Genomic DNA, 139,423 nt, shown 5'->3' with positions numbered 1-139,423 from the left:
TTTTGAGGTCTAAAATGACTTTCTGTGTCTAAGACTAGAAACACACTGAAAAAGCTTTTTCTGCTTTGTTACTGCATGAAAAAGCTTTCTCTCGCTGAGAAACAACCTTTAAAGCAGTTCTAGGCTTGTTTTGAGTTCATTTGCTCAGATGCACTAAAACAGCTTTTCTGCTCATAAGAAGTCCAAAACTGAGCAAAAAGTGCATTTTGAGGTCAAAATGACTTTCTGTGTCTTAAGACTAGAAACACACTGAAAAAGCTTTTTCTGCTTTGTTACTGCATGAAAAAGCTTTCTCTCGCTGAGAAACAACCTTTAAAGCAGTTCTAGGCTTGTTTTGAGTTCATTTGCTCAGATGCACTAAAACAGCTTTTCTGCTCATAAGAAGTCAAAAACTGAGCAAAAAGTGCATTTTGAGGTCTAAAATGACTTTCTGTGTCTAAGACTAGAAACACACTGAAAAAGCTTTTTCTGCTTTGTTACTGCATGAAAAAGCTTTCTCTCGCTGAGAAACAACCTTTAAAGCACTTCTAGGCTTGTTTTGAGTTCATTTGCTCAGATGCACTAAAACAGCTTTTCTGCTCATAAGAAGTCAAAACTGAGCAAAAGTGCATTTTGAGGTCTAAAATGACTTTCTGTGTCTAAGACTAGAAACACACTGAAAATGCTTTTTCTGCTTTGTTACTGCATGAAAAAGCTTTCTCTCGCTGAGAAACAACCTTTAAAAAGCAGTTCTAGGCTTGTTTTGAGTTCATTTGCTCAGATGCACTAAAACAGCTTTTCTGCTCATAAGAAGTCAAAAACTAAGCAAAAAGTGCATTTTGAGGTCTAAAATGACTTTCTGTGTCTAAGAGTAGAAACACACTGAAAAAGCTTTTTCTGCTTTGTTACTGCATGAAAAAGCTTTCTCTCGCTGAGAAACAACCTTTAAAGCAGTTCTAGACTTGTTTTGACTTCATTTGCTCAGATGCACTAAAACAGCTTTTCTGCTCATAAGAAGTCCAAAACTGAGCAAAAAGTGCATTTTGAGGTCTAAAATGACTTTCTGTGTCTAAGACTAGAAACACACTGAAAATGCTTTTTCTGCTTTGTTACTGCATGAAAAAGCTTTCTCTCGCTGAGAAACAACCTTTAAAGCACTTCTAGGCTTGTTTTGAGTTATTTTGCTCAGAAGCACTAAAACAGCTTGTCTGCTCATAAGAAGTCAAAAACTAAGCAAAAAGTGCATTTTGAGGTCTAAAATGACTTTCTGTGTCTAAGAGTAGAAACACACTGAAAAAGCTTTTTCTGCTTTGGTTCTGCATGAAAAAGCTTTCTATCGCTGAGAAACAACCTTTAAAAGCAGTTTTAGACTTGTTTTGACTTCATTTGCTCAGATGCACTAAAACAGCTTTTCTGCTCATAAGAAGTCCAAAACTGAGCAAAAAGTGCATTTTGAGGTCTAAAATGACTTTCTGTGTCTAAGACTAGAAACACACTGAAAAAGCTTTTTCTGCTTTGTTACTGCATGAAAAAGCTTTCTCTCGCTGAGAAACAACCTTTAAAGCACTTCTAGGCTTGTTTTGAGTTCATTTGCTCAGATGCACTAAAACAGCTTTTCTGCTCATAAGAAGTCAAAAACTGAGCAAAAAGTGCATTTTGAGGTCTAAAATGACTTTCTGTGTCTAAGACTAGAAACACACTGAAAAAGCTTTTTCTGCTTTGTTACTGCATGAAAAAGCTTTCTCTCGCTGAGAAACAACCTTTAAAGCAGTTCTAGGCTTGTTTTGAGTTATTTTGCTCAGAAGCACTAAAACAGCTTTTCTGCTCATAAGAAGTCAAAACTGAGCAAAAAGTGCATTTTGAGGTCTAAAATGACTTTCTGTGTCTAAGACTAGAAACACACTGAAAATGCTTTTTCTGCTTTGTTACTGCATGAAAAAGCTTTCTCTCGCTGAGAAACAACCTTTAAAGCAGTTCTAGGCTTGTTTTGAGTTCATTTGCTCAGATGCACTAAAACAGCTTTTCTGCTCATAAGAAGTCAAAACTGAGCAAAAAGTGCATTTTGAGGTCTAAAATGACTTTCTGTGTCTAAGACTAGAAACACACTGAAAAAGCTTTTTCTGCTTTGTTACTGCATGAAAAAGCTTTCTCTCGCTGAGAAACAACCTTTAAAGCAGTTCTAGGCTTGTTTTGAGTTCATTTGCTCAGATGCACTAAAACAGCTTTTCTGCTCATAAGAAGTCAAAACTGAGCAAAAGTGCATTTTGAGGTCTAAAATGACTTTCTGTGTCTAAGACTAGAAACACACTGAAAAAGCTTTTTCTGCTTTGTTACTGCATGAAAAAGCTTTCTCTCGCTGAGAAACAACCTTTAAAGCAGTTCTAGACTTGTTTTGACTTCATTTGCTCAGATGCACTAAAACAGCTTTTCTGCTCATAAGAAGTCAAAACTGAGCAAAAGTGCATTTTGAGGTCTAAAATGACTTTCTGTGTCTAAGACTAGAAACACACTGAAAATGCTTTTTCTGCTTTGTTACTGCATGAAAAAGCTTTCTCTCGCTGAGAAACAACCTTTAAAGCAGTTCTAGGCTTGTTTTGAGTTATTTTGCTCAAGCACTAAAACAGCTTTTCTGCTCATAAGAAGTCAAAAACTAAGCAAAAAGTGCATTTTGAGGTCTAAAATGACTTTCTGTGTCTAAGAGTAGAAACACACTGAAAAAGCTTTTTCTGCTTTGTTACTGCATGAAAAAGCTTTCTCTCGCTGAGAAACAACCTTTAAAGCAGTTCTAGACTTGTTTTGACTTCATTTGCTCAGATGCACTAAAACAGCTTTTCTGCTCATAAGAAGTCCAAAACTGAGCAAAAAGTGCATTTTGAGGTCTAAAATGACTTTCTGTGTCTAAGACTAGAAACACACTGAAAATGCTTTTTCTGCTTTGTTACTGCATGAAAAAGCTTTCTCTCGCTGAGAAACAACCTTTAAAGCAGTTCTAGGCTTGTTTTGAGTTATTTTGCTCCGAAGCACTAAAACAGCTTTTCTGCTCATAAGAAGTCAAAAACTAAGCAAAAAGTGCATTTTGAGGTCTAAAATGACTTTCTGTGTCTAAGAGTAGAAACACACTGAAAAAGCTTTTTCTGCTTTGTTACTGCATGAAAAAGCTTTCTCTCGCTGAGAAACAACCTTTAAAGCAGTTCTAGACTTGTTTTGACTTCATTTGCTCAGATGCACTAAAACAGCTTTTCTGCTCATAAGAAGTCAAAACTGAGCAAAAGTGCATTTTGAGGTCTAAAATGACTTTCTGTGTCTAAGACTAGAAACACACTGAAAAAGCTTTTTCTGCTTTGTTACTGCATGAAAAAGCTTTCTCTCGCTGAGAAACAACCTTTAAAGCAGTTCTAGGCTTGTTTTGAGTTCATTTGCTCAGATGCACTAAAACAGCTTTTCTGCTCATGAGAAGTCAAAAACTAAGCAAAAAGTGCATTTTGAGGTCTAAAATGACTTTCTGTGTCTAAGACTAGAAACACACTGAAAAAGCTTTTTCTGCTTTGTTACTGCATGAAAAAGCTTTCTCTCGCTGAGAAACAACCTTTAAAGCAGTTCTAGGCTTGTTTTGAGTTATTTTGCTCAGAAGCACTAAAACAGCTTTTCTGCTCATAAGAAGTCCAAAACTGAGCAAAAAGTGCATTTTGAGGTCTAAAATGACTTTCTGTGTCTAAGACTAGAAACACACTGAAAAAGCTTTTTCTGCTTTGTTACTGCATGAAAAAGCTTTCTCTCGCTGAGAAACAACCTTTAAAGCAGTTCTAGGCTTGTTTTGAGTTCATTTGCTCAGATGCACTAAAACAGCTTTTCTGCTCATAAGAAGTCAAAACTGAGCAAAAAGTGCATTTTGAGGTCTAAAATGACTTTCTGTGTCTAAGACTAGAAACACACTGAAAATGCTTTTTCTGCTTTGTTACTGCATGAAAAAGCTTTCTCTCGCTGAGAAACAACCTTTAAAAGCACTTCTAGGCTTGTTTTGAGTTCATTTGCTCAGATGCACTAAAACAGCTTTTCTGCTCATAAGAAGTCAAAAACTAAGCAAAAAGTGCATTTTGAGGTCTAAAATGACTTTCTGTGTCTAAGAGTAGAAACACACTGAAAAAGCTTTTTCTGCTTTGTTACTGCATGAAAAAGCTTTCTCTCGCTGAGAAACAACCTTTAAAGCAGTTCTAGACTTGTTTTGACTTCATTTGCTCAGATGCACTAAAACAGCTTTTCTGCTCATAAGAAGTCAAAAACTGAGCAAAAAGTGCATTTTGAGGTCTAAAATGACTTTCTGTGTCTAAGACTAGAAACACACTGAAAATGCTTTTTCTGCTTTGTTACTGCATGAAAAAGCTTTCTCTCGCTGAGAAACAACCTTTAAAAGCACTTCTAGGCTTGTTTTGAGTTATTTTGCTCAGAAGCACTAAAACAGCTTTTCTGCTCATAAGAAGTCAAAAACTAAGCAAAAAGTGCATTTTGAGGTCTAAAATGACTTTCTGTGTCTAAGAGTAGAAACACACTGAAAAAGCTTTTTCTGCTTTGTTACTGCATGAAAAAGCTTTCTCTCGCTGAGAAACAACCTTTAAAGCAGTTCTAGACTTGTTTTGACTTCATTTGCTCAGATGCACTAAAACAGCTTTTCTGCTCATAAGAAGTCCAAAACTGAGCAAAAAGTGCATTTTGAGGTCTAAAATGACTTTCTGTGTCTAAGACTAGAAACACACTGAAAATGCTTTTTCTGCTTTGTTACTGCATGAAAAAGCTTTCTCTCGCTGAGAAACAACCTTTAAAGCACTTCTAGGCTTGTTTTGAGTTATTTTGCTCAGATGCACTAAAACAGCTTTTCTGCTCATAAGAAGTCAAAAACTAAGCAAAAAGTGCATTTTGAGGTCTAAAATGACTTTCTGTGTCTAAGAGTAGAAACACACTGAAAAAGCTTTTTCTGCTTTGTTACTGCATGAAAAAGCTTTCTCTCGCTGAGAAACAACCTTTAAAAAGCAGTTCTAGACTTGTTTTGACTTCATTTGCTCAGATGCACTAAAACAGCTTTTCTGCTCATAAGAAGTCAAAACTGAGCAAAAAGTGCATTTTGAGGTCTAAAATGACTTTCTGTGTCTAAGACTAGAAACACACTGAAAAAGCTTTTTCTGCTTTGTTACTGCATGAAAAAGCTTTCTCTCGCTGAGAAACAACCTTTAAAGCAGTTCTAGGCTTGTTTTGAGTTATTTTGCTCCGAAGCACTAAAACAGCTTTTCTGCTCATAAGAAGTCCAAAACTGAGCAAAAAGTGCATTTTGAGGTCTAAAATGACTTTCTGTGTCTAAGACTAGAAACACACTGAAAAAGCTTTTTCTGCTTTGTTACTGCATGAAAAAGCTTTCTCTCGCTGAGAAACAACCTTTAAAGCAGTTCTAGGCTTGTTTTGAGTTCATTTGCTCAGATGCACTAAAACAGCTTTTCTGCTCATAAGAAGTCCAAAACTGAGCAAAAAGTGCATTTTGAGGTCTAAAATGACTTTCTGTGTCTAAGACTAGAAACACACTGAAAATGCTTTTTCTGCTTTGTTACTGCATGAAAAAGCTTTCTCTCGCTGAGAAACAACCTTTAAAGCACTTCTAGGCTTGTTTTGAGTTCATTTGCTCAGATGCACTAAAACAGCTTTTCTGCTCATGAGAAGTCCAAAAACTGAGCAAAAAGTGCATTTTGAGGTCTAAAATGACTTTCTGTGTCTAAGACTAGAAACACACTGAAAATGCTTTTTCTGCTTTGTTACTGCATGAAAAAGCTTTCTCTCGCTGAGAAACAACCTTTAAAGCAGTTCTAGGCTTGTTTTGAGTTATTTTGCTCCGAAGCACTAAAACAGCTTTTCTGCTCATAAGAAGTCAAAAACTGAGCAAAAAGTGCATTTTGAGGTCTAAAATGACTTTCTGTGTCTAAGAGTAGAAACACACTGAAAAAGCTTTTTCTGCTTTGTTACTGCATGAAAAAGCTTTCTCTCGCTGAGAAACAACCTTTAAAGCAGTTCTAGACTTGTTTTGACTTCATTTGCTCAGATGCACTAAAACAGCTTTTCTGCTCATAAGAAGTCAAAAACTGAGCAAAAAGTGCATTTTGAGGTCTAAAATGACTTTCTGTGTCTAAGACTAGAAACACACTGAAAAAGCTTTTTCTGCTTTGTTACTGCATGAAAAAGCTTTCTCTCGCTGAGAAACAACCTTTAAAGCAGTTCTAGGCTTGTTTTGAGTTATTTTGCTCCGAAGCACTAAAACAGCTTTTCTGCTCATAAGAAGTCAAAACTGAGCAAAAGTGCATTTTGAGGTCTAAAATGACTTTCTGTGTCTAAGAGTAGAAACACACTGAAAAAGCTTTTTCTGCTTTGTTACTGCATGAAAAAGCTTTCTCTCGCTGAGAAACAACCTTTAAAGCACTTCTAGGCTTGTTTTGAGTTCATTTGCTCAGATGCACTAAAACAGCTTTTCTGCTCATAAGAAGTCAAAAACTAAGCAAAAGTGTGCATTTTGAGGTCTAAAATGACTTTCTGTGTCTAAGACTAGAAACACACTGAAAAAGCTTTTTCTGCTTTGTTACTGCATGAAAAAGCTTTCTCTCGCTGAGAAACAACCTTTAAAGCAGTTCTAGACTTGTTTTGACTTCATTTGCTCAGATGCACTAAAACAGCTTTTCTGCTCATAAGAAGTCAAAAACTGAGCAAAAAGTGCATTTTGAGGTCTAAAATGACTTTCTGTGTCTAAGACTAGAAACACACTGAAAATGCTTTTTCTGCTTTGTTACTGCATGAAAAAGCTTTCTCTCGCTGAGAAACAACCTTTAAAGCAGTTCTAGGCTTGTTTTGAGTTATTTTGCTCCGAAGCACTAAAACAGCTTTTCTGCTCATAAGAAGTCCAAAACTGAGCAAAAAGTGCATTTTGAGGTCTAAAATGACTTTCTGTGTCTAAGACTAGAAACACACTGAAAATGCTTTTTCTGCTTTGTTACTGCATGAAAAAGCTTTCTCTCGCTGAGAAACAACCTTTAAAGCAGTTCTAGACTTGTTTTGACTTCATTTGCTCAGATGCACTAAAACAGCTTTTCTGCTCATAAGAAGTCTAAAACTGAGCAAAAAGTGCATTTTGAGGTCTAAAATGACTTTCTGTGTCTAAGACTAGAAACACACTGAAAATGCTTTTTCTGCTTTGTTACTGCATGAAAAAGCTTTCTCTCGCTGAGAAACAACCTTTAAAGCACTTCTAGGCTTGTTTTGAGTTCATTTGCTCAGATGCACTAAAACAGCTTTTCTGCTCATAAGAAGTCAAAAACTAAGCAAAAAGTGCATTTTGAGGTCTAAAATGACTTTCTGTGTCTAAGAATAGAAACACACTGAAAAAGCTTTTTCTGCTTTGTTACTGCATGAAAAAGCTTTCTCTCGCTGAGAAACAACCTTTAAAGCAGTTCTAGGCTTGTTTTGAGTTATTTGCTCAGATGCACTAAAACAGCTTTTCTGCTCATAAGAAGTCAAAAACTAAGCAAAAAGTGCATTTTGAGGTCTAAAATGACTTTCTGTGTCTAAGACTAGAAACATACAAAAAAAATGCTTTTTCTGCTTTGTTACTGCATGAAAAAGCTTTCTCTCGCTGAGAAACAACCTTTAAAGCACTTCTAGACTTGTTTTGAGTTCATTTGCTCAGATGCACAAAAACAGCTTTTCTGCTCATAAGAAGTCCAAAACTGAGCAAAAAGTGCATTTTGAGGTCTAAAATGACTTTCTGTGTCTAAGAGTAGAAACACACTGAAAAAGCTTTTTCTGCTTTGTTACTGCATGAAAAAGCTTTCTCTCGCTGAGAAACAACCTTTAAAAAGCACTTCTAGGCTTGTTTTGAGTTATTTGCTCAGATGCACTAAAACAGCTTTTCTGCTCATAAGAAGTCAAAAACTAAGCAAAAAGTGCATTTTGAGGTCTAAAATGACTTTCTGTGTCTAAGAGTAGAAACACACTGAAAAAGCTTTTTCTGCTTTGTTACTGCATGAAAAAGCTTTCTCTCGCTGAGAAACAACCTTTAAAGCAGTTCTAGACTTGTTTTGACTTCATTTGCTCAGATGCACTAAAACAGCTTTTCTGCTCATAAGAAGTCCAAAACTGAGCAAAAGTGCATTTTGAGGTCTAAAATGACTTTCTGTGTCTAAGACTAGAAACACACTGAAAATGCTTTTTCTGCTTTGTTACTGCATGAAAAAGCTTTCTCTCGCTGAGAAACAACCTTTAAAGCACTTCTAGGCTTGTTTTGAGTTCATTTGCTCAGATGCACTAAAACAGCTTTTCTGCTCATGAGAAGTCAAAAACTAAGCAAAAAGTGCATTTTGAGGTCTAAAATGACTTTCTGTGTCTAAGACTAGAAACACACTGAAAAAGCTTTTTCTGCTTTGTTACTGCATGAAAAAGCTTTCTCTCGCTGAGAAACAACCTTTAAAGCAGTTCTAGACTTGTTTTGACTTCATTTGCTCAGATGCACTAAAACAGCTTTTCTGCTCATAAGAAGTCCAAAACTGAGCAAAAAGTGCATTTTGAGGTCTAAAATGACTTTCTGTGTCTAAGACTAGAAACACACTGAAAATGCTTTTTCTGCTTTGTTACTGCATGAAAAAGCTTTCTCTCGCTGAGAAACAACCTTTAAAGCACTTCTAGGCTTGTTTTGAGTTATTTTGCTCAGATGCACTAAAACAGCTTTTCTGCTCATAAGAAGTCAAAAACTGAGCAAAAAAGTGCATTTTGAGGTCTAAAATGACTTTCTGTGTCTAAGACTAGAAACACACTGAAAAAGCTTTTTCTGCTTTGTTACTGCATGAAAAAGCTTTCTCTCGCTGAGAAACAACCTTTAAAGCAGTTCTAGACTTGTTTTGACTTCATTTGCTCAGATGCACTAAAACAGCTTTTCTGCTCATAAGAAGTCCAAAACTGAGCAAAAAGTGCATTTTGAGGTCTAAAATGACTTTCTGTGTCTAAGACTAGAAACACACTGAAAATGCTTTTTCTGCTTTGTTACTGCATGAAAAAGCTTTCTCTCGCTGAGAAACAACCTTTAAAGCAGTTCTAGGCTTGTTTTGAGTTATTTTGCTCAGAAGCACTAAAACAGCTTTTCTGCTCATAAGAAGTCAAAAACTAAGCAAAAAGTGCATTTTGAGGTCTAAAATGACTTTCTGTGTCTAAGACTAGAAACACACTGAAAAAGCTTTTTCTGCTTTGTTACTGCATGAAAAAGCTTTCTCTCGCTGAGAAACAACCTTTAAAGCAGTTCTAGACTTGTTTTGACTTCATTTGCTCAGATGCACTAAAACAGCTTTTCTGCTCATAAGAAGTCAAAAACTGAGCAAAAAGTGCATTTTGAGGTCTAAAATGACTTTCTGTGTCTAAGACTAGAAACACACTGAAAATGCTTTTTCTGCTTTGTTACTGCATGAAAAAGCTTTCTCTCGCTGAGAAACAACCTTTAAAGCAGTTCTAGGCTTGTTTTGAGTTATTTTGCTCCGAAGCACTAAAACAGCTTTTCTGCTCATAAGAAGTCAAAAACTAAGCAAAAAGTGCATTTTGAGGTCTAAAATGACTTTCTGTGTCTAAGAGTAGAAACACACTGAAAAAGCTTTTTCTGCTTTGTTACTGCATGAAAAAGCTTTCTCTCGCTGAGAAACAACCTTTAAAGCACTTCTAGGCTTGTTTTGACTTCATTTGCTCAGATGCACTAAAACAGCTTTTCTGCTCATAAGAAGTCCAAAACTGAGCAAAAAGTGCATTTTGAGGTCTAAAATGACTTTCTGTGTCTAAGACTAGAAACACACTGAAAATGCTTTTTCTGCTTTGTTACTGCATGAAAAAGCTTTCTCTCGCTGAGAAACAACCTTTAAAGCACTTCTAGGCTTGTTTTGAGTTATTTTGCTCCGAAGCACTAAAACAGCTTTTCTGCTCATAAGAAGTCAAAAACTAAGCAAAAAGTGCATTTTGAGGTCTAAAATGACTTTCTGTGTCTAAGACTAGAAACACACTGAAAAAGCTTTTTCTGCTTTGTTACTGCATGAAAAAGCTTTCTCTCGCTGAGAAACAACCTTTAAAGCAGTTCTAGGCTTGTTTTGAGTTATTTTGCTCAGAAGCACTAAAACAGCTTTTCTGCTCATAAGAAGTCCAAAACTGAGCAAAAAGTGCATTTTGAGGTCTAAAATGACTTTCTGTGTCTAAGACTAGAAACACACTGAAAATGCTTTTTCTGCTTTGTTACTGCATGAAAAAGCTTTCTCTCGCTGAGAAACAACCTTTAAAGCACTTCTAGGCTTGTTTTGAGTTCATTTGCTCAGATGCACTAAAACAGCTTTTCTGCTCATAAGAAGTCCAAAACTGAGCAAAAAGTGCATTTTGAGGTCTAAAATGACTTTCTGTGTCTAAGACTAGAAACACACTGAAAATGCTTTTTCTGCTTTGTTACTGCATGAAAAAGCTTTCTCTCGCTGAGAAACAACCTTTAAAGCACTTCTAGGCTTGTTTTGAGTTATTTTGCTCAGAAGCACTAAAACAGCTTTTCTGCTCATAAGAAGTCAAAAACTAAGCAAAAAGTGCATTTTGAGGTCTAAAATGACTTTCTGTGTCTAAGACTAGAAACACACTGAAAAAGCTTTTTCTGCTTTGTTACTGCATGAAAAAGCTTTCTCTCGCTGAGAAACAACCTTTAAAGCAGTTCTAGACTTGTTTTGACTTCATTTGCTCAGATGCACTAAAACAGCTTTTCTGCTCATAAGAAGTCAAAAACTGAGCAAAAGTGCATTTTGAGGTCTAAAATGACTTTCTGTGTCTAAGACTAGAAACACACTGAAAATGCTTTTTCTGCTTTGTTACTGCATGAAAAAGCTTTCTCTCGCTGAGAAACAACCTTTAAAGCACTTCTAGGCTTGTTTTGAGTTATTTTGCTCAGAAGCACTAAAACAGCTTTTCTGCTCATAAGAAGTCAAAAACTAAGCAAAAAGTGCATTTTGAGGTCTAAAATGACTTTCTGTGTCTAAGAGTAGAAACACACTGAAAAAGCTTTTTCTGCTTTGTTACTGCATGAAAAAGCTTTCTCTCGCTGAGAAACAACCTTTAAAGCAGTTCTAGACTTGTTTTGACTTCATTTGCTCAGATGCACTAAAACAGCTTTTCTGCTCATAAGAAGTCCAAAACTGAGCAAAAAGTGCATTTTGAGGTCTAAAATGACTTTCTGTGTCTAAGAGTAGAAACACACTGAAAAAGCTTTTTCTGCTTTGTTACTGCATGAAAAAGCTTTCTCTCGCTGAGAAACAACCTTTAAAGCACTTCTAGGCTTGTTTTGAGTTATTTTGCTCAGAAGCACTAAAACAGCTTTTCTGCTCATAAGAAGTCCAAAACTGAGCAAAAAGTGCATTTTGAGGTCTAAAATGACTTTCTGTGTCTAAGACTAGAAACACACTGAAAAAGCTTTTTCTGCTTTGGTTCTGCATGAAAAAGCTTTCTATCGCTGAGAAACAACCTTTAAAAGCAGTTCTAGGCTTGTTTTGAGTTCATTTGCTCAGATGCACTAAAACAGCTTTTCTGCTCATAAGAAGTCCAAAACTGAGCAAAAAGTGCATTTTGAGGTCTAAAATGACTTTCTGTGTCTAAGACTAGAAACACACTGAAAATGCTTTTTCTGCTTTGTTACTGCATGAAAAAGCTTTCTCTCGCTGAGAAACAACCTTTAAAGCACTTCTAGGCTTGTTTTGAGTTCATTTGCTCAGATGCACTAAAACAGCTTTTCTGCTCATAAGAAGTCAAAAACTGAGCAAAAAGTGCATTTTGAGGTCTAAAATGACTTTCTGTGTCTAAGACTAGAAACACACTGAAAAAGCTTTTTCTGCTTTGTTACTGCATGAAAAAGCTTTCTCTCGCTGAGAAACAACCTTTAAAGCAGTTCTAGGCTTGTTTTGAGTTATTTTGCTCAGAAGCACTAAAACAGCTTTTCTGCTCATAAGAAGTCCAAAACTGAGCAAAAAGTGCATTTTGAGGTCTAAAATGACTTTCTGTGTCTAAGACTAGAAACACACTGAAAAAGCTTTTTCTGCTTTGTTACTGCATGAAAAAGCTTTCTCTCGCTGAGAAACAACCTTTAAAGCACTTCTAGACTTGTTTTGACTTCATTTGCTCAGATGCACTAAAACAGCTTTTCTGCTCATAAGAAGTCCAAAACTGAGCAAAAAGTGCATTTTGAGGTCTAAAATGACTTTCTGTGTCTAAGACTAGAAACACACTGAAAATGCTTTTTCTGCTTTGTTACTGCATGAAAAAGCTTTCTCTCGCTGAGAAACAACCTTTAAAGCACTTCTAGGCTTGTTTTGAGTTATTTTGCTCAGATGCACTAAAACAGCTTTTCTGCTCATAAGAAGTCAAAAACTAAGCAAAAAGTGCATTTTGAGGTCTAAAATGACTTTCTGTGTCTAAGACTAGAAACACACTGAAAAAGCTTTTTCTGCTTTGTTACTGCATGAAAAGCTTTCTCTCGCTGAGAAACAACCTTTAAAGCAGTTCTAGACTTGTTTTGACTTCATTTGCTCAGATGCACTAAAACAGCTTTTCTGCTCATAAGAAGTCCAAAACTGAGCAAAAAGTGCATTTTGAGGTCTAAAATGACTTTCTGTGTCTAAGACTAGAAACACACTGAAAATGCTTTTTCTGCTTTGTTACTGCATGAAAAAGCTTTCTCTCGCTGAGAAACAACCTTTAAAGCACTTCTAGGCTTGTTTTGAGTTCATTTGCTCAGATGCACTAAAACAGCTTTTCTGCTCATAAGAAGTCAAAAACTAAGCAAAAAGTGCATTTTGAGGTCTAAAATGACTTTCTGTGTCTAAGAGTAGAAACACACTGAAAAAGCTTTTTCTGCTTTGTTACTGCATGAAAAAGCTTTCTATCGCTGAGAAACAACCTTTAAAAGCAGTTTTAGACTTGTTTTGACTTCATTTGCTCAGATGCACTAAAACAGCTTTTCTGCTCATAAGAAGTCCAAAACTGAGCAAAAAAGTGCATTTTGAGGTCTAAAATGACTTTCTGTGTCTAAGACTAGAAACACACTGAAAAAGCTTTTTCTGCTTTGTTACTGCATGAAAAAGCTTTCTCTCGCTGAGAAACAACCTTTAAAGCACTTCTAGGCTTGTTTTGAGTTATTTTGCTCAGAAGCACTAAAACAGCTTTTCTGCTCATAAGAAGTCAAAAACTGAGCAAAAAGTGCATTTTGAGGTCTAAAATGACTTTCTGTGTCTAAGAGTAGAAACACACTGAAAAAGCTTTTTCTGCTTTGTTACTGCATGAAAAAGCTTTCTCTCGCTGAGAAACAACCTTTAAAGCACTTCTAGGCTTGTTTTGAGTTCATTTGCTCAGATGCACTAAAACAGCTTTTCTGCTCATAAGAAGTCAAAAACTAAGCAAAAAGTGCATTTTGAGGTCTAAAATGACTTTCTGTGTCTAAGAGTAGAAACACACTGAAAAAGCTTTTTCTGCTTTGTTACTGCATGAAAAAGCTTTCTCTCGCTGAGAAACAATCTTTAAAGCAGTTCTAGGCTTGTTTTGAGTTATTTTGCTCAGAAGCACTAAAACAGCTTTTCTGCTCATAAGAAGTCCAAAACTGAGCAAAAAGTGCATTTTGAGGTCTAAAATGACTTTCTGTGTCTAAGAGTAGAAACACACTGAAAAAGCTTTTTCTGCTTTGTTACTGCATGAAAAAGCTTTCTCTCTGAGAAACAACCTTTAAAGCAGTTCTAGACTTGTTTTGACTTCATTTGCTCAGATGCACTAAAACAGCTTTTCTGCTCATAAGAAGTCCAAAACTGAGCAAAAAGTGCATTTTGAGGTCTAAAATGACTTTCTGTGTCTAAGACTAGAAACACACTGAAAATGCTTTTTCTGCTTTGTTACTGCATGAAAAAGCTTTCTCTCGCTGAGAAACAACCTTTAAAGCAGTTCTAGGCTTGTTTTGAGTTATTTTGCTCCGAAGCACTAAAACAGCTTTTCTGCTCATAAGAAGTCAAAAACTGAGCAAAAAGTGCATTTTGAGGTCTAAAATGACTTTCTGTGTCTAAGACTAGAAACACACTGAAAATGCTTTTTCTGCTTTGTTACTGCATGAAAAAGCTTTCTCTCGCTGAGAAACAACCTTTAAAGCACTTCTAGGCTTGTTTTGAGTTCATTTGCTCAGATGCACTAAAACAGCTTTTCTGCTCATGAGAAGTCAAAAACTAAGCAAAAAGTGCATTTTGAGGTCTAAAATGACTTTCTGTGTCTAAGAGTAGAAACACACTGAAAAAGCTTTTTCTGCTTTGTTACTGCATGAAAAAGCTTTCTCTCGCTGAGAAACAACCTTTAAAGCAGTTCTAGACTTGTTTTGACTTCATTTGCTCAGATGCACTAAAACAGCTTTTCTGCTCATAAGAAGTCCAAAACTGAGCAAAAAGTGCATTTTGAGGTCTAAAATGACTTTCTGTGTCTAAGAGTAGAAACACACTGAAAAAGCTTTTTCTGCTTTGTTACTGCATGAAAAAGCTTTCTCTCGCTGAGAAACAACCTTTAAAGCAGTTCTAGACTTGTTTTGACTTCATTTGCTCAGATGCACTAAAACAGCTTTTCTGCTCATAAGAAGTCCAAAACTGAGCAAAAGTGCATTTTGAGGTCTAAAATGACTTTCTGTGTCTAAGACTAGAAACACACTGAAAATGCTTTTTCTGCTTTGTTACTGCATGAAAAAGCTTTCTCTCGCTGAGAAACAACCTTTAAAGCAGTTCTAGGCTTGTTTTGACTTCATTTGCTCAGATGCACTAAAACAGCTTTTCTGCTCATAAGAAGTCAAAAACTAAGCAAAAAGTGCATTTTGAGGTCTAAAATGACTTTCTGTGTCTAAGACTAGAAACACACTGAAAATGCTTTTTCTGCTTTGTTACTGCATGAAAAAGCTTTCTCTCGCTGAGAAACAACCTTTAAAGCAGTTCTAGACTTGTTTTGACTTAATTTGCTCAGATGCACTAAAACAGCTTTTCTGCTCATAAGAAGTCAAAACTAAGCAAAAGTGCATTTTGAGGTCTAAAATGACTTTCTGTGTCTAAGACTAGAAACACACTGAAAATGCTTTTTCTGCTTTGTTACTGCATGAAAAAGCTTTCTCTCGCTGAGAAACAACCTTTAAAGCAGTTTTAGACTTGTTTTGACTTAATTTGCTCAGATGCACTAAAACAGCTTTTCTGCTCATAAGAAGTCCAAAACTGAGCAAAAGTGCATTTTGAGGTCTAAAATGACTTTCTGTGTCTAAGAGTAGAAACACACTGAAAATGCTTTTTCTGCTTTGTTACTGCATGAAAAAGCTTTCTCTCGCTGAGAAACAACCTTTAAAGCACTTCTAGGCTTGTTTTGAGTTCATTTGCTCAGATGCACTAAAACAGCTTTTCTGCTCATAAGAAGTCCAAAACTGAGCAAAAAGTGCATTTTGAGGTCTAAAATGACTTTCTGTGTCTAAGACTAGAAACACACTGAAAATGCTTTTTCTGCTTTGTTACTGCATGAAAAAGCTTTCTCTCGCTGAGAAACAACCTTTAAAGCAGTTCTAGACTTGTTTTGACTTCATTTGCTCAGATGCACTAAAACAGCTTTTCTGCTCATAAGAAGTCCAAAACTGAGCAAAAAGTGCATTTTGAGGTCTAAAATGACTTTCTGTGTCTAAGACTAGAAACACACTGAAAATGCTTTTTCTGCTTTGTTACTGCATGAAAAAGCTTTCTCTCGCTGAGAAACAACCTTTAAAGCACTTCTAGGCTTGTTTTGAGTTCATTTGCTCAGATGCACTAAAACAGCTTTTCTGCTCATAAGAAGTCCAAAACTGAGCAAAAAGTGCATTTTGAGGTCTAAAATGACTTTCTGTGTCTAAGACTAGAAACACACTGAAAATGCTTTTTCTGCTTTGTTACTGCATGAAAAAGCTTTCTCTCGCTGAGAAACAACCTTTAAAGCAGTTCTAGACTTGTTTTGACTTCATTTGCTCAGATGCACTAAAACAGCTTTTCTGCTCATAAGAAGTCCAAAACTGAGCAAAAAGTGCATTTTGAAGTCTAAAATGACTTTCTGTGTCTAAGACTAGAAACACACTGAAAATGCTTTTTCTGCTTTGTTACTGCATGAAAACGCTTTCTCTCGCTGAGAAACAACCTTGAAAGCAGTTCTAGGCTTGTTTTGAGTTATTTTGCTAAGAAGCACTAAAACAGTTTTTCTGCTCATAAGAAGTCAAAAACTAAGCAAAAAGTGCATTTTGAGGTCTAAAATGATTTTCTGTGTCTAAGAGTAGAAACACACTGAAAAAGCTTTTTCTGCTTTGTTACTGCATGAAAAAGCTTTCTCTCACTGAGAAACAACCTTTAAAGCACTTCTAGGCTTGTTTTGACTTCATTTGCTCAGAAGCACTAAAACAACTTTTCTGCTCATAAGAAGTCAAAAACTAAGTAAATTGTGCATTTTGAGGTCTAAAATGACTTTCTGTGTCTAAGTCTAGAAACACACTGAAAAAGCTTTTTCTGCTTTGTTACTGCATGAAAAAGCTTTCTCTCGCTGAGAAACAGCCTTTAAAGCATTTCTGGGCTTGTTTTGACTTCATTTGCTCAGATGCACTAAAATAACATTTCTGCTTGTAAGAAGTCAAAAACTAAGCAAAAAGGGCATTTTGAGCTCTAATAAGACTTTCAGTGTCTAAGACTAGAAACACACTGAAAAAGCTTTTTCTGCTTTGTTACTGCATGAAAAAGCTTTCTCTAGCTGAGAAACAACCTTTAAAGCACTTCTAGGCTTGTCTTGAGTTTTTTTACTCAGAAGCACTGAAAAGGCTCTTTCTGTTTTGAAACTGCATAAAACGTTTCATCTCATTGAAAAACAACTTTTAATGTATATCTAGGCTTGTTTTGAGTTCATTTGCTCAGGATCACTAAAACAGCATTTTTGGTCATAGAACTAAGCAAATTGTGCTTTTTGAGCTTTTATTTGAGCTTCTGTGTCCAAGTGTAGAAATACACTGAAAAGGCATTCCTGTACTTCTTTTGAGTTTATTTGCTCAGAAGCAGTAAAACAGCTTTTGTGCTCATTGAAGTGAGGAACCAAGCAAATTGTGCATTTTCAGCTTGTTGTGACAAATTAAAAAAAAAGCTCTCAAAGGTAAGACACAATCTGTATAAATGGTCCTTAAGGATTTTATTCTTGCAAGGTCAGACAGTTTTACAGAAACACATAGTTTGCTGCAGAGTGTGACAAAGATGACGGGGCGGTCCTGTGCTTTTTGACAGCAGCCCTGTCATCTTTGTCTACACATGAATAGGAGACAGAGAAAAGTATCAGGAATCCTCATGACCTCTTAGGCCAAGTGCAGACACCTGTGGGTTACATCAGTAAAAATTAATTTTCCACCACAATCTCTTCCTTTTTATTATTCATTGATACCCAATTAAAAAGAAAATTATTTTCTGCGTTTAAAACTACTATTGTATTATACATAATACATCATGCAGTATATCAACATAAAATGCATATAAAATCATTTCATAACATCACAGGTGCATATGTCATCTTTGGAAGTTGGGCTAAATGAGTAAACACTGTGTGACACATGTCCGGAGTGCAGTAACAGTGGGGTGGTATTTTGGAAAGTGACTGTTTCTCTTTTAAACTAGTCTTTCTTAAAAAGCTTTGCCCTTTCCACTTAATCTTTCTATGTGTCTCTCTGACTGGAAAAGTATACTCCATTAACATACTTTTTGTCTTTCTACTTCACACTTACTTTCTCACCATTAATTTTCAAAAACACATTTTCAGGGTAATCAACCATTTGATGTGACATTAAAGAATTCACCAGTCTCTGTATTGAGCTGTATACGAACTGGAAAATGCATGGTAAACATAACAATAGCAGCAGTTTTGCCCCCACTATTTTTAACTCCTTCAGGCACTTTTACGGCCATTCTCATGTGTGAAATAATGTTTGCAATCATAAAGAAATTTCAGTACTTTGGTTTTATTTTTTCCCCTCGTGGAGCTTTCATTTTCCCCTGTTTTTTTTCCTTTTGTTAAATGCCTCGATCTGAGAAGAACTTTTGTTAGTTTCCTCTGGCCAACCTTTTGTTTAATAATTCTTTCGTTTGGGTCCTACTCAATCTCTCCTGTGGCTCAGCGGTAGTGCTCCATACTGCCGCACTAGAGACCCTAGTTCGCGCCCGCGTTGTGACAACCATGAAATCTCTGGGTTTAATTCTGTGTAGCGTAGTATGGTTTTCACCTGCACAAAGACAGTCGACAACAGAAGAAACATTTCCTTGCAAAAGCTCACCATGTTACTTTCACACTATTCTGTTGATGGCAAACGTTGTTTACCCCCTTCAATTTCCAGGTTCAGTGGTTTACCAAAGAGAATTTTAAATGACTTAGGACACACATGGGTATTCCCAATTTTTCTCATGTACATGAGAATGTGAAAAAGATCACGAGTGAATTTGTTTCCTCACAACATTTAGCCAATTTGTTCTTATTGTCTCATTGACAAAATGTGTCTCATTATCTGAACTTATTTTCTCTGGTGTTTCTCATCTCTGGACTATTTCAGTTAGTAGAGCCCTGCTACTTTTGACCATGTCAACAAACTGCAGACATTCCATTGAGGATTGAGTTGTGATACTTGAGGCATTTTTGTGTCCTTTGCCACATTATGCATGTTGCCAATGTAAAAAAAGGTGAACCCCTTTGTAAACCTTTCATTTGTGATAATTTATAATATCATATATAATTCTCCCTTTTTGATTTCTCCGTGGTCTGTTCTGCTCAGGTCTTTAAATGCTCTTGTGGCAGTCTTTTGGCAGGCGAGCGTATTGGTTATAATAAGATATAGTTTTATTATATATAGGTTAAATACATTGCAAATAAAACACTAATACAAAATTGAAATAAAAACAAAGTTGTATAATTTGCGAGCTCGGTCGTTAAGAGGCGTCATGGCGAGGCTGTCTGCCATCGGAGAAGAGTGTCACCGAGGTGCAGCTTTATCTTCTGGCTCACTTCTAAGTGCAACCCTCCTATATAGACTACAGGTGCATGCCAACACTTTTTGGGAACGTCCCGTACAGCTGGAGACCTCCCTTTCAAGAAGCTCAGTATAAAAACACAGCCATCTTATCAGTCTGTTCTTCTGCGAAGATCTTTCTAAGATGTCGTGAGACCTGTCTTGTGAGTATGATTAAATGCTTATGAGAGATAGGACATTTTCATGCACATTTTCAGCTGCTTGAGCAGAATAATTTGAAGGAAATGCGCAGGATGCCACAGTTTCAAATTCAGTAGTCACTGCGTAGCCAACTTTATTTAAACCTGTTTATGGATCTTGTGAAGCCGAACCATGCACAGGTGTTTTCACAGTTTTTACTCAAGGTTGTGCAATACTTAACCATAACCTTTGGCATATCAAGCAGGATAGTTTGATATCGTAACCAACTAGCCGTAGATAAGTGTAATGTTTTTTTTTCTTGCAGAATCATGGTGACTGCATGTGGTACATTAAGGTCAGGTTTAGAATAAGCCAAAAACTCTTGAGGCCATGACAGCCTTTTCAGCAGTCACTGTTCTCAAGCATTGAGGCAGACCTGGAGTTTATTAGGGTTTGTCTGGGTGGTCCCGGTGAAAGTGTGTGGAAAGTCTGGCCTGTATCCTTCCCAGTCTACAAGGTATTATAGTGGTCTAGAAGTCAGGATGTTAAGTTGTGAGCAGAATGCCTGCCCCACTCGTGACATGAATTGCAGTCCTTGATCAGACACAATGTCCTCGGGTAATTTGTAGAAGCAGAAGACCTGATTCATTAAGACTTCTGCAGTCCCCTATGCAGTGGTCAGTTTATGGAGCAGTACGAACCTGGCGGCCTTGGAGAATCTGTCTATGACTGTGAGAATGGTTGTGAAGTTATTCGAAAGTGGTACGTCCGTAACAAAATCCACTGCTATGTGAGACCAGGGTCATTGCGGAATGAGTAGTGGTTGTAGTAGACCTGCCAGTCATTGATGGGAAGACTTGATAACATTACAAGTGGGGCATTGCTGTACGAATCTCAGGTGCGATGACGACGGTTTGGGAGAGGTCATGAGTGGGAGAGCTAGCTGCCTGGTCAAATTCAAAGCATCAGCCTTCCTGTTCTTGGATGTACGTGACCTTAAAGTTGAACCTGGTAAAGAAAAGTGACAATCTGGCCTGCCTGGGATTCAGTCTTTTGTAAGGAATTAGCTCAAAAGAGGGAATATTTATAATTATTTATAGCTACGTATAATTAATAATAAATATTTTGATTATATTTTAGAATTAACTGTAGCAGAATTAACGTTACAATTATTTCATCTGGTCATCCACCAAGCAGACAATAGAATAATTTATCAATTCTAGGAAAGGTTAGTTTCCTGGCCAAGGAAGAATAGCTTTCCTACTCTGCAGTACTTGCAGTAATTTAGCATGTAGCAAGGGTCAACATTCAGTGACTTCAAATTATGAGCAGCACCCAGAGACAATTAATTGTGAATATAAGGGATTTAATAAACAAGGCTATAGATGACATACAACACATTAACAAAGCACATATACATAAGATACAGGAAAGGAAGAAAGAGAGAGAAAGAATGGCAGTATTTCACATCAATTAACTACAACCTAGTGAGAATCATCAAAGAATCAAATTCACCCTAAATGGGGCTCAAACTTAAACACGCATCCAACTAGTTATAAAAGTTACTTGCATTAGTTTTTGTCGCTGCAAAAGAATCCTGATGTGGTAGACAAGATGTTCTTGATGATTTTTCTAGGTGTGAGCTGGGGGTTTTCCTCTGGTTCCTCTTGAAGGTATCTGGACTCAAGAGTTGAGTATGTAGAGTATCCGTCTCAAAGAAAGGAAGATTTTGAGCATTAAATAGTTGGTGTTAGGGACTTTTGATAGTTTTGATAGTAGGCCCATTGGCATCTTTATTGCTGATCTGGAGAATTGGAGCAACTTTATTCCAAAACACAGTAAAAATGGTATAATGCACTTCATAATTCTATACGGTAAATCATCATTCAGTGATTCATTTTGATACCAAGAAAGAACCATCTAGATATAAAATTAGAGATACACTCGTAGACATGAATATAGGCATTTAGAGTCTAACTAAAGCAAATAAGGAGTTGTAATTAGGATAATAAGGTAAAACACACAAACATATATGAGGTATATTCATAACTGTTTAATCATTGCTTAAAAAAAAGGAAATGTCCTTATGTGTGTGCGTGATGCAGATTGCAATTGTGTGGCCAGACCACATTTCTGGTGAATCCATAGGTGAATGGCACGGGGGTTTGTTACTCCTTGTTGGAATGTTTTTGGAGCTTTGATGTAGGGACTAGAGAGCAAATCTGTTTAGCATCTCTGTGATAATGGGGGAATCATGAGCAACACCCACAAAGATGTAGATATGAGGTCCAGGTCAGCAAATGTTAAAAGGCGAAAAGGGTCCTTTAAGACAATGACCAAATGAGCATCTTGATCTTAGCCAGACGCTAAACTTTTGGCAGCTCGGATATAGTCCAGGTTGCAGTGGTCCGTGAGTACAGTGAACGGTAGTCTTGCCCCCTCTAACCAATGCAGCCATTCCTCAAACACTTCCTTCATGGCTAGTAACTCCCGATCACCCACGTGATAATTCTGTTCAGCGGAGTTAGGCTTGCGTGAGTAGAAGGCACAGTAAAATAGTTTTTTTTTTTTTTTTATATTACTGAAATATATGTATACATACACACATGTGGTTGTTCAAAAAAAAAAAAAAATTTACAACCACAACCTCAACAACAACAACAACAAAAAAGGTATACACTTATACAAATAATCCTTTCCCAGCCCAACTTATTATAAAGAAAATAGAGGAAAAAGAAGAAAAAGGAAAAGAAAAAAAAAAATTCAAATCTTTCAACCAAGAGAGGTTGGGAGGGGGGCAGGAGGATTTCCAGTGTAACAGTATACGTCTTTTGGCTATCAATGAGGCAAAGGCAATAATATCGGCATGGTGCTTCTTATATAAGCCATATTTCAAAAATTGTTGTTATTGGACAAGGCATCACAAAAACACAAAGAGCTTTTGACATTGTATTAAAAAAAGAGGACCAGTAAGAATTCAGACTAGGACAAGTGTAAAATGTATGAATATGGTCTGCTGGGGACAACAAGCATCTATTGCACCTATCATCTTCTGATAAACAGAGTTTTTTAATTTTGCTTTAGTGAAATGGATTCTGTGAACAACTTTAAGCTGAATGAGATTTTAACGTGAGCACAGATACATACAGAGTTAATTTTGGCTAAAACAGTGTCCCACAGCTCCTCGTCAATTTCCTGTTCTAGCTCAATCTCCCAGGTTTGTTTGAGTGTAGAAAGAGGAAGAAGATGTGAGGACCGAAGCAGGTCATAAATGGAGAAAAGGCGGTTCAGAAATTTTGGTAGCAAGAATATTTCTTCAATTAAAGTATTCTTTGGCTGCTGGGGGAAAGTATCCAAATGTTTTTTGGCAAAATTACGCAATTGAAAATAACAGAATAAGTTTGATTTAGAGATATTATAATTACTCAGCAAATCGTTAAATGACCCAAATGTGTGATCAAAGAACAGATCCCGGAACCACATTACACCCTTTTCACTTAGCTGTGTGAAAGTAAAACCCAAACTAGAAGGGACAAAACGATGATTACCACAGATAGGTGCCAAAGTGGACAATGCTTTTAATTTGAAGTGATTTCGGAACTGTTTCCAGATTTTTATTTTACAATTGGATTTGTGTTGAGTTTAGTGGGGCATTGTAGATTGGGGTCAAAAACCAATGCGGGTAATTAGGATGATATTCAGGAATTGGCTTCCATCCTACACCAAGTGATATCTGGGGAATTACACCAAAGATATATTTTTTGAATATTAGCTGCCCAGTAATAAAAAAAGAAAATTTGGAAGGGCAAGACTCCCATCCTGTTTGGTTCTTTGAAGTGTTAACTTCAAAACTCGTGGGGGTTTACCAGCCCAAATATATGAGGATATGATGGTATGAAGTGACTTAAAAAAGGATTTGGGGAGAAAAATAGGAAGCGTCTGAAACAGAAAAAGCATGCGTGGAAGGATATTAATTTTAATTGACTCAATCCTGCCTACTAACGATAACGGAAAATTATTCCACTGTTGATCTGCTTTATTAAGATCTGCTTTAATTCAGTCTATTAATTTAGTAAAATTTTCTTTTTGCAAAGATTTCAAAGATTTTGAGATTTGAGTCCTTAAATAACGAAAACCAGTAAAAGACATGTGAAACGGAAGTAACGTCAGGGAGATTTGTTTTGCCAACGCGTTAATTGGAAAACATTCGCTCTTAGCAAAGTTCGGCCTATACCCAGAAATAGAGCCAAACTCATTTAACAAATGCATTATGTTATTCATACAGTTAAGAGGATCTGAGATGTATAGCAAAAGGTCATCAGCATATAATGATCCCCAATGTTCCTGTTCTCCTCTACTAATACCTGAAAACACTGAAGATGATTTCAAGGCTATAGAGAGAGGCTCAATAGCCAAAGCAAAGAAGAGAGGTGAGAGTGGGCACCCTTGTCGGGTACCCAGATATAGAAAAAAATAAGTAGACATTTCAGAGTTTGTTTTCACACATGCTGAGGGATTAGAGTACAATAAACGGATCCATGATATGAATTTAGATCCAAATCCGAAATTTTGTATCACTGTGAATAAGTAATCCCACTCCACCCGATCAAAAGCGAAATGACCATTTCTGGCTTTGATGACCTGGATGGAGTAAGGACTACATTCAGCAGCCGGCGTATATTGGACGATAAGTGGTGGCCCATTATAAAACCAGTTTGGTCATCTGATATAATGGATGAAAGATGATACTCTAAACGTTTGGCCAAAACCTTAGCTAATAGTTTAACGTCATTATTAATTAGGCTAATTGGTCTGTAACTGCCACAAAGTTTAGGGTCTTTGTCCTTCTTTAATATTAATGAAATCAAAGCTTGGCTTAAGGATGGTGACAAGAATCCTTGGTCCAAAGAGTGATTGTACAATTCTAATAGAATGGGGGATAGCTGATTAGAAAACTTTTTGAAAAATTCAGTTGGGAAGCCATCATGGCTACTGGCTGCTTCTGAGCTTAATTTCGGAATATCTACTTGAGAGAGAAAATCACGAATAGCATTATTGTCTGAGCAAGCTTCATTGGATCATTAATAAGATTGAGGATCATAAATCTGTGAGATTAATTGAGATGCCATAAGACGGCTAGCTCTCTCTCCATGTTCCTGGTATGTTGCTCTTGTACGATTTAGCAGAAATTCTGCCTTGGTCTGACTGAATCAACTTCGGCAAGCCAAAGATGGAGCAGAATCTAATAAGTTCTTGCACAACTGTCCTAGCTTTGAGAGTGCGTAAAGGAATTGCCTCAGGGTAACAAGTCGCAGCACACATAACAGTCAGGATATACTGATGTCCTGACTTTGACTTAGGCAGAGGCCCTACACAGTCAATAATTAACCGCTCAAATGGTTCGCCAATAACTGGTATTGGAACAAGTGGGGCTGGCGAAACAGTCTGATTCGGATTACCTGCTAACTGACAAGTATGATAGGATCGGATAAATTTAGAGACCGAGGACTTTAAACCAGGCCAGAAGAAATATTTGGAAACACGATGAAACGCTTTCATGAGCTAACTGAAGAACTTGTGAACGATAATCAGATGGTAACACAATTTGATGAACCTCTTGACAATTCAAATCTGAATGTTGCGGCCTCCATTTGCGCATCAGAACACCATCCTCCCAGTAATAGGCTATCCTAGTTTCTGGCACCTGCGTAATGTCCACCACAGCATCAATGCAAGGAGCCAGGGAAGGATCGGTGGTCTGAGCAGCAACTAAGTCTTTCTTACCAACCTTTAAAGAAAGATCTGGATTTACACTCTGTACCATAGACGTTGGCCCAATCTCAAGTACAACATGCAACTCACATGCGTCACAATCAGGCTGAGAGAAAAGGACAGTGTCTGAAAGGTCAACAGGATTTTCAGATTTCCTGGCCTGAGCACGGGTCACAACACAGGCAGGAAATGCGGCAGAAAATTGGGTAGACAGGTCAAGTAACTCATTACTAGGTTGATGTGTTACAATAGGTCTAGGAAAAACCTTACTTATTCATTCCCCAGAATAAGACTGACACCTTCTACAGGTAACCGGGAGCACACACCCACTATAACTGGTCCTGTGACTAGGTCAGACTCCAATACACCCTATGAAGGGGAACATTAACACATCCCATTTCACATCCACGGATTAACACATCACTACCTGTATATGACTCCAGTGAAAAAGGTAACATCTGCTCCAAGATCAAAGTCTGCATGACTCCTGTGTCCCTCAACATCCTTACTGGCTGTGCCTCAGAGTCAAGAGAAAGAGAAACTGAGCCAGAAGAAAGAAAAGGTTGATAGACAACAGCATCTAAAACATTTAGCTCAGGTACAGATTGCACTATAGCTACATTTTTCGGCTTAGAACTAGAATATTTTTGTTTCCACGCTTTACATTCTGAGATCAAATGACCTGGGTCAAGACAATAAAAACAAACCCGCCTGTCCCGAACACGTTTTGTTTTTCACCTAGTTTCTCCAGACATCTCCGTTCTCACAGAATGGCTAGCAGACTGAAAGGGTTCGGAGTTCTCTACAACTGAAGACAGTTTCTTTGTCTGACGGGTTGAAGAGAACACATTACGATGAGTCAGCACAAACTCATCTGCTATAATAGCAGTATCGGTTAGGGCTAACACTTTCTGCTCATTTAAATGAACAACAACATTCCCAGGAACACATGCTTTAAAGTCTTCTAACAAGATTAGCTCTTGGAGCTGGTCAAAAGTACTAACTTTACTAGAAAAACACCACTTTTCAAATAGTGCCTTTTTCTCTCGCGCAAATTCAACGTACGTTTGTCTGGCTGTTTTTGCTTGGGATCTGAACTTTTAAGCGAATCGCTTCCGGAACCAATTCATATGCTCTTAGTACAGCAGACTTCACTATATCGTAATCTAAAGATTGTTCAATAGGTAATGCAGCAGAAACTTCTTGAGCTTTACCGGACAAATTGCATTGCAGAAGTAGAGCCCACATGTCCTTAGGCCACCGCAACTTAGCGGCCACACGTTCAAATGCTGTAAAGTAGGAGTCTACTTCTGTTTCTCCAAATGGAGGTACGAGTTGAACATATTTACTGACATCAAAATCAGACACAGCAGGTAAATCAGAGGAAACATCATTAGGGGGCTGAACAGAATCCACTACTGGCACAGATGAAATAGAGAGTCTAGCTGGTGGTGACTGTGAGAGACCAACTCGGGGTAATGGAGCAGGCCTATTGCGTAGCCTTAGAGCCTCTAGCTCATGTCGATGCCGCTCACTATCCCACTCCCGTTCAGCTTCTATCACTAAAAGCTTAATACGCTGAGCCTCACATTCTTCTTGTTTCACCAAGTTCCGAGCCCTCTCCCTGACAGCACGCCAAACACGCTTACTTTTACCGTTGCTATGATTAATTATATGTAAGTGTGAACTCGTGAAATGTTAATATTAAAGAAATCTGCTATTGAAACTAAATCTCTTTTTCGACAACGGTTATACACTTCCAAAGTAGGAAGTAACGTAAACGAGATTAAGTCAAATTCCATTTTTCCAATATCCACTACACATCCCACATCAAAAGAAAGCAAAAACAGCAAAGCAAACAAAATAGAGAAAAAAACACTTACCCCTTTCTAGTTCCAACGCCCTTCAACAGATCAGTACAAATTGTTAGATGTAGCTAATAAAACTAATGGACGAGCCCCCAAATTCTGTTACGTTCCCAGCTCAAATCTAGGGGATGTTAGGTCACGCAACAGAATAGAAAACGGTGTTGTGTGTGTGTGTCAGCAACGAGGCAAAGTAATGATCTTCAAAGAAAAAGGTAAATTGCAAAAGAAAACCCCATTGCACATCTTGGATGAGGGAAAGTATAACAATTTTATTATACAAATAAGAAAAAGGTTTTATGTCTTTGAGAGGATGCTCAGGCCAAAACAATAAACATAATACTTCTACCTAGCAATAGAAACTAACTAACCTTCTAAAAGGAAAAAGGAAACAAAAATACATCCAACAACAAAGCTTCCACACACACACACAGCCACCCTGTCCTGTGGTTGAAGTGCTGCTTAAAACTCTGCTGCTCCCTCTCATCTTCCAAACAGTATAACCAGCCAATCATTGATGACAGGTGGCGCCCATTACCTCCTACTCACAAGCAGAGAGATAGAGAGAGAGAGATATATATAGAGAGGGAAGGAACAATACAAAGGGAAGAAAAAAACAACAACATTTGTCCGGGGACGTAACACAGCGCATGTGAAAAATCACAAAAATCTTCCCCATCCAATTGTTTTCGTGCATAAAATGTGTGCAACAGCTGAGAGGTGCTACGTTTCTCTCTGAAAGCTGCCTGCAAATATGAGAACAAGTCTTCAGCTGCCCTATCCTCCCCCCCATACACAACTTCACTTCATCCAAAGCTGACCCCTTCAAGTGGGAGAGAATAAAATCTACCTGATCTTCAACATTTAACCCCCTCACTTGTATAACCCTCCCCAGTTCCTCAATTAACTCATCAACATTTTGGCAGTCTTTACCTGGGTCCCCACTGAATGGTACATTTTGTTTCTCTCTTGGGATATACACATAGGACCTAGTATGAACATTAATCACGTTAGTGAGAGCTGACATTACTTCATCATGTCTACGTCCCAGCTCCGAGATCTGGGACTGAAGCTGTGAGAAAAGGCTACCTCCCTCAATGTCCATTTCTGGCGCCGCAGCACCTGCACCCTGAAAGTTCTCCTCCATCGCAGCTGCACCTCTGATGTCCTCAGCATCCATGACTTTAAACTGTAGGCTCTGGCAGTTTCAGTTCTTAAACAATCAGTTCAACACTGTCCTTCTCGTTGTCCTTACACACAGGAGTCCTGATGCACTGGCACTGCTGTACTGCTGTCGCTTCTGTCAGGATGGCACTGCAGGTCCTTTCAGCACTTAGTCGCCTTTTGCCACTACCGTTGTTTGCACTGTTGTTACAAAAAAAACTAAATCAGCCCCAAACAAAACAGAACCCCACTCCTGGTACCAAAATTAGATGTGGCCGGGCAGATGTACTTGTACTAAATAAAAAAAACAAAAACACCCCCAGAACATCTAACATATAAGGGTTCTTTTATTCTCGACTGAGCCTTAAAGGAAACTCAGCATTAAGGTTTAATTCACGGCCATCTAAGACAAATGAATATAAAAATAAATAAATTTACAGAGACAACCTCCTAATTAACGTCAGTGGTCTCCAGAAACTAAATTACAACTTTCCTGAATAGGTTTCACAGGATCCAAATCACTGTTACCAAAACCCAAAAATCACAGGCCCTTCAATTTTACACAAGGTTAAACAAGGTTACAAAAACGTATAGACGCCTTGTGCGTACAGAGATCTGTTTTGGCTAGATAGCAACTGGCCCTTCTACCACCTCAAGGTGACAATGTATCTTGCTTTCACAAGGTTCTCACTCCCACTGTTTTTCCCTCTTTTTGGTTTTGCTGAGCTGTTAGAACAAGTTTAACCAATATTACCATATATGTATATGTTTTTCTATGTCATGGCTTGGGGACCAAGTTCCTCCTTTTTGGGCGCACTCCTATTTTTCCCTATGTATATAAGCTGAAGACAGACTTGATGTTTTTGAGCATTTGCTTGAATAAACCAGATTGATTTCACTCGTGTGGTATTATTGGGCTGTGCTTCCAGCGCGCAGAACCAAGGGTACACATGCACCAGCGATACAGACAGAAGGGACCTGCTGCGGTGCAGATTGAAGTGCACGCACTATTTCATAATTTCCTACACAAAATGATACAGACAATGATACAGCACACAGCAAAAGCTCACATGGTCATTTACACTCGATCTCACATTTCGTTGCTCTCCCCTCTAACACAGAATAAAGTATAAGAATTACTGCATGCTCGGTAAACATATATAATAACATACATTATTTAGCACTTTAATTCTTGGGACATTTTAGGATAACTCACGCTCGATCTCCATTAACGTGGTCCGAATTTCCCCTCCCCCACTGGCGATCTCTCACGTGCAATAAGGCAACTCTTGTGTGATCGTTGAAGTTGTTGGAAACTTTTTTTTAGCTTCTTTTTAAGAAGAGACCAGGAGATTCTTGGTAAAGCAGGAGTTAATTTTTATTTCGTTGCTGTAGTCATCTGCAAGAAGTCTTCAAGAAATCTTTAAGAAAATCGTCAAGCAATCTTCAAGAAAATCTTCAAGAAATCTCCAAGAAACAAATCTAACTGAAACATGCTAGGTTGAAGTTTATGTTTCAGAGTGGGAGGAGTACACAGAGGTGGAGACCAGTAAAACAAAAGTATGCAAATGTAGAACAGGAACGTAGCCCAGAACAGGAACTGAGCCAAGTGTTTCAGGAGAGTCACAGTGTCTTTTACATACGTCTCTTCATCTGAACTTGCCAACAGCAAATCGTCTACATACTGAAAGCAGTTACAGCCTTCAGAGTCAAGGGTTCGAGACTTCTTTGTAACGCTTCGCTATACAGAACCTTGAGCGATTTGTGTCCAAGTATTTTTTTCCCATTAAATTCAAATGCAAATCAGAATTGACAGCCATTGTCCACAGATACACTAAAGAATGCACTGGCCAAATCTGAATAGAATTTTGCATCCTGTGGTATGTGACACGATTGTGTATGCGTTTGGAACTGAAACTGGTCTTGGTCTGAGAGCTGCATTTACTGCTTGCAAAACTTGTATTTACTGTACAAAACTCCAATCTTTTGGCTGGCCTTTATCTCTAATCCTTTTCACTGGGCAGATGGGTGATAGAACTGGTGAATCGTTGCATGGCACAATAATCCTCTCTCTCAACAGAGACTCAAGAGACATGGTTTTATCCCCATAATTGCTTCCATTTTTAATGGGTATTGTTTCTGACACGGCCTGTGTCATGGTTCTTTTCTTTCTCGCGGAGAATCAGACTCAGTCGAAGGGTTTTGATGCCAAAAGATAGACTTTATTAACAACAGAAATAAAGCCGAGTATCTCTCTGCAGATGAGACCTCCAGAGTGTTTTTCGGCTGTGTCTTTTATACAGATTTTTAAGGCGTGTTCCATACCTTTACCACAATTGCCCTTATGTTTACAATAATGGACAGAAGGTGGCCAGCCACGGGTTATGATAAAGATAGAAATCCTTTTACATGCTACCCATCCCCAACACATGGTAAAGAAAGAGGCCTTTTACAGTTAACTCGTGTGTCCACACACTTCAGGCTTCCCCTTATGCCAACATGTGACCGTGGCATGATTTTAATGGAGGAGACCCATGACATATTCCTGAATAGTTTCACATTGATTACACTTGATAAATCCATATTTTGTCTGAATAGAAATCTTCTACACCTGTAATCAGATTTTGGAGTAATTACAACTGGCTCATAGCCTTTTGTTAGTCCTACATCATATTTATGTTTTGCCCACAATTCAGACAGCACTTCCGCACGAAGCAGACCTTATTAACGCACACCAGTCTATTGCAAACAATACCCCTCTCTCAAGAAAAAGGAAGATGGAATTCGGCCTGTTATTGAACAGTTACGGGCTCATGGCATTCTGATCCGTACTCATAAACCATACAATACACCGATTAATCCAGTTAAAAAGATTAATGGTTCTTGGCGATTACCACAGGATTTAAGGAAAATTTATGTTAGCATTATGTTAGCATTCACCTTTGACCACACCCAATACACATTCCAACGACTTCCCATGGGTCTGACCAATGCGCCTTCTTGGTTCTCCGCAGTAGTGCACGAGATGCTCAAGGATGCACAACTACCTCCGGACACCTGTTTGCTGCAGTATGTGGATAACCTGTGTAACAGGGTGAAGAATCACACAACAAGGAGAGCTCAAAAAAAAACCCGGAGAGTGGATTTCTTTTAGTGACAATACTAAGGAGCGGTGAAGAAGTGAAGGCTCAATGCTCTGGTGATCCAAAGTGCTCTTTATCCCAGTCTCCGTGGTGCAGTGGGTGCTCTGGTGCAGAGATTGGTCACACACTGCTGTCTAAGAGGGGAAAAGAGAGATAATGTTAGTCCGTTTGCCATGGAGTCGTAGCTCAACTCGCTGTTCCTCCACGTGGGGCTTTATAGCACCAACTTGATGAGCTGCAGGTGTGGCCAATCTCTGGTGATGAGTGCAGCCAGGTGTACTGGGTTGGTTGCCAGGGCAACGCTGATCTCCTCTCGGGATGCTCTGTTCCTATGTTAGGGCTTCCTTCACCGCTTGGAAGGCTTCCTCCACGGCCGGTGTCTAAAAAACTTGTACCTGGGACTTGGTCTGGGGCCTCAGGGCTTTCTGGACTGCCTCTACCTTCTTCTCCTGCGGCTGGATGAGGCCCCTTCCCACCTGAAATCCCTGGACTTCAGCAAGGGCAAAGTGGCATTTGCGGGGGTTGGCTCTGCTCCCTGCAGTTCGGACAGCACCCTCCACAGGCGCTCTAGATGGTTGTCCCAATGCTTCAATCCAATGCTTTTGTTACTGGAGGGACTGAGATCATCTAAAGATACTTCAAATTAATTTACATGAGACTGAAGTGAGTTTGCAACAATATCAAATATCTGCCAATTATTTTTCAGTTTTCATGCCCAGTTGACATTTATTCCATCTCAAAAAATCATTCCGGGGATAACTTGTGTTTAGTAAATTTAAGGATATTTAGATAAATCAGTATTTGTTCCCCTTTACAATTTTTTTTATCTTTATGTAGTGCAACATTTAAAGTAATGCATTTTCAGAGTTTTCTGCTCCACAGTACTGTAAAGTCCTTTCTAGGCCTTAACTTGTGAAAGGGCAAATTAAGGCTTTTTAATACCTGCTGAATCCCTTGATCTGCTTTTCAGAAGCATGGTAAACATGTTGACTTCAAATGTAATCAGGGTTTTGCCAGTTTGTTCACCTGTGATGTTACAAATTGAGTTTATTCTGCAGATTGGTTTCAAAATAAACCTTTAAATTGAAAATAAAGGTATTATGTCAACATATCAATTAGACAACTGTTTTATTGCATTCCTTATTTAAATTACACCAGTTAAGTCAACATACAAAATTTAAGATGTTTCACACAATGTCTATATAAAAAAATGCACATTTTTCTATTATATAATTAATGGTACAAATGCATTTTCAGCAGTTTCCCCAAAATTATTCATAACAAGTACATGTCCGTAGTGCAGTTTCAGGTGGCTGTTAACGGGCCATAAGTCTGTTTCTGCTGCTCTGATCCACAAGACGGTGATACTCTGCTAGCTTATCTTTCAGATTCTTGTACATCTGTAGACAGAGAAGCAAAAAAAAGAACATCAAAAAACAATTCATGCAAAATATCATCATACTTTGATTTGTTTAATTGCCCACTTTGAAATTTAAGATTGTTACTAAATATGTTTGAATTCCCAGTTTTGTTACAAGAAAATATCAGATTTTATTTTTAATACTGGCAGTCTTGTTATAAAAAAATAATTGCTTGAATGTCTTTATTATATAGAATCCCACAGAAAAAAATGAAAGTAATAGCTCACCCAAAAATATCTCAACACAAAGTCATCCTAGGTGTACATGACTTTCTTCTTTCAAATGAATACAGTCTGAAAAAATTATCCTGGCTGTTCCAAGCTTGGTAATGTTCATGGATAGCGGTCATTATTTTGGAAATCGGTTATATCCGCAAGTACTGTGCCGTACACTTAACCTATACATCTTCAGGGGTTATCACATGTTATCACCTAGGATGACTTTGTGGTGAGACATTTTTGGGTGAACTATTCCTTTAACAGTTTCACAGATCAGACATGCTTTTATTCATCTGAAAATTAAGTGCTTTGAGCTTCATTCATATAAATTAAACTAAAACTAAAATGTAATCAAGACCAGTTCAGTCCCGTAACATCTAATAGATAAAATGGATGAAAAAACATTCATCATTAACGGTGTAATATTGATTCAGTAATCATGAAATAATTTCAGGCATCATGAAAAAATTTGGGTGAAAATGCTTCACCTTTTCATTTATCTGGCTTTCACTGAGGTTTCTTAAGAGCTGATCGATTGATGTATAAGGAAGCCATACCAGGGATGCTGTAGCCGAGAGCGGCCGCTGTCAGGAAATCAAATGAAAATAATAAATACACTAAGAGTTCTGTACAAAAAAGTACAAACATTCCTTGTAATCCAGTAAGAATAGATGTCTATATCAAACATGCATTTATTTTATTGTGGTATTACAAATTTAAGAATCTGCTTATAATACACTAAACCTTCTGACACAGCATAACAAAAAAAAGTTAAATACACCATGTTAAGCCTTTATGGTAAAGATTTGACAAAGGATCAGATCACACAGATGATTCTCTCAAGTAAAGTTTGCAGCAAGGGGGAAGGTGGCTATACGTAAATACGTAATTTACATGCTTTGTCTGAGTTTGAAACCTAAAGTGCTTTGTCTCCATTCCCAAGCACTGCCCCCTAAACGTATATAACTACAAATGTAACACTGCCTTAGTGAGATTTGAGATTTGGAGAATTCTCCAGAAAAATGTGACATTTCCAGCTGAAGCCATCCATGTTGTCACAGATCCTAACAGTGACCGAATTCAAAGGTTTTGAAAGTCCTGTAAATAATTATGTGTTTCAACAAATAAAGATGAACAAAGAGGGAGTTCTGGGAGAGTTACAAAACATTATGGGACCAAAAGTGGACTGGTCAAAGGTCACTAGCTTTATGCAGAAGAAAGATTAAACTAAGTAGCTACACTGAAAGTGAGCTTTCAGCCAGCTGCATCATATAATGCAATAGCTGACACTCCAGAGCAGCTATTGGTTTATTAAGGGCCACTCATTCACACATGGTTTGATGGCCTTTTATTAGAGTACAGATCTGCTTTGTCATTAGTCTAATTTGGTCCAACAAAACTCTCAGAAGTAACCTAGACACATTAGCTCCTTGGGAAAGAGATGCTGATGTTAAAGCCAGAGTAAGGATCGCAACAAAATTCTTTAAGGTCAACACAGAGAACAGACAAAAATGTAAATGTCCTAAGAGGGAGGGCAAGTGTCATTACTGTGGAAAATCTGGACACTGGATAAGGGGGGCATGAAAAGCAAAAAGACTTGAGGAGAAATTAACAGCTTTACTAAATGATCTAAAAAGGTCTATGCATGAATACTGCTGGTCTGCTGTTTCTTGTGTTTCAGGTATGTGTATATGCCTTGTCATCTCATATGCAGCAACCTGATGTAAAGCTTCACCTCAGACATCCATGAACAAGCTTCAGGAGGACAAAGAGTCAACTAAATGTGGGAAACTGAATAACTGTGAAGTTTGTTTTTTTAGTCTGACAATATGGACTTCAGGACTTTTAACTCATATGCTACAAGATTTCTGTAGATTTGTACATGTTACCATACATGTTGTATGTGTCAAGAGTTATGTTAAACAGTTAAAACCACACATACAGCACCTCAGTACCATGGCAAATATATAAATATTTTAGTTTTCTTAGGTAGCCTATTTGTAGTCTAAAAACGTTCAGTATACATGCACACATGCTATAGCTTAAGTCACAAATACATGCTATAATTATACACCATTAGATCTGTAAAACAATTCAATGTGAATATCCTCACATTTCTGAGTGTTGCTACAGTAAAACCATAGTAAATGATTAAAAAAAATTCATCCAAAATAATTGGCCATCTAATCGATTATTAAAATAACTGACCTATTGGTAAGCCCCGCTCCCTTTAGTGACTTGTGATCAGTATGGTACCTCATTCATTGCTACAAACTTTAATACATTTTAATAGCAAATGTATTTTTCTTGTTTGCAATTTTAGCAAATAACATCCTTAAATGTCTGCAACAAACCATAAAGTTTTCATTAATTTTGCCCTCAAATACTTCAAATCAAGTACTTATTGATGTTGTACTAGCTGCCAGACCTACATACCTCTATTCCAAAATACTGATGTCCCTTTCCAAGCAGAGCATCCACATACTCCAGTACGAGCTCAGCTGCAGACTCTAACTGATCATAGTTCAGATAGAGACGCAACAATGACGCAGCATCTATTTCCTGACAAAGAAACAATCATCCTTAAGTGTTACCCAAACTGAGAGCAGGGACAGTGTACAAATCATGTTTGTAAACATACAAATGTAAATAAAGCCAAGTAAGCCAATTTTTAAATTAGTGGATATTTGATTAAATGTAATCGTGTTAATCACAGCCATGGCTGTAATTAATCATGATTAAATCACACATATAAAATGAAAAAAAAAAAATGAAAAAAAAAGAATGGCATTGATTTTTGTACATTTTATTTTAGTTTGACTAATAAAATAAAAAAAAAAAAAATTTTCTTTTCATTTTCTTGTGATCTTACGTGAAGTATATTGTGACAAAATGCATTATGAAATGTTCTGCAGCTGCATTAGAGCTAACATAAGCACGATGCTATATAAGAATTTATGTAATGAATAGTACACTTTTACTCAAAACTGACTTTAAAACCATCATTGAATGTTTAATAAATTCATTTTGCAATCACTTGTGGAATTTGGTCATTTACTCTTGTTAAAATATGCTATTTATAGCCTTCTGCATCACTGTACAAATTAGCTTTTCGTATGTTCATAGTGTTATGAAAATATCCAAATCTCAAGAAAATCGCATACAAACCATATCCAATCATAATTGTGTGTTCATTATAATCTATAGTGGTTGTTGTCATGTTTTTCTGCTGTGTAAAAGCCTTAACATGAAAGCTCTGGCTGCAACACTGTTTGTGATACAGCCTTCCCTTTGAATAATGAGTAATGATAAATAACCTTCATCATTGCGATGACAGCAAGAAGTCTGGTCGAACCTCACCAAAAGGTAAATTTATATTCAAAAATATTAAATCACAATTTTTGGGGGGTTAATCACATGCATTAAAAATGACTGCCCTAATTGCAATTAAATTACATGAAATTAATACCTGTTGAAGAAAGAAAATAAAAGCCAGTTCAAGCCATTCATGCATCCTTTATGACTTACAAAGTATGGCCCTATAAGTAATTTGTTTTTCCAAATTCCATTTTTTCTGGTCATCGAATGAAGGCATTAAACATTACTACAAATAAATAAAGAAAAGAATAAATATTGTGATCACTCCTTTAGTGCTTTAGTTTGTGTGTAGCAAATGAAACTCCATCTTTACATTAATTTACATGGAGACATACACCACTTGCTGAATTTATGCAGAAAGTCTTTTTGCAGCCTAATATTTACAGACACAAGCCCAGATTAATAGACATTAAGAATAATGACCTACTTTTGAATTATTAATTAAGACATTCTGTGACACTCCATGCTAAACTGTAAATTCCATTTTTATAACTTAATTCTGTGATTTCTTAAGCATTTTCCACATAGCAGGGCCTTAAATGACTTCACTGGCACACAGGCAGTCAGATATAATTATCTTCAGTACATTATGTTGAGTTACAAACGTTGCCACACTTGAAAAACAGCTTTAATAAAGCAAAAAAAAAAAAACCTTAAATGGAACAAATGCCTTTTTGCATAGGTTTTAAGGAAAATATAATTTTTCCATTTATGACCCCAGCCTAGATGCTGAAGAGAAAAGAAAAACACCAACCTTGTAGGAATTAAGCAGCCAATCAGGCACTGGCACCCCATGTGACAGCAACTTGTTGATGACACATTGATGATATTGAGAGTTCTGTGAGGGATATTTCTCTAAATAATGAGCTAAGAGCCGCCAAGCTTCATCTGTCGCGCTGTGTGGAGAGAAATTCAGTTTAGAAAGACATAGAGCAGTATTCGGTGTAACAAGTATTTTAACAGACCTGGACTCTTTAGTAGTAATAATAGTTGGCAACTGATTAGCTGCAAGCCAGTTCCACACCTCAGTCTGGTCCTGATCACCTTTATACTGCAGTTTGATACACCTACACACAGAAACACATGTCGTGCAAACGTCAAAACAAAACGCAGCCAGCTGATTTTGACAGGGCAGACAGAGGTTCAATCAACTTACTTGAAGGTCAGTCCTTCAAAGACGGGCGTGAGAGACAAGTTATAGGTCTGACAAAGTATCAAGGCTGTGTCGAAAAGTCCTGTTTGCACCAGCAGAGCCACCATCTCTTGTGAAGATGCACCTCCTGTAAAAGAAATAACAATCTTTTAACACTAGAACAACCATGGGGTAAAATGTACCCATGGCTGTTTTGTAACTGTACATAACAGTTTTTCAACAAAATATCTCATAGGTTTTTAATAAAATTGTGTTATTTATAATCCGATTTTGTTGAAAAATTAAAAACAGGGTATTTATAACCGTAACAGGTTAAATTTGCCTTTATTTTTGTGCTTTAGCCTACTCCTTAGTGTTAAAACTTTGGATTAATTAAATTTCTGTTTTGAAATTTTGTAATTGTTTGCTACTGTGTCGCTATTTATTTTAGTCTGCCCATGTTCTTTTACTCAAATTGTAAGTGTTGATAATAATTTCATTAGGTGACAATGCTCCTGAATTTGTTGTTGCATTATATGTCATATGCAGTGAGGTTCATTAATAGCAGAGATGTGTAGACAGAAAAGTAGATATGCGTTTGTTTGTGTGAAAAGAAAATAGCATCAAGATATGAAGTTTGGTAAACAAAAAAACAATGTTCAGGTACATTTTTTTGCATTATCCAGTAATTACAAGAAGTCTGGATGTAGTTTTGAGATTGTGTTCAAAGCTCAAGAAAGCTTAATTGAGAAAAAGTGCATTAGAAAAGCTGTACATATGACAAAATACGATTGTCATGCAAGTTATATTGATAAAAGAAATGTAACTTAATGATAATTTAAAATTGGACAAAAGGGTACAATACAAAGTATATAATACAAAGTACAAAGTATATAACCCCTCAAGTCATTACCTGCGATGGCGGCTGAGGGGGGGTCCTGCTGAGCCAATGTCAGTCTACTCCGAGCAAGAACATACTCCTTCTCCAAGTCTTTTAGCTCAAGAATGTCGATCTGTTGACTTACTGTGATCACATGACAAACAACAACAACTCAAAATTTTGCTATATTAAAAATGCACCGATTATTAGATTAATAGGCTAATAGATAAATAAATACATAGCAGTTTAATAGTCTGGGACCAGTATGATTTTTAAAGGGATCCCTGGGTATTAAGCCTTAATATTAGTATTAGTATGGCTTAATATAACACAAATTATGTCTTACTGAAATATGTTGAAAAAAAAAATAAAAAAAAAAAATCAATGAATAGTTTGTGTTATTTTAAAAAAAAAGGGCCCTCATTTTATATTTATTTTGGACTGTGGGGGGCGCCATTATTCTGATGCCATAAAATGGTTGCACTACAAGAAGTCTAAATGCCGTGGATATCGATGGCAATCCATGCTGGAAAATTCTTTCATTAAGCATGGGTGTGTTTACCTCCTGACAGGATGGCATAGAACTTCTTGCATTAGTCATTTATAAGCTTTGGGTCAATGGTGACCCAAAATAGCCTGGTTACCAACTTTCCTACTGGTTGCAATCCTCGGCAGAGCAACGAAATTCATACAGGTTTGGAACAACTTGAGAGTGAGTAAATGATGACAGAATTTGGGTGATCTATTCCTTTAAGTGGAGGACAGATAGTAAAATGTTTAAAAGGTTGTTCACTTGTAAAATGTTTAAATGGTTAAAAATACTAAATTCTGAACAGCCAATTAGACTACTAACAGACACAAATATTTAAGTATTAGAGAGGTGAAAAACAGTACAGTCCACACAGTTTTAAAGGGTGTAAAATGTGGGAGCAATTACCTGGATTTGCAGCAAATTCACCATCATAGTTCCTTTTTGGTGATGTACCTGGTCGCTCATACTGCTCAAGAATCATGATATACATGAAAAATAAATGAATATATATTAAATACATGAATATATGTTATAAAATGGTGTTATAGATGTACTGATTAGATTTACTGCAGGTTAAAGTAGTTAATTGCTAAAAATCTATTTACTGCATTCTTTTGGAAACACTCTTATTTTACATGCATCTGCCTTCTGCACTGTGTATTAAGTCTTGGACATGTGAAACGACAATTGTGGTTATTCTAACCGGACGCTGTGTAATGCTAGTTCTGAAAAATGCTCTAGAATTATTTGTTTCAAAGATGCTACTTTATTTTTCTTTTTGATTTATTTGTATCCAATGCAATGAGAAATCTTTATGTGTGACTGATAAAAACCATGTATACACATAAACATACATGTATGTATTGAATTTTATTCTAACTAAACTATTCTGTGACAATGTTCCAGATGCTTACCGCTGCTCCTGACGAGGGCTGCACAATCCAGGCGTAGTCCGGATGAACGAGACGCAGGCAGTTGAGGGCAGCTAGATAACAGTTGACCTGCTTCTGGAGACCGCGCAGAGTTCGCACCTCACGGCCCAGACGCATACCATACTCAAACATCACTGTACCGGCTTAAACACATAAACAAATCACAGCTGGCTTAATGGCCAAATCAAGCTGGAATAAAACAATTACTTTCAATGCTCATTTGAACAATCAATCAATAACAGTTTTACCTTTCCTATAGTTGTGACGATTGATATGAAAAGCATACAGAAGCTCATAGTAGTTGTGAGTCATGAGATCCACAGCTCTTGCTCGAGATTCAATGATGCTGACCACCTGAAAAAAAAAAAGTATTGGTTGTTTAAAAATAAATAAAATAAAACATTTTGACTTTGAAATGGCTGAATATAAAGGGGTCATGAACTCCTTCTGTGTATTATTTTGTACTGTTCATGGAGGCTCGCCTGTAAATGTTATGAAGATATTTTACATAAAAAAACATGATCATTTAGAAGTAATTTTTTTAACCCCCTCATCAGAACGCTCTGTATGAAGTTGTGGAGGATCATAGACTCTGAAATAAATGCCTAACTGCTATGATTGTGCATGTCTTGGGGCTTATTGCTTTAATTAAAATAAATTAAAAATGTAACAAAAATTACCCAATTCTGGATAGCGGAAGAACAGGATGCAGTAGCAGCAATTTTAACAATCATTTTAAGAATAAAGATTAAAACAATTAAACCATGACATAATTTGCAGTTATTTGTATGTTAACATTATCAGAGGTCAACAAGAGAACCAATTAAGGTTCATTCTCGTCAATTAACAAACCTCAAACTTCTAATTTACAGTGTATTAATCATTAGTAAGGCAGTTAAATTTATCGGGTAAGATTACAGATGTTAAATATATTCACAGAGAATTTGTGCTTTATAAGCAGCACTAATAAACATCACTAATAATAGGCATGCTAATAAGAAACTATTTAATAGTCTGAATTGGTCCCTATACTAAAGTTACAGAGGTATGAGATTAAACCCATAAAAGTATGTTTGAACAACAGAAATAATAATAAATATCTGTAAGGCTCATGCATAAGAGTCTTCTGACCCACCTCATCATGCAAATTAACAAATGAGAACTGGACGAGATCTCGGAGTTGAGCTCGCTCGCACAAAACCACCACCAGCTGTCGGAGACAGTCCAGCTGCCTGCAACCACAGACAACACAGAGCTTGCATATTTCACTTTAAACTGTGGATTAAAGGAAAATTATGTCAGTGCAATGTACCTGCTAGAATCAGGGTTCTGCGTCAGGGCCTCGTATGCCTGATTGTTGTGTCCAAGATCCAGATGATGCTTGAATATACGAGTCCACAGTGCAGCCTACAATTCAGATTCTCATGTATATCATGCATTTTCATGTTTTCATTTGTTTTTGTAATGTTACAAGATGTTTGTGCTCCTAAAAAAGTTGCAAAGAAGTGACATTCTATATAAGAGCTAAAGGAACAGTTCTCACAAAAATGAAAATTACCTCAATTTTACTCACCCCCAAGCTTCTTAGATATGTATGACTTTCTTTTCAGACGCACACAATCAGAGTTTTTATAAAATACATTATTCTGGCTCTTCCAATCTTGGTATTGCTGGTGGACAATGGTCATTATTTTGAAGGTCCATAAACTGTATAGGTCCGTCGCAAAACTAATCTATACTTCTCCAGGCAGTTATCAAGTCTTTCTATTTTTCAAAATTGGTTTAAGATTGGTTCATGAGAACGTCAATTTCCGGTTTGTTGGCTGACCTCTGGCACAATGTACGACAGAAGCCGAATAGACAAGTGAGCAATCAATATTAATTGCTGAAGATGTCAGAGGATTTCACTATAAAGAACGAATGAAGCTTACACCATGTCAATTCAGAGGCCAGCCAAGAAGAATTTGACATTCTCACAAACACGCACATGACTGATATACATAATTTAGGGAGTTTCAAAGTAATGGCCACTATCCACCCGCATTACCAATCTTGGAAGAGCCAAATTTGGCATTCAGACCAAAAAAAACTTATATATATATACACACAACTTAATGACTAACTTAATTAGTAATTAAGTTGAATAACTTAACTAATTAATTAAGCGTTCTAAAAACAAACAAACAAACAAACAAAGTTACCTGGCTTCTCTCATCATTCGCAGCTTCAGATATGGCCAACGTTGCCAAATTAATCACAAGCTCTGGCAAACCAATATCTTCCAATAACCTCAGAACCTGAACAAAAACAATTAGAACCATTACATCACAATTTAGATACTGAATCATCGTTTTAAATGGTCTGTTCTTCTAACAGACGCATACCTTGTTATAATAAAGTAATCGTGGAGCAGTTGCAGCAGCAGTCTCTTCGTCTGAACCTGTGAGTTTCATTAAAAACTCTTCTTTATCCACCTCAGCAGCTGCTTGCTGGAAACACTGTAATGCCTAAAACCACACAAAATGCATTCACAGATGGCCGACACAATTTGCCAACAAACATTGTACATATAAAAATGTTTTAAAAAAAATAGAAAAGATGACAAATGTCTTTGTTTTGCAATGCAAAAATAAATAAAAATTTACTTTTTTTAAAAGTAAAATGAATCAACAAATAAAATAAATAAAAGTAATTTCTTGACAATCAAATGCTGAGAACAACTGAACCTAGGAATGGGCAACATATCACACAATATATTCTTGCACATCTCGTCAATAAAGCCAGTCTTTTGAATGTTAAATCTCCACCCGTTTCAAACGGAGAGGCAGTTTAAAACTGATTTGCATTAAAAAATGGAAATGCTCATAAGGCTGCTTTATCATAAGAGGAACGTTTTAATGATATACATGTTTTTTTTTTTTTAAATAAAAACATTTAAACAGTATTTTTTCATGATGAGTTTATCCTGTATTAAGTATTTAATACAGAAAAGCTAAGTATAGCACTGAGGTTCATTCATGTTTATTTTGTGCTTTAACTAGTAGTAAAGAGGACCAGATGATGCACATGGCATTTGAATTCAGAAAGCTACAGCAGGTCAAAGGTCCTTACCTTCTGGCCCTCACCACTGGCCAGATAGCACTGACCCAAAACAAAACGATAGGATCCCACATTAACCTGGCACCAGGGCCCAACTAACCGAACATATTCCTGTATAGAGGCAATAAAATTAAATTAAAAATATCCTTTTAGGCATGAACTAGACATTACATTTTAAAAAGTATTAAATATTAACTGGTATGAAGAACACAAACACATCGATCTGAAGACTATAATTACTGCAATTAAAGGCTTTATCATATCAATATCATAGTTTCTTTATTGTAATCGGGAGTAAATAAAACCTGGCAATTTTTTTCTGTGAACTAAGACAGGTGATGATGGATGTCTCACCTGCAACTGTGCATACTGACAGTTTATCATCAGGCATTCAGGAAAGTGGAAACTGGGATTGCTGGGCCAGCTAGTGAAGTGATGCAAGGCAAATAAAGAACTCATAAACTACATCTTATCCAGATGCTTTACAATCAAGAACTGGCTGCAAATATCAAGCATCTAATAGCGACGTCAAAAGAACCAGGTGGAAAATAAGATGAGAACCCATAGTATGCATTTAGTATTTGTTGTTTTTTTTCCTTGTACTGAAATCGTATTGAACCGTGCCATCTCATCTTTTTATTTATTTAATTCATATTTGTAATGACTATGGAAATTTTGGTATTATGCCAGCATGCTGCACATCAAGAGGATACAGAAACTGGCAGAGTAGTGTCACAACACTGGAGATCATTTGTGGCCAGTGCAACATGACCTGATTGCCCTCCACATCCTGCTGGGAGAAGATCTGAGTCATGATGGCTTTACGGGCCATATTCTGGTAGAACAACTCCACCACAGTTGGAGGATTTAACACTAAAAACAATAGAGAAACAACACGAGGAGGAACAGTCAGGATTCATCAGCATTGAGTCATAGACTTGTCTGTATCAAGGCAATTAACTCATCTTACTTGATCTACCGGATGTAAGAGTTGTGGAGTCGGATAGCTCCAAAACAGACAGGTGCTGAAGATCGGCATTTCTAAAGAGAGACAGGTAAGGCATAAAACAATGCCCTTTAATAAATCCAGGAACAATTTTCAAAGTCTTATGTATTATCTCTTATATAAGAAAAATAAACAATATGTACTATGTAACCACAGTGCAATTACACATTGGTACATCTACAACTATCAACTACTAATGTTTGTGTAACTACACATATGTAGCAACCCACTGAATGGTATCTGTAAATACAAATGTATAAAAGAACATTGGAAATTAATTTTTGGTAATTAAATACAAATGTGTAACAGGACTAACAGCACTTTTTGGTAAAGAACCTTATATTAAGTAGATGTTTCCTATGTAATTACTCTGATGGTACACAGCAGTGGCCAGTAAGTTAGGCTTTATATATAAATTGTGGTTTGTGTTGGTGTTTGAGTACCAACTCAAGATCCAACATCTCCCACTTTACTATCACTGTCGGTGCTTGTAGTGTTTGTATCGTCTTTCTCAGACACTTTTAAATCCCTTTACACTGCTGACATGTTGCTTTATTAATGCATGCCTATATTTTATCACATCACGTCATTGTTTGGCATAATTAATTCTGTCTTTTCTTTGAGTCGGCCAAACACTGAAAGACCTTTTTTTTCTCAATTTCGGTTCCTGAACATTTAGCGCACCCCTACCGTTATGAATCATGGCTTACAAATAAATGTGAATTTTTTTTGTGTGGATTGCACCATGTGGACTCACAGAATGTCAAGTGGAACTGATGAGGACAGCGTCAGGCTCATCTGTTTGAGCAGATGATATGTGCACAGCAGACTAGAGCATCGAGAAATCAAGTCCTGCTGGAGCTGCAGCAACTGAGAACCGCCTGGAACAAACATCTGCAAAAAACAAGTAGGTATGCAGAAGCTAAGTGTCACGGTGTGGTTGTAGAGAAGGAGCACTCGACGAGAGTCCAACTTTCAATAGTCTTTAATCTTCTACTAAAGAGTAAAGAAACATGCATACAGGCAGGCAGACAGAACATAACCATACATATAAATAACGACGATCGGACAAACTGAACCAAATTAAACAGGAACTATATGAACACAAAGTAAATGACTAAATTAATGAGAAACAGCTGAATACAATAAGACAATTAACTTAAAGTAGGTTACAGAGCATGTGGTACATGAAAACAACAATGAGTCCAAAGGCGTGACACTAGGAATATCAACTTTAATTCAGTTTAATATTTCGAGAATTCAACCTGAATTAAAAATTTACCAAATAATTTTTTTTTTCAGTTATGGCAACTGCAGGTTTTTAAGCAAGCCATTCACAAGAGAATACATATAAACAGCACCGTTTCACATTCTCAACGTAATTCCAGAAATCATTTACAGTTTTTGGATTTAGTTTGACAAAATATCCTGTACACTTAGTCCATGTTTCATTTATATTTGATTAATCTCACGCAAAGGGTGGATTTTGATTAGTTAATTAACCTGCTAACAAAGGGCTTGAGTTAATGTTATACAGTGATCATCTTCGATTCAAGCTGCTTTTTTAACACCATGTACTGTTTGTTTTGAGAGCTATTGTATACATTTAGCTCTTCAGTCTAATGAAGAGCCTGCACGTTCAAAACATCACACATTATGTCAAAAGTTTTAATAAATTTAAACTATTTAAAATTTTTGGATCTTTGGTGTTGCCAATTTTACATTTAAAAAGATGTTTCTACTTATTTTTTAGATCGATCAGCCATTTGAGATTGATATGCATGTTTTTGCTTGCTCTTTGTGTATATACACACAATATCCATATGAATAAATTCAATGCTATGGCGTTGTGTACGTATTTAAAAGCAGTAATGACTGTTGAAATAAAATGGTAGCACTTTACAATGTGACATTAAGACAAATGAAAGCTGTATTAGTATTATTGTTAATTAGAGTGTGTATACCATCACCAATACATTTTTAAATTAAATGTAAAGAGTTAATAAACAATAAACTTTAAAAGGATCAAAATAATAATAATGATAATAACAATTCATATTAAAATGCTTATTTTAATTACAAAGTATGGTTCGGTACTTTTTTTTTTAATAGTAAAGCACTATTTTTGTTTTGTTAGTATCCATTTTAAAAACTATTGCTTAATCATTATTGGACAGTGTGGTTCATCCGAGCTATCAGTATAATGCACTATGGCTCTTTAAAGCAATACAGAATATTTTCCTTGATATTATAATTGTAAAGATTCATCATAACATTGTTTGCGCATAAATAAAGTGTGAATGAACTATATTCTGTTTGTATCATAATCAACAACGTATTTTAAATAAAATGTGCTAATAGGTGCACATCTTAAATTCAATTCATAAGCAGTATTTGCTTTCAAATTTGCATTTTCTACCTTAAAAAGACAACATTTTTCTCTCTTTCCATGTCACAAACAGCCCTAACTGAGACTTGTGCCAAGTATATGTGTGTGTCTACTCACATTTTCTCCAATTCGCAGGTACAGCTGCTGCAGGATGAGCAGGTCTCTGCAGAGCAGAGTTCGGGTCATAGAGGTCTGACACACAGCTTGACAGACCAGACTAGCAGCCACACTGCTGCCGTAGAGCTGCGAGAGGCTAATGCGCACTCTTAGAGACTGACCTGCAACCAAACATGCTATTAAAACATATTAAAACAGAGGTCACGCTTTTATCCTCGTTCTTAACTTGCACAACTGTCTTTTGTCTGTGAAGGACAAAAGAATAAAACAAATACATAGAAGAAAAAATATTTTATCCATTTACATAAAACAAAAAAGCAGACTATAATCAGGGGTTATTAAACATCAAAACCACAAACACTAAAAAACTTGTAACTGTAGCATTTGATACACACCTATTTGTATCACCTGTAACTGAAATGTACCTGAACACCCCAGAAAGGCACGACAGGAATCTGGTTCCATGGCAACCAAAACTAGTTTATTACTTAAGATGTATGTGGGCAGGGCAACTCTGACTTTGAAAAGGCACATAATGCCCTCAACAATGGACTTTCTTCTTATTAATTCACAGAGAAAATATTCTTTGAAGGAACACATATCCTCCAGGTCATGGTGTTCCATTCTTATTGTTCTTGTATACTGTCTTTAGAATTGTATACTGTTTTATGTATGTTTATCATAATCACTAGTTAATGTCACCTCAATTATGCAGTGTTTGATGTTGATTGATGTGTTTTTATGTGCTCTAATTGAGAGTGTATATTATGTTAATACCTATGTTCTAAGAATTTTTACTAATGTGTATCAACCGCTAATCCAGTGCATATGCAAATTACCAAAGATGAGGCAACCCTTAAAAGGAATAGTTAACACAAAAATTAAAATTACATCAAGCCATCTTAGGTGTATGTGAATTTCTTATTTGAGACACAATCAGAGTTGAAAAAAACAAAACACATATCATGGCTCTTCCAATCTTGATAAATAACTGACTGAGCACTGTGTTCTGGCTTCTTGCCTGACTACTGACTTGACGTACAACATGAGTTGCATCAAACGTCAAGTCTTAGGTTACCCAAGAAGCTGTAACTGTGTTCTCATGGAAAATTATAGTCAGTTATTTATGTTATAATTTTAAATCTAGAAACATTTTTGTTACAAAAACTGACTGATCTGCTTCAGAGGACTTGTGATAACCCCCCTGAAGGCATAAAGGTTAGTTTTACTTAGCAGTACTTGTAGATGTATCCAAATTATGGAGCTTTAAAATAATGGTCACTATCCATGAGCATTCCCAAGCTTGGAAAAACTATTAATATGGATGCGGTTTTGGTTCTTTGCCATTGTTGTCTCTGGCATGCTTAGATGGGGACACTTAATTTCTAGCGATTATCACCAATTTGAAATTGCTGTCTGCAGAGAGGTTTGTTAGTTTGTTTTGGATGCGAATCATGAACATTGTTCGGTTCCAACATTAGAGCCTGACTGTGAGGCGCACTAATCGCAGGCCAAAACACTGCTCTTGCATTCAGTGGGTGCGTCCACTCAATGATGCACCCACTGAGAAACCTAATGAAAGCGCTTTAGTAATTAGCAATTCAATTGAAAGAGACCCCAGCCACCATATTCCAATGTTTACCAGGAGCCTGTGTGCCTAATATATTGACAAATTTAAAAATGTTGGCTAATGCTAAACGTAAATTCTGTAAGATTGTTAGAGGTGTAAATTTGCAAGTACAATGTCAGACAATGTAATATGCTTTGGTCCACTCCCTGCTTACCGGGGTGATGAGATTTACAGGAGACTGCTGGGTCTCAATGGCTGGATGTCTAAGTGGTGCCCACAGAATAACAGGTTTTATAGACAATTAGATGAGTTTCTGAGGCAAACCTGACCTGTTAAAAAGAGATGGTCTTCCTCCCTCCTGAGGTGGTGCCGCTCTTCTCTCGCGAAATATGCCATACAGTCTACAATTTATAACAATATTCTCAGTACTTCTCAGAGGGCAGGCTTTAAGTATAACTAATTTGAAGTTTTGGTGCTGAACAACATTATCTATAGAATCAGTGATAAATCCCCTGTCATTTTTCTACTGGCTACTGTATACAAGTCACAGCATAGATTTCATTAAAGAATTTGCTGATTTTCTTACTGAGTTAGTACTGCCTGCAGAGTGCCTGCAAGTGTTAATTGATGGCAATTTTAATATCCATGTTAATAAAGAAAAGGATGCATTATTCTGAGCTCCACTGGGGACAACACGTGTCAGGACCTACTCACTGTCAAAATCATACTCTAGATCTAATACTGTCACATGAAATGTATATTAATATGGTTGAAATTCTGCAGCAAAGTGATGATATTTCAGATCACTATCTAGTCTTGTGTGAACTCTATATAGCTAAAAGTGTAAACTCTGCACCTTACTACAAGTATGGTAGAACCATCACTTCCACCACAAAAAGTGCTAAGTAATCTCCCTGATTTATCTCAATTCCTTAGCACATTCAATAGAGCACAAACCTTGATGATGTAGTATTTTGTATATCCTGGCAGGAAAGTACCCTATCAGAAAAGCATTAAAACTGCTAGATCTGATTATTGTTCATCTCTTTTAGAAGAAAACAAACACAACACCTGGGATTTATTCAATATGGTGACAAAATTAACAAAAAAATAAAGGGTCAACAGGTGCTAACATTCACAACAAACTATCAGAGATAAAAGTGTAACTATGCAGCTGTCAGCTACAGTATCACATCGGATAGTGAACTATAGATCCTCTAAAAATTCCACTCATTCTCTATTATAGGAGAGGAAGAATTTGCCAGCTTGTTAAATCATCTAAACCAGCAACATCCATGTTAGACCCTATTCCATCTAAACTATTAAAAGATATGCTTCCAGAAGTCTTAGATCCTAATTTGACCATTATTAAAATCATCAGTCATTAGGATATGTCCCCAAAAACTTCAAACTGTTAAGCCTCTCATTAAGAAACTCATCTTGACTCCAAAGACTTGTCCCTTTTCTGTCAAAGATACTAAATCGTTCACAAATGAAATATGGAGTACCTCAAGGCTTAGTACTAGGGCTGTTACTTTGCACACTATACATGTTACCTCTAGGAGAATGATCACTCTTATGCTGATGACACTGTATATTTCATCGCAGCCCGGTGATACACACCAAATTGATAAACTAACAGAATGCTAAGCTGAAAAAACTGGATGATGAGTAACTTTTTAATGCTAAATTCCGAAAAACCAAGGTGCTAATTATTGGAACTAAACACCCCACATGTAATAATCTAGAAGACAGTCTAACACTTGATGGCTGCTCTATTAATTCTTCATCATCAGTTAGAAACCTAGGTGTGCTATTTGACAGCAATCTTTCCTTCGAAAACCATGTTTCTAACATCCATAAAAGTGCATTTTTCAATCTTAAAAAAAAATATCTAAATTATGACCTATGCTTTCAACGTCTAATGCAGAAATATTAATACATGCGTTTATGACCTCAAGTTTAGATTACTGTTATGCTTTATTGGGTGGTTGTTCTGTACACTTGATAAACTTCAGCTATTCCAAAACCCAGCAGCTAGAGTACTTACTAGAACTAGGAAGTATGATCATATTATCCCAGTACTGTCAACACTGCATGGGCTCCATATCAAACATCGGATAGATTTTAAAATCTAGTTAATTACTTATAAAGCCCTGAATGTTTTAGCTCCTCGATATTTCAGCTGGCTCTTATCACATAGTTCTGCATGTCCGCTGCATTTTCAACACTCTGGCTGTTTGATAATGCCTAGAATATCAAAATCAACTGCGGGCAGGAGATCCTTTTCCTATCTAGCACCAAAACTCCCTAAAACTGTTTGATTATCGCTGTATTGATTAGAGACAGTCTCTGCATTTAATAACAAATTGTTTAATCTCGTCATTATAACATCCCTAACATTGTATTCTTTTATTTTATACTGTTCAGTGCTTTGACACAATCTGTATTGTTAAAAGCACTATATAAATATATATATAAAAAAGTGATTGACTAATAAATGACTCATTAACTTAATAAAGAAATTAAAATAAATAGAACAACTTTGCCATTAAAAAAAACTAAATTATTTTAATGGCTAAAAGCTGTATAATAGGGAAGAAAAAAATAGACTCTAGACTCTTGTCTGCAGGACAAGGACATGGTCAAGGGCTGCGCAGTGTGATTTTGTCTGGAACCAAACTCAATTTGGTAGTCGCAAGGACACTTTATACGCACATACTATTATTTGACTGAGTGCACAGGAAACCATGCAAGAACTAAGCGGTTTAAAAAGCAAGATTAGGCATGTGACAATTCTGTAAACTGTACCGAAACATAAGCAAAAGTCTTGTATCACAGCATGCGGCGGTTCTTTAGTGCAGATGAGAAGCGCCAATGTAAAGCTGTTTTAAGAGAGAGTCAACAAGAGAACATGCTGACCAGCTGAATAACTACTTAAAATGATTGATTTGATCTGATAGCCCGTATAGATTTATTTACTCACCAAACCTACAAGCTATAGGATATTACATCAATGTGTGAATAAAGTATTTTTTTCAATTTAGGAGGAAATAAAATATCCAAAAGACACTGTTAAGTGTTACCTTTATAAAACTTTGTCTTGAAAAAAAAAAAAAAAAAAGTTATTTTAATTTCTAAACTCATTTTAAGAAAACAGCATTTAACTTTTATTTTTACAGTCATATGTGTACAGTAAATCTAGACACTTCCAAAACTGTTGCTACAGAGATGGAAATACAATTACTTTTAAAAGCATGAATTATGTTTCCACATTTATTGTCACAGTTGTGGAAGTGCCTTTTTCTGTTACTTTTGTCCATATAGTGTAAGTACATGTCACTGGGGTTTGGTTAGAGTTTTTAGCTCAAGGTCTGCATTTAAAGTCACTACAGATGACAAAAAATCATATTCACCATAGAACATTTCAAGAGGTGTATGATAAGGCATACCAGTGGGCCTGGAGTCGTTCTCTGCATCAGCCTCCAGGTCTAGTTCTCTCAGCAGCGTGTTTATTGCAGCAGTGGGGTTACTGATGTCTTGCATTTTGTTTAAAATGTCCTGAATCACATTCCCACTGAAGAAAATATTTTACTTTAGAAATCAAGCTGATACGTGGTACTGCATTAAATCACTGATGTGAGGGATACTAACTTGTCACTGGCCAGAAGACCCTCCAATACTTTTTCTGACACTTTCTCTGGAGACAGCAGGTCCTCGAGGGCTTTATCCATCTCATAGGCCATGTCCTCTGGAAGAGACTCATTCACCATGCGGAGACACTGAACGAGCTGAAGGACATCACGGCTCAAATTTGAATCTAATAAAAGACCACCAATAATGAAGCCTCGATTAATTCAGGTCAACTGTGGCTGCTTGGTAAGTAAGCTAAGTGAACAGATCATAGCATTAATAAGCATCCAACGAAAATAAGACTTTATAAAACAAGAGGTTTCTCCCCAGTTCACCAAATGATTGATTATATAGTAAATCAATAACACATATACCACTCCCTGTTTATTATGAAATGAAAGTCTGACTCTTTGTGTCACCTGTGACCTTGTTCTGGTCCTCAGTACGGGCCTTATTGTGTGATCTTCTGAGGACTCAAAGCCAAAAGGACAGTTTTTTTTTTTTTCTCCCCACTTGCTGGATGATTCTTCGCTGCCACTAGCTGTTGTTACCATCCACCTATTTTTATTTGCGTTTTTGAATATCGCTATTTAAAAAAAAGCTGTATGTACCTGCCAAAATGTGCATCAATTCTAAAATTCACACTTTTAGCCAATAAAAAAAAATTGAATAAACTAGGTCGGAAACACATTAACTGGATAAATTCCTCCATGTGCATCAAAAAAAAAAAAAAAAAAAAAAGAGAAGAAATTCCGTCATGTGAATTTCCGCTATGAGATGGGATAACTTGACTAAATGTGGATCTCCTTCACAGCTTCTATATGTTGTTATACTCATTCTGAAATGCCTGAGCATATTTTATGTTTACACAGCCAAGGCACTAGGAATTTATCATTTAATTTATCATTTATATGCAAATTATTATATATATTGGCTTCTCCTAGTTTTCTTAGTTATATATTATTGACAGCTTATCATAAAGTGATGATTTTGTTTTATGTGATATTCCAGTTTTGTGAAATCAAATATTTGGATGGAAACATAACTACTGTTGGTTGATCAAATAATCTAAATTCTGCTCTTTCAGCTGCCAAAAATGTTATCCTGAAACTAGGGCTGGGCAACTGTTCTGATTTTTATCAATTAAAATAAATTTAATATGAAATAAATTGAATTAAATATTTTGCCAGGATTTTTTTCTTAAATAGAGGAATCAGTATTTTGTATATATAAATTAATTATTTTCCTTTATTTTATATCTTATAAAACTGGGTGGATATAGCTATAAATCTAAAGAATTACAAAAAACCAAAAAAACAACAAAACAAAAAACAAGCAGTGTCTTAAGGCATAGCCCTCTTACCCTCAGCAATTGGAGTATCCTCTTCAGAAAACAGGTATTCATCCGAGGACAGGTAAAGATGGTCAACAGCGAAGCAGGGTAACAGGAAAGACAAAAAGCCCTAGAAGAGTAAAGTAAAAACAATTAGCACCCAACCAATACATGACCAGGGCTGATATTAGATTTTTTTTATGTTGTCACTTGCTCTTTTTGACTGGTGCAAATAAATGGGACTTTTATTATAAAAATACTGATAACCACATCACAACACACAGCTCGGCTCATAAAATATCATAAAACCTCAAAAAATGTGCTTTATTCAGCATTCACCAAGTGTACCAATTTTAACATCCTGTTTACTATTTCACTTAATAGAATTATTTAATATATTTATTTTCAAGTAGTAAAACCACAATCGGTACCACAATCTGTAAAATTTTAATGGTATTGGTAGCAACTACTAAAATTTGGTAGTCGCAACCCTATTCTGCATGTCTCAGCACTCATAAATGTTATGTGAATGTCCACTCATGTTTAAGTGGATTTCCTTTAATGACTATGGAGGCATGTGAGAAAACATTTTCGAAAACATTTTTGGATCATAGAAACTTACTGTGCTACATCCATTCGGTCAGTATGTCAAATTGTCATTTACTGCAAACCGTTTTTGACCTAACAGAGGCTAATTTACCCTATGTGAAAATAGTATATTTGTTTAGCGATAGATGCTATTCACGTTAAGTGTAAAAGGTAGGACAGCAACTTTAGTTAGACAATTATTTGGATAAAAATAAGCCCAATTTTCTTTTTTTAAATGAACAAAAAAAGTATATATATGTGTGTATACATAAAGTGCTTTATAGGACTGGACAATAATTTATTATTATTATGTATTGTGATATAATTATGTTCAATAAAGGTGACAGAATTTTTAAACATTTCCGATATGTTAGTATACATTACCAGTGTTTCCCCATACATTGATTTTTTTTTGGTGTTTAACTTGAAATAAACATGACCACTGGGCGTTTCAAGATCAAAATGCGGCCTGGGTGTTTATATGAATGTATCTCTAAATGGAACCAACTGTCTTCAGAAATGTTTCAAAGACATTTTCATTGTTATCTGATGAAGTAGTATTTCTGAGTGGAGCTAATTTGATCACAGTCATTATTGAAGAAACTGCTAGTAACCCTCACTACCTCCTGCTGGCGCAGAATGAGTTTACATTTTCAAAAAGCCGTCTCCAGCAACAACAGATTTGAAAAGAGGAAAAAAAACTTTAGCAAAAGGCGGTTTTGTCAAAAATGACTGTCTGCGCTTTATTACTTATGTCACGCATAAGTGGATTTTCTTCATACTATTCACTATGTTTTTAGACACTGTTAAAATAAAGTTAAACAATGTTGCAATTATAAACAAAAATAAAATAAACTGTATAATTAGGAAGTAAATGGAGATACTTTTGATTTTGTTTGACCTACAAATACAAAAAAAACAAAAAACAAAACAAAACACTTTTTCAACCAGGATGGTGTCTAGTACCTTCTTGAGGACACAGATCATGGCTGTGGCAGGGCTGATGTGCAGGGCGAGGGGTGTGGCCAGTACATCCTGGTACTGTAGGCAGCAGGCATAAAACTTGGACCAGAACTCCACCTGCAGTAGACGGTAGTCCTCCTGACAGAACTCATACTCGGTCACGCTGCCCTGAAGCTGAAAACAATGTTTAGTGTAACACAAATGAAGAAATTAAAAAAGGCAAATTGAAAAACAGTACTACCTTACCTCATTTTCCACTGTGATAGTAACCTCTTTCTTTAGCTCCTCCCATGACAAGTCAGAATATCGCTCTGTACCTCGTTTGTAAATCTGGACAAAAAGAATGCATGCATCTAAATAAGTGAACTATGTATTTACCTGCTCTAGCTCAAGACCCTTTTAAGGCTTAATGAAACAGGAAACGGGTAAAATAATAAATATTCCTGTGTGTTTTATAACCCATATAAACTACCTTTTTAAGAGTCAATTTAAGTACACTGAAATTTTTTTACCTGCAAAGCTTTAATGATGGCTGAGGCCGTGAAACGCAGAGGTGAAAAAAGTACATCCAGATATATTTCCTGTTAAAAGTCAACAATGTTTAAGGCAACTAAAAATGACTTTTGACTCACCAGCTTTAAGATTTACATTAAAAGACAAACACTCTTACACGTGGGTCTTGGTCTTGGCCAACGTGAACTTCCTCCTCTGGTGATGGCTGGACAAACACCTGGTTCCACATGCATGTTGCATTGCTATATTTTTAAATATGAAAGGAAAATCAGGAAAAAGCAGCAAATACGTATTATAAAGTTGTGTCATAATTGTGATTTCTTCTTTTTTGTGTTTATCTCAGAAAAACATCTAACATAAAAGGAACGTAAGCTAAGTAATCTTAAAATACATTATTTTTTTAATTATGTTATCTAATACCAACTGGGTCAGTGTGAAAATGTATTTGTCCTTGAAGTTACTAATTCTCAAATGTTTAAAACTACATTCACAATGAGCTAAGCCAGTTGCAATAAGACATGATTACTCTCAGACCTGCTCTGTGTTGAATCAACACAACACAACTTCGTCAACAGTTGCTTAAAAGGGTCTTACACAGTAACACTTGCAGGAAAACAAAGGTTCAAAAGCAGTCAACCATTTTTAATCTTTTTTTTTTTGTAGCCAAGTTTTTTCTGTTAAAAATGAAAGTAAATGCTTAGTGAAACCAATCTAAACAAGTCATTTTATTTTTAAGTCCAGACCAAAAGAATCAAGAGAACTGAACTACAAGTGTGAATACACCATAAGTTACTAGGTCAAACCACTATAAATTTAGCTTTTTAACTGGAGAAAGTTATTTTCAATCATTATGGTAACATGCATTTTCTTATGCCAAGTATGTTTAAGCTGAAAACGCAGTAACCCATTTTCTCTTAATAGAATTAAGGTCATAAACGGCATACACTGGTTGACACAGGTAGTTACCTAATTACCTTGTCTCTTACGAACCAATATCAAGCAGCATGTAAATGAAATAACCCACTTTCTGTGGGTTTATTAAAGTGTGCATGTGTGTTACGTGACAGAAACTATCGGATTGGTAGTGCAGATTTAAGCGCATCTAGACAGAGTGACATTTTGCAGTAAAGAAAGAAGAAAACCAATCACAAACACAGACACTTGGTCAAAGTGGTTTGAATGAATGATTTAATGTCTCACTCATGAATACTTCACTCGTTTCATTGCCAGATGAATCAGCGTTTTTTGAAAGAAATACATTTTTTAACAGGCAATTTTAAAATTTGATTGCTACCACAGACATCAGTGTTTATATCTTAACTATTAAGTTTGATCCCAGTATCTCTGATAATATAAATGAATACATGTACACTACTGTGAAGCTTATTTGAAAATACTTTTTGTGAAGCCAAACATGATAACTGTCTGCTCTGTGTCAGCGGCATACAGAGAATTGAATGTTCTGTTTTTTTTTTAGACACAGGCGAATTGTTGTCATTTAAAAATTATTTTAAACATGCAGCTCTAGAGCAATTATATCAGTATTAATCCAAGTATGCAGTTTTGGACTACAGGCCCTAATATTTAGGACGCAGTTCAGTTCAGCTATATGAATACAAATAAACCGCAGCAGATGTGGCTGAATACGGATGCATGCTTTTATTCTATTCTATTGTTTGTATAAATCAACATGATCACATCAACTATTAAGTCTCATCAAGTATTAAGTTAACTCAACCCAGTATTTTAACCTTAAAAAGATGGAAGTATAATGCTAACGGTTCGCTTTTAAAGAAATCATATGGCGGGAGTAAAAAGGTACAGAGACCGAGTTGAGTGGGATTTTGTTTTGTTGCCTGATAGATTGTTGCCTGTCAATCATCCGATTTGCTAGATGGAGAATGAACCCAGCACTGTGATTGGTCAACCTCCTCTTTCATTGCTGTTGCTTGATTTAAGTACTGTGCGTGCACAAAGGCACCACCAGGTTTTTTTTGCAGTTTAGAGTAACAAAATGCATACTCCCTACGCAAAATGCATACAGGTTGGCAGGTCTGTTAGATGATATTTGTGATCAGCTTACAGGTGTGCATGTACATTTTTCTTGTTTTAAGAGCTGAAAGAATTATTTTCTTATTTTTGCCTCAAATTTAATTTAATTAAAATATGTATTACTCACTGCTCAAAGCTGATGTACTTCACCACAGTTTGGTTGTCATTATCCAGCCAAACAGCCCAAATATCAGTCGCCGTCAAGACAAAATCCACTAGCGTCTCCTGTTCCACACAATCACACAAACTTGTGAGCATACTTCCAACAGTTGAACTACTTCATGTTTACTGTATTGATCTTTACCTCCTTTGTAAACTGTGATGAGATGTGATCCAGGCTGTAGCGACTGTTGTCACTGGCCACTAGCTGCAACACACAGAACTGACTGCCTTTGGGCACTGCGAGGTAGATGGCCAGACACAGGCCGGTGGAGGAGGAAAAGAAGAGACGGAGCTTATGAGCCTGTGCTGGAGAAGCCTTCACGTCCCCACGACCCGCGGGCATATAGTCCAACATATCAGTGACCAACAGACACATCTGATGCTAAAAGACAAAAGATGTACACGTCACTGTGAGTGGAATGCAATTACAACAGTTACAATCACGTTCTCCTGGTGGCAAACTGACCTTAAACGACCACATGCGCAGTTTATGATCCTGACACAGCGCAAAAATGAAAGTGTCATCTTCTAGCTGGTGGATAGCCAGACTGATGGCCAGGTCAGAAACGCTCTGATCTCCCCTGTGAATGGATGCTCTGTTCAAACCACCTTTTTGTGCTGCTCTGGGTGTACGGGATTCAATCAATATCTAAATTTTAGGCAAAAGAAATAAAATACCTGATGGCGGTGGGCATCCAGCCGGCCAATCGCTGCATCATTGAACTCTGTTTCAACTCCAGAATGGACACAGTCCCTTTATAACAAGAAAGTGGAAATATAATTTTCTATAAAAACTATTTACTTCAATCATCATTTCATAATCACATCATTCTAAGACTTCTGATCATCTTCAAAATACTAATGAAAATTGTAATAACATTTTCTCAGAATTTAGTCTATCCATTGAAAATAAATGCAACCAAAAGTCCAAACAGCTATTATAAAAGTAATCAATATGAATTACACAACACATTTTTCTAAGGAAACACTTAAATCAACTCATCAGCCCATAAGCAGATAAAAAATAAATTTATCAGATAAGGTAAACATTCAAGATGTGCAATTCTGGTGTGCCGCCAGGAACAGGGTTGGGAAACACTGCTTTAAACAACACATCAATTACGTCATTTCATTCATTTTTTTAATCCTTTCTAATATTCTTTAATTGTTTAAAAGGCCAGAACAACAAAAAATAACGGAAATAAGTGCATTTAAATGCTTGGGCCCATATTCACACAACATCTCAGGTTTAAAATTAGCTCCTAACTTGCGATTTAGGAGGAAAATCTTGAATAAAAGTGGAAGTTTCAGTCCTAGACTTAGGACTCCAAAATTTATGCTCTACGACTATTTCACATAGCGTTTTAGCAGTATCCTAAAATGGCTGTTGCCAACAATCTGCCTCAGAATATAAACATTCCAGCAACATATGATAATGAGCTTTTAAAAAGGTATTACTTTTAGAGTTTGAAGGTTATTCTAACTCCAAATTTTCCTTTGATTATATCCTTTTCGTCATCCATAGTAGGTCTTAGCTTGAGACTTCTTCCTATTCCTTAGTAAAAGTTTGTCTTAGCAGCTTTGTCAATAGGTTTTAAGAGAAAACTAATGGTAAAATCATTCAATGCTATTTAGGAGAACTCTTAATGGGAAGATAAAATGTTTTGTGAATACGGGCCCTGATCTCTACACATTTCTTTAGTAAATGCCATTATAAATGCTGAGCATGCTAACCACAAGAAAATCACAAGGTTTTAAGGTAGCCATGTTTCAATTTATCTTCAGATGCCACTTCCAATAGTGTGCCAAAGTGTAAGATTTGACAGACGCAATTTTTTTTTTTGTTATATATTAAAATTATGTTAAGAAGATGAGGGCACTTGTTTACTGTCAATGATTGGATGCCATTGCAATGTATACAACATCAATGACTACAATGTGTGTCTTTGGATTCTGAAACTATGACCTTTACAAACATATGTAAGATTAAAATTGGCATGATTTTTTTTTTTAACAAGCATACAATCATTGTCATTTCAAACCCGTTTGTAATTTCAGCCTTGTTTGTCTTCGGAACAGATATTTTTTATGAAATCCAGGAGACTTGTGACTGTCAAGGTCCAGTTTTGAAAGACATTAGCAGAATACTCCAAATGCCATCAGTAGTTCAACTGCAACATTATGAAACCATAACACTGAATGAAGTCCTTATTTTTTTCTTATTTTTTTAAGTATTCTCATAGTTTCGAAAGTTACAGTTGAACTACTGCTGCCAGATGGACCTTCTGATCTCTGCTCTCTTTCATACTTTTTTGGACCTTGACAGTGTTCATTACTTCATTACCAAGTTTTCGTCCAAAATATCCTAAATTGTGTGCCAAAGACAATCAAAGCTTTTATGGGGTTGAAATGACATAAGTTTAAGTGCTTAATGACAATTTTATTTTTGGGGCGGAGTAGTCCTTTAAGGGTTGACAATGTCAACCCATGTATATAGAGTAAGGCAGATAAGAATGACTGAAGAGGCACTAACCATCCTGATCATGAGCAGGCAAGGTAACTACAGTTATGCCTCCTGAGGGCGAGGCGAGAGCGAACACTGCCTCCCCCTGATGACTGATCCAGGCGGCCGATGTGGATGGAACAGTCGCTTGTGTTCCTTGTGCAAATGGTAGCACATAACTATGGGCTGGTTCATTTAAATTCAGCTTCCCAATGTCAGTGAAAATGGACTGCATTTGGAGTTCAGTGACCAAATCCTGTAAAGGATGAATCTGTTAGACTATACAAATATAGAGTTTTCAAATTATATACATAAGAAATATAATTACATTCCATTTTTTGTCAAAATTCATGCAAAAAGTTGTTATATTTTGTAATGGAATGGATTCATGGGGAACAGCATATTTTATCATATAGTCATTAATATATGCAATAATCCTGAAAATCTACAAAAAGTTTGTACGTATTTATGTTTATATAACTCAAATAACTCAGAAAGTACTTCACTGTGTTTGCTTTGCCTTTTATTTGTTAAATTATTGATTTTGTAAAAACATTAAAATAATAGATTAAATGCAACTTGTAGGTGCATTTCAACTTTAAATAAGATGTTCCTAAAGGTTTTTTTTTTATGTCATGTAATAGTTTTACTTCAATATAATATCTAAACATTTTATATTGAAATATTAAAAATTTTAACTGGCAACCCTTTACTTGCAGGTCTAATCAAGAAAGGAAAGAGTTTAGGGACTATAAAGGAGAGCAGCAGTGAGCATACTGACGTCACGGTCAGGTATGGTTATACTACAGCAAAACAGTGGTTGACTAAACAGCTTGTTTTTTTAATAATTCCAATTTTCCCTAGGGATGAGAATCTCTTCTGCTCTAAATTATAGGGAGCCTTTTTCAGTACTATAAGGTTGCAATTAACAAGAGAAACACTGATTAAGGAGGCATGAGATGTTCATTCATGTTTATTTCATATTAAAAGAGATTGTGTCATCTCCTACATTAAAGAGTGTGTAAATATATCTAAATGACACCGTGTTTCCTCTGCATTGAAATGTGTTGATACTGATTTAATTTGCTTGGTAACAGTCAAATATTCTAACTGACTGAATTGTTAAATGTAAGAATTAGACTCAAAAGATGATGGCTAAAAATGGCTAACCTAAAAAGGTAAAAATGCCCATAAAAATTGTGATTGATTAGGCAAGTTTTGGCTTCTTGGCTCGACACATGATGCAACCAACTTTATACATCGTACAATGACTCAGAAGTCAGCTAAGAAGCCGGAACTCTGTGCACTTGCGAAAAAAAAGGAACTCAGTTATTTACTTTATAATTTGAAAACTAGAAATATTTTTGTTTCAAAAAGCCATCAATCTGCTTCAGAGGACATGTGTTAAAACAAAACCTATAAACATGTCACATCTATTTGCAATTTAATGGCCACTATCTACGAGCATTACCAAGCTTGGATCTTTTTATCTGAAATAAGCGAGCCACATACACCTAAGACAGTGTATGTGAACTATTCCTGCAAGTCAGCAAAATAACATACTGCACAAATTTTTTATGATAAAAGTCACAGAAAATATAGGATATATGATTTATTTTGTTAATATCGCACACCCCTAATGCACACTGAATTGAAAGAGCCATACTAAAAGATACACTCACACTGCGGTACATGCGGGTGGGGTGTGGCAGCATCAGGCGATGAACCGACTGGCTGGTGACGATCAGAATAATGACGTTGTTGAGGGTCTCTTGTATGCAAACTCCTCCAGGCAGCAAGAGACAGTTTGGGATACGCAGGCGGACAGCATTATTTAGAAGATTAGTGTCCAGTGATTGCTCGACAAACTGAACAGTGTCACCCGAGGTGGACCTTAAAGATAAAAGACATTTTTAAATCAATATACTTAATATCAAAAAACTAAGGAAATCTGTGATTTCTCTAATGTATAAAAGATGTTTAAAGAATAACATCACGTTCAAAAATGAGTCTCTCAATATTTTTCCTATTTTAAACTCGACTCTTCTGTAGTTACATTGTGTACTAAGCAGAAAAAGAAAACTATTGTTTTCTAGGCCGATATGATTAGGAAAAGGATATTTTGGAAAAAAGTTTGTAATCAGTCAGTCTGTTTTGGTTATCATTGACTTCCATAGCATTATTTTCCTACTATGAATAGCAATGGTGACCAAAACAACTTTCTTCAAAATGCCTTTATTTGTGTTCAACAGAACAAATAAACTATTTGTTTGTAACTATTTGATGGTGAGTAAACGTTGACAATTTTTGGTTGAACTATTCCTTTAACGCCAAATGTGCACTTCGACGGTTAGACACATGATGGGCTAGTAAAAAAAACAACAACTTGAGGTCTTCCAGCATTAAGGTAATCCAGCTTGTTTTCAATTGTTTTGTCTTGGTTACAAATTTCACCAGTAGGCTAAATAATAAAGAATGATAGCCCCTTTTGTATTGCACTGCATATAAGGGATGCCAGATTAGACAAGTTATTAATGACTGAATGTAATTTTTGAGTTGCATATAGCCTACTCAATCAGCGCTGCACAGCACTCGGTGTAGGGCTGCAGCTAACGATTATTTTGATAATCAATTAGTTGGGTGCTTTTTTTTTATTTTTAATCAATCATAAAAAAAAATTAATTTTCTTTTTTTTAATTGACAAAAACACGTGTGCAATGTCCTTCAAACAGACATGTCAACTGTACGTCATAAAAACAGTGCTTAATGTCCTATACCTTTCATAAATCTTGCTGGCATTATGTATTTTTTTACTTTAATTGGGTATCTGGTATCTTGGGTATCGATACAAAGTACTTGACTTTTTTCTAAATTTTTTCATAACACCAATAGAGCTTACACACATTGGAGCACTAACCAATATAGAAAGCTAAAAAAATGATTTTGGTAATTACTAATACAGTTAGTTTAGATCAAGCAATAGCACAAAGCGTACATAATTGTTAAAACCTGTTAGGCATGGTATAGCAAATTTATGTTAAATCCCTTTGTTAAATAAAAATAATAAAAAAAGTTTCATTTAATTTAAAATTTAAAAAAAAAAAATTAAATCACAGTCACTTTTTTATCTTATAAAAGCAAATTATGAAACGTCTAATATTTATGTTCAGAATTACATGCTATATTCCTTTAGAGTTCCCCAAAATACGTACACCACATGTTGACCTTTATACCTTAATTTTATATTCAACAACAGATATTTCAGCACTGTTTATGTATTTGTCTCCTCTCTACTGTGTTGTTCTGCCTGTCTGACACTCACATGTGCACGCACTAGCTGTGCCGGCGATCATATAGTAAAGATTTACTAAACAGGATGGACCTTTATGCAAAAATGTAAATGCAAATGTTTTTGCACTGAGGACGAACGTGTGATCTGTTGAAGCGCCTGACAAGGCAAACCATTATAATATTGCATTAGCTTAAAGTTTAAAATAATGAATTCCTATGGTTTGGGCAGTTTAATCAAGTACTTCTCTCAGCATAACATTTTGTTTCCTCCACTATTATGGATTAATTTTGTCCATAGAAATGCATTATTCAATGCTGTAATTTGATGTGTTTGGCCGAAGTTAAACATGTACTGTGGGCAGACCCAACTAACCGATAATGAGAATTGTTGTTGATTATTTTCATCATCGATATTAAATATTTTATTGATTAGATGTTGCACCTGCTTTTTACCCAGGGTTCAAAGTCCAAATCTGTACTAAAACAACTAGCTGCTCAGTAACATTTGCATGCATTTAAAAAAAAAAATAATTGGGATCTGTAATATTTTCCAATGCTTTGAAAGAATTCGCTTCTCCTCGGCAAGACTGTATTTATTTGTATACAGTTAAAAATACATGCCTGATTCAAAAAGTCTCAAAAACAGCCAACAAATATTATTTTTCTAACTTATTAATTTTAAGTTCAATTTAAGTATATTTAAGAAATGTTTAGTGTTAAATATTATTAAATTGTTGTTTTGTAATTTACTTATTTTTTACAAAACAGTAAAAAGCACATTTTGGCTATTTAATGATACATTTGTTTGTGCCTTAGGCAATCAATGTATCATTATGATGGGGTATGATTTAATTTGGATTTCTCTCTTCTTGTTTTTTTAAAAGCTGGAGTTCTAAGACCTTGTTTCATATCAGAAGTAACCTGCTCTGTCTTCGGTGTTTTGTCAGTTTTCTCTATGCCTTGCCATGTATTTTTTACTGACACTTGATGGCGCTGAATGTAAAGATCGCCCTAAAAACAAAGAGAAATGACATCTTGTACTTATACTGAATATAGATGAGAGTTCACTTCCGGACTTCTCAAACATCTCAATTTCACGATTCTTGTACTGGCTCATTTTATTATGACATGTAATGTATAGCAGTAATAATAGCAGTGTAAATCTACAATTGCATTTGAAGTGATGTAAATGCTGTAAACATATAATACATGGATTTCTCCAACTCTCCACACTGGTATTTAGCAAAACCAGACGTTTCTATGCAAAATCCAAAAATGGCAGAAATGCCATGCAACTAGCCCATTTCAATTTCAACTAGAAATTTCCATATTCCTATTATGTTACTCCTGACTGTTATCATTTATTTTACATCTAATGCAAAAAACTTTTGTAATATTGTATTCCATGCTGTTTCGGCGCTATAAAAATGTGCATTCTACTCATTGTTTCTATAACAAGGAACTGGTGGCAGTGAGCAGTTTTTTCCTCAGAAATGCTATGCTTTTCTCCCTGCCATTGTTTCTAATCTGCATATTATTACATATATGTAAATCATGTACTGTACATCACAAACACATGCACTCTCGTCAGAGTGGCAATACTTTAATTAAAATCATAATACAATGTTAATATGATTATACTTGCTGCAATTATGAGCCTAATTGCATTATTTAGATTTAAGTATTGCATTTACATGAGGTAAAATTTATTCAATGATCTTTTGAGTAATCAAACATTTCTTAAAAAATATATATATAAATAAGGGATAATGTGTACAGCTTATGACACAGCTTCTCACCAGAAAAGTAAAAAATTAGACATAAAAAGAAGCAGCAAGTTCAAACTAGATGTAAAGTTACATTTAAGGGAGACAGTGCAGTCATAGACATATAACACAAAACTTTAACACAGAAAATAATTATGGCGATAAAAGTTTCTAAATCTTACCAGTTTGTTAGTTATCATATCATATGTCATATCATCCATTAAGAAAAAAAAAACTATTATTGTTGCAGCAGCTGCGTCTGCATGAAATGAGAGAGGGAGCTCGCGATACCAGAATAACATAATGAATTAAATAATTGTACTTATAATACTGAATTCAAACGCAGTTTCCACAAAGAAAATTTTTTTTTCCCAGTGACTGAACAGCGCCGATTTCAGGCAGTTACCTGTTGTTATCTGGGAATAACAAACCTTCGAATGTGGCGACTGACCAGTCAGATTGGGTATTCCACGAAGCAGTGTAATAAATACAATTAACAGCTGCACAACAGTTATAGTTATAGAAAAGTATTGAAGCTATTATCTGTAAGCTCTCACCAGTGGATGAATCTATTGCTGGTGACTGAGAGGAGCTTCCCGCTGTCCTCATATGAGAATCCCCCTGCACTGTCTGCATACTTCACACCGCCAGAGTGAAGTCCAACCCCTGCCACACACAGTAACACAGACCTCAAACAACACACTTAATATATGCAACACAACCAACACACTCGGGTTATATTTATATTTAATTTATATTTTTAACCATTTTTAAAACTTTCTGGCAGAAATTTACAAAATATATTTTACAGAGAATCAAGATATGTAATGAAGACTAATGTTTTCATCCTTTTAACACTTAAACTCAGCTAAATAGGATAGGACCCCATTATTTGTCTTACTTTTATTTGTATTTCATGGCTTTGCTGAACTCATCATGTAGCTAAAAATGTGAAAGTGTTAATAAAGAGAAAATCACATCTTTAGCTAGCAGTATATGACTGAAAAACCCCCAAAACATTTACAATTACTCTTTATATGGCTAAAAGACTGCCTATACACACACACACACACACACACACACACACACACACACACATATATACATACATACAAACACATATACACACATTCACACATATACATATACAGTGATATGCGAAAGCTTGGGCACCCCTGTAAATTTTCATGATTTTCCTTTATAAATCACTAGTTGTCTGAAAGAAATCTCAGTTAAATATATCATATTGGAGACAAACACAGTGATATTTGAGAAGTGAAATAAACTTGATATGATTTATGGAAAGTGTGTGAGAATTATTTAAACAAAATTAGCCATGTGCATATATTTAGGCACCACAAAAGAAAAAAAATAACTCAATATTTTGTGCATCCTCCTTTTGCAGAACAGCCTCTAAATGCTTCCAATTAGAGTCTGGGTTCTGGCAGAAGGTATTTTGGACCATTCGTCTTTACAAAACATGTCCAGTTCAGCCAGGTTTGATGGTTTCTGTGCTTGTACAGCCCACTTTAAATCGCACCACACATATACACACACATATACATACATACATACATACACACACACATATATACATATACATATATATACATATACACATATATACATATACATATATACATATATACATATATACATATATATACATATATACACATATATACATATACATATATATATATATACATATATATATATATATATATATACACATACATACACACACACACATACATATGTATGTATATATGTATGTATGTATGTATGTATGTATGTGTGTGTGTGTGTGTGTGTGTGTGTGTGTGTGTGTGTGTGTGTGTGTGTGTGTGTATGTGTATATATATATATATATATATATATATATATATATATATATATATATATATATATATATATACACACATATACACATATATTCATTTTTCATACGGTCGTTATTCAGCGCCTCTTCTGCTTCTGAGTCTCCGCCTCGCGCCACACGCACGAGGCGTACTAAAGTCACCGTTTATTCACGCAGTCTACTTTAAAACACATCTGACTGAAAACACTGACTCTAAAACAGTATAGAATGAAAATGTGTTACCCAGATTCAGTGTGATCTGCCTGAATCGTAAAACAGACTCTCTTTCGAAGCCGCAGATCTCTATGTAACTCCTATCTAGCACACCCGCCATCTTCCCGCGGTGTACCCTGGGACTGAATGCCGCGCTTCCGCCTTTCAAACACTTAAAGGACCAGTGACCGCTGCAAATCTTACATAAATATATACAGTTGATAACGAGGGGAAAGATTATTTCTTAATATTCTTAATTCTTATTTGTTTTTCAAATTTGTTTTTTATTTGTCTTAGTTGTTCAAATTAATAATTCAGTTCATGTGTACAATTACACATAATTATATATAAATTTACACACATGCACAAGGCATTATTTCATAAACGACACAGACGTGAGATAAAATGAAACTTTAAACGTACCTGTGAAAAGCATTATAGAGTGCTGCAGCGAACTTTTAATTAAATAAAATTGTTAATTAAATTGTGTGTCTTGTTTCGAGGAAGATATATGAATACCATTTCGAATAATCTTAGATTTAATTGATTATAAGAATGACATAACCTTTAACAGTTAAACTCTAAAGCATTTAATACTGTAAAGAATCATTTTAAAATGCTGACACAAATACAGCGACTTAAATAGTTTATATATATATATATATATATATATATATATATATATATATATATATATATATATATATATATATATATATATATATATATATATATATATATATATATATATATATATGTGTGTTGTTGACGACAAAAACGTGAAGTTTTCCCAATTTTGTAAGTTTGTCTTTAATATTTGAGTGATACCTTGTGATTGTGATGTGTTACTGATTAATCAAGAAGAAGAGACCACACAGAATATTGTATTCTTTTATTTGATAAGTATTTATAAGATACACAGTACACAGGGTATTGTATTCACTTTATTGAATAGTAGAAAGAAAGACCACCACAGCATCATGTGTAAAAGTAGTTTATTGAGAAAAAACATTAGGTATGATATATGTAGCATGTAGTTAAAGTATAGCCAGAGATAAAATATGTATTAGTAAGAACTTTGAAGAATAGGAATGTTACCGTTGAGTGCTGAGTTCTCGACGCGGAGAGGAGAACATCTTAGAAAGATCTTCGCAGAAGAGCAGACTGATAAGATGGCTGTGTTTTTATAGTGAGCTTCTTGAAAGGGAGGTCTCCAGCTTTACGGGACTTTCCCAAAAAGTGTTGACTTGCACCTGTAGTCTATATAGGGGGGTTGCACTTAGAAGTGAGCCAGAAGATAAAGCTGCACCTCAGCGACACGCTTCTCCGATGCCAGACAGCCTCGCCACAACGCCTCCGAACGACCGAGCTCACAGATTATAGAACTTTGTTTTTATTTCTATTTTAAATTAGTATTTTATTTGTAATGTATTTAACCTATATATAATAAAACTATATCTTATTATAACCAATACGCTCGCCTACCAAAAGACTCTGATTTCAAGACCTGAGCAGAACAGACCACGGAGAAGTCTTCTGTGACCTGTCTTGTGAGTATGATTAAATGCTTATGAGAGATAGGACAGGCTTGACTTACTTTACCTTACCTGAGGATAAACTAAATAAAGTAGAAGGTGCAGGAGATTTGCGCACCATAAAACATGGTGCCCAACGTGGGGCATAATGATAATTGATTACTGGCCATAATCAATGACCGATTGCTCAGCCTAGACAATACGTTCTAGATACGAGAGTGTAGAGTTTAATAGGTGAAAGAGATCCTATAGAAAACTCTAGTAGTTGGAAAAATAATTCAAAATAGAATTATTTAATAAACTCAGAAAGAGTTTAGTGTGCACACAAAGAAGAAAAATCTCGTAAGTTAGAGACAAACGCTTACTGAGGTTAGAGAAGTCTTGAGCGGGCTGTAAATCTGTCAAGTGGGGGACGCCCTGCTTGTAAGAAATGCAGCCCATAAAACGAATTAGAGAACAGAAAAGTACTCTAAAAAACGTGTTTTAGTTCGGTAAGAACTAGAATTATATCGGTTTTAATTAATACCGAGATATTTGGTTCCAATCCAGAGACATACAGAACAGAGGAAGTTCAATCAAATAAAAATAGACGGTGCAAGATAGCCTACTAAAATATTGAGAATAATATGAAGAAAAAATAGAGAGAGAAGGGGGATGTGAGCAAATTTAGTTTACATCCAGACACAAAACCTATTAGAAGAAACAATACGAAGAGAGTAGTGGAAATCTTTTGTCCAAGAAAAGTACTCTAAGAAACGTGTTTTAGTTTGGTAAGAACTAGAATTATATCGGTTTTAATTAATACCGAATTATTTGGTTTCCATCCAGAGACAATACAGAACAGAAGAAGTTCAATCAAATAAAAATAGTCAGCACAAAATAGCCTACCAAAAAAATTTGAAGTGATATTAAGAAAACTGTTAAAAATAGAGGAAGACAAAAAAGATGAAAAGAGAACATTGAGAGCTTTGGACATGATATGGGGAAACCTGGAGATTCTAGAAAAGTATTTACAAGAGCAGGTCAAGAATTAGTGCATGAACTAAATAAAAGGAGATTTGAGAAAACGTGAAAAATTTTAATCATAGTTTATGATGGTTTAATAGAAGAAACTAGAGGAGGAAAGGTAGTGCTAAATGGAAACAGGAAAAGGGACTGATGTTATGATTTCTTTTTTTCTTTTAAAAAAAAAAAAAAAAAAATAAGAAACTAAGTGTTAGCAGAAATAGAGAAAACTAAATAGCATGTAGGTATGCAGAGTCCTGGGTCAGTCAGATTAACCTCTGGTTTGCTGCATTGGACTTATGTAGCACATATCATCGTGAAAGACCGTAGAAAAGATCTATGTACCACCAAAAAATCAGAGTAAGGAACTGAGACAATAATGTCATCCTTGATTCAAATAGCGGTCTGTAGAGAAGTTAAGATAATACATTTAATAGGAGACTAGACAGTTTGGGCATTCTGAAATAGCAGTGAACAAATGTTAGAAGGAATAATAAGTAATTAAAATAAACAAAACTTTAAAGAAACAAACCTATTAATGGATAATAGGAATAGAGGAAATGTAAATAAATTCATAATGAAAAGAAAGTAGAAAAATGGAGCTCATGAAACGGTAATCTTTGTCAGGAAGAAAGAGAAAATAGCTCCTCAAGACGAGTTAGAAGAAGTAGTGAGCGGTGAAGAGGAAAAATCATAAAGAACTCAAATTAAACTGAGAACTCATACTCATCGAAAATTAGGAAAAAGGGTGAGCATAGTGAGATAGAATTAGTTATAAATAACAAGTATAGAAGACTAAAACATGAGAAAGTGTTGAGCTCGAGTGCGTAGTTCACGTAGCAAAAAAGTTAAAAAAGTTTATTCTTCATACTTTGTAAATACTCTCAGTACAGCGTGCGCTTTTCAGCATGCGCACAGAGAGACGTAATAACTTAACCTCGTAATTTACTTGATGCTGTCATTCACATAGCATAGTATATATATGTTAAACACATAAATACTTGGTTGAGCTTAATACAATTAAGCAAGAGTGTACGTACTTTAACATAAAGTAGACATTTTACGGTTAAAAAGAATAACCAAACAAATTCGGAATGACTGGCCAGAAGTAGAGATAAAAGGAGTTTAATACAAAAATGACACTAATAAGAGGGAAAGAGAATAAATAAACAAACAGTAAGGTTATTACTGATTTATTTACTGAATTTAAATGATAGACCACTGAGAACAACAAGCAGTCACTTCCTGCAGCATAAATATCTAAATAAGAAGGATAGTCAAGATCAGGAAGAAATAATAATATTATAGGAAGGATATACGTTTAATAGAAAAGTGATTAGGAAATTGGATAAGATTATAGAAGGTTTAAAAACGCTGATAAAACAGCTCAAAAGAGGTTTAGACACGGTGAAAAGTTAGTAAGGTATAGAGAGATGAAACAACCTGCAGCTGGTGATAGGGATTTTCCAGTGAAACAACTGATTTATGACTCCGAAGCAGAGATGTACAAACTAACCTGTTAGGACTGCAATAGACAGATACTGTACACAGATACTGTAGGATTCAGAAAAAGTTCTTATTCTGATCATAGTATTAAAGCTGCTATAGAACGCAAGTTGAAGTTGTGAAGCTGTAAATGGTTTAGTTAAGTACAGGTAATATTTTAGAGGTAGAGTTTATAGAGAAGATTAGAGACTTAACCGGAAGAGAGGACAAATACTTACAATAGAAAGAAATGCTATTTAGTGCATCTAAAGATCAAGTGCCATTGTTAAGTGTATGGTTGTCAATAGAAGAAGAAATACCAATGTCAGATAAGGTTAGATTATTGAGGGATGTAGGAAGAAATATTTCAGGTGGATATAAATTGATAACAATCCTAAACACCATATCTAAGAAACAGATAGAGGAAAGACTTGCAGAGTATGATTTAACCTCCCAACATCTAAGGGTAGTGAGGAAAAAGCAACCTCAAAATACGAGCACACAGAAATTACAAAAGGTTAATTTCACAAAAATGCAGAATAATAAAATAGGAGAGAGAAAACAGTATAACACTCGTTTTCAAACTAGACAAAAAGAAGGAAATAGGAATGTTTAGGACAGAGAGTCAAAGTATAAGAGTTGAAAAGAAGAATGTAAGAATAGGAAAGATGGATTGGAAAGTAAGATGGGGGATGTAAGCTACATTCCAGCAAATAGGTGGGAGAGAAGGACCCCAGTTGAAAGTTATTCAGAAGCGTAAATTAGAAAGTTCTTAAAGAACGTAGAGAAGGTTAGACGGACTAAAGTGGTAGATAAGAAAGGAATGCGAACAGATCCAGAAAGTACGAAGAAAACAGTAGAGCAGAAACAAGTTGTACCACAATGAAATCAACTTGGCCTGTTGAAGAGGAATATCTGTGATCAAAGAGTAATTTGAAAAGGATAATAATCTATTTATTAATGTAGAAGGAACACAATACTTAACCGATTCAGCACCATATGTCACCTTGACAGCAGAGCCAATACAATTCACTGATAATATTCTGGTACAAGCTTACAATGGTAAAGTCAAAAGAGAACGAGTGGGAGAAGAGTTTGGTATTAAAATGATTAGAGGGTCAGAAAATTTGTTAGCAGCAAGGGATTTGAGAAAGGTATTCAGATTAAAAGAAGTCGATGTTGAATTAGAATTAAGAAAAATACGTAGTAAAATGCTAGGATCAGAAGAGGCAAAAATATTTTTTTACAAAAAGAAGTTTATACAAAGAGAAGCACAAAAACATCTGTGAGAAGGTTAGTGATAAGAATGAGTATGAAATACTGAAAATACCCGGTAGAATACATAAGCTTCAGTGTCAGTATCCAATGAATAAAATGGCTAAAGAGGAATTAGATGAAACTACTGAACAGGGGGTTCTGAAAGAAGTTTAATCTGTAAATTACATATAGTCCTATACAATTAATTCTGAAGCCAGATAAAGTTTTCAGATTAGAAACAAACTATAAAGTAACTAAACCAGACAGAGGTTACCTAATTAATAATAGGGATCCAGAGAAGGAAGATTTCTCACAAAACTGGATTCAGTGAATAGCTTTTGGTTAATTCCTTTAACAGAGAAAGGTCATCATAAAATGTGCTGTAAAAAATACATTTGTACTGTAAACAGTAAACTTTACAGTAAATAATATATATATTTTGAATGATTTGAGTGTAAATAATAACCATTTTGTTTACCAAAGATTACCTCAAAGCTAAATGAATTATTGCATAATTTGTTAATATAGTCGTGAAGAGATATTAGAAGAATCACCCATATGAAATTGCTTTTACTGATAATATATTAATGATAAATCATAAAGAAAGAGTATTTGGAAACTGTGAAAACAAATAATTGTCTCGCTGAAGTGGGATTAGAGCTGAACTTAAAACATGCAGTAATGGCAGGAATAATAATGGCAGGAGTTTATTTATAAAATAACAGAATCGATGAGAGAGTGAATTACAAGTTTAAAAACCCCAGAAAGCGTTAACAATGTACAACAGAAAATAGGATTAATGAATTATGTGAGAGATGTAGTTCCTAAATTTAGTCAGATAACTAAACCCATATATGCCAGAATAAAAGACAATAAACTTTGTTGACTGAGGCAGGAAAAACACAGCAAAACTGAAAAGCAATTATAAGTTTAGAACAAATAAGAAAGAAGAGATTACAGTAAAAACCTAGAAATAGACCTAAATACAGATGTAACTGGTTATCAACTGATAGTAAGAAATGAGCAAATTAATATAACAATATGATGTCAAGGAGCTGAGAGAATCCAAAAAGAAAAGTTCTTACCAGAAGGAAAGAAATTAGCAACTATCAGTAAGACTTAAAAGATCTCATGCGGAGACAGAATTCTACAGTTAATACAGATGAAGCATTTAACTAAGAATAAAAAAACAGACTCTAAAGACCAAGATACTCAATGACAAAGATTGGAGAATGTATTTAGAGATCCTAACTTAAGAAATAGTTAAGGAAAACTAAAAACGTCAGAAGAGTAAAATAAACGTATTTAAAGGAATTACAGTGTGTGGATCAAAAACTAGTGCAAATGATCATCTAGAGCACTGGGCATAAATAATGTGAATAAAGATCAAATGAGAAGAATAGAGAAGAGGTGAAGAAAAGAGGTTCTGATCCCGGGACAGCTCCGTTTGCAGAAGCAATGTCTGTTTTAAAGGCTTATGAAAAAAAAGGGGGGTTGAAATCTCAACAAGTTAACCTCACTTAACCCGGCCAATATCGCCTGGATGTCTGGACTAAGGTCTTGAGCTTTAAAAAATTTCTTCCAGGGTTACCATGGTCGAGTGGAAAAGCATTTGAGAAGTCGCATTTAACTCAGCCAATATCGCCTGGATGAAGCGCCTGGATGTTTGGGCTTAGGTTTTGAACATTTAAAATTTTCTTTCAGGGTGACCATGGTCGAGTGGAAAAGCGTCTGAGAAGTTGCACTTAACCCGGCCAATATCGCCTGGATGAAGTGCCTGGATGTCTGGGGTTAGGTTTTGAATGCTAAAAATTTCATCCAGGGTGGCGGGGATGGAGTGAAAAAGTCATCTGAGAAGTCACACCTTACTCGGCCAATATCGGCTGGATGTCTGGACTTAGGATTTAAACGCTTAAAAATTTCCTCCAGGGTTACCATGGTCGAGTAGGAAAGTGTCCAAGAAGACGCATTTAACCCGGCCAATATCGTCTGGATGTAGCGCCTGGATGTGTAGACTTAAAAATGTCCTCCAGGGTTACCATGGTTGAGTGGAAAAGGGTCCGAGAAGTTGCCCTTAACCCAGCTAATATCGCCTGGACGAAGTGTCTGGATGTCTGGGGTTAGGTTTTGAATGCTTAAAAATTTCATCCAGGGTGGCGGGAATCGAGTGAAAAAGTCATCTGAGAAGTCGCACCTAACTCGGCCAATATCGGCTGGATGAAGCGCCTGGGTGTGTGGGCTTAGAAGTTTTGTCCAGGGTTATCATGGTTGAATGGGAAAGTGTACAAGAAGACGCACTTAACCCGGCCAATTTCGTTTGGATGTCTGGACTTAGGTTTTGAATGCTTAAAAATTTATTGCAGGTTTATCATGGTCGAGTGGGAAAGCGTCTGAGAAAACGCACCTATCCTGGCCAAGATCGGCTGGATGAAGCGCCTGGATGTTTGTGGTTAGGTCTTGGATGTTTGGGGTTAGGTTTTGAATGCTTAAAAATTTGTTCCAGGGTGGCAGGGGTCGAGTGGGAAAGATTCCAAGAAGTAGTACCTATCACGGCCAAGATCGGTTAGATGAAGCGCCTGGATGTTTGGACTTACATTGTAAACGCATAAAATTTCCTCCAGGGTTACCATGGTCGAGGGGTAAAGAATCCGAGAAGTCGCACTTAACCCGGCCAATATCACCTGGATGTCTGGACTTAGGTTTTGAACACTTAAAAATTTGTTCCAGGTTTACTATCGAGTGGGAATTCGTCCAAGAAGTCGAACTTAACCCGGCCAAGTTCGGCTGGATGAAGCACCTGGATGTTTGGACTTAGGTACTGAATCAAATCAAGCCCAGTAATGTGTTGCTGTTATGGGATTAGTCTGTGAGCCTGGATGTCTGGACTTCGGTTTTGAATGCTTAAAAATTTCTTCCAGGGTTACAGTGGTCGAGTGGAAAAGCGTCCGAGAAGTCGCATTTAACCCAGCCAATATCTCCTGGATGAAGCGCCTGGATATTAGGGCTTAGGTTTTGAGCGCTTAAAAGTTAAATTAAATTATTTTCTGCAATCCATGCGCATTCTTTTATCGAAGAGGAGACATAACTTTATATTCCAAATCATTTATTCGACAGATGCATATGATACAAACATCAGCTGCTGAGTTCATTCACACAAGAGAGTGTGTCCACACTCCAGCAGTTCTCAATATTTATCGTCGTCCCTCTTCAGTTCACACCCCCTCGAGTTATCTGACTCCATTGCCCATTCTGTGTTGTATCCTCTTTTCAAGAAAGCTGACCTCCTCATTCCATCTGTGACCTATAGAACCTGAAGAGAGACATACATGACCCCTGACCCTCTCAACTCCCAAGCATGCAGCTTGCTTATCACTCCTCTGCACGCAGACATAGGCCAGGGACGTTAGCTGACAGTTCCCTGTTAAACTAACATTCTTTTGCACAATATATTGCTTGCACAAATACCATACTACTTAAAAGATATATTTGCTATTTTGTATTTAAATACCATAGCTGATTATAATGCTCAAAATAAACAGTGAATTAATACAAAACATTTGTATAAAAATATAAAAAATAAAACATCAGTAATATATATTCACAAAGGATAGAAAATATCCCACAGACCCCAGGCCCTGTGGAAAACTGTCACCCAGGGCCTTTATAGAATAAAATCATGCCCAATAAAGCGTTACTGTATTGGGTTAGTCTGTGAACCCAGGCCCTACAGAAAACTGTCATCAAGGGTTTTTTTTTAATAAAATCATGCCCAATAAAGTGTTATTGTGATGAGGTTAGTCTGTGAACGCAGACCTTATAGAAAACTGTCATCCAGGGTCTTTTTAGAATAAAATCATGCCTGATAAAGCGTTATTGTGATGAGGTTAGTCTGTGAACGCAGACCTTATAGAAAACTGTCTTCCAGGGCCTTTATTAAATAAAATCATGCCCAAAAAAGTGTTATTGTAATGGGGTTAGTCTGTGAACCCAGGCCTTATAGAAAACTGTCATCCAGGGTCTTTTTTGAATAAACTAATGCCCAATAAAGCGTTACTGTGTTGGGTTAGTCTGTGAAGGCAGACCGTGTAGAAAACTGTCATCCAGGGTATTTATTAAATAAAATCATGCCCATAAAAGTGTTATTGTAATGGGGTTAGTCTGTGAGCGCAGGCCTTATAGAAAACTGTCATCCAGGGCCTTTATTAAATAAAATCATGCCCATAAAAGTGTGACTGTGTTGGGCTAGTCTGTGAACCCAGGCCTTATAGAAAACTGTCATCCAGGGTCTTTTTTGAATAAAATCATGCCCATAAAAGTGTTATTGTAATGGGGTTAGTCTGTGAACCCAGGCCTTATAGAAAACTGTCACCCAGGGTCTTTTTAGAATAAAATCATGCCCGATAAAGCATTACTGTGTTGGGTAAGTCTGTGACCCCAGGCCTTATAGAAAACTGTCATCCTGGGCCTTTATAAAATAAAATCACGCCCAAAAAAGTGTCATTGTGATGGAGTTAGTCTGGGAGCTAAGGCCTTATAGAAAATGTTCATCCAGGGTCTTTTTTAAATTAAAATCATGCCCAAATAAGTTTTGTTGTAACGGGGTGAGTCTGTGAACCCAAGCCTTAAAGAAAACTGTCATCCAGGGCCTTTATAGAATAAAATCATGCCCAATAAGGTGTTACTGTGTAGGGTTAGTCCGTGATTGCAGGCCTTTTAGAAAACTGTCATCCAGGGCCTTTATTAAATAAAATCATGCCCAAAAAAGTGTTACTGCGTTGGGGTTAATGTGTGAGCCTATGCCCTGTGTAAAGCAATCATCCAGGGTCTTTTTGGATTAAAATCATGCCCAAATAAGTGTTATTGTAACAGGGTTAGTCTGTGACTCCAGGCCCTGTGTAAAACTCTCACCCAGGGCTTTTATAGAATAAAATCATGCCCAATAAAGTGTCACTGTGTAGGGTTAGTCTGAGAGCGCAGGCCTTATAGAAAACTGTCATCCAGGGCCTTTTTTGAATAAAATCATGCCCAGTAAAGTGTTATTGTGATGGGGTTAGTCTGTGAGTCCATGTCCTTTGTAAAACGTTCATCCAGGGTCTATTTTGAATAAAATCACGCCCAAATAAGTGTTATTGTGATGGGGTTAGTCTGTGAGCCATTGCCCTGTGTAAAATATTCATCCAGGGCTTTTACCGAATAAAATCATGCCCAGTAATGTGTTACTGTGATGGGGTTAGTCTGTGAGCCCAGGCCCTTTGGAAAATTGAAATCCAGACACGGGGGGTTCATAAATGTGTGTGTCCGAGAAGTCGCATGTAACCCGGACTTCATGGGCTGTAACGAGTGCCTGGATGTCTGGACTTAGGTTTTGAATGCTTAAAAAATACCTCCAGGGTTACCGTGGTCGAGTGGTAAAGCACCTGAGAAGTCACATCTATCCCTGGCTCGATCGACTGGATGAAGCTCCTGGATGTTTGGATTTAGGTTTTGAATATTTGAAAATTTTCTTCAGGGTTACCGTGGTCGAGTGTGAAAGCGCCTGAGAAGTAGCATCTATCCCAGCCTCGATCAGCTGGATGAAGCGCCTGGATGTTTGGACTTACGTTTTAAACGCTTAAAAATTTTCTCCAGGGTTACCATGGTCGAGTGGGAAAGTGTCCGAAAAGTCGAAATTAACCCAGTCAATATCGGCTGGATGTGTGGACTTAAAAATTTCCTCCAGGGTTACCATGGTCGAGTGGAAAAGTCTCTGAGAAGTCGCACTTCACCCGGCCAATATAGACTGGATAAAGCGCCTGGATGTCTGGACTTAGATTTCGAATGTTTAAAAAATTTTTTCTAGGGTTACCATGGTTGAGTGGGAAACTGTCCAAGAAGTCAAGCTTAACCCGACCAACGTCGGCTGGATGAAGCTCCTGGATGTTTCGGCTTAGGTTTTTAATGCTTAAAAATTTCTTTCAGGGTGGTGGGGATCGAGTGAAAAAGTCGTCTGAGAAGTCGCACCTAACTCGGCCAACATCGGCTGGTTGAAGCGCCTGGATGTCTGGACTTAGGTTTTAAACGCTTAAAAATTTTCTCCAGGGTTACCATGGTCTTGCGGAAAAGTGTCCGAGAAGTCGCACCTAACTCGGCCAACATTGGCTGGTTGAAGCGCCTGGATGTCTGGACTTAGGTTTTAAACGGTTAAAAATTTCTTCCAGGGTTACCATGGTCGAGTGGTAAAGCGTCCAGAAAAAGTCGCACTTAACCCGGCCAATATCGCCTGGATGAAGCGCCTGGATGTCTGGGGTTAGGTTTTGAATGCTTAAAAATTTCATCCAGGGTGGCAGGGATCAAGTGAAAAAGTCGTCCGAGAAGTGGCACCTAAGTGGATGAAGCGCCTGGATGAAGCGCTTGGACGTCTGGACTTACGTTTTAAATGTTTAAAAATTACTTAGGTTTTGAATGCTTAAAAATTTGATCCAAAGTGGGGGGATTGAGTGAAAAACTCGTTAGAGAAGTCGCACCTAACTCGGCCAATATCGGCTGGATGAAGTGCCTGTATGTCTGGATTTAGGTTTAAAACGCTTAAAAATTTCCTCCAGGGTTACAATGGTCGAGTGGGAAAATGTCCGAGAAGATGCACTTAACCCGGCCAATATCGCCTGGGTGTGTGGACTTAAAAATTTCCTCCAGGGTTACCATGGTCGAGTGGGAAAGTGTCCGAGAAGTTGCACTTAACCCGGCCAAAATCACCTTGATGAAGTGCCTGGATGTCTGGATTTTGGTTTTGAATGCTTAAAAATTTGTTCCAGGTTAACCATGGTCCAGTGGGAAACCGTGCAAGAAGTCGAACTTAACCCGGCCAAGCTGGATGAAGCGCCTGGATGTTTGGGGATAGGTTTTGAATGCTTGAAAATTTCCTCCAGGGTGGCAGGGGTCGAGTGGGATAAAGTCCAAGAAGTAGCACTTATCACGGGCAAGATCAGCTAGATGAAGCGCCTGGATGTCTGGACTTAGGTTTAAAATGGTTAAAAGTTTCTTCCACGGTTACCATGGTCGAGTGGTAAAGCATCCAAGAAAGTCACACTTAACCCGGTCAATATCGCCTGGATGAAGCTCCTGGATGTTTGGATTTAGTTTGTGAACGTTTAAAGATTTCCTCCAGGGTGGTGGGGATCGAGTGGGAAAGAGTCCAGGAAGTTGCACTTAACCTGGCCAATATCGCCTGGATGTGTGGACTTAAAAATTTCCTCCAGGGTTACCATGGTCAAATGGGAAAGTGTCTGAGAAGTCGCACTTAAACCGGCAAATATCGCCTGGATGAAGTGCATGGATGCCTGGACTTAGGTTTTGAATGCTTAAAAATTTGTTCCTGGTTTACCATGGCCAAGTGGGAAACCGTCCAAGTAGTCGCACCTAACTTCGCCAATATTGGCTGGATGAAGCGCCTGGATGTTTGGACTTACATTGTAAACGCTTAAAAATTTCCTCCAGGGTTACCATGGTCAAGTAGGAAAGTGTCCGAGAATTCGCACTTAACCCGGCCAATATCGCGTGGATGAAGCGCCTGGATGTCAGGACTCAGATTTGAATACTTAAAAATTTGTTCCAGGTTTACCATGGTTGAGTGGGAAACCCTCCAAGAAGTCGAGCTTAACCCGGCCAAGTTCGGCTGAATGAAGCGCCTGGATATTTGGGCTTAGGTTTAAAACGCTTACAAATTTCTTTCAGGGTTACCATGGTCGAGTGGTAAAGTGTCCGAGAAGTCGCACTTAACCCGGCCAATATCACCTGGATGAAGTGCCTGGATGTCTGGACTTAGGTTTTGAACATTTAAAAATTTCATCCAGGGTGGTGGGGGTCGAGTGGGAAAGAGTCCAGGAAGTAGCAGCTATCACAGCCAAGATCGGCTAGATGAAGCGCCTGGATGCCTGTGGTTAGGTTTTGAATGCTAAAGATTTCATCCAGGGTGGCGGGGATGGAGTGAAAAAGTCATCTGAGAAGTCGCACCTAACTTGGCCAATATCGGCTGGATGTCTGGACTTAGGTTTTAAACGCTTAAAAATTTCCTCCAGGGTTACCATGGTCGAGTGGGAAAGTGTCAGGGAAGACACACTTATCCCGGTCAATATCGCCTGGATGTTTGGGCTTAGGTTTTAAATGCTTAAAAATTTCTTCCAGGGTTACCATGGTCGAGTGGAAAAGCGTCCGAGAAGTTGCATTTAACCCAGCCAATATCGCCTGGATGAAGCGCCAGGATGTTTGGGCTTAGGTTTTGAGTGCTTAAAAGTTTCCGCCAGGCTTATCATGGTTGAGTGGGAAAGTGTCAGAGAAATCGCACCTATCCCAGCCAAGATCGGCTGGATGTTTGGGCTTAGGTTTTAAACATTTAAAATTTTCTTTCAGGGTTACCATGGTCGAGTGGGAAAGCCTCTGAGAAGTCGCACTTAACCCGAGATCATGCCCATAAAAGTGTTATAGTAAAGGGGTGAGTCTGTGGGCCTAGGCCTTTACTAAATAACATCATGTGTTGCTGTTATGGGGTTAGTCTGTGAGCCTGGATGTCCAGACTTAGGTTTTGAACGTTTAAAAATTTCCTCCAGGGTTACCATGGTCGAGTGGGAAAGTGTCAGAGAAGTCGCACTTAACCTGGCCTATATCGCCTGGCTGAAGCGCCTGGATGTCTGGACTTAGGTTTTGAACGCTTAATAATTTCTTCCAGGGTTACCATGGTCAAGTGGAAAAGCGTGCGAAAAGTTGCATTTAACCCAGCCAATATCGCCTGGATGAAGCACCTGGATGCCTGGGGTTAGGTTTTGAATGCTAAAAATTTTATCAAGGGTGGCGGGGATGGAGTGAAAAAGTCATCCGAGAAGTCGCACCTCTCTCGGCCAATATCGGCTGGATGAAGCGCCTGGATGTCTGGACTTAGGTTTTAAACGCTTAAAAATTTCCTCCAGGGTTACCATGGTCGAGTAGGAAAGTGTCCAAGAAGACGCACTTAACCCGGCCAACATCGCCTTGATGGAGCGCCTGGATTTCTGGACTTAGGTTTTGAATGCTTAAAAATTTGTTCAAGGTTTACCATGGTCGAGTGGGAAACCGTCCAAGTTGTCACACTTAACCCGGCCAATATTGCCTGGATGTCTGGACTTAGTTTTTAAACGCTTAAAAATTTCTTTCAGAGTTACCATGGTCGAGTGGAAAAGCGTCTGAGAAGTCACACTTAACCCGGCCAATATCGCTTGGAAAAAGCGCCTGGATGTCTGGGGTTAGGATTTGAATGCTTAAAAATTTCATCCAGTGATGGCAGGGTGATCGAGTGAAAAAGTTATCCGAGAAGTCGCACCAAACTCGGCCATTATTGGCTGGATGAAGCGTCAGGATGTCTGGGCTTAGGTTTTGAATGCTTAAAAATGTCTTTCAGAGTTACCATGGTTGAGTGGGAAAGAGTCCAAGAAATAGCACTTATCCCGGACAATATCGCCTGGATGTGTGGACTTAAAAATTTCCTCCAGGGTTACCATGGTCGAGTGGAAAAGTGTCTGAGAAGACGCACTTAACCCGGCCAATATCGCCTGGATGTTTGGGCTTAGGTATTGAGAGTTTAAAACTTTTCTCCAGGGTTACCATGGTTGAGTGGAAAAGCGTTCGAGAAGTTGCATTTAACCCAACCAATATCGCCTGGTTGAAGCGCCTGGATGTTCGGGCTTAGGTTTTGAACATTTAAAATTTTCTTTCAGGGTTACCATGGTCCAAGAAAAGCGTCTGAGAACTCGAACTTAACCCTGCCAAGTTCGGCTGGGTGAAGTGCCTGGATGTCTTCCTCCAGGGTTACCATGGTCGAGTGGGAAAGCCTCTGAGAAGTCGTACTTAACCCAGCCAAGATCATGCCAATAAAAATGATATAGTAAAGGGGTGAGTCTGTGGGCCCAAGCCTTAAAGAAAACTGTAGTCCTGGGCGTTTACTAAATAACATCATGCCCAGTGATGTGTTACTGTTATGGGGTTAGTCTGTGAGACTGGATGTCTGGACTTAATAATTTCTTCCAGGGCTACCATGGTCAAGTGGAAAAGCGTGCGAAAAGTCACATTTAACCCAGCCAATATCTCCTGGATGAAGCACCTAGATGCCTGGGGTTAGGTTTTGAATGCTAAAAATTTCATCCAGGGTAGCGGGGATGGAGTGAAAAAGTCATCCGAGAAGTCGCACCTCTCTCGGCCAATATCGGCTGGATGTCTGGAATTAGGTTGTAAACGCTTTAAAATTTCCTCCAGGGTTACCATGGTCGAGTAGGAAAGTGTCCAAGAAGACGCACTTAATCCGGCCAATATCGCCTGGATGAAGCACATGGATGTGTGGACTTAAAATTTTCCTCCAGGGTTACCATGGTTGAATGGAAAAGCGTCCAAGAAGTTGCACTTAACCCGGCCAATATCGCCTGGAAGAAGTGCTTGGATGTCTGTGGGTTGAGTTTGTGGGCCCAGGCCTTAAAGAAAACTGTAATCCTGGGCCTTTAATAAATAAACTCATGCCCAGTGATGTGTTACTGTTATGGGGTTAGTCTGTGAGCCTGGGTGGCTGGACTTAGGTTTTGAACCATGGTCGAGTGGGAAAACGTCCAAGAAATCGTACCTATCCCGGCTAAGTTCGGTTGGATGAAGCACCTGAATGTTAGGACTAAGGTTTTGAACGGTTAAAAATTTCATCCAGGGTGGCAGCGATCAAGTGAAAAAGTCGTCCAAGAAATGGCACCTAACTTGGCCAATATCGACTGGATGAAGCGTGTGGATGTCTGGACTCAGGTTTTAAACGCTTAAAAATTTCCTCCAGGGTTACCATGGTCGAGTGGGAAAGTGTCCGAGAAGACGCACTTAACCCCTGCCAATATCGCCTGGATGTGTGGACTTAAAAATTTCGTCTGGGATTACCGTGGTCGAGTGGAAAAGCGTCCGAGAGGTTGCACCTAACTCGGCCAATATCGCCTGGATGTTTGGGGTTAGGTTTTGAACGCTTAAAAATTTCCTCCAGGGTTACCATGGTCGAGTGGGAAAGCGTCCGAGAAATCGCACCTATCTCGGCTAAGTTCGGTTGGATGAAGCACCTGAATGTTAGGACTAAGGTTTTGAATGTTTAAAAATTTCCTCCAGGGTGGCAAGGGTCGAGTGGGAAAGAGTCCAAGAAGTAGCACCTATCACGGCCAAGATCAGCTAGATGAAGCGCCTGTATGTCTGGACTTAGGTTTAAAACAGTTAAAAATTTCTTTCAGGGTTACCATGGTCGAGTGGTAAAGCGTCCAAGAAAGTAGCACTTAAACCGGCCAATATCGCCTGGATGAAGCGCCTGGATGTGTGGACTTAAAAAAATTTTTTGTCCGGGATTACCATGGTTGAGTGGAAAAGCGTCCAAGAGGTCGCACTTAACCCGGCCATTATCGCAGGGATGAAGTGCCTGGATGTCTGGGGTTAGGTTTTGAATGCTTAAAAATTTCATCCAGGGTTGCGGGGATCGAGTGAACAAGTCGTCCGAGAAGTCGCACCTAACTTGGCTGATATCGGTTGGGATGAAGTGCATGGATGTCTGGACTTACGTTTTAAACGTTTAAAAATTTCCTCCAGGGTTACCATGGTCGAGTGGGAAAGTGTCCGAGAAGATGCACTTAACCCAACTAATATCGCCTGGATGAAGCGCCTGGATATGTGGACTTAAAAAATTCCTCCAGGGTTACCATGGTCGAGATGGAAAGCCTTAGAGAGTCGCACTTAATCCGGCCAAGGTCATACCCATAAAATTGTTATAGTAATGAGGTGAGTCTGTGGGCCCAGGCCTTAAAGAAAACTGTAATAGTGGTCCTTTACTAAATAAAATCATGCCCAGTGATGTGTTACTGTTATGGGGTTAGTCTCTGAGACTAGATGTCTGGACTTAAGTTTTGAACGCTTAAAAATTTGTTCCAGGTTTACCTGTCAAGTGGGAAACCGTCCGAGAAGTCAAACTTAACCCGTCCAAGATAATGCTGATAACAGTGTTATATTAATGGGGTGAGTCTGTGGGCCCAGGCCTTAAAGAAAACTGTAATCCAGGGCCTTTACTGAATAAAATCATGCCCAGTGATGTGTTACTGTTATGGGGTTATTCTGTGAGCCTTGATGTCTGGACTTTGTAAACTCAAATACTTACAACACCTGGTATTCCTAGGCAGTCTCCAATCCAAGTACTAACTAGGCCCAACTCTGCTTAGCTTCTGAGATCAGACGAGATCAGGCGTGAATTTTTATTTATTTATTTTTTTATTTTATTTATTTATTTTTATTTTTTTATTTGAACAGTCATATTTTAACAGTCATTCAATAACATTGCCAATCCAGAGTCCATTAAAATCTTGCAAACTTCCTTGGTAAAAACATTATAAAACAGACCAATTTTCTCTTCTTGTTTAAAATAATAAAACAAGCATTGAACATACTTTTCAAATTTCCTTTTAAACACATTCCACACATCCAATAAAATATTTTCTTTTTTTGCCACTATCCTTCTTTCCCATATTGCACTCTTAATCAGCATCACAATTAAATTGATAAGTTTTTTGTTTTTACATTGCTTATCCAAACCCAACATCACCACCTTATTCCATTCAAAACTTTCATTATCATCCCCTCTCAAACTTAAAATCAAACTTTTGCATTTACCATTAAAATCCTCCAGTTTGTTACAATATAAAAACAGGTGTAAAAATCCTTCATCATTATCATTACAAACTTTACAAGTAGCGCTTCGTTCCATTCCAATTTTGTTTAAAATGACATCTGTAAAAATCACTTTGTGTCTAATAAAATATTCAGAGTTTTCCAATTTCGTTTGTACAAATTTTCCATTTAGGTTCCCCCATATACTGTCTTCTTTTAAATCGTTAAATTTCTGTAGCCAATATGCATTCACAGCAGGCTTCTTAAAAACCCCGTCCTCACATACACGTCTTTTTCTTGCTTGTCTTCTTCCATATTTTCAATTCTCTTTATCCACTCTTGCGGTATTGCATTCTTAATCATGTCATATTTGTTTATTATCTCTCGTGTGCTATAATCCTCCTTTGCCTCCTCCATCACATCCACAATGTATCGCACTGGTAAAAACCCTTCTTTAAATTCATATAAAACATCTCTGACTTTTGTGATCCCCACATCCCACCATTTCTTAAAAAATACCTCCTTCCCTTGATTTAAAATGTTCTCTCGACCTTGTGGCTTAAAATGCACATTATTTAAAAATTTGCTCCACGCCCCCAGTAGTTCTTTATAAAAATCTGGCAGCATATCCGTCATCCATTTTTTTTTTTCATCCATAAAATGTGGTCCCCAAATTAAAATGACTACATTTATTTAAAAATACCCCATTGTTCTCTTCCATGCCGCTTTGTTGTCTTCGTCCATGTACTTTTGAATCATTTTTACCCTCAGACTGTTCTTTCTTTGTTCCACATCCATTAACCCCAATCCTCCCTTCCCCACCTCTCCAATTAAAGTGTTATGTGCTATTCTTGGCGGCTTTCCTTCCCATAAAAAATCTAAAAAAACATTTGTTCAGCCTTTTTTCTACCCACAACAGCATAGATGCCACATATAAAATATGCCATAACTTAGAAACCATTAAAACATTCAAAATTAAAACCTTTCCTTTCAAAGTTAATGACATTAATTTCCAAAAGATCAACCTTCTCTCAATCCCTCCTAAAATTTCTTCCCACATTGTTCCTTCCGCTTTCTTTTCATCCCTCCCCATTATAATACCTAAAATCTTTATTTCATTAGTTTCCTAAAAGTAAAGTGCCCGTTAAAACCTTCGTCCCCCAAATCTCATGTACACACGTTTTATCCTCATTAACTTTAGCCCCGATGCCCTGCAAAATTTTTGTACTACTTTCATTGCTTCCCTTACACTGGCCAGATCTTTTAACATTAGCGTTGTATCATCAGCATACTGAAATATATTATTCTCCCCTCCTTCTATACCTATCCCTTTTATTTGTCCCTCCTTCTTTATCGCTAATCCCAGTGGTTCTGCGACTAAAGCATATAAAAGTGCCGACAACGGGCAACCCTGCCTAATTGATCTAGTTAAATTAAAACAGTCTTTTAAAACCCATTGCATTTTACTCTCGTTACAGCACCTTTATATAAAATTTTAATCCATTTAATAAAATTCCTCCCAAAACCAAAACGCTTTAAAACCCCAAATAAAAATCATGCTCTACCCTGTCAAAAGCCTTCTCAAAGTCCAAACTGATTATAAAACCATCTTTCCTCTTTTCGGTTATATACCTTATTGTGTCTTTTATGCTCATTGTTGTATCCGCAATGTCCCTTCCTTTAATGCTGTACGCTTGGTTTGTTTTGATTATACTGGGCATCACTTCTTTTAATCTGTTAGCTAAAACTTTGGATAAAATCTTCAGATCGGTGTTAAGCATTGTTATAGGCCTATAATTTTTAACTCCAATTTGTCTCCTCTTTCCTTTTATATATCAGCTTCATTAATCCCATTCCCATCCTTTGGTTCATCTCATCTTTCCTAAAAATCTCATCAAATACTTCTTTTAAAATACCGGTTAAAAAATCTTTAAAAACAATGTAAAACTCACTCCCCAACCCATCTATGCCTGGACTTTTCATTTGTTTAAGTCACTTATTGCTCTTTTTATTTCTTCTTCTTTTACTTCATCATCACACTCTTTTTATCAATTTCTCCTACTCTTGATTTTATTTGCATTAGTAGTTCCTCTTTTTCTCCTTCTTTTATCCCCTCCGTACAGACTAAGTTTTCATAGGATGATTGTATTTCTTTCAAGATTTCTCCATTTTCTTCTACTATCCTCCCATTTTTGCCCCTTATTTCTTTAATCATTTCTGCTTTTCCTCTTCTTTTCTCCAGATCAAAGAAAAACTTTGTGCACTTCTCCCCCTCCACTGTATATTTTGCTTTACTTCTTAATCTTGCACCTTCATATATTTCTCTCTTCCATTTCCCTCAGTCTACCCTCAATTTCTTTTATTTTCTGAATGCTTTTTCTGCCTTACCCAGTTCCTCATTTAATTTCGCTCTTAGCTCTCTTTCCTTGTTTTTCTTACATTTTTGAACTAATTTGATATATTTTATTGTAAATTTTTTTACCAGATATTTCACATTCTCCCACCACATTCGCTTATCCTCATTATACATTTCATTTCCTTTTTCCTTTTCAATGATCTCCTTTATACTGAAAACATAATCTTCATTCTTTAAAATCTCTGTATTTAAAATCCATACTCCTGGCCCTCTTTGCACTTTACTCCAGTCCACTCTAAGATATAAAAACTTGTGATCGCTAAAGCTTGTCTCTTCATACATACATTTCTATAAAATTCTCCATATTTCTCGTACATAAAATAAAATCAATTCTTGTTGCACACACAAACTGCCCCACTATTTGCCTCCTAGAAAATTCTTTTTTCTTTTCATTTCTTTCTCTCCACACATCGATCATATTATTCTCTTCCATTAATGCTTTTAATTCTTTTCTCCCCGTGTCAGTTTTAAACACCATTCCTTCTGCCATATCTTGTTAGCTAAAAACTGTGTTAAAATCCCGCATCATTATTATTTCCTTATATTTCTTTACAATATTCCTTAAAACATTAAAAAAATCTTTCTTTTCTTTCTCTTCTGTTGGCGCGTGTTTATTCACTAAAATCAGTTCCCGTCCCTCATAATCCACTTTCACAACCATACATTTCCCCATTTTATCTTTATACACTACTTTGCTTGCGTTAAAAACCCCTTTTCCCATTAAAAATGCCACTCCTCTTCCAGGCCTTCCATCCCCATTATTATACAAAATATCCCCTACCCACATCTTTTTATAGTCCATCATCAAACTATCTTTCCAGTTTGTTTCCTGCAGAGCAATAACATCTTCTCCTTTACATTTTTCTTTCACTCTTTCAAATTTTCACATGTCCATCAGTCCCCTTGCATTAAAAGCAACACATCTTAAAACCATGAAAAGAAGGAAAAATAAGTACATAAAAAACATTACTCTCCATCTTCTCCCTCCAGCTCTCTTAACACTTCATAACAGTTAAAACTTTTTACTTTGTCCCGTATCATTATTTTTTTCCTTGCATTTCCAACATTTGGTTTTACCTTTAGCGCTCTCCTTCTTATTTGTCCTTTCCCCCCTCTGTCTTTTTCTATGTTGTCCTTCCTTGCTTCTTCTTCAGTGTCCGTTTCTTTGTTTTGATCTTTCATTTCTTGTTCATCTTTCTCCACGTTATCCGAAATCTTTTAAAACTGTCCGATATTTCCATTTCTGTCCCTTGAGTGTCCTGTTCTCGTGTCGGTTCCTTCTTCTTTTCATTCTCTTTTATTCCTTCTCTTTCCTCTCTGTTGCCCATTCCTCCATCTGTTTCTTTTGGTTGTAGCCCTTGTTGCTCTTGTCCTTTATCAAATTCTCCTTCCGCGTCCCTGTTTCCTTCATGCACCTGTCTGTCCACCCGATGTTCCATACCTCCTTCCTCTCCCTCTATCCCACACTCGCAATTATTTAAAATTTGTTGACACTCTGGGCACTTTACTGCATTGCACTCTCTTGCAAAATGTCCCCTTTCTTTACATTTGTAGCAGGTGAAATCAGGGCATTCTTTTAGCAGATGTTCAGGGCTCACGCACAGCCTACAAGTCTTCACCTGATGGCTGTGCATCACCCGAAAGTACTGCGGCCCTTCTGCTGTTTCAAGCTTGGTGCTGTAGGGCAACGATGCCACCTCCTTGGGGAACCTTACTTTTAGGAACCTTGTTCCATCTTCGACGTCAGTGCCCAGTAGCATCTTCTTTTAATTTTTGAGATGGGATTAACTCCCCATGACTCCAATTTTCCCATAATTTCCTTATCATCAAGGTAGACGGACAGGTGCATGAAGGAAACAACATAATCTCTATTTTGCAGTCTTTTAACCTCACAGTTCACTCCTTTGATTAAGAGTCCATCAGTAAAATACTCACATATTTCCTCCTTTTCCATCGTTAGTTCAAATTCTTTCCCTTGCCTTGGTCTTAGCGCCAGAATTGTCCCATTTCCACATTTGTCCGTCACTGCTTTAATAATATCCACCGCTGTCACATCGTTCACATTTTCCACATTCACAATCACCGTAGCCTCCTTTAAATATTTCCTTTCGTTGACCCTGTTCTTCATGTTTTGATCCATTCTATTTCCAACTCGTAGTCGCTTATCCAGTCCAGTGTCGTTTGCCGTGCGTGTTCCTCCTCCCGTTCCAGTGCCGTTTGCCTTGCGTGTTCCTCGTGCCGTTCCAGTGTCATTTGCCATTAATCCGTCCATTGAAGAAAAGAAGAAAAAAGAAAAAAAAAAAGGCGTAACCACCCTCCAGCAAGCAAAAAAGCTGCTGTTGGGTGGTTTTATAACTGAAAAAAACAACAAAAACTAACTTAAACTAAAGAAAAAAGCAAAATACAAACACAAAAATTAACACAAAATGGAGGAGAGCCTTCCTCTCCCTACTGCAGCCAACAACTTCCTGTGTGCTCTCTAGCGCCAACAGGGTGGTATGGCTGTAAGCGAAAGCTGCTGCAAAAAGACCCCTATTTTAAGGTGAGGCACACTAAGTGCCATTATACTAGATAATGAATGAAATACAAAAAAATATTTAAAAATAAGGTACATTAAAGATAAGAGCATTAGTTAAGTAGTTAAAACAGTCAAACTCTGTTTAAAGAACAGCTACTTTAAAGGCAATTGAATTAAATAAGCAGTAAGGGAAAGCAAAGAGCTGGTCAAACTTTGGCCACACTAAGGGCCAGTGTATTAGATAAGTAGTGAAAAAACTCAAAAACTTACAGCACCTGGCATTCCTAGGCAGTCTCCCATCCAAGTACTAACTAGGCCCAACTCTGCTTAGCTTCTGAGATCAGACGAGATCAGGTGTGAACAGGGTGGTATGGCCGTAAGCGAAAGCTGCTGCAAAAAGCCCCCTATTTTAAGGTGAGGCACACTAAGTGCCATTATACTTGATAAGTAATGAATGAAATACAAAAAAATACTTCAAAATGAGCTACATTAAAGATAAGAGCATTAGTTAAGTAGTTAAAAACAGTCAAACTCTGTTTAAAGAACAGCTACTTTAAAGGCAATTGAATTAAATAAGCAGTAAGGGAAAGCAAAGAGCTGGTCAAACTTTGGCCACACTAAGGGCCAGTGTATTAGATAAGTAGTGAAAAACTCAAAACTTACAGCACCTGGTATTCCTAGGCAGTTTCCCATCCAAGTACTAACTAGGCCCAACTCTGCTTAGCTTCTGAGATCAGACAAGATTTTTCTTTTTTTTTTTTTTTTTTTTTTTTTTTGAAAACTCAAAAACTTACAGCACCTGGTATTCCTAGGCAGTCTCCCATCCAAGTACTAACTAGGCCCAACTCTGCTTAGCTTCTGATATCAGACGAGATTTTTTTAATTTTTTTATTCAAATGTTAAGAAATAAATACATTAAAAAAAAAACATAAATCACAAGAAATAAATCACATCTCAAACATCTCCTGGTAGCAACACTTCAAAACTATTCCCAACTCTTACAATATATGGATTATTTTTTGTTATACAATGATCAAACAATTCCATATTTTCAATCATTTTACAATAATTATATAAATCTTTTATTTCATCCATCAAGATCTGTTTATATAATAAGGATAGCGACAGTTTCTTTTCTTTTTGTTTCATAATGTTCCTTCTTTTCCATATTGCGTATCTTGCAATCGTTAACTTATAATTAAGTGCATACTTGTTTTTAGCCTTCCCCTCAAATCCAAACAAAAATAGCACATCCCATTCCTCCAGAGTAAGATTGTCTTCATACAACAAATCACATACCATCTTTTTTAACATTTTAAAAAAATTACTTAACTTTCTACATTTCAAAAATAAATGCAAAACTCCTTCCTTTTTATCCAAACACACTTTACATAGTTCATCTTGCGTTAAACCAATTTTATATAAAATAATTTCCGTCATCACACAATTGTGTCTTAATAGGAAATCAAAATTTTCCAAAGCCGGACTTTTAAAATTAGCTCTTACATTTTTCCATATTTCAGAAGCATCAAAATAATCAAATAGCTTCTCCCAATACTCTATTGCTTTAGGTTTTACAAAGACTACCTTACGTATACAACAGTAAAACATCTTGATGACACATTCATTCAACGGAATCTTATCATCTCCTCTCTTCAAAAAAACCTGTGGTTTTTCATTCTCAGATTCTTTTTCATTGTCCTCAATTGCTTTTATCCATTGTTCTGGTATTGCTACTTTTAATTTTATATACTGATCTTCAATATTCCTTTTGTCTTCTATATCTTCCCTTTCCTCCAGTGAATCAGTTATCGCTTGTGTAGGTAGAAATCCAGGTCTCACTTCGTATAATATATCTTTTATTTGTCTGTAGCCTACTGCAAACCAGTTTTCGTAAAACATTGTTTTTTTCCCTTTTATTATTTAGGTTTAAAAACAAAGGTTGTCGTAGGTACTGCTTTCTCCTTCAATCTTTACATACACCTTGTCATAAAACATTTTCCAAGTTCTCAGTAGTTCTTTGTAGAACTCCGGTATATTTCCTATCATCTCATCTTTAAAAGCCATCCATAAAAAGTCATCTCCTATTTGTCCACACTTATTCATAAAGTAACTCATAACACTTTTCCATGGGATGTTATCTTTATTTAAAAACCTTTTTACCATTTTAATCCTCATGCTTTTCATTCTTAGCCATGGATCTATCAGTCCTAATCCCCCATCTTCCACATTTCCAATGATTGTATTATATGCAATTTTAGACGGCTTACCATCCCAAAGAAATGTTAAGATCATAGCTTTTATTCTCTTATATACCCATATTGGTAAGCTTACAACACTTAAAACGTACCACATTTTGGATAAAAAAAGAGAATTTAATACAAGCACCTTCCCTTTTAGAAACAGTACTCTCTGTTTCCAAAAATGTAATCTTTTATCCATTTTGTTCAGAATTTCGTTGCAATTTATTTCTCTAGTTACAATCTCATCGTATCCAAGCGTAATGCCTAAAATTTTAATATTGCTTTTTTGTTCTTTAAAACACCAATTTATTTGTGGAACTTCTACCTTTCCCATTTTAACATATTCAGATTTTTCCTTATTTACCTTTGCTCCCGAACCACTACAATATTTATCAAAAATCTCTATAGCTTTCTCAACACTATTGGAATCCTTTAAAAATAAAGTGGTATCATCTGCATACTGGAAAATCTTTTGTTCCATTTCATTACCTTCTATTAAAATACCTTTTATTTCTTTTTCTCCATTTATTGCTAAACCTAACGGTTCCGCGACTATAGTGTACAGTAAGGCCGATAAGGGACATCCTTGTCTTATGGATCTTGAAATTCCTATGTAATCTGTTAAAAAACCATTTATTTTAAAACAACTAATAATTTCTGTGTAAAAACATTTCATCCACTTTAAGAAATTATTCCCAAAGCCAAATCTTTTAAGCAAATCAAATAAATATTTATGTTCCACTCTATCAAACGCCTTTTCTAAATCCATACTAAATAGAAACCCCTCACCTTTTTTCTCTTTTGTATACCAAATTAAGTCTCTAATACTCGTTACTGTATCTGCTATATCTCTTCCCAGTATACTGTACGCTTGATTGGTCGTGATGATGTGTGGTGTTACTCTTTTAAGTCTATTTGCAAAGATCTTTGCTAATATTTTGTAGTCTGTATTGAGCATACTCAACGGTCTATAATTCCTCAAATCATCTTTATTTCCTTTCTTTTTATATATTATTTTAATCATACCTCTCTTCATACTCTCACTCAATTGCCCATTTTGAAAAATCATTAAGAACAGATCTTTTAGAATTGGTGTTAAAACATCTTTAAAAACCTTATAAAATTCAGAAGATAAACCATCCAAGCCAGGGCTTTTCCTGTTGCTTAATTGTGTTATAGCTTCCTTTATCTCTTCTTCTGCTATATCACTATCACACATTTTTTATCATCTTCTGTTACTTTTACTTTAATTTGATTTAACAAGAATTCTTCATCTTCTACATTAACTCCTTCTGTCTTAAATAAAACACTATAGAAATCCTGGACAGCTTTTAATATTCCTTCTTTATCTTTTATGTTTCTACCTTCTAAAGACACATTTTTTATTAGGTCAGCTTTTTGTCTTGTCTTTTCTACCTCATAAAAAACTTTGTACTTCTTTCTCCTTCTACTGTATTCCTTATTTTACTTCTTATTCTAGCACCCTCACATTTGTCTTCTTCCATTTTTTTAAGTTTCTCTTCAAGCGCTACTATTTTCCTAATGTCTGTGGTTCCTTCACTTACCTTTTTCATTTCATTTTCCCATTTTTTGCTTAATTCTCTTTCTTTAGCTCTTTTTGCTTTCTGTATTTTCTTAGAAAATTCTATAGATAATCTTTTAATGTCTGCTTTTATATTGTCCCACCATGTGCATATTGCTTCATCGTATAGAACATCATTTACACTATTAATTATTACGTTTTCAATTTCCATTTTGTAAAAATCATTCTTTAAAAGTTCTGCATTAAGCACCCATACCCCTGGTCCTCTCTCCACACCACTGAAATCCATCGTTACAAATAAAAAATCATGATCGCTCCCACTGTACATTTTATAAAACACTTTTGAAATAAAATGCTCAAAACTCCTATTACATAAAAGAAAATCTATTCTGCTTTGTTTTAAACTGCTTTTCACCCACTGTCTTCTTGAATATTCTCTTTTTACTCTATTTCTTTCTCTCCATACATCTACTAATTGGTGTTTATACATCATACTTTTCAATTCTTTTCTTCCAACATCGGCTCTGTACACCATGTGATCTTCAGCATCTATTCTTTCTAAAATAGTATTAAAATCCCCTATAATAACAACGCTCTTACATCCAATAATCAAATCATTCAGTTTTTTAAAAAACGTAACTCTTTCTGTATCTTTATTTGGAGCATGTATATTACATATTATTATTTCTTCTCCCTTATCCATAATTTTTACAATTAAAATCCTTCCATTATTATCTTTAAATAAAACTTTTGTTGATTCCACTGCTCCCCTTCTAACAAGTATCGCCAGACCTTTTTTCTTATTGACATCGTTGCTGTACCATATTTCTCCATCCCAGCCTTTTTTAAGATCATCCAATATTATTTCATTCCATCCAGTCTCTTGAATACAGATAACATCACATTGCTTTGTTAAATTGATCACATTTTCAAATTTCCATTTAGATGACAATCCTCTAACATTAATCGAGACCAGACTTAAATTACTCATAATAGGAGAAAGAAGAAACAAGAACCAAAACAGCCAATCATCAATATATTTTCTCTCTTGATATCTAAGAATTTATATCAACTTGTTCATCATTTTGTCTTGCTCTTACTTCTTTCCTTAACTTTTGTTTCTTTAATACCTGTTCAATATTTATTTTGACCCCTCTTGTCATTTTACGTCTTTTGTTTAGAATGTCCAGAGTTCTACTTTCAAGCTCAAAGTTAATTTCAGCCGTTTTCTCATCGCTTACCTCCACTTCAGTCCATCCAGCTGCAACTTCACTCGTTGTTGCACATTCCTTCTCTTTCGTTTGTCCTTCATTGTTAGTTATACACTGTGTCTCAGTCTCCGTTGTATGAACTTCAATTTCTTTATCTCCATTGTCCTCTCCTCATACGCTCCTCCTCTCCTCGTTCACGAAGATCTTCAGAAATTACATCCGCCTCCTGAATTTCATCTTTGCTTGGCTCCTCCGTGCGCTTCTGTGCCTCGGTCTCCATTTCATTATTGTCCTCCTCCTCAGATTCACAGTTGCACCTCATCCACGTCCTTTCACAGTCTTGGCACCGCGGGGCTTGACAGTCCCGAGCAAAATGCCCCTGTTCCAGACATTCTCTGCAGGTGTATTGAGGGCAGTCTTTTTTTTCATGCTCCGTGCTAGCGCAAATTCTGCAAGTCTTCAGTTGGTCATCATGAATTACTCTAAAATATTTTGGTCCTTCCTCCGTGTCAAATCTTACATTATATGGCAAAGTCACAATGTCCTGTGGAAATTTAACTTTTATAAATCTTGTTCCGTCTGCAACTGCTGTGCCTGGATAATATCTCCTTCTTAACGGGAAGATAGGATTCACTCTCCAATCCACCAATTTCTGTATTATTTCATTGTCTTTTATGTAGTTGGGCAAATGCAAAAAAGAGACCATTTTTTCAGTTTTACATAGTTTTTTGATCTCACATCTTTGTTCATCTAATATGTAACTAATATGTAACTCAAAAAACAACAGCCTTTAAGAAATTATCAAAAAGAAAAAAAAAAAAAAAATAATAATAACAGCAAACAAGATGGAGGAGAGCCTTCCTCTCCCTACTGCAGCCAAAAACTCTGTGTGCTCTCTAGCGCCAACAGGGTGGTATGGCCGTGCGAAAGCTGCTGCAAAAGCCCCTATTTTAAGGTGAGGCACACTAAGTGCCATTATACTAGATAAGTAATGAATGAAATACAAAAAAATACTTCAAAATGAGCTACATTAAAGATAAGAGCATTAGTTAAGTAGTTAAAAACAGTCAAACTCTGTTTAAAGAACTGCTACTTTAAAGGCAATTGAATTAAATAAGCAGTAAGGCAAAGCAAAGAGCTGGTCAAACTTTGACCACACTAAGGGCCAGTGTATTAGATAAGTAGTGAAAAACTCAAAAACTTACAGCACCTGGTATTCCTAGGCAGTCTCCCATCCAAGTACTAACCAGGCCCAACTCTGCTTAGCTTCTGAGATCAGACGAGATCAGGCGTGAACAGGGTGGTATGGCCGTGTGAAAGCTGCTACAAAAAGCCCCCTATTTTGGTGTGAGGCACACTAAGTGCCATTATACTAGATAAGTAATGAATGAAATACAAAAAAATATACTTCAAAATGAGCTACATTAAAGATAAGAGCATTAGTTAAGTAGTTAAAAACAGTCAAACTCTGTTTAAAGAACTGCTACTTTAAAGGCAATTGAATTAAATAAGCAGTAAGGGAAAGCAAAGAGCTGGTCAAACTTTGACCACACTAAGGGCCAGTGTATTAGATAAGTAGTGAAAAACTCAAAACTTACAGCACCTGGTATTCCTAGGCAGTCTCCCATCCAAGTACTAACTAGGCCCAACTCTGCTTAGCTTCTGAGATCAGACGAGATCAGGCGTGAATTTTTTTTTTTTTTTTTTTTTTTTTTTGTTAAATATTTTTCAATCAATCAATTACAATAAAAACATACTTTCTCTTGTACAATATCCACATCACATATCTCATAATTTCATACATTATTTAAACAAATTCTTCGCTCTCGGTAGCTCCCACATAAAATCTTTTAAAACACACGATAGACATTTCGTGTAAAAAACAACATAAAATGCATCCAGGATTTTTCACTTTTAAAATACACATACAATTTGTCCATATATATTTCAGCTTTCCTTTTAAAGACAGTCCAAACATCCAAAACAATTTGTTCCTTTTTGGCCACAATTCTCCTCTCCCATATTGCACTTTTCATTAACATCACAAACAGATTAATAAAGGCTTTGTTTTTACACTTCTTTTCCCATCCAAACATCAACACTCTGTTCCATTCCATAACATTTTCATCCCATTCTTCCGTCAAGTCTTTGATTAAACATTTACATTTCCTTAAAAATGCCTCCAGTTCCTTACAATATAAAAACAGATGTAAAATCCCTCTTCTTTTTTCTTTGCACACTTTGCACATTGCATGTTGTTCCATCCCTATTTTTTGTAAAATAACTTCAGTAAAAACAAAAATAAAATACTCCAAACATTCCAACTTTGTTTCGACACACTTCCCCCTCATGTTTCTCCATATACATTCTTCTTTTAGATTGTTGAATTTTTCCACCCAGTACTTATTTACAGTTGGCTCTTTAAAAACACCATCTCTAAAAACACAATAAAACATTTTTACAGTACATCCCTTAAAATCATAACATTTTTCCCCCAGTTTCACATTAAAATGTTCCTCTGTTTGCTCTTCTTCCGTACTCTCTATTCTTTTAATCCACTCTTTAGGTATTGCTTTTTTAAGGATTTCATATTTGTTTGTTATTTCTTGTTTGCTATATTCTTCTTTTGCTTCATCCATTGCATCCACAATATATTGTATTGGTAAAAAACCCTCTTTAAATTCATACAAGACATCTCTCACTCTTGTTATCCCCACTTCCATCCATTTCTTAAAAAATAGTTCTTTGTCTTGTTTTAAAATGTTGTTATTTAAGAACAGAGGTTGATTTAAAATGTTTTCTCTTCTTTGAGGGTTGTATACAATTTTACTTAAAAATTTTCCCCAGGCACTAAACATTTCTCTGTAAAACTCAGGTAATCCTTCTGTCATCCAAATTTTTGTTTTCATCCATAAAATACCATCCCCCATGTTAAAATTCCCACATTTGTTTAAAAAGTATTTCATTGTTTTTTCCACTCAAATTTGCTCTCTTCTTGTAGGTATTTCTTTACTATTTTAACTCTCAAAGCATTTTTTCTCTGTTCTACATCCATTAAACCTAATCCCCCTTTTCCACCGCCCTAAAATCGTATTATATGCTATTCTTGCTGGTTTTCCCTCCCATAAAAAGTCAAGAAAACATTTCTTCAACCTCTTTTCTGTCCACAAAGGCATCTCAGATACATTTAAAACATACCACAGCTTAGAAACCATTAAAACATTCAATATTAAAACCTTCCCTTTTAAGTTTAGTGTTCTCAGTTTCCAAAAGTTTAACCTTCTCTCTATTTCTGTTACTAGTTCCTCCCACATTTCATCTCTTACTTTTCTCTCATTTTTCCCCATTAAAATTCCTAAAATCTTAATTTGTTCCACTTCCTTGAAGTTAAAACAATCCGTTAAAATCATAGCTTTCCCAAATCTGATATATACTGTTTTCTCCTCATTTATTTTACTCCCAGATCCTTTACAAAATTCTTTTACAACATTCATAACTTCTTTGACACTATCCTTTCCTTTTACAATTATCGTTGTGTCATCAGCATATTGATAAACCTTCCCTTCATTGTTTTCGTCAATTTCTATACCTATTATTCCTTCTTTTTGTTTTATAGCCAGTCCCAATGGTTCTGATACAAGTGAATAAAGTAAAGCTGAAAGCGGACAACCCTGCCTAATTGATCTTGTGATTTTAAAACAGTCTGTTAAAAACCCATTACATTTTATCCTTGTTAAAGCACCCTTGTATAAAATCTCTATCCATTTGATAGATTCTCTGTATTTAAAATCCATACTCCCGGACCCCTTTGCATGTTGCTCCAATCTATTTTAAAACGTAAAAACTTATGATCACTAAAACTGGTTTCTTCATATCTGATTTTTTCAATAAAATTCCCTACATTTCTTGTACATAACACATCAATTCTTGTTTTACAAATAAAGTTCCCTACTATTTGCCTTCTTGAAAACTCCTTTTTTCCTCCATTCATTTCCCTCCACACATCTATTAAGTTATTTTCTCTCATCAGTTCCTTTAATTCATTTCTCCCTGTGTCTGATTTAAAAACCATTCCCTCCGCCATATCCTGCTTGCTAAAAACAGTATTAAAATCCCCATCATTATTATTTCTTTATATTTCTTTACAATATTTCTTAAAACATTAAAAAACTCTTTCTTTTCTTTCTCTTCTGTTGGTGCATGTACATTGGCTAAAATCAGTTCACGTCCTTCACAATTTACTTCAACCACCATACATTTCCCCATCTTATCTTTATACACTACATTGCTTGAATTAAAAACATTTTTTCTCATTAAAAAGCCACTCCTCTTCCAAGCCTTCCATCTCCATTGTTATACAAAATATCTCCATCCCATTTCTTTTTATAGTCCACCATCACACTCTCTTTCCAATTTGTTTCTTGCAAAACGATAACATCTTCTCCTTTACATTTTTCTTTCACTCTTTCAAACTTTCTCATGTCCATCAGTCCCCTTGCATTAAAAGTAACACAACTAAAAACCATTAAAAAAAGAAAAATAAATACTTAAAACCATTATTCTCCATCTTCTCCTCCAGCCCTCTTAACGCTTCATACCTGTTTGCACTTGTCATTATTTTTTCCTTGCATTCTCCACGTTTGGTTTTACCTTTATTGTTCTCCTTCTTATTTGTCCTCTCTCCCCTCTGTCTTTTCCCATACTGTTTGTCCTTGTTTCTTCTTCACTGTCCATTTCTTTGCTTTGAACTTCTATTCCTTGTCCATCTCTCTCCACAGCATCTAGAAAAGTTTTAAAACTGTCCGCTATTTCCATTTCCGTCCACTGAGTGTCCTGTTCTGTTGTCTGTTCCTTGTCTTTGTCATTCTCTTTTTCTCCTTCACGTTCCTCTATGTTGTCTGATTCCTCTTCTGTTTCTTTTTGTTGTAGTCCTTCTTCCTCTTGTTCTTCATCAATTTGTCTTTCCTCCTCGTTGTTTCCTTCATGCACCTGTCCGCCCATCCGATCTTCCCTACCTCCTTCCTCTCCCTCCATCCAACATTCACATTTATTTAAAACTCCATGACACTCCGGGCATCTGACAGCATTGCAATCTCTTGCAAAATGTCCCCTCTCCTCGCACTTATAGCACTTAAAATCTGGACATTCTTTAAGCAGGTGTCCTGGGCTCATGCACAGCCTACAGGTCTTCACCTGATGGCTGTGCATCACCCTAAAATACTGCGGCCCCTCGGCTGTTTCCAACTTTGTGCTATATGGCAACGATGTCACTTCTTTGGGGAATCTAACTTTTAGGAACCTTGTTCCGTCCTCAATGTCAGTGCCCGGGTAGCATCTTCTTTTAACATTTGACATGGGATTAACTCCCCATCCTTCCAATTTCCCTAAAATTTTATTATCATCAAGATAGACGGGCAGGTGCATGAAGGAAACAACGTAATCTCTATTTTGCAAATTTTTTATCTCGCAGTTCACCCCTTTTATTAAAAGTCCATCAGTCAATTCCATGCTTCTTCCTTTTCCATTGTAAGTTCATATTCTTTTCCTTGCCTTGGTCTTAACGCCAAAATCTTCCCATTTCCACATTTATCCGTCACCGCTTTTATAATATCCACAGCTCTCACCTCACTTACATTCTCCACATTCACAATCACAGTCGCCTCCTTTAAATATCTTCTTCTGCCAAACTTGTCTCTTGTGTCTAGGTTTTTTCCATGTTCTTCTCGTTGTCGGTAATCCAGTCCAGTGTCGTTTGTCATACGTGTCTCGCCATCCAGTCCAGTGTCGTTTGCCGTGCCTCTTCCTCGTGCCAGTCCAGTGTCGTTTGCCATGCTTGTTCCTCGTGCCAGTCCAATATCGTTTCCCATGCTTCTTCCTCGTGCCAGTCCAGAGTCGTTTGCCATGCTTGTTCCTCGTGCCAGTCCAGTGTCGTTTGCCGTTAATCCGTCCATTGAAAAAAAGGAGAAAAGAGAAAAATAAAAAGGCGTAACCACCCTCCAGCAAGCAAAAATGCTGCTGTTGGGTGGTTTTATAACTGAAAAAAACAAACAAAAAACTAACTTAAACTAAAGAAAAAGCAAAATACAAAGACAAAAATTAACACAAAATGGAGGAGAGCCTTCCTCTCCCTACTGCAGCCAACAACTTCCTGTGTGCTCTCTAGCGCCAACAGGGTGGTATGGCCGTAAGCGAAAGCTGCTGCAAAAAGCCCCCTATTTTAAGGTGAGGCACACTAAGTGCCATTATACTAGATAAGTAATGAATGAAATACAAAAAAATACTTCAAAATGAGCTACATTAAAGATAAGAGCATTAGTTAAGTAGTTAAAAACAGTCAAACTCTTTTTAAAGTACAGCAACTTTAAAGGCAATTGAATTAAATAAGCAGTAAGGGAAAGCAAAGAGCTGGTCAAACTTTGGCCACACTAAGGGCCAGTGTATTAGATAAGTAGTGAAAAAACTCAAAACCTACAGCACCTGGTATTCCTAGGCAGTCTCCCATCCAAGTACTAACTAGGCCCAACTCTGCTTAGCTTCTGAGATCAGACGAGATCAGGCGTGAACATTTTTTCTTTTTTTTTTTTTTATTAGAAAAATATGATAAAAACATAAAGTTTACAATTCATCACTTAGTCCATCCAGTACAGCAAGTCTCTTTCTATACACTTTGTATTTTTACATTTTCTTCAATTAAATAAAATACATTAAATACTAATCAGAAAAACATCATCAAAATCATTCTGTTACTGGCATTTTTAAATCAAACTTTTTACAAACATTGTATATATCTGAATCAAACACTTTGTAAAAGTCTTGCAATTTGTTTTCTTGCTTAAAATAACAATGTAAATGTTCTACATATTTCTCAAACTTCCTTTTGAAAACATTCCATACATCTATTACAGTTTCCTGTTTTTTTGCCCCTGCTCTTCTTTCCCATATTGCACATTTCATTAGCATGACAATCAAATTTATCATCTTTTTGTGTTTACACTTTTCTTCTATACCCAACAATATCACTCTGCTCCATTCTATTTTTTTCTCTTTTTGTTCCCCTCTTAACATTTCGATTAGTCTTTTACAGGTTTCATTAAAAATGTCCAATTCTCTGCAATTTAAAAACAAGTGTAAAAAATTTTCATTTTCAGCATTGCAGACTTTACATCTTTCACTTGGTTCCATTCCTATTTTTTTCAATAAAACATCAGTAAAAACCGCTTTGTGCCTAATAAGAAACTCTAAGCTTTCCAGTTGTGCATCTATCGTTCTTCCTTTCATGTTATTCCAAATGTCATCTTCCTTAAGATCTTCAAATTTCTGTACCCAATACATATTGACGACAGGTTTCTTAAAGATTCCCTCTCTAAAGAAATCATAAATCATTTTGACCGTGCATTCTTTAAAATAAAATTGTTTTTCTCCCAACTTCACAAATACCTCTTTCTCTTGCTGCTCTTCTTCCATGTTTTCTATTTGTTTTATCCACTCTTTGGGTATTGCTTCTTTTATTACTTCATATTTATTTCTTTTTTTCTGTTTTATTAAAATCCTCTTTAGCCTCTTCCATTGCGTCTATTATGTGCTGCATTGGTAAAAAACCCTCCTTAAATTCATATAAAACATCTCTGATTCTTGTGATCCCAACATCCCACCATTTCTTATAAAAATCTCTTTCCCTTGGTTTAAAATGCCATTGTTTAGAAATAAAGGCTGATTTAAAATGCTCTCTCGACCTTGTGGATTAAAATTAACATTAATTAAAAATTTCCCCAGGCGCTCATCAGTTCTTTATAAAAATCTGGCAACACTTCCACCATCCAATTCTTAGTTTTCATCCATAAAATATTGTCTCCCAAATTAAAATTGCCACATTTGTTTAAAAAAAATATTCCATTGTCTTTTTCCATGCTGCTTTGTTTCCCTCATCTAGGTATTTTTTATTATTTTCACTCTTAAGCTATTTTTCTTTGTTCCACATCAATTAATCCATCCCTCCCTTCCCTGCCTCTCCTATTAATGTACTGTATGAAATTCTTGGCGGTTTGCCATTCCATAAAAATCTAAAAACATTTTTTCAGCCTTTTTCCACCCACATTGGCATTGCAGTCACATACAAAACATACCACAACTTTGACACCATTAGCACATTTAAAATTAAAACTTTTCCTTTTAAACTTAACATTCTCAATTTCCAAAAATAGCCTTCTTTCAATTCCTCCCTAGTATTTCTTCCCACATTACTTCTTTAACATTTTTTTCATTTTTTCCCATTAAAACACCTAAAATATTTACTTCTTCCGTTTCTTTAAAATTAAAACATTCCGTTACACCAACCACTCCTCCAAATCTCATATATACCGTTTTCTCTTCATTTATCTTGCCTCCTGATCCCCTACAAAACGTCTGTACCACTTCCATTACTTTTTTAACACTCTCTATATCCTTAACAATTATGGTTGTATCATCTGCATATTGAAATATTTTTCATTTCCCCACTTCCTTCAATGCTTATTCCTCTTATGTCTTCCTCTGTTTTTACTGCTAATCCTAGTGGTTCTGCTACTAGTGAATATAAGAGCGCTGATAATGGACATCCTTGCTTTATTGACCTAGTAATTTTAAAACATTCTGTTAAAAAACCATTACATTTTACTCTTGTTATTGCTCCCCTATATAAAATCGTAATCCACTTGACAAAATTTTCACCAAACCCGTACGCTCTTAAAATTCCAAATAAATATTCATGTTCCACTCTGTCAAAAGCTTTTTCAAAATCCAAACTGATTACATATCCTTTTTGTTTTTTTAATGTAGCTCATTTTGAAGTATTTTTGTATTTCATTTACTTATCTAGTATAATGGCACTTAGTGAGCCTCACCTTAAAATAGGGGCTTTTGCAGCAGCTTTCACTTACGGCCATACCACCTGTTCAAGCCTGATCTCGTCTGATCTCAGAAGCTAAGCAGAGTTGGGCATGGTTAGTGCTTGGATGGGAGACTGCCTAAGGATAAACTCTGTTTAAAGAACAGCTACTTTAAAGGCAATTGAATTAAATAAGCAGTAAGGGAAAGCAAAGAGCTGGTCAAACTTTGGCCACACTAAGGGCCAGTGTATTAGATAAGTAGTGAAAAACTAAAAACCTACAGCACCTGATATTCCAAGGCAGTCTCCCATCCAAGTACTAACTAGGCCCAACTCTGCTTAGCTCCTGAGATCAGACGAGATCAGGCGTGAACAGGGTGGAATGGCCGTAAGCGAAAGTTGCTGCAAAAAGCCCCCTATTTTAAGGTGAGGCACACTAAGTGCCATTATACTAGATAAGTAATGAATGAAATACAAAAAAATACTTCAAAATGAGCTACATTAAAGATAAGAGCATTTGTTAAGTAGTTAAAAACAGTCAAACTCTGTTTAAAGAACAGCTACTTTAAAGGCAATTGAATTAAATAAGCAGTAAGGGAAAGCAAAGAGCTGGTCAAACTTTGGCCACACTAAGGGCCAGTGTATTAGATAAGTAGTGAAAAAACTCAAAAACTTACAGCACCTGGTATTCCTAGGCAGTCTCCCATCCAAGTACTAACTAGGCACAACTCTGCTTAGCTTCTGCGATCAGACGAGATCAGGCGTGAACAGGGTGGTATGGCCATAAGCGAAAGCTGCTGCAAAAAGCCCCCTATTTTAAGGTGAGGCACACTAAGTACCATTATACTAGATAAGTAATGAATGAAATACCAAAAATACTTCAAAATGAGCTACATTAAAGATAAGAGCATTAGTTAAGTAGTTAAAAACAGTCAAACTCTGTTTAAAGAACAGCTACTTTAAAGGCAATTGAATTAAATAAGCAGTAAGGGAAAGCAAAGAGCTGGTCAAACTTTGGCCACACTAAGGGCCAGTGTATTAGATAAGTAGTGAAAAAACTCAAAAGTTTCAGCACCTGGTATTCCTAGGCAGTCTCCCATCCAAGTACTAACTAGGCCCAACTCTGCTTAGCTTCTGAGATCAGACGAGATCAGGCGTGAACAGGGTGGGATGGCCGTAAGCCAAAGCTGCTGCAAAAAGCCCCTATTTTAAGGTGAGGCACACTAAGTGCCATTATACTAGATAAGTAATGAATGAAATACAAAAAAACTTCAAAATGAGCTACATTAAAGATAAGAGCATTAGTTAAGTAGTTAAAAACTGTCAAACTCTGTTTAAAGAACAGCTACTTTAAAGGCAATTGAATTAAATAAGCAGTAAGGGAAAGCAAAGAGCTGGTCAAACTTTGGCCACACTAAGGGCCAGTGTATTAGATAAGTAGTGAAAAAACTCAAAACTTACAGCACCTGGTATTCCTAGGCAGTCTCCCATCCAAGTACTAACTAGGCCCAACTCTGCTTAGCTTCTGAGATCAGGCGAGATCAGGCGTGAACAGGGTGGTATGGCCGTGTGAAGCTGCTGCAAAAAGCCCCTATTTTAAGGTGAGGCACACTAAGTGCCATTATACTAGATAAGTAATGAATGAAATACAAAAAATACTTCAAAATGAGCTACATTAAAGATAAGAGCATTAGTTAAGTAGTTAAAAACAGTCAAACTCTGTTTAAAGAACAGCTACTTTAAAGGCAATTGAATTAAATAAGCAGTAAGGGAAAGCAAAGAGCTGGTCAAACTTTGGCCACACTAAGGGCCAGTGTATTAGATAAGTAGTGAAAAACTCAAAAACTTACAGCACCTGGTATTCCTAGGCAGTCTCCCATCCAAGTACTAACTAGGCCTAACTCTGCTTAGCTTCTGAGATCAGACGAGATCAGGCGTGAACAGGTGGTATGGCCGTGTAAAAGCTGCAGCAAAAAGCCCTATTTTAAGGTGAGGCACACTAAGTGCCATTATACTAGATAAGTAATGAATGAAATACAAAAAAAAATCAAAATGAGCTACATTAAAGATAAGAGCATTAGTTAAGCAGTTAAAAACAGTCAAACTCTGTTTAAAGAACAGCTACTTTAAAGGCAATTGAATTAAATAAGCAGTAAGGGAAAGCAAAGAGCTGGTCAAACTTTGGCCACACTAAGGGCCAGTGTATTAGATAAGTAGTGAAAAAACTCAAAAACTTACAGCACCTGGTATTCCTAGGCAGTCTCCCATCCAAGTACTAACTAGGCCCAACTCTGCTTAGCTTCTGAGATCAGACGAGATCAGGCATGAACAGGGTGGTATGGCCGTAAGCGAAAGCTGCTGCAAAAAGGCCCCTATTTTAAGGTGAGGCACACTAAGTGCCATTACACTAGATAAGTAATGAATGAAATACAAAAACATACTTCAAAATGAGCTACATTAAAGATAAGAGCATTAGTTAAGTAGTTAAAAACAGTCAAACTCTGTTTAAAGAACAGCTACTTTAAAGGCAATTGAATTAAATAAGCAGTAAGGGAAAGCAAAGAGCTGGTCAAAGTTTGGCCACACTAAGGGCCAGTGTATTAGATAAGTAGTGAAAAAACTCAAAAACTTACAGCACCTGGTATTCCTAGGCAGTCTCCCACCCAAGTACTAACTAGGCCCAACTCTGCTTAGCTTCTGAGATCAGACGAGATCAGGCGTGAACAGGGTGGTATGGCCGTGGCGAAAAGCTGCTGCAAAAAGCCCCTATTTTAAGGTGAGGCACACTAAGTGCCATTATACTAGATAAGTAATGAATGAAATACAAAAAATACTTCAAATTGAGCTACATTAAAGATAAGAGCTTTAGTTAAGTAGTTAAAAACAGTCAAACTCTGTTTAAAGAACAGCTACTTTAAAGGCAATTGAATTAAATAAGCAGTAAGGAAAGCAAAGAGCTGGTCAAACTTTGGCCACACTAAAGGCCAGTGTATTAGATAAGTAGTGAAAAACTCAAAAACTTACAGCACCTGGTATTCCTAGGCAGTCTCCCATCCAAGTACTAACTAGGCCCAACTCTGCTTAGCTTCTGAGATCAGACGAGATCAGGCGTGAACAGGGTGGTATGGCCGTGCGCGAAAGCTGCTGCAAAAAGCCCCTATTTTAAGGTGAGGCACACTAAGTGCCATTATACTAGATAAGTAATGAATGAAATACAAAAAATACTTCAAAATGAGCTACATTAAAGATAAGAGCATTAGTTAAGTAGTTAAAAACAGTCAAACTCTGTTTAAAGAACAGCTACTTTAAAGGCAATTGAATTAAATAAGCAGTAAGGAAAGCAAAGAGCTGGTCAAACTTTGGCCACACTAAGGGCCAGTGTATTAGATAAGTAGTGAAAAAACTCAAAACTTACAGCACCTGGTATTCCTAGGCAGTCTCCCATCCAAGTACTAACTAGGCCCAACTCTGCTTAGCTTCTGAGATCAGACGAGATCAGGCGTGAACAGGGTGGTATGGCCGTAAGCGAAAGCTGCTGCAAAAGCCCCTATTTTAAGGTGAGGCACACTAAGTGCCATTATACTAGATAAGTAATGAATGAAATACAAAAAATACTTCAAAATGAGCTACATTAAAGATAAGAGCATTAGTTAAGTAGTTAAAAACAGTCAAACTCTGTTTAAAGAACAGCTACTTTAAAGGCAATTGAATTAAATAAGCAGTAAGGAAAGCAAAGAGCTGGTCAAACTTTGGCCACACTAAGGGCCAGTGTATTAGATAAGTAGTGAAAAAACTCAAAACTTACAGCACCTGGTATTCCTAGGCAGTCTCCCATCCAAGTACTAACTAGGCCCAACTCTGCTTAGCTTCCGAGATCAGACGAGATCAGGCGTGAACAGGGTGGGATGGCCGTGTGAAAGCTGCTGCAAAAAGCCCCTATTTTAAGGTGAGGCACACTAAGTGCCATTATACTAGATAAGTAATGAATGAAATACAAAAAATACTTCAAAATGAGCTACATTAAAGATAAGAGCATTAGTTAAGTAGTTAAAAACAGTCAAACTCTGTTTAAAGAACAGCTACTTTAAAGGCAATTGAATTAAATAAGCAGTAAGGGAAAGCAAAGAGCTGGTCAAACTTTGGCCACACTAAGGGCCAGTGTATTAGATAAGTAGTGAAAAACTCAAAAACTTACAGCACCTTGTAGTCCTAGGCAGTCTCCCATCCAAGTACTAACTAGGCCCAACTCTGCTTAGCTTCTGAGATCAGACGAGATCAGGCATGAACAGGGTTGTATGGCCGTAAGCGAAAGCTGGTGCAAAAAGCCCCCTATTTTAAGGTGAGGCACACTAAGTGCCATTATACTAGATAAGTAATGAATGAAATACAAAAAATACTTCAAAATGAGCTACATTAAAGATAAGAGCATTAGTTAAGTAGTTAAAAACAGTCAAACTCTGTTTAAAGAACAGCTACTTTAAAGGCAAATGAATTAAATAAGCAGTAAGGGAAAGCAAAGAGCTGGTCAAACTTTGGCCACACTAAGGGCCAGTGTATTAGATAAGTAGTGAAAAAACTCAAAAACTTACAGCACCTGGTATTCCTAGGCAGTCTCCCATCCAAGTACTAACTAGGCCCAGCTCTGCTTAGCTTCTGAGATCAGACGAGATCAGGCGTGAACAGGGTGGTATGGCCGTAAGCGAAAGCTGCTGCAAAAAGCCCCCTATTTTAAGGTGAGGCACACTAAGTGCCATTATACTAGATAAGTAATGAATGAAATACAAAAAAATACTTCAAAATGAGCTACATTAAAGATAAGAGCATTAGTTAAGTAGTTAAAAACAGTCAAACTCTGTTTAAAGAACAGCTACTTTAAAGGCAATTGAATTAAATAAGCAGTAAGGGAAAGCAAAGAGCTGGTCAAACTTTGGCCACACTAAGGGCCAGTGTATTAGATAAGTAGTGAAAAAACTCAAAAACTAACAGCACCTGGTATTCCTAGGCAGTCTCCCATCCAAATACTAACTAGGCCCAACTCTGCTTAATTTCTGAGATCAGACGAGATCAGGCGTGAATAGGGTGGTGTGGCCGTGCGAAAAGCTGCTGCGAAAAGCCCTATTTTAGGGTGAGGCACACTAAGTGCAATTATACTAGAAAAGTAATGAATAAAATACAAAAAACTACTTCAAAATGAGCTACATTAAAGATAAGAGCATTAGTTAAGTAGTTAAAAACAGTCAAACTCTGTTTAAAGAACAGCTACTTTAAAGGCAATTGAATTAAATAAGCAGTAAGGAAAGCAAAGAGCCGGTCAAACTTTGGCCACACTAAGGGCCAGTGTATTAGATAAGTAGTGAAAAAACTCAAAAAGGTACAGCACCTGGTATTCCAAGGCAGTCTCCCATCCAAGTACTAACTAGGCCCAACTCTGCTTAGCTTCTGAGATCAGACGAGATCAGGCGTGAACAGGGTGGTATGGCCGTAAGCGAAAGCTGCTGCAAAAAGCCCCCTATTTTAAGGTAAGGCACACTAAGTCCCTTTATACTAGATAAGTAATGAATGAAATACAAAAAATACTTCAAAATGAGCTACATTAAAGATAAGAGCATTAGTTAAGTAGTTAAAAACAGTCAAACTCTGTTTGAAGAACAGCTACTTTAAAGGCAATTGAATTAAATAAGCAGTAAGGGAAAGCAAAGAGCTGGTCAAACTTTGGCCACACTAAGGGCCAGTGTATTAGATAAGTAGTGAAAAACTCAAAAACTTACAGCACCTGGTATTCCTAGGCAGTCTCCCATCCAAGTACTAACTAGGCCCAACTCTGCTTAGCTTCTGAGATCAGACGAGATCAGGCGTGAACAGGGTGGTATGGCCGTGCGAAAAGCTGCTGCAAAAAGCCCCTATTTTAAGGTGAGGCACACTAAGTGCCATTATACTAGATAAGTAATGAATGAAATACAAAAAATACTTCAAAATGAGCTACATTAAAGATAAGAGCATTAGTTAAGTAGTTAAAAACAGTCAAACTCTGTTTAAAGAACAGCTACTTTAAAGGCAATTGAATTAAATAAGCAGTAAGGGAAAGCAAAGAGCTGGTCAAACTTTGGCCACACTAAGGGCCAGTGTATTAGATAAGTAGTGAAAAAACTCAAAAACTTACAGCACCTGGTATTCCTAGGCAGTCTCCCATCCAAGTACTAACTAGGCCCAACTCTGCTTAGCTTCTGAGATCAGACGAGATCAGGCGTGAACAGGGTGGTATGGCCATAGCGAAAGCTGCTGCGAAAAGCCCCCTATTTTAGGGTGAGGCACACTAAGTGCAATTATACTAGAAAAGTAATGAATAAAATACAAAAAATACTTCAAAATGAGCTACATTAAAGATAAGAGCATTAGTTAAGTAGTTAAAAACAGTCAAACTCTGTTTAAAGAACAGCTACTTTAAAGGCAATTGAATTAAATAAGCAGTAAGGGAAAGCAAAGAGCCGGTCAAACTTTGGCCACACTAAGGGCCAGTGTATTAGATAAGTAGTGAAAAAACTCAAAAAGGTACAGCACCTGGTATTCCAAGGCAGTCTCCCATCCAAGTAGTAACTAGGCCCAACTCTGCTTAGCTTCTGAGATCAGACGAGATCAGGCGTGAACAGGGTTGTATGGCCGTAAGCGAAAGCTGCTGCAAAAGCCCCTATTTTAAGGTGAGGCACACTAAGTGCCATTATACTAGATAAGTAATGAATGAAATACAAAAAATACTTCAAAATGAGCTACATTAAAGATAAGAGCATTAGTTAAGTAGTTAAAAACAGTCAAACTCTGTTTAAAGAACAGCTACTTTAAAGGCAATTGAATTAAATAAGCAGTAAGGAAAGCAAAGAGCTGGTCAAACTTTGGCCACACTAAGGGCCAGTGTATTAGATAAGTAGTGAAAAACTCAAAAACTTACAGCACCTGGTATTCCTAGGCAGTCTCCCATCCAAGTACTAACTAGGCCCAACTCTGCTTAGCTTCTGAGATCAGACGAGATCAGGCGTGAACAGGGTGGTATGGCCGTGGCTAAAGCTGCTGCAAAAAGCCCCTATTTTAAGGTGAGGCACACTAAGTGCCATTATACTAGATAAGTAATGAATGAAATACAAAAAAATACTTCAAAATGAGCTACATTATAGATAAGAGCATTAGTTAAGTAGTTAAAAACAGTCAAACTCTGTTTAAAGAACAGCTACTTTAAAGGCAATTGAATTAAATAAGCAGTAAGGGAAAGCAAAGAGCTGGTCAAACTTTGGCCACACTAAGGGCCAGTGTATTAGATAAGTAGTGAAAAAACTCAAAAACTTACAGCACCAGGTATTCCTAGGCAGTCTCCCATCCAAGTACTAACTAGGCCCAACTCTGCTTAGCTTCTGAGATCAGACGAGATCAGGCATGAACAGGGTTGTATGGCCGTAGGCGAAAGCTGCTGCAAAAAGCCCCCTATTTTAAGGTGAGGCACACTAAGTGCCATTATACTAGATAAGTAATGAATGAAATACAAAAAAATACTTCAAAATGAGCACCCTTAAAGATAAGAGCATTAGTTAAGTAGTTAAAAACAGTCAAACTCTGTTTAAAGAACAGCTACTTTAAAGGCAATTGAATTAAATAAGCAGTAAGGGAAAGCAAAGAGCTGGTCAAACTTTGGCCACACTAAGGGCCAGTGTATTAGATAAGTAGTGAAAAAACTCACAGCACCTGGTATTCCTAGGCAGTCTCCCATCCAAGTACTAACTAGGCATAACTCTGCTTAGCTTCTGAGATCAGACGTGAACAGGGTGGGATGGCCGTAAGCGAAAGCTGCTGCAAAAAGCCCCCTATTTTAAGGTGAGGCACACTAAGTGCCATTATACTAGATAAGTAATGAATGAAATACAAAAAAAAACTTCAAAATGAGCTACATTAAAGATAAGAGCATTAGTTAAGTAGTTAAAAACAGTCAAACTCTGTTTAAAGAACAGCTACTTTAAAGGCAAATGAATTAAATAAGCAGTAAGGGAAAGCAAAGAGCTGGTCAAACTTTGGCCACACTAAGGGCCAGTGTATTAGATAAGTAGTGAAAAAACTCAAAAACTTACAGCACCTGGTATTCCTAGGCAGTCTCCCATCCAAGTACTAACTAGGCCCAGCTCTGCTTAGCTTCTGAGATCAGACGAGATCAGGCGTGAACAGGGTGGTATGGCCGTAAGCGAAAGCTGTTGCAAAAAGCCCCCTATTTTAAGGTGAGGCACACTAAGTGCCATTATACTAGATAAGTAATGAATGAAATACAAAAAAATACTTCAAAATGAGCTACATTAAAGATAAGAGCATTAGTTAAGTAGTTAAAAACAGTCAAACTCTGTTTAAAGAACAGCTACTTTAAAGGCAATTGAATTAAATAAGCAGTAAGGAAAGCAAAGAGCTGGTCAAACTTTGGCCACACTAAGGGCCAGTGTATTAGATAAGTAGTGAAAAAACTCAAAAACTAACAGCACCTGGTATTCCTAGGCAGTCTCCCATCCAAATACTAACTAGGCCCAACTCTGCTTAATTTCTGAGATCAGACGAGATCAGGCGTGATTAGGGTGGTGTGGCCGTAAGCGAAAGCTGCTGCGAAAAGCCCCCTATTTTAGGGTGAGGCACACTAAGTGCAATTATACTAGAAAAGTAATGAATAAAATACAAAAACTACTTCAAAATGAGCTACATTAAAGATAAGAGCATTAGTTAAGTAGTTAAAAACAGTCAAACTCTGTTTAAAGAACAGCTACTTTAAAGGCAATTGAATTAAATAAGCAGTAAGGGAAAGCAAAGAGCCGGTCAAACTTTGGCCACACTAAGGGCCAGTGTATTAGATAAGTAGTGAAAAAACTCAAAAAGGTACAGCACCTGGTATTCCAAGGCAGTCTCCCATCCAAGTACTAACTAGGCCCAACTCTGCTTAGCTTCTGAGATCAGACGAGATCAGGCGTGAACAGGGTGGTATGGCCGTAAGCGAAAGCTGCTGCAAAAAGCCCCCTATTTTAAGGTAAGGCACACTAAGTCCCTTTATACTAGATAAGTAATGAATGAAATACAAAAAAATACTTCAAAATGAGCTACATTAAAGATAAGAGCATTAGTTAAGTAGTTAAAAACAGTCAAACTCTGTTTGAAGAACAGCTACTTTAAAGGCAATTGAATTAAATAAGCAGTAAGGGAAAGCAAAAAGCTGGTCAAACTTTGGCCACACTAAGGGCCAGTGTATTAGATAAGTAGTGAAAAAACTCAAAAACTTACAGCACCTGGTATTCCTAGGCAGTCTCCATTCCAAGTACTAACTAGGCCCAACTCTGCTTAGCTTCTGAGATCAGACGAGATCAGGCGTGAACAGGGTGGTATGGCCGTAAGCAGCTGCTGCAAAAAGCCCCTATTTTAAGGTGAGGCACACTAAGTGCCATTATACTAGATCAGTAATGAATGAAATACAAAAAAATACTTCAAAATGAGCTACATTAAAGATAAGAGCATTAGTTAAGTAGTTAAAAACAGTCAAACTCTGTTTAAAGAACAGCTACTTTAAAGGCAATTGAATTAAATAAGCAGTAAGGGAAAGCAAAGAGCTGGTCAAACTTTGGCCACACTAAGGGCCAGTGTATTAGATAAGTAGTGAAAAAACTCAAAAACTTACAGCACCTGGTATTCCTAGGCAGTCTCCCATCCAAGTACTAACTAGGCCTAACTCTGCTTAGCTTCTGAGATCAGGCTTGAACAGGGTGGTATGGCCGTGTGAAAAGCTGCTGCAAAAGCCCCTATTTTAAGGTGAGGCACACTAAGTGCCATTATACTAGATAAGTAATGAATGAAATACAAAAAATACTTCAAAATGAGCTACATTAAAGATAAGAGCATTAGTTAAGTAGTTAAAAACAGTCAAACTCTGTTTAAAGAACAGCTACTTTAAAGGCAATTGAATTAAATAAGCAGTAAGGGAAAGCAAAGAGCTGGTCAAACTTTGGCCACACTAAGGGCCAGTGTATTAGATAAGTAGTGAAAAAACTCAAAACTTACAGCACCTGGTATTCCTAGGCAGTCTCCCATCCAAGTACTAACTAGGCCCAACTCTGCTTAGCTTCTGAGATCAGACGAGATCAGGCGTGAACAGGGTGGTATGGCCGTGCGAAAGCTGCTGCAAAAAGCCCCTATTTTAAGGTAAGGCACACTAAGTCCCTTTATACTAGATAAGTAATGAATGAAATACAAAAAAATACTTCAAAATGAGCTACATTAAAGATAAGAGCATTAGTTAAGTAGTTAAAAACAGTCAAACTCTGTTTGAAGAACAGCTACTTTAAAGGCAATTGAATTAAATAAGCAGTAAGGGAAAGCAAAGAGCTGGTCAAACTTTGGCCACACTAAGGGCCAGTGTATTAGATAAGTAGTGAAAAAACTCAAAAACTTACAGCACCTGGTATTCCTAGGCAGTCTCCATTCCAAGTACTAACTAGGCCCAACTCTGCTTAGCTTCTGAGATCAGACGAGATCAGGCGTGAACAGGGTGGTATGGCCGTAAGCGAAAGCTGCTGCAAAAAGCCCCCTATTTTAAGGTGAGGCACACTAAGTGCCATTATACTAGATCAGTAATGAATGAAATACAAAAAAATACTTCAAAATGAGCTACATTAAAGATAAGAGCATTAGTTAAGTAGTTAAAAACAGTCAAACTCTGTTTAAAGAACAGCTACTTTAAAGGCAATTGAATTAAATAAGCAGTAAGGGAAAGCAAAGAGCTGGTCAAACTTTGGCCACACTAAGGGCCAGTGTATTAGATAAGTAGTGAAAAAACTCAAAAACTTACAGCACCTGGTATTCCTAGGCAGTCTCCCATCCAAGTACTAACTAGGCCTAACTCTGCTTAGCTTCTGAGATCAGACGATCAGGCGTGAACAGGGTGGGATGGCCGTAAGCGAAAAGCTGCTGCAAAAGCCCCTATTTTAAGGTGAGGCACACTAAGTGCCATTATACTAGATAAGTAATGAATGAAATACAAAAAAATACTTCAAAATGAGCTACATTAAAGATAAGAGCATTAGTTAAGTAGTTAAAAACAGTCAAACTCTGTTTAAAGAACAGCTACTTTAAAGGCAATTGAATTAAATAAGCAGTAAGGGAAAGCAAAGAGCTGGTCAAACTTTGGCCACACTAAGGGCCAGTGTATTAGATAAGTAGTGAAAAAACTCAAAAACTTACAGCACCTGGTATTCCTAGGCAGTCTCCCATCCAAGTACTAACTAGGCCCAACTCTGCTTAGCTTCTGAGATCAGACGAGATCAGGCGTGAACAGGGTGGTATGGCCGTAAGCGAAAGCTGCTGCAAAAAGCCCCCTATTTTAAGGTGAGGCACACTAAGTGCCATTATACTAGATAAGTAATGAATGAAATACAAAAAAATACTTCAAAATGAGCTACATTAAAGATAAGAGCATTAGTTAAGTAGTTAAAAACAGTCAAACTCTGTTTAAAGAACAGCTACTTTAAAGGCAATTGAATTAAATAAGCAGTAAGGGAAAGCAAAGAGCTGGTCAAACTTTGGCCACACTAAGGGCCAGTGTATTAGATAAGTAGTGAAAAAAACTCAAAAACTTACAGCACCTGGTATTCCTAGGCAGTCTCCCATCCAAGTACTAACTAGGCCCAACTCTGCTTAGCTTCTGAGATCAGACGAGATCAGGCGTGAACAGGGTGGTATGGCCATAAGCGAAAGCTGCTGCGAAAAGCCCCCTATTTTAGGGTGAGGCACACTAAGTGCAATTATACTAGAAAAGTAATGAATAAAATACAAAAAACTACTTCAAAATGAGCTACATTAAAGATAAGAGCATTAGTTAAGTAGTTAAAAACAGTCAAACTCTGTTTAAAGAACAGCTACTTTAAAGGCAATTGAATTAAATAAGCAGTAAGGGAAAGCAAAGAGCCGGTCAAACTTTGGCCACACTAAGGGCCAGTGTATTAGATAAGTAGTGAAAAAACTCAAAAAGGTACAGCACCTGGTATTCCAAGGCAGTCTCCCATCCAAGTACTAACTAGGCCCAACTCTGCTTAGCTTCTGAGATCAGACGAGATCAGGCGTGAACAGGGTGGTATGGCCGTGTAAAGCTGCTGCAAAAAGCCCCTATTTTAAGGTAAGGCACACTAAGTCCCTTTATACTAGATAAGTAATGAATGAAATACAAAAAAATACTTCAAAATGAGCTACATTAAAGATAAGAGCATTAGTTAAGTAGTTAAAAACAGTCAAACTCTGTTTAAAGAACAGCTACTTTAAAGGCAATTGAATTAAATAAGCAGTAAGGGAAAGCAAAGAGCTGGTCAAACTTTGGCCACACTAAGGGCCAGTGTATTAGATAAGTAGTGAAAAACTCAAAAACTTACAGCAGCTGGTATTCCTAGGCAGTCTCCCATCCAAGTACTAACTAGGCCCAACTCTGCTTAGCTTCTGAGATCAGGCGAGATCAGGCGAGAACAGGGTGGTATGGCCGTGGCGAAAGCTGCTGCAAAAAGCCCCTATTTTAAGGTGAGGCACACTAAGTGCCATTATACTAGATAAGTAATGAATGAAATACAAAAAATACTTCAAAATGAGCTACATTAAAGATAAGAGCATTAGTTAAGTAGTTAAAAACAGTCAAACTCTGTTTAAAGAACAGCTACTTTAAAGGCAATTGAATTAAATAAGCAGTAAGGGAAAGCAAAGAGCTGGTCAAACTTTGGCCACACTAAGGGCCAGTGTATTAGATAAGTAGTGAAAAAACTCAAAACTTACAGCACCTGGTATTCCTAGGCAGTCTCCCATCCAAGTACTAACTAGGCCCAACTCTGCTTAGCTTCTGAGATCAGACGAGATCAGGCGAGAACAGGGTGGTATGGCCGTGTCGAAAGCTGCTGCAAAAAGCCCCTATTTTAAGGTGAGGCACACTAAGTGCCATTATACTAGATAAGTAATGAATGAAATACAAAAAATACTTCAAAATGAGCTACATTAAAGATAAGAGCATTAGTTAAGTAGTTAAAAACAGTCAAACTCTGTTTAAAGAACAGCTACTTTAAAGGCAATTGAATTAAATAAGCAGTAAGGGAAAGCAAAGAGCTGGTCAAACTTTGGCCACACTAAGGGCCAGTGTATTAGATAAGTAGTGAAAAAACTCAAAACTTACAGCACCTGGTATTCCTAGGCAGTCTCCCATCCAAGTACTAACTAGGCCCAGCTCTGCTTAGCTTCTGAGATCAGACGAGATCAAGCGTGAACAGGGTGGTATGGCCGTAAGCGAAAGCTGCTGCAAAAAGCCCCCTATTTTAAGGTGAGGCACACTAAGTGCCATTATACTAGATAAGTAATGAATGAAATACAAAAAATACTTCAAAATGAGCTACATTAAAGATAAGAGCATTAGTTAAGTAGTTAAAAACAGTCAAACTCTGTTTAAAGAACAGCTACTTTAAAGGCAATTGAATTAAATAAGCAGTAAGGGAAAGCAAAGAGCTGGTCAAACTTTGGCCACACTAAGGGCCAGTGTATTAGATAAGTAGTGAAAAAACTCAAAAACTTACAGCACCTGGTAATCCTAGGCAGTCTCCCATCCAAGTACTAACTAGGCCCAGCTCTGCTTAGCTTCTGAGATCAGACGAGATCAGGCGTGAACAGGGTGGTATGGCCGTGGCGAAAGCTGCTGCAAAAAGCCCCTATTTTAAGGTGAGGCACACTAAGTGCCATTATACTAGATAAGTAATGAATGAAATACAAAAAATACTTCAAAATGAGCTACATTAAAGATAAGAGCATTAGTTAAGTAGTTAAACACAGTCAAACTCTGTTTAAAGAACAGCTACTTTAAAGGCAATTGAATTAAATAAGCAGTAAGGGAAAGCAAAGAGCTGGTCAAACTTTGGCCACACTAAGGGCCAGTGTATTAGATAAGTAGTGAAAAAACTCAAAACTTACAGCACCTGGTATTCCTAGGCAGTCTCCCATCCAAGTACTATCTAGGCCCAGCTCTGCTTAGCTTCTGAGATCAGACGAGATCAGGCGTGAACAGGGTGGTATGGCCGTGCGAAAGCTGCTGCAAAAAGCCCCTATTTTAAGGTGAGGCACACTAAGTGCCATTATACTAGATAAGTAATGAATGAAATACAAAAAATACTTCAAAATGAGCTACATTAAAGATAAGAGCATTAGTTAAGTAGTTAAAAACAGTCAAACTCTGTTTAAAGAACAGCTACTTTAAAGGCAATTGAATTAAATAAGCAGTAAGGGAAAGCAAAGAGCTGGTCAAACTTTGGCCACACTAAGGGCCAGTGTATTAGATAAGTAGTGAAAAAACTCAAAAACTTACAGCACCTGGTATTCCTAGGCAGTCTCCCATCCAAGTACTAACTAGGCCCAGCTCTGCTTAGCTTCTGAGATCAGACGAGATCAGGCGTGAACAGGGTGGGATGGCCGTGCTTAAAGCTGCTGCAAAAAGCCCCTATTTTAAGGTGAGGCACACTAAGTGCCATTATACTAGATAAGTAATGAATGAAATACAAAAAAATACTTCAAAATGAGCTACATTAAAGATAAGAGCATTAGTTAAGTAGTTAAAAACAGTCAAACTCTGTTTAAAGAACAGCTACTTTAAAGGCAATTGAATTAAATAAGCAGTAAGGGAAAGCAAAGAGCTGGTCAAACTTTGGCCACACTAAGGGCCAGTGTATTAGATAAGTAGTGAAAAACTCAAAACTTACAGCACCTGGTATTCCTAGGCAGTCTCCCATCCAAGTACTAACTAGGCCCAACTCTGCTTAGCTTCTGAGATCAGACGAGATCAGGCGTGAACAGGGTAGTATGGCCGTAAGCGAAAGCTGCTGCAAAAAGGCCCCTATTTTAAGGTGAGGCACACTAAGTGCCATTATACTAGATAAGTAATGAATGAAATACAAAAAATACTTCAAAATGAGCTACATTAAAGATAAGAGCATTAGTTAAGTAGTTAAAAACAGTCAAACTCTGTTTAAAGAACAGCTACTTTAAAGGCAATTGAATTAAATAAGCAGTAAGGGAAAGCAAAGAGCTGGTCAAACTTTGGCCACACTAAGGGCCAGTGTATTAGATAAGTAGTGAAAAAACTCAAAAACTTACAGCACCTCGTATTCCTAGGCAGTCTCCCATCCAAGTATTAACTAGGCCCAACTCTGCTTAGCTTCTGAGATCAGACGAGATCAGGCGTGAACAGGGTGGGATGGCCGTAAGCGAAAGCTGCTGCAAAAAGCCCCCTATTTTAAGGTGAGGCATACTAAGTGCCATTATACTAGATAAGTAATGAATGAAATACAAAAAAATACTTCAAAATGAGCTACATTAAAGATAAGAGCATTAGTTAAGTAGTTAAAAACAGTCAAACTCTGTTTAAAGAACAGCTACTTTAAAGGCAATTGAATTAAATAAGCAGTAAGGGAAAGCAAAGAGCTGGTCAAACTTTGGCCACACTAAGGGCCTGTGTATAAGATAAGTAGTGAAAAAACTCAAAAACTTACAGCACCTGGTATTCCTAGGAAGTCTCCCATCCAAGTACTAAATAGGCCCAACTCTGCTTAGCTTCTGAGATCAGACGAGATCAGGCGTGAACAGGGTGGGATGGCCGTAAGCGAAAGCTGCTGCAAAAAGCCCCTATTTTAAGGTGAGGCACACTAAGTGCCATTATACTAGATAAGTAATGAATGAAATACAAAAAAATACTTCAAAATGAGCTACATTAAAGATAAGAGCATTAGTTAAGTAGTTAAAAACAGTAAAACTCTGTTTAAGGAACAGCTACTTTAAAGGCAATTGAATTAAATAAGCAGTAAGGGAAAGCAGAGAGCTGGTCAAACTTTGGCCACACTAAGGGCCAGTGTATTAGATAAGTGGTGAAAAACTGAAAAACTTACAGCACCTGGTATTCCTAGGCAGTCTCCCATCCAAGTACTAACTAGGCCCAACTCTGCTAAGCTTCTGAGATCAGACGAGATCAGGCGTGAACAGGGTGGGATGGCCGTAAGCGAAAGCTGCTGCAAAAAGCCCCCTATTTTAAGGTGAGGCACACTAAGTGCCATTATACTAGATAAGTAATGAATGAAATACAAAAAAATACTTCAAAATGAGCTACATTAAAGATAAGAGCATTAGTTAAGTAGTTAAAAACAGTCAAACTCTGTTTAAAGAACAGCTACTTTAAAGGCAATTGAATTAAATAAGCAGTAAGGGAAAGCAAAGAGCTGGTCAACCTTTGGCCACACTAAGGGCCAGTGTATTAGATAAGTAGTGAAAAAACTCAAAAACTTACAGCACCTGGTATTCCTAGGCAGTCTCCCATCCAAGTACTAACTAGGCCCAACTCTGCTAGCTTCTGAGATCAGACGAGATCAGGCGTGAACAGGGTAGTATGGCCGTGCGAAAGCTGCTGCAAAATGCCCCCTATTTTAAGGTGAGGCACACTAAGTGCTTTTATACTAGATACGTAATGAATGAAATACAAAAAAATACTTCAAAATGAGCTACATTAAAGATAAGAGCATTAGTTAAGTAGTTAAAAACAGTCAAAGTCTGTTTAAAGAACAGCTACTTTAAAGGCAATTGAATTAAATAAGCAGTAAGGGAAAGCAAAGAGCTGGTCAAACTTTGGCCACACTAAGGGCCAGTGTATTAGATAAGTAGTGAAAAAACTCAAAAACTTACAGCACCTGGTATTCCTAGGCAGTCTCCCATCCAAGTACTAACTAGGCCCAACTCTGCTTAGCTTCTGAGATCAAACTAGATCAGGCATGAACAGGGTGGGATGGCCGTAAGCGAAAGCTGCTGCAAAAAGCCCCCTATTTTAAGGTGAGGCACACTAAGTGCCATTATACTAGATAAGTAATGAATGAAATACAAAAAAATACTTCAAAATGAGCTACATTAAAGATAAGAGCATTAGTTAAGTAGTGAAAAACAGTCAAACTCATTTTAAAGAACAGCTACTTTAAAGGCAATTGAATTAAATAAGCAGTAAGGGAAAGCAAAGAGCTGGTCAAACTTTGGCCACACTAAGGGCCAGTGTATTAGATAAGTAGTGAAAAAACTCAAAAACTTAACGCACCTGGTATTCCTAGGCAGTCTCCCATCCAAGTACTAACTAGGCCCAACTCTGCTTAGCTTCTGAGATCAGACAAGATCAGGCGTGAACAGGGTGGTATGGCCGTAAGCGAAAGCTGCTGCAAAAAGCCCCCTATTTTAAGGTGAGGCACACTAAGTGCCATTATACTAGATAAGTAATGAATGAAATACAAAAAAATACTTCAAAATGAGCTACATTAAAGATAAGAGCATTAGTTAAGTAGTTAAAAACAGTCAAACTCTGTGTAAAGAACAGCTACTTTAAAGGCAATTGAATTAAATAAGCAGTAAGGGAAAGCAAAGAGCTGGTCAAACTCTGGCCACACTAAGGGCCAGTGTATTAGATAAGTAGTGAAAAAACTCAACAACTTACAGCACCTGGTATTCCTAGGCAGTCTCCCATCCAAGTACTAACTAGGCCCAACTCTGCTTAGCTTCTGAGATCAGACAAGATCAGGCGTGAACAGGGTGGTATGGCCGTGGCGAAAGCTGCTGCAAAAGCCCCTATTTTAAGGTGAGGCACACTAAGTGCCATTATACTAGATAAGTAATGAATGAAATACAAAAAATACTTCAAAATGAGCTACATTAAAGATAAGAGCATTAGTTAAGTAGTTAAAAACAGTCAAACTCTGTTTAAAGAACAGCTACTTTAAAGGCAATTGAATTAAATAAGCAGTAAGGGAAAGCAAAGAGCTGGTCAAACTTTGGCCACACTAAGGGCCAGTGTATTAGATAAGTAGTGAAAAACTCAAAAACTTACAGCACCTGGTATTCCTAGGCAGTCTCCCATCCAAGTACTAACTAGGCCCAACTCTGCTTAGCTTCTGAGATCAGACGAGATCAGGCGTGAACAGGGTGGTATGGCCGTGAGCGAAAGCTGCTGCAAAAAGCCCCCTATTTTAAGGTGAGGCACACTAAGTGCCATTATACTAGATAAGTAATGAATGAAATACAAAATATACTTCAAAATGAGCTACATTAAAGAAAAGAGCATTAGTTAAGTAGTTAAAAACAGTCAAACTATCTTTAAAGAACAGCTACTTTAAAGGCAATTGAATTAAATAAGCAGTAAGGGAAAGCAAAGAGCTGGTCAAACTTTGGCCACACTAAGGGCCAGTGTATTAGATAAGTAGTGAAAAAACTCAAAAACTTACAGCACCTGGTATTCCTAGGCAGTCTCCCATCCAAGTACTAACTAGGCCCAACTCTGCTTAGCTTCTGAGATCAGACGAGATCAGGCGTGAACAGGGTGGTATGGCCGTAAGCGAAAACTGCTGCAAAAAGCCCCCTATTTTAAGGTGAGGCACACTAAGTGCCATTATACTAGATAAGTAATGAATGAAATACAAAAGTATACTTCAAAATGAGCTACATTAAAGATAAGAGCATTAGTTAAGTAGTTAAAACCAGTCAAACTCTGTTTAAAGAACAGCTACTTTAAAGGCAATTAAATTAAATAAGCAGTAAGGGAAAGCAAAGAGCTGGTCAAACTTTGGCCACACTAAGGGCCAGTGTATTAGATAAGTAGTGAAAAAACTCAAAAACTTACAGCACCTGGTATTCCTAGGCAGTCTCCCATCCAAGTACTAACTAGGCCCAACTCTGCTTAGCTTCTGAGATCAGACGAGATCAGGCGTGAACAGGGTGGTATGTCCGTAAGCGAAAGCTGCTGCAAAAAGGCCCCTATTTTAAGGTGAGGCACAGTAAGTGCCATTATACTAAATAAGTAATGAAAAATACAAAAAAAATACTTCAAAATGAGCTATATTAAAGATAAGAGCATTAGTTAAGTAGTTAAAAACAGTCAAACTCTGTGTAAAGAACAGCTACTTTAAAGGCAATTGAAATAAATAAGCAGTAAGGGAAAGCAAAGAGCTGGTCAAACTCTGGCCACACTAAGGGCCAGTGTATTAGATAAGTAGTGAAAAAACTCAACAACTTACAGCACCTGGTATTCCTAGGCAGTCTCCCATCCAAGTACTAACTAGGCCCAACTCTGCTTAGCTTCTGAGATCAGACAAGATCAGGCGTGAACAGGGTGGTATGGCCGTGGCGAAAGCTGCTGCAAAAAGCCCCTTTTTTAGGTGAGGCACACTAAGTGCCATTATACTAGATAAGTAATGAATGAAATACAAAAAAATACTTCAAAATGAGCTACATTAAAGATAAGAGCATTAGTTAAGTAGTTAAAAACAGTCAAACTCTGTTTAAAGAACAGCTACTTTAAAGGCAATTGAATTAAATAAGCAGTAAGGGAAAGCAAAGAGCTGGTCAAACTTTGGCCACACTAAGGGCCAGTGTATTAGATAAGTAGTGAAAAACTCAAAAACTTACAGCACCTGGTATTCCTAGGCAGTCTCCCATCCAAGTACTAACTAGGCCCAACTCTGCTTAGCTTCTGAGATCAGACGAGATCAGGCGTGAACAGGGTGGTATGGCCGTGAGCGAAAGCTGCTGCAAAAAGCCCCCTATTTTAAGGTGAGGCACACTAAGTGCCATTATACTAGATGAGTAATGAATGAAATACAAAATATACTTCAAAATGAGCTACATTAAAGAAAAGAGCATTAGTTAAGTAGTTAAAAACAGTCAAACTATCTTTAAAGAACAGCTACTTTAAAGGCAATTGAATTAAATAAGCAGTAAGGGAAAGCAAAGAGCTGGTCAAACTTTGGCCACACTAAGGGCCAGTGTATTAGATAAGTAGTGAAAAAACTCAAAAACTTACAGCACCTGGTATTCCTAGGCAGTCTCCCATCCAAGTTCTAACTAGGCCCAACTCTGCTTAGCTTCTGAGATCAGACGAGATCAGGCGTGAACAGGGTAGGACGGCCGTAAGCAAAAGCTGCAAAAAGCCCCTATTTTAAGGTGAGGCACACTAAGTGCCATTATACTAGATAAGTAATGAATGAAATACAAAAATATACTTCAAAATGAGCTACATTAAAGATAAGAGCATTAGTTAAGTAGTTAAAAACAGTCAAACTCTGTTTAAAGAACAGCTACTTTAAAGGCAATTGAATTAAATAAGCAGTAAGGGAAAGCAAAGAGCTGGTCAAACTTTGGCCACACTAAGGGCCAGTGTATTAGATAAGTAGTGAAAAACTCAAAAACTTACAGCACCTGGTATTCCTAGGCAGTCTCCCATCCAAGTACTAACTAGGCCCAACTCTGCTTAGCTTCTGAGATCAGACGAGATCAGGCGTGAACAGGGTGGTATGGCCGTAAGCGAAAACTGCTGCAAAAGCCCCTATTTTAAGGTGAGGCACACTAAGTGCCATTATACTAGATAAGTAATGAATGAAATACAAAAGTATACTTCAAAATGAGCTACATTAAAGATAAGAGCATTAGTTAAGTAGTTAAAACCAGTCAAACTCTGTTTAAAGAACAGCTACTTTAAAGGCAATTAAATTAAATAAGCAGTAAGGGAAAGCAAAGAGCTGGTCAAACTTTGGCCACACTAAGGGCCAGTGTATTAGATAAGTAGTGAAAAACTCAAAACTTACAGCACCTGGTATTCCTAGGCAGTCTCCCATCCAAGTACTAACTAGGCCCAACTCTGCTTAGCTTCTGAGATCAGACGAGATCAGGCGTGAACAGGGTGGTATGTCCGTAAAGCGAAAGCTGCTGCAAAAAGCCCTATATTTTAAGGTGAGGCACAGTAAGTGCCATTATACTAAATAAGTAATGAAAAATACAAAAAAATACTTCAAAATGAGCTATATTAAAGATAAGAGCATTAGTTAAGTAGTTAAAAACAGTCAAACTATCTTTAAAGAACAGCTACTTTAAAAGCAATTGAATTAAATAAGCAGTAAGGGAAAGCAAAGAGCTGGTCAAACTTTGGCCACACTAAGGGCCAGTGTATTAGATAAGTAGTGAAAAAACTCAAAACTTACAGCACCTGGTATTCCTAGGCAGTCTCCCATCCAAGTACTAACTAGGCCCAACTCTGCTTAGCTTCTGAGATCAGACGAGACCAGGCGTGAACAGGGTGGGATGACCGTAAGCAAAAGCTGCTGCAAAAAGCCCCCTATTTTAAGGTGAGGCACACTAAGTGCCATTATACTAGATAAGTAATGAATGAAATACAAAAATATACTTCAAAATGAGCTACATTAAAGATAAGAGCATTAGTTAAGTAGTTAAAAACAGTCAAACTCTGTTTAAAGAACAGCTACTTTAAAGGCAATTGAATTAAATAAGCAGTAAGGGAAAGCAAAGAGCTGGTCAAACTTTGGCCACACTAAGGGCCAGTGTATTAGATAAGTAGTGAAAAACTCAAAAACTAACAGCACCTGGTATTCCTAGGCAGTCTCCCATCCAAGTACTAACTAGGCCCAACTCTGCTTAGCTTCCGAGATCAGACGAGATCAGGTGTGAACAGGGTGGTATGTCCGTAAGCAAAGCTGCTGCAAAAAGCCCCTATTTTAAGGTGAGGCACAGTAAGTGCCATTATACTAAATAAGTAATGAATGAAATACAAAAAAATACTTCAAAATGAGCTACATTAAAGATAAGAGCATTAGTTAAGTAGTTAAAAACAGTCAAACTCTGTTTAAAGAACAGCTACTTTAAAGGCAATTGAATTAATAAAACAGTAAGGGAAAGCAAAGAGCTGGTCAAACTTTGGCCAAACTAAGGGCCAGTGTATTAGATAAGTAGTGAAAAACTCAAAAACTTACAGCACCTGGTATTCCTAGGCAGTCTCCCATCCAAGTACTAACTAGGCCCAACTCTGCTTAGCTTCTGAGATCAAACTAGATCAGGCGTGAACAGGGTGGTATGGCCGAAAGCGAAAGCTGCTGCAAAAAAAACCCTATTTTAAGGTGAGGCATACTAAGTGCCATTATACTAGATAAGTAATGAATGAAATACAAAAAATACTTCAAAATGAGCTACATTAAAGATAAGAGCATTAGTTAAGTAGTTAAAAACAGTCAAACTCTGTTTAAAGAACAGCTACTTTAAAGGCAATTGAATTAAATAAGCAGTAAGGGAAAGCAAAGAGCTGGTCAAACTTTGGCCAAACTAAGGGCCAGTGTATTAGATAAGTAGTGAAAAAACTCAAAACTTACAGCACCTGGTATTCCTAGGCAGCCTCCCATCCAAGTAGTAACTAGGCCCAACTCTGCTTAGCTTCTGAGATCAGACGAGATCAGGCGTGAACAGGGTGGGATGGCCATAAGCTAAGCTGCTGCAAAAAGCCCCTATTTTAAGGTGAGGCACACTAAGTGCCATTATACTAGATAAGTAATGAATGAAATACAAAAAATACTTCAAAATGAGCTACATTAAAGATAAGAGCATTAGTTAAGTAGTTAAAAACAGTCAAACTCTGTTTAAAGAACAGCTACTTTAAAGGCAATTGAATTAAATAAGCAGTAAGGGAAAGCAAAGAGCTGGTCAAACTTTGGCCACACTAAGGGCCAGTGTATTAGATAAGTAGTGAAAAACTCAAAAACTTACAGCACCTGGTATTCCTAGGCAGTCTCCCATCCAAGTACTAACTAGGCCCAACTCTGCTTAGCTTCTGAGATCAGACGAGATCAGGCGTGAACAGGGTGGGATGGCCGTGCTAAAGCTGCTGCAAAAAGCCCCTATTTTAAGGTGAGGCACACTAAGTGCCATTATACTAGATAAGTAATGAATGAAATACAAAAAAATACTTAAAATGAGCTACATTAAAGATAAGAGCATTAGTTAAGTAGTTAAAAACAGTCAAACTCTGTTTAAAGAACAGCTACTTTAAAGGCAATTGAATTAAATAAGCAGTAAGGGAAAGCAAAGAGCTGGTCAAACTTTGGCCACACTAAGGGCCAGTGTATTAGATAAGTAGTGAAAAAACTCAAAACTTACAGCACCTGGTATTCCTAGGCAGTCTCCCATCCAAGTACTAACTAGGCCCAACTCTGCTTAGCTTCTGAGATCAGACGAGATCAGGCGTGAACAGGGTGGTATGGCCATAAGCGAAAGCTGCTGCAAAAGCCCCTATTTTAAGGTGAGGCACACTAAGTGCCATTATACTAGATAAGTAATGAATGAAATACAAAAAAATACTTCAAAATGAGCTACATTAAAGATAAGGGCATTAGTTAAGTAGTTAAAAACAGTCAAACTCTGTTTAAAGAACAGCTACTTTAAAGGCAATTGAATTAAATAAGCAGTAAGGGAAAGCAAAGAGCTGGTCAAACTTTGGCCACACTAAGGGCCAGTGTATTAGATAAGTAGTGAAAAAACTCAAAAACTTACAGCACCTGGTATTCCTAGGCAGTCTCCCATCCAAGTACTAACTAGGCCCAACTCTGCTTAGCTTCTGAGATCAGACGAGATCAGGCGTGAACAGGGTGGTACGTCCGTAAGCTAAAGCTGTTGCAAAAAGCCCCCTATTTTAATGTGAGGCACACTAAGTGCCATTATACTAGATAAGTAATGAATGAAATACAAAAAAAATACTTCAAAATGAGCTACATTAAAGATAAGAGCATTAGTTAAGTAGTTAAAAACAGTCAAACTCTGTTTAAAGAACAGCTACTTTAAAGGCAATTGAATTAATAAAACAGTAAGGGAAAGCAAAGAGCTGGTCAAACTTTGGCCAAACTAAGGGCCAGTGTATTAGATAAGTAGTGAAAAACTCAAAAACTTACAGCACCTGGTATTCCTAGGCAGTCTCCCATCCAAGTACTAACTAGGCCCAACTCTGCTTAGCTTCTGAGATCAAACTAGATCAGGCGTGAACAGGGTGGTATGGCCAAAGCAAAAGCTGCTGCAAAAAAACCCTATTTTAAGGTGAGGCATACTAAGTGCCATTATACTAGATAAGTAATGAATGAAATACAAAAAATACTTTCAAAATGAGCTACATTAAAGATAAGAGCATTAGTTAAGTAGTTAAAAACAGTCAAACTCTGTTTAAAGAACAGCTACTTTAAAGGCAATTGAATTAAATAAGCAGTAAGGGAAAGCAAAGAGCTGGTCAAACTTTGGCCACACTAAGGGCCAGTGTATTAGATTAGTAGTGAAAAAACTCAAAAACTTACAGCACCTGGTATTCCTAGGCAGTCTCCCATCCAAGTACTAACTAGGCCCAACTCTGCTTAGCTTCTGAGATCAGACGAGATCAGGCGTGAACAGGGTGGGATGGCCGTAAGCGAAAGCTGCTGCAAAAAGCCCCTATTTTAAGGTGAGGCACACTAAGTGCCATTATACTAGATAAGTAATGAATGAAATACACAAAAATACTTCAAAATGAGCTACATTAAAGATAAGAGCATTAGTTAAGTAGTTAAAAACAGTCAAACTCTGTTTAAAGAACAGCTACTTTAAAGGCAATTGAATTAAATAAGCAGTAAGGGAAAGCAAAGAGCTGGTCAAACTTTGGCCACACTAAGGGCCAGTGTACTAGATTAGTAGTGAAAAAACTCAAAAACTTACAGCACCTGGTATTCCTAGGCAGTCTCCCATCCAAGTACTAACTAGGCCCAACTCTGCTTAGCTTCTGAGATCAGACGAGATCAGGCGTGAAAAGGGGTGGTATGGCCGTAAGCTAAAGCTGCTGCAAAAAGCCCTATTTTAAGGTGAGGCACACTAAGTGCCATTATACTAGATAAGTAATGAATGAAATACAAAAATAATACTTTAAAATGAGCTACATTAAAGATAAGAGCATTAGTTAAGTAGTTAAAAACAGTCAAACTCTGTTTAAAGAACAGCTACTTTAAAAACAATTGAATTAAATAAGCAGTAAGGGAAAGCAAAGAGCTGGTCAAACTTTGGCCACACTAAGGGCCAGTGTATTAGATAAGTAGTGAAAAACTCAAAACTTACAGCACCTGGTATTCCTAGGCAGTCTCCCATCCAAGTACTAACTAGGCCCAACTCTGCTTAGCTTCTGAGATCAGACGAGATCAGGCGTGAACAGGGTGGTATTGCCGTAAGCGAAAGCTGCTGCAAAAAGCCCCCTATTTTAAGGTGAGGCACACTAAGTGCCATTATACTAGATAAGTAATGAATGAAATACAAAAAAATACTTCAAAATGAGCTACATTAAAGATAAGAGCATTAGTTAAGTAGTTAAAACAGTCAAACTCTGTTTAAAGAACAGCTACTTTAAAGGCAATTGAATTAAATAAGCAGTAAGGGAAAGCAAAGAGTTGGTCAAACTTTGGCCACACTAAGGGCCAGTGTATTAGATAAGTAGTGAAAAACTCAAAAACTTACAGCACCTGGTATTCCTAGGCAGTCTCCCATCCAAGTACTAACTAGGCCCAACTCTGCTTAGCTTCTGAGATCAGACGAGATCAGGCGTGAACAGGGTGGTATGGCCGTGAAGCTAAAGCTGCTGCAAAAAGCCCCTATTTTAAGGTGAGGCACACTAAGTGCCATTATACTAGATAAGTAATGAATGAAATACAAAAAAATACTTCAAAATGAGCTACATTAAAGATAAGAGCATTAGTTAAGTAGTTAAAAACAGTCAAACTCTGTTTAAAGAACAGCTACTTTAAAGGCAATTGAATTAAATAAGCAGTAAGGGAAAGCAAAGAGCTGGTCAAACTTTGGCCACACTAAGGGCCAGTGTATTAGATAAGTAGTGAAAAAACTCAAAAACTTCCAGCACCTGGTATTCCTAGGCAGTCTCCCATCCAAGTACTAACTAGGCCCAACTCTGCTTAGCTTCTAAGATCAGACGAGATCAGGCGTGAACAGGGTGGTATGGCCGTGCGAAAGCTGCTGCAAAAGCCCCCTATTTTAAGGTGAGGCACACTAAGTGCCATTATACTAGATAAGTAATGAATGAAATACAAAAAATACTTCAAAATGAGCTACATTAAAGATAAGAGCATTAGTTAAGTAGTTAAAAACAGTCAAACTCTGTTTAAAGAACAGCTACTTTAAAGGCAATTGAATTAAATAAGCAGTAAGGGAAAGCAAAGAGCTGGTCAAACTTTGGCCACACTAAGGGCCAGTGTATTAGATAAGTAGTGAAAAACTCAAAACTTACAGCACCTGGTATTCCTAGGCAGTCTCCCATCCAAGTACTAACTAGGCCCAACTCTGCTTAGCTTCTAAGATCAGACGAGATCAGGCGTGAACAGGGTGGTATGGCCGTGTGCTAAAAAGCTGCTGCAAAAAGCCCCTATTTTAAGGTGAGGCACACTAAGTGCCATTATACTAGATAAGTAATGAATGAAATACAAAAAAATACTTCAAAATGAGCTACATTAAAGATAAGAGCATTAGTTAAGTAGTTAAAAACAGTCAAACTCTGTTTAAAGAAAAGCTACTTTAAAGGCAATTGAATTAAATAAGCAGTAAGGGAAAGCAAAGAGCTGGTCAAACTTTGGCCACACTAAGGGGCCAGTGTATTAGATAAGTAGTGAAAAACTCAAAACTTACAGCACCTGGTATTCCTAGGCAGTCTCCCATCCAAGTACTAACTAGGCCCAACTCTGCTTAGCTTCTGAGATCAGACGAGATCAGGCGTGAACAGGTGGGATGGCCGTAAGCTAAAGCTGCTGCAAAAAGCCCCTATTTTAAGGTGAGGCACACTAAGTGCCATTATACTAGATAAGTAATGAATGAAATACAAAAAATACTTCAAAATGAGCTACATTAAAGATAAGAGCATTAGTTAAGTAGTTAAAAACAGTCAAACTCTGTTTAAAGAACAGCTACTTTAAAGGCAATTGAATTAAATAAGCAGTAAGGGAAAGCAAAGAGCTGGTCAAACTTTGGCCACACTAAGGGCCAGTGTATTAGATAAGTAGTGAAAAACTCAAAACTTACAGCACCTGGCATTCCTAGGCAGTCTCCCATCCAAGTACTAACTAGGCCCAACTCTGCTTAGCTTCTGAGATCAGACGAGATCAGGCGTGAACAGGGTGGTATGGCCGTGTGTTTAAAAGCTGCTGCAAAAAGCCCCTATTTTAAGGTGAGGCACACTAAGTGCCATTATACTAGATAAGTAATGAATGAAATACAAAAAATACTTCAAAATGAGCTACATTAAAGATAAGAGCATTAGTTAAGTAGTTAAAAACAGTCAAACTCTGTTTAAAGAACAGCTACTTTAAAGGCAATTGAATTAAATAAGCAGTAAGGGAAAGCAAAGAGCTGGTCAAACTTTGGCCACACTAAGGGCCAGTGTATTAGATAAGTAGTGAAAAAAACTCGAAAACTTACAGCACCTGGTATTCCTAGGCAGTCTCCCATCCAAGTACTAACTAGGCCCAACTCTGCTTAGCTTCTGAGATCAGACGAGATCAGGCGTGAACAGGTGGTATGGCCGTGTTCAAAGCTGCTGCAAAAAGCCCCTATTTTAAGGTGAGGCACACTAAGTGCCATTATACTAGATAAGTAATGAATGAAATACAAAAAAATACTTCAAAATGAGCTACATTAAAGATAAGAGCATTAGTTAAGTAGTTAAAAACAGTCAAACTCTGTTTAAAGAACAGCTACTTTAAAGGCAATTGAATTAAATAAGCAGTAAGGGAAAGCAAAGAGCTGGTCAAACTTTGGCCACACTAAGGGCCAGTGTATTAGATAAGTAGTGAAAAACTCAAAACTTACAGCACCTGGTATTCCTAGGCAGTCTCCCATCCAAGTACTAACTAGGCCCAACTCTGCTTAGCTTCTGAGATCAGACGAGATCGTGAACAGGGTGGTATGGCAGTAAGCTAAAGCTGCTGCAAAAAGCCCCTATTTTAAGGTGAGGCACACTAAGTGCCATTATACTGGATAAGTAATGAATGAAATACAAAAAATACTTCAAAATGAGCTACATTAAAGATAAGAGCATTAGTTAAGTAGTTAAAAACAGTCAAACTCTGTTTAAAGAACAGCTACTTTAAAGGCAATTGAATTAAATAAGCAGTAAGGGAAAGCAAAGAGCTGGTCAAACTTTGGCCACACTAAGGGCCAGTGTATTAGATAAGTAGTGAAAAACTCAAAAACTCACAGCACCTGGTATTCCTAGGCAGTCTCCCATCCAAGTACTAACTAGGCCCAACTCTGCTTAGCTTCTGAGATCAGACGAGATCAGGCGTGAACAGGGTGGTATGGCCGTAAGCGAAAGCTGCTGCAAAAGCCCCTATTTTAAGGTGAGGCACACTAAGTGCCATTATACTAGATAAGTAATGAATGAAATACAAAAAATACTTCAAAATGAGCTACATTAAAGATAAGAGCATTAGTTAAGTAGTTCAAAACAGTCAAACTCTGTTTAAAGAACAGCTACTTTAAAGGCAATTGAATTAAATAAGCAGTAAGGGAAAGCAAAGAGCTGGTCAAACTTTGGCCACACTAAGGGCCAGTGTATTAGATAAGTAGTGAAAAACTCAAAAACTTACAGCACCTGGTATTCCTAGGCAGTCTCCCATCCAAGTACTAACTAGGCCCAACTCTGCTTAGCTTCTGAGATCAGACAAGATCAGGCGTGAACAGGGTGGTATGGCCGTAAGCTTAAAGCTGCTGCAAAAGCCCCTATTTTAAGGTGAGGCACACTAAGTGCCATTATACTAGATAAGTAATGAATGAAATACAAAAAATTCTTCAAAATGAGCTACATTAAAGATAAGAGCATTAGTTAAGTAGTTAAAAACAGTCAAACTCTGTTTAAAGAACAGCTACTTTAAAGGTAATTGAATTAAATAAGCAGTAAGGGAAAGCAAAGAGCTGGTCAAACTTTGGCCACACTAAGGGCCAGTGTATTAGATAAGTAGTGAAAAACTCAAAAACTTACAGCACCTGGTATTCCTAGGCAGTCTCCCATCCAAGTGCTAACTAGGCCCAACTCTGCTTAGCTTCTGAGACGAGATCAGACGTGAACAGGGTGGTATGGCCATAAGCGAAAAAGCTGCTGCAAAAGCCCCTATTTTAAGGTGAGGCACACTAAGTGCCATTATACTGGATAAGTAATGAATGAAATACAAAAAAATACTTCAAAATGAGCTACATTAAAGATAAGAGCATTAGTTAAGTAGTTAAAAACAGTCAAACTCTGTTTAAAGAACAGCTACTTTAAAGGCAATTGAATTAAATAAGCAGTAAGGGGAAGCAAAGAGCTGGTCAAACTTTGGCCACACTAAGGGCCAGTGTATTAGATAAGTAGTGAAAAACTCAAAAACTTACAGCACCTGGTATTCCTAGGCAGTCTCCCATCCAAGTACTAACTAGGCCCAACTCTGCTTAGCTTCTGAGATCAGACGAGATCAGGCGTGAACAGGGTGGTATGGCCGTAAGCTAAAGCTGCTGCAAAAGCCCCCTATTTTAAGGTGAGGCACACTAAGTGCCATTATACTAGATAAGTAATGAATGAAATACAAAAAAATACTTCAAAATGAGCTACATTAAAGATAAGAGCATTAGTTAAGTAGTTAAAAACAGTCAAACTCTGTTTAAAGAACAGCTACTTTAAAGGCAATTGAATTAAATAAGCAGTAAGGGAAAGCAAAGAGCTGGTCAAACTTTGGCCACACTAAGGGCCAGTGTATTAGATAAGTAGTGAAAAAACTCAAAACTTACAGCACCTGGTATTCCTAGGCAGTCTCCCATCCAAGTACTAACTAGGCCAAACTCTGCTTAGCTTCTGAGATCAGACGAGATCAGGCGTGAACAGGGTGGTATGGCCGTGTGCGAACGCTGCTGCAAAAAGCCCCTATTTTTAGGTGAAGCACACTAAGTGCCATTATACTAGATAAGTAATGAATGAAATACAAAAAATACTTCAAAATGAGCTACATTAAAGATAAGAGCATTAGTTAAGTAGTTAAAAACAGTCAAACTCTGTTTAAAGAACAGCTACTTTAAAGGCAATTGAATTAAATAAGCAGTAAGGGAAAGCAAAGAGCTGGTCAAACTTTGGCCACACTAAGGGCCAGTGTATTAGGTAAGTAGTGAAAAAACTCAAAAACTTACAGCACCTGGTATTCCTAGGCAGTCTCTCATCCAAGTACTAAATAGGCCCAACTCTGCTTAGCTTCTGAGATCAGACGAGATCAGGCGTGAACAGGGTGGTATGGCCGTAAGCAAAAGCTGCTGCAAAAGCCCCTATTTTAAGGTGAGGCACACTAAAGTGCCATTATACTAGATAAGTAATGAATGAAATACAAAAAAATACTTCAAAATGAGCTACATTAAAGATAAGAGCATTAGTTAAGTAGTTAAAAACAGTCAAACTCTGTTTAAAGAACAGCTACTTTAAAGGCAATTGAATTAAATAAGCAGTAAGGGAAAGCAAAGAGCTGGTCAAACTTTGGCCACACTAAGGGCCAGTGTATTAGATAAGTAGTGAAAAAACTCAAAAACCTACAGCACCTGATATTTCAAGGCAGTCTCCCATCCAAGTACTAACTAGGCCCAACTCTGCTTAGCTCCTGAGATCAGACGAGATCAGGCGTGAACAGGGTGGTATGGCCGTAAGCAAAAAGTTGCTGCAAAAAGCCCCTATTTTAAGGTGAGGCACACTAAGTGCCATTATACTAGATAAGTAATGAATGAAATACAAAAAAATACTTCAAAATGAGCTACATTAAAGATAAGAGCATTTGTTAAGTAGTTAAAAACAGTCAAACTCTGTTTAAAGAACAGCTACTTTAAAGGCAATTGAATTAAATAAGCAGTAAGGGAAAGCAAAGAGCTGGTCAAACTTTGGCCACACTAAGGGCCAGTGTATTAGATAAGTAGTGAAAAACTCAAAAGCCTACAGCACCTGGTATTCCTAGGCAGTCTCCCATTCAAATACTAACTAGGCCTAACTCTGCTTAGCTTCTGAGATCAGACGAGATCAGGCGTGAACAGGGTGGGATGGCCGTGTTTAAAGCTGCTGCAAAAAGCCCCTATTTTAAGGTGAGGCACACTAAGTGCCATTATACTAGATAAGTAATGAATGAAATACAAAAAAATACTTCAAAATGAGCTACATTAAAGATAAGAGCATTAGTTAAGTAGTTAAAAACAGTCAAACTCTGTTTAAAGAACAGCTACTTTAAAGGCAATTGAATTAAATAAGCAGTAAGGGAAAGCAAAGAGCTGGTCAAACTTTGGCCACACTAAGGGCCAGTGTATTAGATAAGTAGTGAAAAACTCAAAAACTTACAGCACCTGGTATTCCTAGGCAGTCTCCCATCCAAGTACTAACTAGGCCCAACTCTGCTTAGCTTCTGAGATCAGACGAGATCAGGCGTGAACAGGGTGGGATGGCCGTGAAGCTTAAAGCTGCTGCAAAAGCCCCTATTTTAAGGTGAGGCACACTAAGTGCCATTATACTAGATAAGTAATGAATGAAATACAAAAAAATACTTCAAAATGAGCTACATTAAAGATAAGAGCATTAGTTAAGTAGTTAAAAACAGTCAAACTCTGTTTAAAGAACAGCTACTTTAAAGGCAAATGAATTAAATAAGCAGTAAGGGAAAGCAAAGAGCTGGTCAAACTTTGGCCACACTAAGGGCCAGTGTATTAGATAAGTAGTGAAAAACTCAAAAACTTACAGCACCTGGTATTCCTAGGCAGTCTCCCATCCAAGTACTAACTAGGCCCAACTCTGCTAAGCTTCTGAGATCAGACGAGATCAGGCGTGAACAGGGTGGGATGGCCGTAAGCAAAAGCTGCTGCAAAAAGCCCCTATTTTAAGGTGAGGCACACTAAGTGCCATTATACTAGATAAGTAATGAATGAAATACAAAAAAATACTTCAAAATGAGCTACATTAAAGATAAGAGCATTAGTTAAGTAGTTAAAAACAGTCAAACTCTGTTTAAAGAACAGCTACTTTAAAGGCAATTGAATTAAATAAGCAGTAAGGGAAAGCAAAGAGCTGGTCAAACTTTGGCCACACTAAGGGCCAGTGTATTAGATAAGTAGTGAAAAACTCAAAACTTACAGCACCTGGTATTCCTAGGCAGTCTCCCATCCAAGTACTAACTAGGCCCAACTCTGCTTAGCTTCTGAGATCAGACGAGATCAGGCGTGAACAGGGTGGTATGGCCGTAGTTTGCAAAGCTGCTGCAAAAGCCCCTATTTTAAGGTGAGGCACACTAAGTGCCATTATACTAGATAAGTAATGAATGAAATACAAAAAAATACTTCAAAATGAGCTACATTAAAGATAAGAGCATTAGTTAAGTAGTTAAAAACAGTCAAACTCTGTTTAAAGAACAGCTACTTTAAAGGCAATTGAATTAAATAAGCAGTAAGGGAAAGCAAAGAGCTGGTCAAACTTTGGCCACACTAAGGGCCAGTGTATTAGATAAGTAGTGAAAAACTCAAAACTTACAGCACCTGGTATTCCTAGGCAGTCTCCCATCCAAGTACTAACTAGGCCCAACTCTGCTTAGCTTCTGAGATCAGACGAGATCAGGCGTGAACAGGGTGGTATGTCCGTAAGCTTAACGCTGCTGCAAAAAGCCCCTATTTTAAGGTGAGGCACACTAAGTGCCATTATACTAGATAAGTAATGAATGAAATACAAAAAATACTTCAAAATGAGCTACATTAAAGATAAGAGCATTAGTTAAGTAGTTAAAACAGTCAAACTCTGTTTAAAGAACAGCTACTTTAAAGGCAATTGAATTAAATAAGCAGTAAGGGAAAGCAAAGAGCTGGTCAAACTTTGGCCACACTAAGGGCCAGTGTATTAGATAAGTAGTGAAAAAACTCAAAAACTTACAGCACCTGGTATTCCTAGGCAGTCTCCCATCCAAGTACTAACTAGGCCCAACTCTGCTTAGCTTCTGAGATCAGACGAGATCAGGCATGAACAGGGTGGTATGGCCGTAAGCTAAAGCTGGTGCAAAAGCCCCTATTTTAAGGTGAGGCACACTAAGTGCCATTATACTAGATAAGTAATGAATGAAATACAAAAAAATACTTCAAAATGAGCTACATTAAAGATAAGAGCATTAGTTAAGTAGTTAAAACAGTCAAACTCTGTTTAAAGAACAACTACTTTAAAGGCAATTGAATTAAATAAGCAGTAAGGGAAAGCAAAGAGCTGGTCAAACTTTGGCCACACTAAGGGCCAGTGTATTAGATAAGTAGTGAAAAACTCAAAAACTTACAGCACCTGGTATTCCTAGGCAGTCTCCCATCCAAGTACTAACTAGGCCCAACTCTGCATAGCTTCTGAGATCAGACGAGATCAGGCGTGAACAGGGTGGTATGGCCGTGTTTAAAAGCTGCTGCAAAAAGCCCCTATTTTAAGGTGAGGCACACTAAGTGCCATTATACTAGATAAGTAATGAATGAAATACAAAAAAATACTTCAAAATGAGCTACATTAAAGATAAGAGCATTAGTTAAGTAGTTAAAAACAGTCAAACTCTGTTTAAAGAACAGCTACTTTAAAGGCAATTGAATTAAATAAGCAGTAAGGGAAAGCAAAGAGCTGGTCAAACTTTGGCCACACTAAGGGCCAGTGTATTAGATAAGTAGTGAAAAACTCAAAAACTTACAGCACCTGGTATTCCTAGGAGTCTCCCATCCAAGTACTAACTAGGCCCAACTCTGCTTTGCTTCTGAGATCAGACGAGATCAGGCGTGAATTTTTTTTTTTTTTTTTTTTTTATTAAAATATTTTTCAATCAATCAAATACAATAAAAACATACTTTCTCTTGTACAATATCCACATCACATATCTCATAATTTCATACATTATTTAAACAAATTCTTCGCTCTCCGGTAGCTCCCACATAAAATCTTTTTTAAAACACGATAGACATTTCGTGTAAAAACAACATAAAATGCATCTAGGATTTTTTCACTTTTAAAATACACATACAATTTGTCCATATATATTTCAGTTTTCCTTTTAAAGACAGTCCAAACATCCAAAACAATTTGTTCCTTTTGGCCACAATTCTCCTCTCCCATATTGCACTTTTCATTAACATCACAAACAGATTAATAAAGGCTTTGTTTTTACACTTCTTTTCCCATCCAAACATCAACACTCTGTTCCATTCCATTCCATTTTCATCCCATTCTTCAGTCAAGTCTTTGATTAAACATTTACATTTCCTTAAAAATGCCTCCAGTTCCTTACAATATAAAAACAGATGTAAAATCCTCTTCTTTTTCTTTTGCACACTTTGCACATTGCATGTTGTTCCATCCCTATTTTTTGTAAAATAACTTCAGTAAAAACAACTTTGTGTCTTATAAAATACTCCAAACATTCCAACTTTGTTTCACACACTTCCCCATGTTTCTCCATATACATTCTTCTTTTAGATTGTTGAATTTTTCCACCCAGTACTTATTTACAGTTGGCTCTTTAAAAACACCATCTCTAAAAACACAATAAAACATTTTTACAGTACATCCCTTTAAAATCATAAAATTTTTTCCCCCAGTTTCACATTAAAATGTTCCTCTGTTTGCTCTTCTTCCATACTCTCTATTCTTTTAATCCACTCTTTAGGTATTGCTTTTTTAAGGATTTCATATTTGTTTGTTATTTCTTGTTTGCTATATTCTTCTTTTTGCTTCATCCATTGCATCCACAATATATTGTATTGGTAAAAACCCTCTTTAAATTCATACAAGACATCTCTCACTCTTTGTTATCCCCACTTCCATCCATTTCTAAAAATAGTTCTTTGTCTTGTTTTAAAATGTTGTTATTTAAGAACAGGGGTTGATTTAAAATGTTTTCTCTTCTTTGAGGGTTGTATACAATTTTACTTAAAATTTTTCCCAGGCACTAAACATTTCTCTGTAAAACTCAGGTAATCCTTCTGTCATCCAAATTTTTGTTTTCATCCATAAAATACCATCCCCATGTTAAAATTCCCACATTTGTTTAAAAGTATTTCATTGTTTTTTCCCACTCAAATTTGCTCTCTTCTTGTAGGTATTTCTTTACTATTTTAACTCTCAAAGCATTTTTTCTCTGTTTCTACATCCATTAAACCTAATCCCCCTTTCCACCGCCCCTAAAATCGTATTATATGCTATTCTTGCTGGTTTTCCCTCCCATAAAAGTCAAGAAAACATTTCTTCAACCTCTTTTCTGTCCACAAAGGCATCTCAGATACATTTAAAACATACCACAGCTTAGAAACCATTAAAACATTCAATATTAAAACCTTCCTTTTAAGTTTAGTGTTCTCAGTTTCCAAAAGTTTAACCTTCTCTCTATTTCTGTTACTAGTTCCTCCTACATTTCATCTCTTACTTTTCTCTCATTTTTCCCCATTAAAATTCCTAAAATCTTAATTTGTTCCACTTCCTTTGAAGTTAAAACAATCCTTAAAATCATAGCTTTCCCAAATCTGATATATACTGTTTTCTCCTCATTTATTTTACTCCCAGATCCTTTACAAAATTCTTTTACAACATTCATAACTTCTTTGACACTATCCTTTCCTTTTACAATTATCGTTGTGTCATCAGCATATTGATAAACCTTCCCTTCATTGTTTTCACCAATTTCTATACCTATTATTCCTTCTTTTTGTTTTATAGCCAGTCCCAATGGTTCTGATACAAGTGAATAAAGTAAAGCTGAAAGCGGACAACCCTGCCTAATTGATCTTGTGATTTTAAAACAGTCTGTTAAAAACCCATTACATTTTATCCTTGTTAAAGCACCTTGTATAAAATCTCTATCCATTTGATAAAATTCCCCAAAACCAAAACTCCTTAAAACCTCAAATAAATACCTGTGTTCCACCCTATCAAAAGCTTTTTCAAAGTCCAAACTAATTATATATCCATCTTCACCTTTATCCTTCATGTACCATATTGTATCTCTTATACTCATTTTTATGTCATCTAT

General features: G+C 36.9%; 1 protein-coding gene, 13 non-coding genes and 71 pseudogenes across 19 annotated transcripts; all 85 read right to left on the bottom strand.

The window, feature by feature from the left end:
* Window positions 1-32,292: 32,292 nt before the first annotated feature.
* On the bottom strand, window positions 32,293-66,897 carry nup160 (nucleoporin 160). Of its 6 annotated transcripts, none has more exons than XM_043233808.1 (36): window positions 66,764-66,897; window positions 65,217-65,325; window positions 61,285-61,495; window positions 59,633-59,858; window positions 57,778-57,853; window positions 57,566-57,680; window positions 57,242-57,481; window positions 57,065-57,162; window positions 55,043-55,127; window positions 54,885-54,953; window positions 54,619-54,702; window positions 54,376-54,546; window positions 52,852-52,951; window positions 51,510-51,675; window positions 51,308-51,432; window positions 48,185-48,256; window positions 46,286-46,446; window positions 44,537-44,673; window positions 43,744-43,814; window positions 43,487-43,646; window positions 43,128-43,197; window positions 42,786-42,884; window positions 42,059-42,181; window positions 41,876-41,971; window positions 40,987-41,081; window positions 40,810-40,906; window positions 39,923-40,028; window positions 39,657-39,817; window positions 39,148-39,208; window positions 38,244-38,354; window positions 37,355-37,478; window positions 37,164-37,265; window positions 36,953-37,094; window positions 35,257-35,382; window positions 33,309-33,404; window positions 32,293-32,581 (listed from the first exon to the last, which is right to left on the bottom strand). In XM_043233808.1, exons 1-36 carry the CDS (start codon window positions 66,852-66,854, stop codon window positions 32,498-32,500), a joined length of 4,260 nt encoding a protein of 1,419 aa, XP_043089743.1. In that variant the 5' UTR covers window positions 66,855-66,897; the 3' UTR covers window positions 32,293-32,497. The 6 variants fall into 6 exon arrangements, with proteins under 6 accessions (XP_043089743.1, XP_043089744.1, XP_043089746.1 ...); XM_043233809.1 differs by having other exon boundaries at window positions 44,537-44,646; window positions 46,328-46,446; XM_043233811.1 differs by lacking the exon at window positions 33,309-33,404.
* A 22,981-nt stretch (window positions 66,898-89,878) lies between these two features.
* On the bottom strand, window positions 89,879-89,997 carry LOC122337956. Its single transcript, XR_006249662.1, has one exon. It is a non-coding gene; the product is annotated as a 5S ribosomal RNA (ribosomal RNA).
* Window positions 89,998-95,810: 5,813 nt separating this feature from the next.
* LOC122338006 lies at window positions 95,811-95,929 on the bottom strand (annotated as a pseudogene).
* A 7,821-nt stretch (window positions 95,930-103,750) lies between these two features.
* Window positions 103,751-103,869, bottom strand: LOC122338036 (annotated as a pseudogene).
* Window positions 103,870-104,145: 276 nt separating this feature from the next.
* LOC122337967 lies at window positions 104,146-104,264 on the bottom strand (annotated as a pseudogene).
* Window positions 104,265-104,538: 274 nt separating this feature from the next.
* LOC122337965 lies at window positions 104,539-104,657 on the bottom strand (annotated as a pseudogene).
* A 272-nt stretch (window positions 104,658-104,929) lies between these two features.
* LOC122337961 lies at window positions 104,930-105,048 on the bottom strand (annotated as a pseudogene).
* A 270-nt stretch (window positions 105,049-105,318) lies between these two features.
* LOC122337990 lies at window positions 105,319-105,436 on the bottom strand (annotated as a pseudogene).
* Window positions 105,437-105,706: 270 nt separating this feature from the next.
* LOC122338000 lies at window positions 105,707-105,825 on the bottom strand. Its single transcript, XR_006249670.1, has one exon. It is a non-coding gene; the product is annotated as a 5S ribosomal RNA (ribosomal RNA).
* Window positions 105,826-106,101: 276 nt separating this feature from the next.
* LOC122337971 lies at window positions 106,102-106,220 on the bottom strand (annotated as a pseudogene).
* Window positions 106,221-106,492: 272 nt separating this feature from the next.
* Window positions 106,493-106,611, bottom strand: LOC122338021 (annotated as a pseudogene).
* Window positions 106,612-106,883: 272 nt separating this feature from the next.
* On the bottom strand, window positions 106,884-107,002 carry LOC122337962. Its single transcript, XR_006249663.1, has one exon. It is a non-coding gene; the product is annotated as a 5S ribosomal RNA (ribosomal RNA).
* A 271-nt stretch (window positions 107,003-107,273) lies between these two features.
* LOC122337968 lies at window positions 107,274-107,392 on the bottom strand (annotated as a pseudogene).
* A 271-nt stretch (window positions 107,393-107,663) lies between these two features.
* Window positions 107,664-107,782, bottom strand: LOC122337977 (annotated as a pseudogene).
* Window positions 107,783-108,057: 275 nt separating this feature from the next.
* On the bottom strand, window positions 108,058-108,176 carry LOC122337985. Its single transcript, XR_006249665.1, has one exon. It is a non-coding gene; the product is annotated as a 5S ribosomal RNA (ribosomal RNA).
* A 276-nt stretch (window positions 108,177-108,452) lies between these two features.
* Window positions 108,453-108,571, bottom strand: LOC122337991 (annotated as a pseudogene).
* A 272-nt stretch (window positions 108,572-108,843) lies between these two features.
* LOC122338031 lies at window positions 108,844-108,962 on the bottom strand (annotated as a pseudogene).
* A 274-nt stretch (window positions 108,963-109,236) lies between these two features.
* Window positions 109,237-109,355, bottom strand: LOC122338029 (annotated as a pseudogene).
* A 273-nt stretch (window positions 109,356-109,628) lies between these two features.
* Window positions 109,629-109,747, bottom strand: LOC122338042 (annotated as a pseudogene).
* Window positions 109,748-110,021: 274 nt separating this feature from the next.
* LOC122337987 lies at window positions 110,022-110,140 on the bottom strand (annotated as a pseudogene).
* Window positions 110,141-110,411: 271 nt separating this feature from the next.
* LOC122338035 lies at window positions 110,412-110,530 on the bottom strand (annotated as a pseudogene).
* A 274-nt stretch (window positions 110,531-110,804) lies between these two features.
* LOC122337963 lies at window positions 110,805-110,923 on the bottom strand (annotated as a pseudogene).
* Window positions 110,924-111,576: 653 nt separating this feature from the next.
* Window positions 111,577-111,695, bottom strand: LOC122337973. Its single transcript, XR_006249664.1, has one exon. It is a non-coding gene; the product is annotated as a 5S ribosomal RNA (ribosomal RNA).
* Window positions 111,696-111,970: 275 nt separating this feature from the next.
* On the bottom strand, window positions 111,971-112,089 carry LOC122337976 (annotated as a pseudogene).
* Window positions 112,090-112,364: 275 nt separating this feature from the next.
* LOC122338030 lies at window positions 112,365-112,483 on the bottom strand (annotated as a pseudogene).
* A 276-nt stretch (window positions 112,484-112,759) lies between these two features.
* Window positions 112,760-112,878, bottom strand: LOC122338017 (annotated as a pseudogene).
* A 652-nt stretch (window positions 112,879-113,530) lies between these two features.
* LOC122338028 lies at window positions 113,531-113,649 on the bottom strand (annotated as a pseudogene).
* A 273-nt stretch (window positions 113,650-113,922) lies between these two features.
* On the bottom strand, window positions 113,923-114,041 carry LOC122338016 (annotated as a pseudogene).
* A 276-nt stretch (window positions 114,042-114,317) lies between these two features.
* On the bottom strand, window positions 114,318-114,434 carry LOC122337983 (annotated as a pseudogene).
* Window positions 114,435-114,709: 275 nt separating this feature from the next.
* Window positions 114,710-114,828, bottom strand: LOC122338037. Its single transcript, XR_006249674.1, has one exon. It is a non-coding gene; the product is annotated as a 5S ribosomal RNA (ribosomal RNA).
* A 277-nt stretch (window positions 114,829-115,105) lies between these two features.
* LOC122337997 lies at window positions 115,106-115,224 on the bottom strand. The gene has a single exon (XR_006249667.1). It is a non-coding gene; the product is annotated as a 5S ribosomal RNA (ribosomal RNA).
* Window positions 115,225-115,500: 276 nt separating this feature from the next.
* Window positions 115,501-115,619, bottom strand: LOC122337960 (annotated as a pseudogene).
* Window positions 115,620-115,890: 271 nt separating this feature from the next.
* LOC122337994 lies at window positions 115,891-116,009 on the bottom strand (annotated as a pseudogene).
* Window positions 116,010-116,281: 272 nt separating this feature from the next.
* On the bottom strand, window positions 116,282-116,398 carry LOC122337969 (annotated as a pseudogene).
* Window positions 116,399-116,672: 274 nt separating this feature from the next.
* LOC122338004 lies at window positions 116,673-116,791 on the bottom strand (annotated as a pseudogene).
* Window positions 116,792-117,066: 275 nt separating this feature from the next.
* LOC122337988 lies at window positions 117,067-117,185 on the bottom strand (annotated as a pseudogene).
* Window positions 117,186-117,457: 272 nt separating this feature from the next.
* On the bottom strand, window positions 117,458-117,576 carry LOC122338039 (annotated as a pseudogene).
* Window positions 117,577-117,848: 272 nt separating this feature from the next.
* LOC122337970 lies at window positions 117,849-117,967 on the bottom strand (annotated as a pseudogene).
* Window positions 117,968-118,239: 272 nt separating this feature from the next.
* Window positions 118,240-118,358, bottom strand: LOC122338002 (annotated as a pseudogene).
* Window positions 118,359-118,633: 275 nt separating this feature from the next.
* Window positions 118,634-118,752, bottom strand: LOC122338038 (annotated as a pseudogene).
* Window positions 118,753-119,028: 276 nt separating this feature from the next.
* On the bottom strand, window positions 119,029-119,147 carry LOC122338014 (annotated as a pseudogene).
* A 274-nt stretch (window positions 119,148-119,421) lies between these two features.
* LOC122338033 lies at window positions 119,422-119,540 on the bottom strand (annotated as a pseudogene).
* A 276-nt stretch (window positions 119,541-119,816) lies between these two features.
* Window positions 119,817-119,934, bottom strand: LOC122337989 (annotated as a pseudogene).
* Window positions 119,935-120,208: 274 nt separating this feature from the next.
* LOC122337959 lies at window positions 120,209-120,327 on the bottom strand (annotated as a pseudogene).
* Window positions 120,328-120,603: 276 nt separating this feature from the next.
* On the bottom strand, window positions 120,604-120,722 carry LOC122337974 (annotated as a pseudogene).
* Window positions 120,723-120,998: 276 nt separating this feature from the next.
* Window positions 120,999-121,117, bottom strand: LOC122337982 (annotated as a pseudogene).
* A 271-nt stretch (window positions 121,118-121,388) lies between these two features.
* Window positions 121,389-121,507, bottom strand: LOC122338008 (annotated as a pseudogene).
* A 275-nt stretch (window positions 121,508-121,782) lies between these two features.
* On the bottom strand, window positions 121,783-121,901 carry LOC122338026. Its single transcript, XR_006249673.1, has one exon. It is a non-coding gene; the product is annotated as a 5S ribosomal RNA (ribosomal RNA).
* A 276-nt stretch (window positions 121,902-122,177) lies between these two features.
* Window positions 122,178-122,296, bottom strand: LOC122338012 (annotated as a pseudogene).
* A 275-nt stretch (window positions 122,297-122,571) lies between these two features.
* Window positions 122,572-122,690, bottom strand: LOC122337981 (annotated as a pseudogene).
* Window positions 122,691-122,962: 272 nt separating this feature from the next.
* LOC122338007 lies at window positions 122,963-123,081 on the bottom strand (annotated as a pseudogene).
* Window positions 123,082-123,356: 275 nt separating this feature from the next.
* LOC122337978 lies at window positions 123,357-123,475 on the bottom strand (annotated as a pseudogene).
* Window positions 123,476-123,746: 271 nt separating this feature from the next.
* Window positions 123,747-123,865, bottom strand: LOC122338015. Its single transcript, XR_006249672.1, has one exon. It is a non-coding gene; the product is annotated as a 5S ribosomal RNA (ribosomal RNA).
* A 272-nt stretch (window positions 123,866-124,137) lies between these two features.
* On the bottom strand, window positions 124,138-124,256 carry LOC122338027 (annotated as a pseudogene).
* Window positions 124,257-124,530: 274 nt separating this feature from the next.
* Window positions 124,531-124,649, bottom strand: LOC122338020 (annotated as a pseudogene).
* Window positions 124,650-124,924: 275 nt separating this feature from the next.
* On the bottom strand, window positions 124,925-125,043 carry LOC122338025 (annotated as a pseudogene).
* A 273-nt stretch (window positions 125,044-125,316) lies between these two features.
* Window positions 125,317-125,435, bottom strand: LOC122338034 (annotated as a pseudogene).
* A 274-nt stretch (window positions 125,436-125,709) lies between these two features.
* LOC122337964 lies at window positions 125,710-125,828 on the bottom strand (annotated as a pseudogene).
* Window positions 125,829-126,100: 272 nt separating this feature from the next.
* LOC122337975 lies at window positions 126,101-126,219 on the bottom strand (annotated as a pseudogene).
* Window positions 126,220-126,490: 271 nt separating this feature from the next.
* Window positions 126,491-126,609, bottom strand: LOC122337996. Its single transcript, XR_006249666.1, has one exon. It is a non-coding gene; the product is annotated as a 5S ribosomal RNA (ribosomal RNA).
* Window positions 126,610-126,883: 274 nt separating this feature from the next.
* On the bottom strand, window positions 126,884-127,002 carry LOC122338023 (annotated as a pseudogene).
* A 276-nt stretch (window positions 127,003-127,278) lies between these two features.
* On the bottom strand, window positions 127,279-127,396 carry LOC122337986 (annotated as a pseudogene).
* Window positions 127,397-127,671: 275 nt separating this feature from the next.
* Window positions 127,672-127,790, bottom strand: LOC122338005 (annotated as a pseudogene).
* A 275-nt stretch (window positions 127,791-128,065) lies between these two features.
* On the bottom strand, window positions 128,066-128,185 carry LOC122338022 (annotated as a pseudogene).
* A 273-nt stretch (window positions 128,186-128,458) lies between these two features.
* Window positions 128,459-128,577, bottom strand: LOC122338001 (annotated as a pseudogene).
* A 274-nt stretch (window positions 128,578-128,851) lies between these two features.
* On the bottom strand, window positions 128,852-128,970 carry LOC122338018 (annotated as a pseudogene).
* A 276-nt stretch (window positions 128,971-129,246) lies between these two features.
* LOC122337980 lies at window positions 129,247-129,365 on the bottom strand (annotated as a pseudogene).
* A 270-nt stretch (window positions 129,366-129,635) lies between these two features.
* LOC122338041 lies at window positions 129,636-129,754 on the bottom strand (annotated as a pseudogene).
* Window positions 129,755-130,030: 276 nt separating this feature from the next.
* Window positions 130,031-130,148, bottom strand: LOC122337957 (annotated as a pseudogene).
* A 272-nt stretch (window positions 130,149-130,420) lies between these two features.
* On the bottom strand, window positions 130,421-130,539 carry LOC122338019 (annotated as a pseudogene).
* Window positions 130,540-130,816: 277 nt separating this feature from the next.
* LOC122337984 lies at window positions 130,817-130,934 on the bottom strand (annotated as a pseudogene).
* Window positions 130,935-131,206: 272 nt separating this feature from the next.
* LOC122337992 lies at window positions 131,207-131,321 on the bottom strand (annotated as a pseudogene).
* Window positions 131,322-131,594: 273 nt separating this feature from the next.
* LOC122337998 lies at window positions 131,595-131,713 on the bottom strand. The gene has a single exon (XR_006249668.1). It is a non-coding gene; the product is annotated as a 5S ribosomal RNA (ribosomal RNA).
* Window positions 131,714-131,985: 272 nt separating this feature from the next.
* LOC122338009 lies at window positions 131,986-132,104 on the bottom strand (annotated as a pseudogene).
* Window positions 132,105-132,766: 662 nt separating this feature from the next.
* Window positions 132,767-132,885, bottom strand: LOC122338003. The gene has a single exon (XR_006249671.1). It is a non-coding gene; the product is annotated as a 5S ribosomal RNA (ribosomal RNA).
* A 274-nt stretch (window positions 132,886-133,159) lies between these two features.
* LOC122337966 lies at window positions 133,160-133,278 on the bottom strand (annotated as a pseudogene).
* A 274-nt stretch (window positions 133,279-133,552) lies between these two features.
* On the bottom strand, window positions 133,553-133,671 carry LOC122338024 (annotated as a pseudogene).
* A 275-nt stretch (window positions 133,672-133,946) lies between these two features.
* On the bottom strand, window positions 133,947-134,065 carry LOC122337958 (annotated as a pseudogene).
* Window positions 134,066-134,340: 275 nt separating this feature from the next.
* LOC122337993 lies at window positions 134,341-134,459 on the bottom strand (annotated as a pseudogene).
* Window positions 134,460-134,732: 273 nt separating this feature from the next.
* On the bottom strand, window positions 134,733-134,851 carry LOC122338040 (annotated as a pseudogene).
* Window positions 134,852-135,126: 275 nt separating this feature from the next.
* Window positions 135,127-135,245, bottom strand: LOC122338032 (annotated as a pseudogene).
* A 273-nt stretch (window positions 135,246-135,518) lies between these two features.
* On the bottom strand, window positions 135,519-135,637 carry LOC122338013 (annotated as a pseudogene).
* A 274-nt stretch (window positions 135,638-135,911) lies between these two features.
* Window positions 135,912-136,030, bottom strand: LOC122338010 (annotated as a pseudogene).
* Window positions 136,031-136,304: 274 nt separating this feature from the next.
* On the bottom strand, window positions 136,305-136,423 carry LOC122337999. The gene has a single exon (XR_006249669.1). It is a non-coding gene; the product is annotated as a 5S ribosomal RNA (ribosomal RNA).
* A 272-nt stretch (window positions 136,424-136,695) lies between these two features.
* On the bottom strand, window positions 136,696-136,814 carry LOC122337972 (annotated as a pseudogene).
* Between the last annotated feature and the right edge of the window lie 2,609 nt (window positions 136,815-139,423).

This window comes from Puntigrus tetrazona, unplaced genomic scaffold (genome assembly GCF_018831695.1).
Source record: "Puntigrus tetrazona isolate hp1 unplaced genomic scaffold, ASM1883169v1 S000000978, whole genome shotgun sequence".
Lineage (NCBI taxonomy): Eukaryota > Metazoa > Chordata > Actinopteri > Cypriniformes > Cyprinidae > Puntigrus > Puntigrus tetrazona.
Note: the sequence above shows the minus strand (reverse complement) of the source record. Positions and strands in the feature narration are given on the sequence as shown.

Bases quoted from the DNA above. Each gene is read 5' to 3' on its own strand.
- nup160 (XM_043233808.1), bottom strand. From the start codon at position 66,854: ATGGCGGGTGTGCTAGATAGGAGTTACATAGAGATCTGCGGCTTCGAA. The intron at 57,681-57,777 runs GTATTTTATTTC...ATCCATTCACAG, and splicing joins TGGATGCCCACCGCCATCAG to GGGAGATCAGAGCGTTTCTG. The intron at 46,447-48,184 runs GTCAGGTTTGCC...GTTTGGTTGCAG, and splicing joins AGACCATCTCTTTTTAACAG to GTCAGTCTCTAAGAGTGCGC.